The sequence below is a fragment of the Ambystoma mexicanum genome, chromosome 6p, assembly GCF_040938575.1.
Source record: "Ambystoma mexicanum isolate Mex_15411 chromosome 6p, UKY_AmexF1_1, whole genome shotgun sequence".
Classification (NCBI taxonomy): Eukaryota; Metazoa; Chordata; class Amphibia; order Caudata; family Ambystomatidae; genus Ambystoma; species Ambystoma mexicanum.
This window is the reverse complement of record NC_090935.1, coordinates 1,438,756,722-1,438,900,900: the sequence shown is the minus strand read 5'-3', so window position 1 is coordinate 1,438,900,900 and position 144,179 is coordinate 1,438,756,722. Positions and strand designations below refer to the sequence as shown.

The window sequence follows — 144,179 nt, the reverse complement described above, 5'->3', positions numbered from 1 at the left end:
TGGTAAAACCGAAGGAAAATGGGAATGCAAGAGAGAACGGCCTTCGCCTGGCGAGAAGGCGAAGGGCCGCGGAGAGCAAACAAGAAAGCAAAAGAGGAGCTCGGTAGGTCAGGAGCTATCGTAGGCTCGAAATCGAAAGTCAGCATAGCGAGTTGCAACGCAACTCGCAGGGGGGGCGTGGCTCCCTTAAATGCCGCGACAACCAAAAAAGACTGGACCGCTCACCGACAGACCATCAGGACCTAATAACGCCTCCATCTTGCCCATAACTTCCACGGTCTCAGCGGCGTGACAGTATGCCCTCTCCTTATCCCTTCTCCCCCAGGCTTCCCTGGGTGAAGGCGATGGAACAGTCTGAGAAGGCGTGGGGCATGGATGTTACGTCTGGGCTCCCAAGATCGTTCTGCTGTGGAGTATCCTTTCCAATGGACCAGGTATTGTACGGTGCCATGTCTGTAACGGGAATCCACCAGCCTTTCCACCTCATACTCATCAGGGTCCGGGTCCTCGATCCTTAAAGAAGAGGGTCTACGATGACTCGTAGGATCGGGAACGTAAGCCTTTAGGAGAGACGTATGAAAAACAGGATGAATCCTCTTCATCTTGGGTGGTAATTGTAATCGAAAGGCCACAGGATTTACTTGGGATGCAATGGGGAACGGACCTATGAAGCGAGCCGAGAATTTTCCTGGGTGAACCCAACGTGGGATATATTTGGTTGATAACCACACCTTGGTTCCTACAACCCAGTTAGGGTTGGGGGATCGCTTCTTATCAGCATACTTCTTGTAACGTATCCGACTTGCCTCCAACTTCTGTCCCGCTTCCTTTTGGATGATACGGAGATCATGAAGATGTCGATCCACCGAGGGCACAGTAGTAGAAGGAGTCTCGAAAAGAGGTATATGTCTCGGATGATACCCGTAGGTAAAAAAGAAGGGACTGATACCTATAGCAGAATGTTGGGTGTTGTTATATGTAAACTCTGCCAGTGCTAGATAGGACTGCCACTTATCTTGCTCCTGACTGCAGAAACAACGTAGGTATTGTTCAACGGTGGCATTGAGGCGTTCGGTCTGGCCGTTACTCTGGGGATGGTAACCAGATGACAATGCCCTCTGAATCCCCAGAGAGTTGCATAATGCTGACCAAAACCGGGAGGTAAATTGGGTACCCCTATCAGACACAATGGTCCGAGGCAAGCCATGTAGTCTCACTACGTCTCTCAGGAACACCTCGGCAGTCACAGGGGCGGAAGGCAAGCCATGTAAGGGAGAGAAATGTGCCATCTTGCTCAGGGAGTCAATCGTCACCATAATTGCTGTGTAATCCCCTGAAGGGGGAAGATCTACAATGAAATCGGTAGATACATGTATCCAAGGCTGGGATGGTAGAGGCTCTTGTTGGAGCAGGCCCAAAGGTCTGTGAGTGGTATTCTTGTTGGCAGCACAGACTGGACAACTCATCACGTATGTCTTAGTGTCCTTTACCATTGTCGGCCACCAGAAATATCTAGAAGCCAGGCCTAGGGTTGCCCTCTGTCCCTTGTGACCCGCCGACGGAAGGTCGTGACACCAATATAGGGCTTGCGTTTGGAATTCCTTAGATGGTAGAAATAGAGCGCCTTGATGAAAGTACAATCCACCCTTCTTCTCCAGAAGCGGTTGATACTCTGAAGACACCTCGATATGGTTAGTGGCAAGCTCTACTTCTTGTAGGAAAGAGTTGACCATTCCCAGGATTCTCTTGCCAGCAAACATCCCATCCTGGCCCTGTTTCTCTTCCTCTCGGTACTCCAGGCTCCGAGAGAGAGCGTCTGCTAAGGCGTTCTCCTTTCCGGGAAGATATGTGATTTCAAAGTCATATTGGGAAAAGAAATAGGCCCATCGAGCGTGTCTGGAATTACGACACTCCATTTGCTGCAGTATCTTCAGATTCCTGTGGTCAGTACGAACCAGAAAGGGATGGGCAGCTCCCTGTAACAAATGTCTCCATTCGATGCAGGCCTGTCGGATAGCCAGTAACTCTCGTTCCAAAACCGAGTAATTCCTTTCGCTAGGTGTAAGGGTTCTCGAATAATAAGCCACCGGATGTTCCACTCCATCTTTGCCGGTTTGTAGAAGGGCAGCTCCAATAGCCCCTCCAGAGGCATCTGTTTCAACCACAAAGGGGAGAGACTGGTTAGGTTGCACCAGAATGGGGGCTGTAGTAAAGGCTTTCTTGAGTACCAGGAAGGCTTGGTCGGCATCCTCATCCCATTCAAACTTCTGGCCCTTCTTTAGAAGACGAGTGATGGGTAAGACTATGTCAGAGAAGTTTGGGATGAATCTTCTGTAGAAGTTGGAAAGACCCAAAAACCTCTGTATGTCCTTAGGACTCTTCGGAACAGACCACCTAAGGACTGCCCTTACCTTCTCAGGATCCATCTGTACCCCTTCCTTGGAGACGATAAAACCTAAGTATGACACTGAGGCAGCCTCGAAAATGCACTTTTCTGGCTTAACCAGAAGCTGATTTTCCCTTAATCTTTGAAGGACTAGGGAGACATGTCTTCGGTGTTCCGAGAGAGAGGAGGAAAAGACCAGAATATCGTCTAAATAGACTACCACTGAGGCATACAGTAAGTCAGAGAAAATCTTATCTACAAAGCGCTGGAAGACTGCCGGGGCATTCACCAGACCAAAGGGCATGACTCTATATTCAAAGTGTCCCAGAGGAGTTCGAAAGGCAGTCTTCCATTCATCCCCTTTCTTTATTCTCAGCAGATGGTAGGCTCCCCGAAGGTCTAATTTGGTGAATATAGAGGCTCCTTCTACTGCTTCGAGTACCTCCTTTATGAGAGGCATAGGGTATCTGTCCCGTATAGTCAAGCTGTTCAATCCGCGATAATCAATGCACGGCCTGAGTTCAGTAGAGCCCTTCTTTGGGATGAAGAACATTGAAGCCCCAGCGGGGGAATGAGATTCCTGGATCAGGCCGTTCTGTAGATTAGCATCTAGATACTCCTTCAATGCCCTTCTTTCTGGTAGGGACATCGGATACATGCGTCCAAAGGGTACAGATGCTTCGGGTTTCAAATTGATGGCACAATCCTCTGCACGATGAGGAGGTAAAGTACGGGGAAGTTTGTCCTCAAATATCTCGGCATACTGCTGATAATAAGGAGGGATTGTTTGAACCACAGCCGAGGAGGTTGGAATAGCAGCTCCCTTTCCCCTGAAAGGAGATGTCTGGGGAAGACACGAAGTGTAACAATATGAAGACTGAAAACTCACAGTATTAGTAGCCCAGTCTATCCTGGGATTGTGCTTACGCAACCGGGGTATGCCCAGGATGACGGGAAAATGGGCAGCTCTGATGACATCAAAGGTTATTTGTTCCTGGTGTTGGAACAAGGACATAGTGGCTGGATAAGTCTCTTGAATGATAGGTCCAGAAGAGAGAGGAGCTCCGTCTACACCCTCTACCGGTAAAGGACAGACTTTCTGGATTAGGGGAATAGCTTGTTCTCGAACCCACTGAATGTCTATAAAATTTCCAGCAGCACCGCAATCCAGCATGGCCAAAGTTTCTAATGAAGCAAGAGATCCGAACGTCAGATGTACTGTAAAAACCATGAGTCTATGGTCCTCCTTCGACTTATCCTGTTGCCTGGAATTGCAGGGATTAATCGATTCCACCCTGTGCCTTTCCCTGCTTAAGACCGGGGAGACGCGTTTCCCGACCGTCTCGGGGGAACTTCGGGACAACTCCGAAGCAGATGCTTAGAGGATCCGCAGTACATGCAGAGACCCTGCTCTCTGCGTCTTTTTCGTTCCTCGGGAGTCAATGGGCCCCTAGTTGATCCTATTTGCATAGGTTCCTCTGGCTGCGATCGATTAGAAGGGTTTGAGGCGGGCACTCCGAAGGTCAGATGTGGTCTGAACTTCCTCCTTTCTAATCTTCGCTCTTGCAATCTAAACTCCAATTGCAGGGACAGCGTGACCAACTCTGGGAAGGAAGCAGGACGTGCCATCCGGGCTAGTTCGTCTTTAAGTTCATCATGTAATCCTCGTCGGAAGAGGGTCTGCTGGGCTGAATCTGGCCACCCTGCCTCCGTTGCCAACTTCAGAAATGCGGAGGCGTATGTCTGTACTCCTTGATTCCCCTGACGGAGATCTAGAAGGGCTTCGTATGAAGAATATTGGACCTCTGGTCGTTCAAATCTGTTCCGCATCAATAGAAGGAACTGTGCGTAATCATTAATCGCAGGATTTGCTTGCGCTATCAAGGGAGTAGCCCACGCTAAAGCATTACCTACTAGGTTGGAGACCAAAAACCCAACCTTGGCCCTATCGAGTTCATAGGCCTTAGGTCTAAAGGTAAAGTAAATCATACAGGCATCCAAAAATTCTTTCAGGAGTTGTGGACTGCCATCATACTTCCCGAAGGAAAACGTCAGGGGAGGCAGGTCGCCTCGGAAATCCTCTCGAGTTGCCACCTGCTGCCGTAAGTTGATGTTCTCTGTTCGAAGGCTCTGAACCTCCGTCTGGAGACCCTGAATCGCTGTTACCATCTCCTGGTATTGTTCCAAGGAGGCCATCGTTTTTGCCGGGCGTTGCAAACTGTCAAAACTACTTCCCAAAGTTCCTTCCCCTGGAGTCTCCTCACCTTGGTCTTCACTGTGACTGGTGGCTTTCTGTCTTCTCCTCCGGTCTTTCGGGGTTTTCTCCTCTTCAGTGTCCTTTTTAAGGAGTCCTTTACCCTTCTTGCGTTCGAAGAGATAGGGACGGTCTCCTCCGGAGGCCACCTTGACCGTTATTAGAATATACCGTCAGGTGAACCCTGGGGAGTCCGCCCCTCCCAAAACAGGGAAAAAGCCAGTAAGGCAGAAAAAACCCTGTGAGGCTGCTGGCGAGGATAGATTGGAGTAACAGCGGATCCAGATGCCTTATGAGTCTTGAGACTAATGTCCAGTTGATCAAACAGTAACAGGACTGTGATTCCTTGGCAGGGATGAGGGCGCCTTGGAAGAGGCGATGGGATGAGGATCCACGAAGGAAGACTTATCAGACTCCGAAGGATCGAACAGAGGCTCCGAAGACTGCTGACGGGGGTAAGTTGGTATGGAGAGAGAATGCACGAGAGCAAAGGAGAGTAGCACAGAGTCCGTGAGGGTGAGAGAGAATATGAATGAGAGAGAGCAAGTGACTATGAGAGTGCGCGAATGCGAGGTAGAGAGAAGTGCGAGAGAGTAAGAATGAGAGAGAGCAAGTGACTATGAGAGTGCGCGAATGCGAGGTAGAGAGAAGTGCGAGAGAGTAAGAATGAGAGAGAGCAAGTGACTATGAGAGTGCGCGAATGCGAGGTAGAGAGAAGTGCGAGAGAGTAAGAATGAGAGAGAGCAAGTGACTATGAGAGTGCGCGAATGCGAGGTTGAGTGAATGCCAGAGTACACGAAAGAAATAGGAGTGAAAGAGAGGGATGGTAAAACCGAAGGAAAATGGGAATGCAAGAGAGAACGGCCTTCGCCTGGCGAGAAGGCGAAGGGCCGCAGAGAGCAAACAAGAAAGCAAAAGAGGAGCTCGGTAGGTCAGGAGCTATCGTAGGCTCGAAATCGAAAGTCAGCATAGCGAGTTGCAACGCAACTCGCAGGGGGGGCGTGGCTCCCTTAAATGCCGCGACAACCAAAAAAGACTGGACCGCTCACCGACAGACCATCATGACCTAATAACGCCTCCATCTTGCCCATAACTTCCACGGTCTCAGCGGCGTGACAGTAGCTCACAATCCTCGAATCGATTGGCGAGCAAAAGAATTGGCCTTTCCCGAGACTTGCGCCCACACATGTTATCGCCAAGAGAAACAACCAATAGACACCAGAACCTCCACACTTGCGACTGTGGCAATCGGAACCCTACCAAGTGAATACCAGGACTTTCAAGACGTCTTTCAGAAAGAACAGGCTAATACCCTGCCACTGAATAGACCATACGATTGCCAAATCGACCTGATACCCGGCGTACAAATCTCTTGTGGGCGAATTTACGCCCTCACAGAACCAGAAAACCAGCACCTGAAGGCCTATCTTGACCAATACCTGGCCAACGGGTTCATCCGTCCCTCGAAGTCTCCAGCAGCCAGTCCTCTATTCTTCATACCGAAAAAGGAGGGGGACTTGAGAACGTGCATCGACTATCGCTACCCCCTGCCACTGATCCCTGAATTGCTTGATAAAGTCAAAGATGCCAAAATCTACACAAAATTAGACCTGAGGGGGGGATATCACCTTGTTCGCGTAAAACAGGGGGACGAATGGAAAACCACTTTTCGCGCCAAATACGGCTTGTACGAATATCAAGTAATGCCCTTTGGCCTTTGCAACGCGCCTGCTGCATTTCAATACTTCATGAACGATGTCCTACGGGAATTAATTGATGTCTGTGCTCTAGTGTACATCGACGATATCCTAGTATATTCCACATCAAAGCAGGACCACGTTAAACAGGTCTGATCCTTATTGGAGAAACTCTGTCAACACCAGCTCTACGCCAAGCTCGAAAAGTGCTCATTCCATGTCTCCGAGGTGGAATTCCTGGGCTTTATTCTCAGCCCGAATGGAATCCGAATGGATGGACACAAGGTAGATGCTATCCTGAACTGGCCATGCCCAAATTCATTCAAGGGGTTTCAAAGTATGCTGGGATTTGCAAACTTCTACCGCCGGTTCATACCAGGATTTTCGCAAATCGTGCATCCCATCACGTCATTACTAAGGAAAAGAAACTAAAAGTTCCAGTGGACAACAGAAGCCGAGGAGTCTTTCCAGGAACTCAAAGCAAGATTCACATCTGCCCCAATCTTACGCCACCCTCGCCCTGATCTCCCATACCTGGTGGAAACGGACGCTTCAAGCATGGCTATGGGAGCCGCCCTCTCACAAAAGGACCCCGAAACGGGCCAGTTACACCCTGTTATCTTCTGGTCGCGAAAATTCACACCCCCTGAACTCAATTACGCTATCACAGGCAAAGAACTCCTGGCCATTAAGTCAGCCTTTAAGGCATGGCGGCACTACCTCTTGGGCGCCAGACACACAATCACTGTAATAACTGACCACCGGAACCTCCAGTACCTAAAAACGGCAAAGGCCCAATCCTCACGACAACTACATTGGGCTCTTTTTTTTGCTGAATATGACTACGTGATTACATTTCGACCAGGGGTGAAAAACTGGAAGGCTGATGCCCTTTCCCGTATGGGGGTGGAAGAGCAAGGGTATCAGACCCCTGACCCAATCGCAATCATCCAGAGTGACAAGCTCCTAGGAATCACAGCAACCATAACTCAGAAATAATTACATGAAGAAATCCGAAACCTGATTAGTCCGGAGTACTTACAAGCGTAGAGTGCACAAGGAAAACATTACATGATAAAAGATCAGTTGCCCTACTTCAGGAATCGTTTATTCTTACCAAACCAAGAACTATGAGAACAAGTCATGTCCGGTTATCATGATTCCTTGATCGATGGCCACCCTGCAATCGCTAAAACCCTAGCCAAGGTAAAACGAAATTATTGGTGGCCCACAAGGCGTGAAGACATTATCCAATTCATCCTATCTTGTGGAGTGTGTGCTCAAAACAAGTCATCCAAGCAGAAACCGGCTGGGCTATTACAACCATTGGAAATCCCACTAGCACCCTGGCACACGTCCCTCGATTTTATTACTGACTTACCACCCAGTCAAGGGTTTAACACTATTCTTGTGGTCGTGGACCTATTTTCAAAAATGGCACATTTCATTCCTCTTAAGGGGCTCCCAAATGCTTCCACTCTGGCAAAGGTATTTCTTGAAGGCATTGTACGGCTCCATGGGTTTCCTTCAGTTTTGGTCTAAGTTCTGGAGAAAATGCTGCTCTATGGCCCAGATCGACATCCGGCTATCCACCAGTCACCATCCCCAAACGGATGGTCAAACTGAGAGGACAAATCAGACGCTCAAGCAGTATCTACGTTGCATGTTACACCAAGCTGAAGGAAGCTGGTTCGACCTATTATGGATAGCTGAATATGCTTATAATAATTCCCTACACACCAGCACTGGGCACCCTTTTATACCATGTATGGCAGGCACCCACGTACTTCTGAGTTGGACGTTCCTACAACCCTGGAAATGCCAGCAGTCAAAACCTTGCACACAACCTTTTCTCAAACCTTTAAAAGGGCAGCTGAACACCTACTTCAAGCTAAGAATCGCCAAAAGAAGTTTACTGATCAACACCGAGCAAAGGCCCCCAACTACCAAGTGGGAGACAAAGTCTGGCTGGCGTCTAAACACGTGTCCATTAAAGGAGCCCGAACTTTCCGTCCAAGATACCTGGGTCCATTCACCGTCACCTCTGTGATAAATCCTGTGGCGGTCAGACTAGCTTTGACGTCAAACATGCAGATTCATCCTGTGTTCCACGTGTCGCTCCTTAAACCTGTTCAACCTGGGACCCGGGTAGCAACGCCACCGCATCCAGTAGTAGTCGCCGGGGAGCCAGAATTCGAAGTCAAGGACATCCTAGATTCAAAGTACGTCAGATCCAAATTATACTACTTAGTAGACTGGAAGGGGTATGGTCCACAAGACAGGACATGGGAGCCTTGTGAGTACATCCATGCACCTCGCTTGCTTAGACAATTTCATCAAAACCATCCAACCAAACCAGGACCAGACAGAAGAGCCACCTTGAGAGGGGCCTTGGGGGTATGGGGGAGTGCTGTCATGATTCCTGCCCCTCATGTCCCCAGCCCTCCAAGATGTCAGGCTGGAGCCAGGCCACAATCACCTACATGGCCCTCAAGGGCCTCTCCATCCCTCCAAAGATCCACTTGGAGTCAGACTTGGCGCTTGTGGCACCAGACTCCCTCACTCCCATAGGATAACATTGGGGATTGGACTTGTAGTGCATTGATGGGGACAAGATGGATGCCCCCACATATTTCGGTTCCCAGAACTGCATGTGCGGTCTAGTCTTTTGGATGTGGTTCATCCCAGAGACACCTGCGATACCCAGAGACTATTTAAGCCACCCCAGGCTGAGAAACATGCTTTGCGTTTTTTGCACCTGCAGCGTGACACTCACCGTGTTCGGATCGGTCTCCAGTAGGCCTGCATCTTTCTTCTGCGCTCAGCTCCTGCAAGAACAAGTACACCGTTAGGAACAGCCTTACCTTTCAGCGCTTCTGCCCATCACTCATCGCTTCTTCTGTTCTGCGGGTATCTTCAGCGGTGTCATTCCCATCCTTCCTAAGGAAAAGGGAAAAGAACAGAAAAAAGGCATTAGTAAGCATTCTGCAAATCTTCGCTTATTTTAAAATACTGTACGAGCTTCAAACACTTACCTGAATCCCAGCCACTCTGGGGGAACTCTGTCTCTGGACCTTCTCATCCATCTGCAAAAGGGAAAAGACACTCCAGGTTAGCGTGGAAACATCTAGAGGCGCTGCATACCGCGCTTCCCCACTGCATTTGTTCTTCATAACCGGCATCCACACTGAAAACGTTGCGGCACCGAAAAAGAACTCCGTTCAATGCAAATACAAAAGGGGTGCATCGCGCATCGCGCTCTCACTCACCTTCAGCGCTACTCATCTCAGCAGCACGCCGCCATCCCTGGACACCGGCCATCATCTAAGGAAGGAAAGGAATGGAGTTAGAGAACTGTTCAAAAGACTCATTATACTTACCTGTCGGACTCTTGCCAGTGAAGTAACTAGGCAGCAACGAGCCTGCATCAATCAACGCGCCCCTATGCTGAAAGCAGGACGGAGTGTCACACCTCCGCCAGTCCGCAGATCTCACTGGCGTCTTTGGAATGCTTGGCGCTGGCGCCGCCATTAGAATGTTCCGTTCTAGCCCTCTTACTTCCTGGTTAACGGTCTAGTCTTTCTTGTCTGTCTTGTCTCCCTATTTAGCCCCGCCTCCATTTCCGGTTCGGGGTGTTGCAACTTCCCTTTTCGGTTTGTTGCCGTGCTCCGCTCCGTTTACTTCTTCATTGTTTCCTCTTGCTTTACTCCCATTATTGAGCCCTGCTCGCTCTTTCCCGATTCTCTGTGGACTTGGCGACGGTTTCCTCGTTCCGCTCGCTCCTCCTTGATCCCTCTCTCCCTTTCTCTCCTTCTTGGCTTTCCCTGTTTCTGCCTTTCTGTTTCCCTCTTCTCTCTGTTGTCTTGTTCTCCAGTTTCTCTGTAGCGTTCTCGCTCCTCGGGCCACGCTGTAGGGTATAGTCCGGGTGCCTTCCTTAACGGGTTGTTTACTCCATGCTGCCATTCCGGATTCGCCCGCCTGCTACACTCTCCAGACTTCCACATCTTCAGTGTATTCTCATCTGCATCCACGCCTCCTGGGACACCTTGTCACTCCATCCATCCCATCGATCATTAGAACTGAAAAGAATCCTGCCTACCTGTATCGCACTGATACAGATCCGCTAGAAGAGTTTTTTTTTTAAGCTGTTGCTTTTTTTTCCTCTTCTTGTGGTCTCTGCGGAGGAGGGGTCCCCAGCTTCCCTGTTTATCAGGGAATCAGGGTGGCTTCCTACCGCGGAAGACCATATCTCTTCACAAAAAAAAAGAAGACCAAAAGAAAGCCCCGTCAACACGGAAGCTCCTCTGAAGAAACAGGTGAGGAGGAAGGGGAGGTGGACTTGGACATAACTGATATACAGCCGGTTACAGCGGAGTTTGACAGTTTGCAACGCCAAAAAGACCAGATCATGGCATCTCCAGAACAAGTCCAGGAACTCCTTTCCGCAGTCCACAACTTGACTCAAGAATTACAGGCTGTCAAGGCCGAGAACACTGCCCTTAAACAGAGAGTCGATCGCTATGAACAGTCTCGCAGCGATTTACCCCCCAAGCCGCTGTCTTGTGGCAAATACGATGGGTATCCCCATAAATTCAAGGAATTCATGGAAGCATGCATAATCCACTTTACATTTAGACCCCAGACATATGCCACGGATCAGGCACGCATTGGGTTTCTGATCTCTAACTTAACTGGGAATGCTTTATCCTGGGCAGCCCCTCTTGTGACTAGTGCTAGTCCTTTGTTGCAGGACTATTCCGGATTCACGGCCCAGTTTAAAACGGCCTTCGAAAGACAGGAGACGGCCGTGGTCGCCAGTGAGCAACTCTTGGATATACGTCAAGGTAATTCTGATTTGCTGTCCTATATTTCACGCTTCAAAAGGGTGGCTGCTGACTCAGGTTGGCAAGAAAACGCACAATTCACCATTTTTCCTCGGGGACTAAGAGAGGACTTAAAGGACGAACTAGCAAGGGTTCCAAGGCCAGCTATACTTAGTGACCTTTGGTCCACTGTCCTCCAGTTGGACTTCTGTCTTTCTGAAAGGCGTTTGGAGCGCCGCAAGAACCGGGGATTTCCTAATCCACTGGAACCTAACACTTCCACCTCCACTCCCACCTGTCAAAGTAAAGAAAGGAAGGAAGAACCTATGCAAATTGGGACAACCAGAGGACCACTTTCTCCGGAAGAACGCAAACGGCGCAGGGATAACAATCTGTGCATGTATTGTGGGTCGAATCAACATATCCTGAGGGATTGCCCTGATGTACCTCCCCGACAGTCAGGAAACGCCACCCCTCGTAACTAGTAGGAACAAGTTACCAAGGGGGTTTCCCAAGTCCCTATGTGTCATTGTCTATCTCTCCAGCCAACACCACTGAGGATAACTGGCTCATGGCAATAGTGGTCCAGTAGTGTCTCCCAAGTCAGACCTGTGAGGTGTTGGCCCTGCTGGACTGTGGGGCAGCAGGATGCTTAATGGACATTGTGTCGGCAGACAAGACCGGCATCGGTAGGATGGAAAAAGAAGAAGACCAAAAGGTGGAGGGAGTCGACTGAAAGCCGCTGAGTTCTGGTCTCATCACCCATACCACCTCCTCACTGGTAATGAAGATTCTCCACCACACCGAGTCAATCCAATTTGACCGTATCAGGGCGGCTCACTTCCCCGTTATCCTGGGAGTGTCATGGCTAAGAGAGCACAATCCACTCATTGACTGGAAGGAGAACCAGCTTTCGTTCTCTTCCGAGTTTTGTCGGCAATCCTGTTCCTCTATTAATCAGCAGTCCACGGTCCACACCCTTCCAGATCCTTCCATAACTAGGGAGGTTTTGAAGATCAACAATATACCCAAGGAGTTTGGTCAATATCAGAAGGTTTTTCAGGATGGGGCCCCTCAAGAGTTACCTCCCCATAGGCCGGAGGATTGTGCCATTAATCTGACACCTAATGCCATTGTTCCTTTCGGGCGCATGTTCTCCCTGTCCTTACGGGAGAAAGAGGTGCTTAAAGAATACCTGGATTCTAATCTCCAACACGGCCTCATCCGTCATGCCCACTCTCCTGCCGGGCATCCCTGTTTTTCATTCCCAAAAAGGGATTGAGCGAACTGAGGCCTTGTATATACTATAGGGGACTTAATCAGGTTACTATCAGGGATCGGTATCCCATGCCCCTTATCAAAGACATTCTGGAGGCTGTACAAGGAGCCAAGATGTTCTCCAAGATTGACCTCAGAAGAGCTTACCATCTGCTACGTATACACACCGGAGATGAGTAGAAGACGGCGTTCCGCACACCATTCGGTCACTTCGAGTATTGTGTGATGCCGTTTGGTTTAGTGAAGGCTCCTTCAGTGTTTCAGCGTTTTATGGACCGCACATTTTCGGATCTCCTGTTCCATTGTACCATCATCGACCTAGATGACATCTTGGTTTTTTCCAAGGATACTCAATTACATACTACTCATCTTCACCAAGTACTACAAAGGCTACAAGATAATCATTTAAAGACCAACCCCGACAAATGTGTCTTCCGAGTTTCTGAAGTCCCCTACCTTGGATTAATTCTATCTCCGGAAGGAGTAAGGATGGATCCCTCCAAAGTCGATGCCATTCTACAGTGGCCCAAGCCTGGTTCCGTCAAAGAAGTGCAGAGGTTTCTGGGGCTTGCAAATTTTTATCGCAAATTCATCTCGGGCTTCTCTGACAGGGTACTACCCATCACGCAGTTGTTGAAGAAATCCTCATCCCCTTTTTCCTGGACCACAGAGGCCGATCAGGCCTTCCAGCTGTTGAAGACAGATTTCTGCACTGCTCCCATACTCCGTCAACCTGATCAAAATGCGAGGTTTATTGTTGAGACTGATGCCTCTGCCGCTGCCCTACGGGCGGTTCTTCTCCAAAAACAGGACGGTACAGAGCATCCCATCGCGTATTTGTCTAAGACCCTGAACGACAGCCAGACCCATTAATCTGTAATCGAAAAGGAACTGTTGGCCATGAAATCAGCCTGCAAAGAATGGCGTCAACTGTTGCAGGGGAGTCTCTATCCCTTTGAAATTAGAACAGACCACAAGAACCTCAAGGCCATACAGAGTATGGAATGCGTCAACTCCCGACAAGCCCGGTGGGCCCATTTCTTCACTCAATTTGATTTCACCCTTACATACTTACCTGGTTCCAAGAATATCCTTGCGGATGCCCTCTCAAGAAAGCCTTACCCTGGCGTATCTCAATTGGAAACACCCAGTCTCATGTTTCCTGATACCAAAGTCATCTATACCATCGACTCCTTCTTGGAGAAGGTCCATAGTGCCTTGTCCTCTTTGTAAATTCCATCTATGTATACTAAAGACTTGGTGTTCAAGGATGGTTTATCTTTCCACAAGCAGGGCTTGTTCCTACCCAACTCCCAGACGCGGCGCACCCGTTACGATGGTGTCACGATGACCCAGTGGCAGGACTCAGGGGAGTAAAGAACACCCTGGATTTGGTGAGTCGTCAGTTCTGGTGGCCGGGGATGGCGAAGGAAATGACTAAATATGTTCATTCCTGTCCCGTTTGCTGTCGCTCAAAATACTGCACTCAAAAATCTATTGGATATTTACAAGAGGAAGAGGTGCCCAAGAGGCCTTGGAGCATTATATCGACTGACTTCCTAGTGGAATTACCGCCTTCGGAGGGATGCTCTTGCGTTATGGTGATGGTGGACTGCTTCACCAAGATGGCTCACTTTTCACCACTGGCAGGTTTACCCACTGCAGCAGAAATGGCGACAGTGTTTGCCCGGGACATCTTTTGATTACATGGCACTCCGGATAAGATCATCTCCGACAGAGGCACCCAATATTCATCCCACTTTTGGAAAGAATTGTGCAAACAATTAGGCTTAGAGAGAGCCATGTCATCTGGTTTCCACCCCAGACCAATGGACAGACGGAGAGGACTAATGCATCTCTAGAACAATACTTCCGATGCTTCATCAATTCGCAGCAAGACAAAAGGGTGAGCATGTTACCCACGGCGGAGTTCGCCTATAACAATGCTACTCAGAGTGTTACTGTCAAAACTTGACTCTTCTTCCTCTTTCTCCTCCTCGCCTGATTCTTCTTGTATCTCCTCCAACTTTAATGCTTCCGTCTTCTTCCTGGTTCTTATGCTTTCCACTGGCCTTTTCTCTTTTTTCTGACGTAAGTAAGGACGCGCTCCCTCGGTGGCCACCTTGATCTGGATGTTTTACAGATCTTGGGGATACCCGAGGAGCACACCCTTCGTGCTGGGAAAAAGCCCAAAGGCAAAAAACCCTGATAGATGTTAGCAGTCCGTCTTCAGATGTGGAGAGTGTTTGGTAGTATCTTTCAATTGTCCTTTGGGAAGGGTACCAGAAAAGTCTCCAAAATTCCTCCGATTAGATTATGTAGGGGCTGAATAGAAGAAAACAGACTCCAGTTGTTCTCACAAAAAACGGAAAGGAACCGGAACACTGGCAAAGAAAGAAACAGGTAAGAATAAGGATAGAAGGTAGCGAGAAAAATAGAAAAATGTAAAGACTTACGATACTCAGGAAGGCAGTAAATATAGAGAGAGAGGCTGAGTGAGATAGCCGAGATAGACACTTAAATGGAAATAGCGGCAGACACCAAAGGAGGTTAGCGCTACGTGTACAAACGAACAGCTAAACAGAACCAACCATTACCTTACCTTAACCTGTAGACACCCACGTGAGTAGATAAAGGTGAAATACATACAGAAAGGAGAGAAGGAGAGGTTAAACAGAGAAGAGGCTCTGGACGGCAAGTCGCTTTAGGGAAAGAACTGGCAGCGCAGGTAACAAAGGTGATACAACACGCCGAGCACCAGAATGCATTGTTGTTTATAGTTTCCGGCGGCCATGTTGGATAAAAACTAGACCGTCAACCTGGAACTATCAGAACCATGTTAGTGGTATTTCCATCTGTGCATGAACTTCCAGGGCTGGTGCATGACAGCTACCAAACTCAGTCCTTTTTTTCTGTTCTTATGGCTACCATCCCAGCTTTATTCCTTTGTCTTTTTCTACTCCCTCTCCTATCCCTTCTGTTGACCAGCTGCTATCTACTGTTACAGAGGCACACAAAGTTGCAGTGGAGAGTTTGCGAGCAAGTGGCCTTCGCTACCGCACTCAGTGCAATCGCAAACGCCTACCTTCTCCTGATTGGCAAAAGGGTACCAAAGTATGGTTAGCAACCAAGTATCTACCCCGGTGGTTATGTCCATCTAAGCTCTCCCCCCGATACCTGGGTCGTTTTGTCATCACCCACCGGATTAACCCTGTTGCCTTCCGCCTTCAATTGCCTCGCCATATGCGTCGGCTTCACCCAGTGTTTCATTCATCACTATTGAAGGAATACTGTGAGGACCAATTTGGTCATCTATTGCCCCGCACTTCGGTCCCTTCTGCCGTTCCTCCAATGGAGTATGAGGTGGCTTCCATCTAAGACTCCCGTTATAGAAGGGGTCGGTTGGAATACCTGGTCCACTGGAAGGGTTATCCTAGCTCTGAGGATTCATGGGAGCCAGTTTCTTTCGTACATGCCCCTGCTTTGGTGCAAAGATTCCATCGCCTTTTTCCTGGCAAACCGGGTGCGGTATCCCTTGGGAGGGGACATACTGTCACGCTTCCGCCAGTCCGCAGGTCTCACTGGCGTCTTTGGAATGCTTGGCGCTGGCACCACCATTAGAATGCTCCGTTCTAGCCCTCTTACTTCCTGATTAACGGTCTAGTCTTTCTTGTTTCCCTATTTAGCCCCGCCTCCGTTTCCGGTTCGGCACATTGCAACTTTTTTTTCGGTTTGCTGCCGTGCTCCGCTCCATTTACTTCTTCATTGTTTCCTCTTGCTTTACTCCCGTTATTGAGCCCTGCTCGCTCTTTCCCGCTTCTCTGTGGACTTGGTGGCAGTTTCCCCGTTCCGGTCGCTCCTCCTTGATCCCTCTCCCCCTTTCTCTCCTTCTTGGCTTTCCCTGTTTCTGCCTTTCTGTTTCCCTCTTCTCTCTGTTGTCTGGTTCTCCAGTTTCTCTGTAGCGTTCCCACTCTTCGGGCTGCGCTGCAGGGTATAGTCCGGGTGCCTTCCTTTAACGGGTTGTTTACTCCACGCTGCCATTCCGGATTCACCCGCCTGCTACACTCTCCAGACTTCCACATCTTCAGTGTATTCTCATCTGCATCCATGCCTCCTGGGACACCTTGCCACTCCATCCATCCCATCAATCATCAGAACTGGAAAGAATCCTGCCTACTTGTATCGCACTGATACAGATCCGCTAGAAGAGGTTTTTTTTAAGCTGTTGCTTTTTTTTCCTCTTCTTGTGGTCTCTGCGGAGGAGTGGTCCCCGGCTTCCCTGTTTATCAGGGAATCAGAGCGGCTTCCTACCGCGGAAGACCATTTCTCTTCATAAAAAAAAAGACCAGAAGAAATCCCCGTCAAAGCGGAAGCTCCTCTGAAGAAACAGGTGAGGAGGAAGGGGAGGTGGACTTGGACATAACCGATATACAGCCGGTTACAGCGGAGTTTGACACAGAGAGCACACTATCCAAGAAAACAAGGTGAGCTGTGGATCAACGGGAAGGATTGAACCCCGGGGAAGAAGGGGGTTCAAGCACACAGAGACAATAGGGAGTTAAACTCTACCAATCCTGTGTTTCAGGCCCAGTCTCCAGGCGAATAGCCTCCAGGGAAGGGCTCGAGGTCGTAAGAGGTCAGAACAGGCTGAGTGACGTCCCCGTGGATACCAGGTGAGCGTTACAATATATGCTCTCTCGTAGGGAGGTTCAAGGCTGTTCTGAGCGCACTGTTTTGCAGTGTTTGTAATTTGTTAATAATGTATTTATTCACTGTACTTTCCTTTTCCACACTCCTGCTCCAGAGTTACTATAAGCTTTACATATTTGTTCCTAGGGTTGCACAGTGATCTGAGCCTCACGGTATCCATTAAGGCACCAGAATATCCTGTCAGGTTAGTTTTCCTTGTTATTGTGGATGCTCATTTGCCCTTTGTTACTACGCACACTGCCACCACTCTTTTACCTCCCTGCAGCCTGCGGTTTTCGTCTGGTGTTCCATCTTCTTGTTAACAGATCCTTTTGTGTGTACGTTTGCCCACCAAAGGGTTACATTATTAAGAAGAATTTGTCTTGGCTACTCTACGTACTCAAACAGTTCAGAGGGACGAATTCTGACACCGCCTCTCCGGGGCCGTGTCTGCTTTGCCCCCTAATGCCCGTGTGAACTCATGTCACAGAGTATCTAATCCAGCGAAATGAGTAAACATTTCCCTAGACTGCGGATATGCTCCGCCAGATGTTTTACTATGCTGCGCTCGCGCTGGGATATCCCACGCTCACGCTGCTTTTAAATCAATATTATATCATCATTCATTCACATATTTGTAAACATACACAAATGGTACTCAATTGGCTGCCCGAGCAGCAAAGAAAGAGGAGAATTTTAAGATGGTGGACTGATCAATAGAGGTGTTCAGAGACTATTGGAGGAATAGGATCACATGTTTATTTGATCACCAATAACAAGAGAAGTACTAAAGACTCTGGTTTCATGGAACATGTTTTTTTCACTTTATTTGTTCCAATATTGTTATTTTAATGCTGCTAGAATTGAGTAAAGCATAATCCGACCCTCCAGGTCTTGACATAGAATTGGTTGTTAATAAAGTGGTTTTGCAAAGGTAGCGGGCGCCCCTCTCTCGAAAGAACAGACTTGATAACCTGTTCAGTGGTTATTAACCACTTGAGAATTCGAAGCCACTGCTTTTACTCACTGTGCCTTTCACAGATGGGAAATATCCATTTGCATATCAGTCTTTGTCCTGCCCAGGGGCAGTCCAGCACCGAAATGCAATGGCAATTCCAACCTGAACGAGACTACCACCAGCAACCCCATACACGTGTTTCACCCTTGTTGGGGATCATCAGTGAGGTGAAGCTGATGCCTCTCTAAGCACAGTGAGAGGGAGACCACGTCTGGTTGCCCCCAGGAGACCTAGGGTTACCAATCCTAGGTTCCTTGAAAAATAGTTTTGCAAAGGTAGCGGGCGCCCCTCTCTCGAAAGAACAGACTTGATAACCTGTTCAGTGGTTATTAACCACTTGAGAGTTCGCAGCCACTGCTTTTACTCACTGTGCCTTTCACAGATGGGAAATATCCATTTGCATATCAGTCTTTGTCCTGCCCAGGGGCAGTCCAGCACCGAAATGCGAGAGAGGGGCGCCCGCTACCTTTGTAAAACTATTTTTTAAGGAACCTGGGATTGGTAACCCTAGGTCTCCTGGGGGCAACCAGACGTGGTCTCCCTCTCACTGTGCTTAGAGAGGCATCAGCTTCACCTCACTGATGATCCCCAACAAGGGTGAAACACGTGTATGGGGTTGCTGGTGGTACTCTTGTTCAGATTGGAGTTGCCATTGTATTTCGGTGCTGGACTGCCCCTGGGCAGGACAAAGACTGATATGCAAATGGATATTTCCTACCTCATCATTCAGGCATGGATGGCCACACATGGCCTCTGCCCCAATGATAAGACCAAATTACTACTGACTCCCAAGCTAAATTAAACAAGCTGGACATTTCCTTTAACTCGTTCTCTATAGAACACATCAAAATCCCAGTCTCCAAAGTAGTCAAGACAGTTGGCGTCTATCTCGACTCCTCTTTAACCTTGACTAAACAAGTGAATGCTGCAGTATCAGCTACAGCTTGCACTTGTAAATTAATAAACTCCTGTAGACCTTTCCTCTCTCCAACAAGCTGCTCCACCCTAGCTAGAGTGCTCCTATTATCCAAACTCGATTACTGTAACACGCTCTACCTAGGAACTAGCCAGCAAAACCTAAAAAATGTTACAGATACTGCAGAATACTGCTCTCAGTGCAGCTTTCGAGATACCAAGATCCCACCATATATCTGAAACTAGGCGTAAAACCCGCTGGCTGACAACCAAAAACAGAATCTCTTTCAAAACCCTGACCCTCACTCACAAGTGCTTATCCAACTTAGCACCCAAATATTTGGTCTGCAAATCCTGAGGCAGTAGTTTCCCTCCAAAATCTCCAAAAAGTTTAGCACCCACAAAAGGAAGATTTAGAGCCGCCATCTTCTGGGAACCCTCAGACTCGCGATCCCGAAGATGAACATGCCTCCAAGCCTAAATTCTGGCACCTATGGCCATGGCTGAGCCACGTACACCATCATCGGCCAAGTCCGATAACCACTCCACCTGACGCTGCATGCCAATGATAAGAGGAGTACAGTCAGAACCATCCTCCACAGCAAGAGGTAGCGTCTTAAAAACCCCCAGCACGGTCACAGCCGAGTAGGATCCATAGACATTAGCTCGGAGGGCCAGATGAGCCCCTGAGTGCACCTTCTTGATATCAGAGTCGACCTTGCGATCCACTTGGTCACCGACCACCGCTCCCTCAACCGACATGGAGGACCAGCCCACCAGACTAGATCGAATATCGCCCACCTTCACGGGACTGACAGCAACGAGTAACCACCTGTTAATGGGTAGAGCTTCTCCATAATCCGGGGCATGGCAATCCGTTCTGGGTCCTTCCACTCTCTAGGGATTTTTTCACGAATACCTGCAATCAGTGGCAACCTCAACTTGGACGTATACTTGTACTGCCTAATGGATAGATCTGAACAGTCACCCTGGACAAAGGGCTCAGAAAAACCCATACTGTCCAATACCTGTGCAAAGATAGCATCCACATCCTTCCTGACCAGGTAAATGGCATTAGAAGAGGAAGCCTCAGAGCCGGAAGAAGTCGACGAACAAAAGGAGAGACTTGCCTGCGCTTACTCCCAAGCTTGCGAACAGCCAGCTTGAGCAACGCCTTAATGCCCTGATGAGACAATGAGAAACGCAGAATCTTCCTCTTCTTAGCAGCACCAGCGACCCAGAGGAAGAGGCAGAGGACTCCAGGTGTCGGTGCTTCGCCACACGTTTCCCCATAGTCACAGCAGGAAACGCACAGGAACTACAGGAGAAACCAGAGCCAAACACTGGACCACAGCAACTGGCATCATGGCAACCAACAACAAGCCCCCTGTGCACCTGAGAGGCGGGCAAGCAACACCTGAAAACATAGAAAACGCCAGCCACGGCCAGCGGTGCCAATCTGCCAATACAGGCACCGAAGGAGAGCATTGGAGTGCCTGCATTCCTCGCGGCCAGACAGCTGCCACCCAAGGTGGTGGGGGGGGCACCACTGTGCGACGCCAGCATCATGACACAGCAGCTCAACAAACACTGGAAACTCGCCTACAAGCCCCAGGACTGACAACCCCGGGCTGACATCAAAGTCTGCCATGTAGCGCCGCCTCCCACAAGCCACAACGCCCTGCAAGGAGCCTGGGGAGAGCCGCCACACTCAACAGGCCCCCAACCTCGCAGGGGAAACCAGGAGTGTCCCCACAGGACCCGCCAAGGGCTCCTCTGGGGGCCAACAAACCAAAGCTCCCGAGTGCCCCGCACCCAAAACAATCCTGGCCAGAAGGCAGGAAAATTTGAACTGGAGCTTGTGGGTAAGGAGGTGGTATTGTGGAAGAAAATAAAAAAGTGAAGAAGGGTTCCTGGTGCAGAAGCGGGCGCCAGAGGTAAGTACTGGGATGAGGACTAATAGGGCTGGAAGTAATGAAGATTACTGGTAAGTATTCCTAGCAACAGCAACCCTAGACACGTGTTTCAGCCTTCATCAGTTAGGTGAAACTGTGCCTCTAAGCATAGTGAGCAAGGGGCCACATCTGGATTACCCTGGGTAACTTAAAACCCCAAGTCCCCAAACATATATGCAAACGGTCTGGGAGCCCGTATACAGAGAACGAATGCGGCCAAATAACCTGTCCTCTGGGTAGGTTCCTACTCGGGAGGGTTTACAACCACATTTTAGCTCGCTGTACCGTTCACAGAGGAGGAATGGCAATTTGCATATCAGTCTGGTCCCACCTACTTGAGCAGTTCTCACTTGAGGAGCTCACACAATGTTCTACAGTGGTCTTTGCATGTTCGCTCTTTTCAGATTATGGCCGAAGCGACATGCCCCATATCTGGCTCTATGTGTTGTCTTGTGCAAAGGGGATGTGGACAGAAATGCTACAAGTGGGTTTTCTTCTGCGATTGCGCTATTGCTGCCGTGGTCCAGAAGTGTTATCTTATGCATTTCTATCAGAATTTTCATCACTCTCCTAACTTCACACGGAACCCATTGGATCAGAATTATTGGAAAAAGTTTGACCGAAATGATCATGCAGATCTGCTTATTCGTAAAAGAAACCAACTGGGCACCACCATTTTGCTTAATTACAGCAACGAACGATGTGTGAAGACGGAAAAAAAACCTTTCATCGAATAGTAAAGTTTCAGGGCTTTTGTTCAGATTGCTGTTCAGGCGAGACTCACATGTTCTGTCATGTGACTAGTTGATCGGCTTGAGTGGGAGCACAATTATTGCACTGTCAGAGCTGCAAAACTGTTTGTGTGGTTTCAGAGAGGAGTGCTACACGGTCCTGATGTTTAAGGGGTTTCCAGTGGTGCACGAGGAAAGGACGCTCTTTTCTCGTCACGAGACTGTTGGGGTAGTGCAAGCTCTGGAATTTATTTTGATTTTAAATTATATTAAAATATCACCTGGCAATACCCAGGCGATAATGCAATTTACAAACAGGCTTTTGGGGGTACCTGTATACTCACGAAGAATCGCCTTGAGAAATATTTGCATTTTATTAAAAAAACATATCCTGCTCCTGTGCCCATTTGGCAGTTGACAAGGAAGGCCACGCCTGACTGGCTGGCTTTTATATAAAATGTATTGCTAAAACATGATACTCACTTGGCTTTCTCTAGACTAATGCTAGACGGTTAACTAGTGGTTCCTTTCTTTTTATGAAATTACCTAAAGAGGGAGTATCAACTATGCAGTGCTCCGGTTTTGTGTAATGCTAATTTAATAATTCCAATTCTGTAACCGGATTGTTATTCCTGAACCAGGGCACAGGGTCCAGGTGAATGTGTGCTGGGGCACACCTAGCTGATGCACACAGGACAGGGAAGCACCCTGTCAGCCCATAGTCATACGGGCGCCAACACTTCGGGAGTTTCCCAGCATGGGCACCGGGACACTCCAGCAGAGTTGCCTGGCAGGGGCTACGCTGCACATTGGGGACATCAGGGACAGCGATGCCCAGCAGGAGCAGAGTCTTGATAGAGGGCCATGCAGTGAAGGCCCATTTACCTGCTACGCTACACCAGCATTGCGCTGCAGAAAGAATGACACAGCAGGCAGGAGTCCGTTGGTCTCCGCTGATGAGCCAGAAACCGTTCCTCCCTTTTATTGATGTGGTCACATAGTCCTTGACATGTGACATGAGCACAAGCCCTTCACAGGGGCTCTTTGTCCTTAAAGGGGCACAACACCACACTCCTCCTTTTCCCCCAACAAATGAAACACCGACAAGCATCACTGGACACAAAATACAGTAACAGTCACAAACAGCAATACTTGATATTGGGAGGGCAAGCAATGATATGATATGATATGATATGGTATTTGTAACGCGCCTATACACAAGTGTTTCAAGGCGCGACGAGGCAGGGAGGGAGGGAAACAAGGGGAAGACAGACAAACGATCCTACTAGGCCAGGTGTCATTCAGATCGTGCAAGTGCAGAGGTAAGGGGAAAAGGAGAAAGTGCAGGGGGAGGAGGTGGGGGGGAAAGTGCAGTACAAGGTAAGTAGCGTAATAAAATAATAAATAATAAATAATAAATAAAAGGGCCAGCTGGTGGCAAGTGCGAGGTAAGTGCAGAGCAAGTGCTGGGAAGGGGGCTGTAGGGATGCAGTGACAGTCCCACAGTGCAGGAGGAGCCAGGGAGGCAGTGCAAGTGGAGAGTGGCTGGGCCCTGGACCGAGGTCACAGAGTGGCCCAGATGCAGGTTTAGTGCAGACTTCAGTGGGGAGTTTAGCAAGGGAGAGGGAGAGAGAAGGCAGAAGCGAAGAGGAAGGTTTTGAGGTGCTTCCGGAACCGGAGATGGTTCTCCTCAAGTTTCAGGGAGGCAGGAAGGCTGTTCCAGAGGGAGGCCCCTGCTGCGGAGAGAGATCTACCCCCAGCTCGTTGCTTCGAGAAGCGGCTGACCATGAGGGAGTTGGAGACGGATGAGCGAAGGGCTCGTGAAGGCAGATATTTAGGAAGAGAGAGTTGAAGGTATTTAGGCCCCAGGCCCCAGAAGGCCTTGTGGACAATGCAGAGGGTTTATCTCCTACACCTAGATTCAGGCAGTTACAAACAGAAAATAAAATGTTCAGTGGGCATTATGTACATATTAAGGGCAACCGTCAGGGTTGGTGGACTGCTGGAGGCACGTTGGTAGTTCCAGCACATTTTAAAAAGCACCCTTAATTAACCTAGGTGAGTTGAACTCAAACCACTGAATGACACCATTTTTAGCTCCTGGCACCATTTTCAAGCATGCCGACAATGTGCAAGAGCAAAGCTTCACATAACATTTTTACTGGGACAACATTGAGCATATACATGACACGCAGGCGCACAGCATCACAAATGCATGCTACTGAGTCCACTTTAAGCACTTGAAGAGTTGCGGGAAACCCGTTCATAGTTGCACAAGCATCAACTCGGGACAGTCACTACCACAGTTCAGGGGCCAGCAAAGGCGCACCTGGAACCACCAGGGGCCACATCAGCCTGGTCCATTGATGGTGGGGGCTGACAGCAGGACTTGAAGGTCTCCCCCAGGCAGGAGTGTTTCAACCTGTTACAGCAGTGGGTGCACAAGCGCTCCCGTGGAGCTGCAAACCTTCATTGTTATTCCCCTTCTCCCCCCGCCCCAAAAATTCCGTTTGCAGTTACCTCCGCTATGCCTGGGGATGCAGGGTTAGCACCAACATGGTAGGTGCAGGCAAGCATGGTCTCTGGCATGGGGCCCGCTCCTATATGGTGAGCGGGTGGTCATGCACTTTCTTGGGGTTCAATTACATTTTTTTTTAATACTCCGATGTGGAGCTGCCAGTGATGCTGGAAATGCATAAGAGGGATAGGGCCTCCATGTCCTGCTTCAGTACTCACTTATCATGTGTGTTCTGTGTTTTCTGCACAGGCGTCCCAAGTGGAACTCCTGGCAGTGCAGATCTTCCTCTTTTTGGTTGTGGTGAACAGAGACACTTGGGATACCCTTATGGAACCCATAGTTGGGGGTACAACTTTGTACCCCTAGTGTATGTCTTTGGGCACCTGTGTGTGGCCCACAGAGCAGGGTATGGGCTGGTGGAAGCTCCATGCTGAATTTGACAGGTGCTCTGAGTATCCTCCATTTTGGGATACCCAGGCACTGCTATTGGAATCAATGGATTCCTGATAGAAGGCAAGATGGCCCCTGTAGCCCCTCGGTTTCTATTACCTGTTAACTTGTTTTCCCAAAGACCTGGGAAGCCCCGACTCTGTCCCTTCCCCTGACTGGCTGTTGGGTGGAAGAACCATATATGGTATTGTGGGGAAGTCCAGGCCAGACTGGCTGGAGCCTTCCCACTGACTGCATGTCGTGGCTACACCCTTGGGGTGGGATCTCAGTGAATGGAGTGTGTGACCAATATGCATTCCGTGTTATGGGTGTTTGGTTTCTGTGTGTGTGGCACAATGAAAGAGCCAGCCCTTCCCGAAACTGACATGAATGCAGTGTGGTGTGCTGAAAGGCTGGGTGCTTGCCCCAATCCACAATCCTTGTTTTGGGTGTCTGGGTGGAAGTGAATGGTCGGAATGCACTGTGAGCCTGATTGGCTGTCTGCCTGCATGAATGCCATTCTGACTGATTGGCTGACTGAGCTTGGCTCATCAGTGTGAATCGGGGACAGATGTGTATCTGAGGACCTCTCACTTTCCAATTTCTTCAGAAGCTGAAGTTGTAACTTGAAGCTGCTTATCCTTGAAGCCCAGCTGGAAAAAGAAGAATAGCTGCTGCTTTCCTTCGACCCATAAAAGCTGTCGAGGACTGATCCAAGAGAGGACCTGGCTGGGAGACCTCTCCCCAAGCTACGAGGGAACATCATGCAGAAGTTGATCTTCGAGGCACCCTGGAAGTCAGTCCTGAATGGCTGTTGTCGACCGCAGACAGGATCTGCCGAGAAATCTTGAAGTAAAGCACCAAGACATCGAGGCTGTCTAAGTCCATCGCTGTTGACCAGGGTTCGGAGGGTTTCCAAAACCGCTGGAAGCCTGTCTAGTTGTGTTGCTCAGAAGCGGGCACAGCTTGACGCCATGCTGCTCGACGACCGGAGCCGCAATGCTCTACCTTTGCATAAGAACATTTGAACGAAGGGCTCCCTTGCCATCATCCTCGACTGCTTTGTCCTGCCGGCGAAAGTAGAGGTCGTCGACGGCCGAGGAGAATCAGCTGGTGGGTTTCTCGCCGCCCAAAGTCCACAAAGATGCTGACAAATGAAGATCCGAAATCCAGCTGTGGTCGAGGCCCGCTGCCAGGCCTACGTTCACTGAGTCTTCTTTGCGGCACCAAACACTTTGCATCGAGGTGCACCACACGCCTCATCTTCCCAGGATGTCCTCGAATGAGATCATCATCGATCACCGCGAAGATCAAAGCGCAGTCTCAATGCCAGTGTTCACATTTCTTCGAGGAATCTTGACACTCTGTGGCTCCTGCTTTTAACGGGAGCCTACTCTCGAGGGATCTGTCGAAGAAACTCTTGTAACTCTGGTACATTGGAGTAGTGGAACATTTTAACCAGGAAACAAGACTATTTAAACATTAATGGACTGGGCTTGTTAATACTCTTTATTACAGGTTTCCCAGGTGGGGTGGGGGATATCCTCACACAGAGTTGTGTCTTAGTAGCTAAAGTACCCTTCTGCCATTGTTTAGCCCTGCTTGTGTTACTTCCCATGATCTATGCTGATACACATTGTTACATGATTTGTATGCCATTATAACGTGTCAGCAGTTGATGCATTTTAAAGGAGTCACTAGCTAAGTGTGGTGCCACATAGACATTGTATATATTTGGCACATTAGATTTGCCAAAGTACATAGTGTGTTATTAATTGATGTATATATCTTGAACATTATTTATATATGAAGAACTGTGTTAGCACATAACCTAGTATGTGGACATTCCTTGGAGGGGGGGGTTTGGGGACTACACTGTACTTAAGAACCAGCCGCATCACCTCCTGAGAGCCTAAGCCTTGGTTGCTCGTCCATTCTACCCTATACAGAATCTTGGCTGTGTTGCTCTGTGCTTCTACTCTGCCATATAGAGTGCAGGAGTACAGCTACATCCTCCAGTCTTTACACTGCCACACAATCCACTGCCGATGGCCCGGGATTTGGAAGAGGGGCCCATTAATTTTACATTCACAGCAATGTCATGGAGCGCTTCTTCTTTTCACCGCCAGCGGCCCGGGAAACTAAGGGAAGCGCCGGCATGGAGCTCTTTACTTATTTATTTTGCTCCGAAGTGGAGCGAATTAGCATTCACCGCCGGTGGCCCAAGATCTCTGCAGGAACAGCGGGTCTACTGTTTTCTTTGCCGGGCGGCCTGGGATCTTTCCTGGCTCTCCGGCGGGTTGCACACTCTCCTCCCAGGTGCCGCTTCACTGCTCTCTTCTTCGGCGGGCAACCAACAGCTGGTGTTTCTTCATCCTCGTCGCCATTGTTATGCCTTGACCCAGAGCACACGGTCCAGGCGTATATGTGCTGGGGACATCTAGCCATTGCACACAGAACAGGGAGGAACCTTGCCGGACCATAGTCATACACAGCTGGAGTTGCACTGCAGGGGCACCGGCACACACCAGCAGAGTTACCCGGCAGGGGCTCCTCTGCACATTGGGGACATCAGGGACAGCGTTGTCCAGCAGGCGCACTGTCTTGGTAGAGGGCCATGTAGGGAAGGCCCATCTGCATGCTACGCAGCGCCAGCATTGCGCTGCAGGAAGAATGACAGCAGGTTGGAGTTAGTTGGTCTCGAATGATGATCGGGAAACCGCTCATCCCTTTTATTGATGTGGTCACATGGTCCTTGACATGTGAAATGAGCATGCGCCCGTCACAAGGGCTCCTTGTCCATAAAGGGGCACAACACCACACAGACTACACAATTTCTATGAAGTACCACAAAACCAGATGGTTCAATTTCACGATTTCTCAAATGGGTCCCTTGTGTTGTCGAGGTTAATTTCACACACCCACCCGTCTCACATTTTCCAGGGACACTACAACTGTTTTGCACAGAACCGACGATTATTTTGTTTTCATTTCTTGCTGCAAGATCCTCAATTTCAGCTCGTAAAGGATCCCTGGGTGTCCACCCACTCGCTAATCTTTCAAAATCCCAATTTGCCCATTTGATCCCATTGACATTTGTTCCTTCATGGAAATGGAATGATATAGGCAGGAGTCCATAGTGGGTCCTCTCCACGCTTTCTTTTGCCATCCCACCTGCCCTAACTACTCGTGCACAGCATCAAAAAGTATGCAGACATTTGTATATTGGAAGCCTGTTAGTTAAGATACCCTGAGGTCGGTGGCTGTTGTGACTCAGGTTACCTCCCATGTTAAGCTATTGCCTCATAAACTGTTCCATACATTTTTCTGGTCATTAAACAAGCAGTAGTTTGTTAATAGATTAAGGTTCGATGTTGCTTTTGCAGAAGCTTTCTTTTTCCTTTCAAAATATAAGTTTTTCCTTAATGGTTGTGTAACATGATGACTGCATTTTGGAGCAATTGGACAACTGCTGATGGTTAAATAATCCTGATTGCGCAACGAGTAATACATTGGATCTTGAGTTCTCGTTAACTGATGGCTAATGTCGTTGTTTTAGATTAGGTTTTGCTTACTCCCTGGCTGTTCTTTTTAAAGGTAATGTCCATTTGGTTAATTCCAAACCTTAGGCACAACATTTACAATAAATATACCACAAATGTTCATTAATATACCGACAAATTAGCTTAAAATGGGATAAAATTGAAACATCACAAAATAAGTTAATGTTAAGTTCTCAGCTAAACTAGAACAGTTTGTAAAATGTTCTATATGAAATGTGCTGCCGCAGTTATAACAGTTGATTCAGCTCTATAGACAGAATTCCAAAATTGGTCACATTCAATCTGTTCTATAGATGTAACTTACTTCCCATAACCCTTTACATACAGGGGTTTTAGCCTATGGCTCTTGGTGAAGATATGGCGATCGGTTTAGGCCTCCGTTTGACAGAGCCAGCAGACTCTCAAATATGGGATATCTCTCCAAGCTCCTCGATATTCCCAGGTAGACCGAATGTCGAGATGCAGATATAATTTAAATCTTTTCAGTCAAAATTTTGAATTCTATCACATGCTCAATATTTGGAGTATCGAATGGCTGGGCCGGAGCGATACCCAAAGCTGACAGCAAAGCCTTTGCCGATTTTTCCAACTCAAGAATAAAGCTATTATCCTTTCTGTTACTATTTCTGATGCCCAGAATCCGCACTAAACTATATGCATTCCTTTGAGGGGAGCGCAGTTTCAGATATAAAAGTCTGCGTTTGCACCAGCCAGAGGGTCACTCCACCTGTACTGCCTCAATGGGTACAGAGCTAGGTAGGTTCATGGCAGATCGGAGGATTCTACCCTCAAGCCTGTGCAGCCAGGTGATATAATAATAATTTGATATTTATATAGCGCTACGAACCCTCGGGTATCTGAGCGCTGCTTATTATTACCTACGGTGTGTGGTATCTTTCCACAAGCAACGCTTGTTCCTACCCAACTCCCAGACGCGGCGCACCCGTTACGATGGTGTCACGATGACCCAGTGGCAGGACTCAGGGGAGTAAAGAACACCCTGGATTTGGTGAGTCGTCAGTTCTGGTGGCCGGGGATGGCGAAGGAAATGACTAAATATGTTCATTCCTGTCCCGTTTGCTGTCGCTCAAAATACTGCACTCAAAAATCTATTGGATATTTACAAGAGGAAGAGGTGCCCAAGAGGCCTTGGAGCATTATATCGACCGACTTCCTAGTGGAATTGCCGCCTTCGGAGGGATGCTCTTACGTTATGGTGATGGTGGACTGCTTCACCAAGATGGGTCACTTTTCACCACTGGCAGGTTTACCCACTGCAGCAGAAATGGCGACAGTGTTTGCCCGGGACATCTTTCGATTACATGGCACTCCGGATAAGATCATCTCCGACAGAGGCACCCAATATTCATCCCACTTTTGGAAAGAATTGTGCAAACAATTAGGCTTAGAGAGAGCCATGTCATCTGGTTTCCACCCCAGACCAATGGACAGACGGAGAGGACTAATGCATCTCTAGAACAATACTTCCGATGCTTCATCAATTCGCAGCAAGACAACTGGGTGAGCCTGTTACCCACGGCGGAGTTCGCCTATAACAATGCTACTCAGAGTGTTACTGTCAAAACTTGACTCTTCTTCCTCTTTCTCCTCCTCGCCTGATTCTTCTTGTATCTCCTCCAACTTTAATGCTTCCGTCTTCTTCCTGGTTCTTATGCTTTCCACTGGCCTTTTCTCTTTTTTCTGACGTAAGTAAGGACGCACTCCCTCGGTGGCCACCTTGATCTGGATGTTTTACAGATCTTGGGGATACCCGAGGAGCACACCCTTCGTGCTGGGAAAAAGCCCAAAGGCAAAAAACCCTGATAGATGTTAGCAGTCCGTCTTCAGATGTGGAGAGTGTTTGGTAGTATCTTTCAATTGTCCTTTGGGAAGGGTACCAGAAAAGTCTCCAATAATTCCTCCGATTAGATTATGTAGGGGCTGAATAGAAGAAAACAGACTCCAGTTGTTCTCACAAAAAACGGAAAGGAACCGGAACACTGGCAAAGAAAGAAACAGGTAAGAATAAGGATAGAAGGTAGCGAGAAAAATAGAAAAATGTAAAGACTTACGATACTCAGGAAGGCAGTAAATATAGAGAGAGAGGCTGAGTGAGATAGCCGAGATAGACACTTAAATGGAAATAGCGGCAGACACCAAAGGAGGTTAGCGCTACGTGTACAAACGAACAGCTAAACAGAACCAACCATTACCTTACCTTAACCTGTAGACACCCACGTGAGTAGATAAAGGTGAAATACATACAGAAAGGAGAGAAGGAGAGGTTAAACAGAGAAGAGGCTCTGGACGGCAAGTCGCTTTAGGGAAAGAACTGGCAGCGCAGGTAACAAAGGTGATACAACACGCCGAGCACCAGAATGCATTGTTGTTTATAGTTTCCGGCGGCCATGTTGGATAAAAACTAGACCGTCAACCTGGAACTATCAGAACCATGTTAGTGGTATTTCCATCTGTGCATGAACTTCCAGGGCTGGTGCATGACAGCTACCAAACTCAGTCCTTTTTTTCTGTTCTTATGGCTACCATCCCAGCTTTATTCCTTTGTCTTTTTCTACTCCCTCTCCTATCCCTTCTGTTGACCAGCTGCTATCTACTGTTACAGAGGCACACAAAGTTGCAGTGGAGAGTTTGCGAGCAAGTGGCCTTCGCTACCGCACTCAGTGCAATCGCAAACGCCTACCTTCTCCTGATTGGCAAAAGGGTACCAAAGTATGGTTAGCAACCAAGTATCTACCCCGGTGGTTATGTCCATCTAAGCTCTCCCCCCGATACCTGGGTCGTTTTGTCATCACCCACCGGATTAACCCTGTTGCCTTCCGCCTTCAATTGCCTCGCCATATGCGTCGGCTTCACCCAGTGTTTCATTCATCACTATTGAAGGAATACTGTGAGGACCAATTTGGTCATCTATTGCCCCGCACTTCGGTCCCTTCTGCCGTTCCTCCAATGGAGTATGAGGTGGCTTCCATCTAAGACTCCCGTTATAGAAGGGGTCGGTTGGAATACCTGGTCCACTGGAAGGGTTATCCTAGCTCTGAGGATTCATGGGAGCCAGTTTCTTTCGTACATGCCCCTGCTTTGGTGCAAAGATTCCATCGCCTTTTTCCTGGTAAACCGGGTGCGGTATCCCTTGGGAGGGGACATACTGTCACGCTTCCGCCAGTCCGCAGGTCTCACTGGCGTCTTTGGAATGCTTGGCGCTGGCACCACCATTAGAATGCTCCGTTCTAGCCCTCTTACTTCCTGATTAACGGTCTAGTCTTTCTTGTCTCCCTATTTAGCCCCGCCTCCGTTTCCGGTTCGGCACATTGCAACTTTTTTTTCGGTTTGCTGCCGTGCTCCGCTCCATTTACTTCTTCATTGTTTCCTCTTGCCTTACTCCCGTTATTGAGCCCTGCTCGCTCTTTCCCGCTTCTCTGTGGACTTGTTGGCGGTTTCCCCGTTCCGGTCGCTCCTCCTTGATCCCTCTCCCCCTTTCTCTCCTTCTTGGCTTTCCCTGTTTCTGCCTTTCTGTTTCCCTCTTCTCTCTGTTGTCTGGTTCTCCAGTTTCTCTGTAGCGTTCCCACTCCTCGGGCTGCGCTGCAGGGTATAGTCCGGGTGCCTTCCTTTAACGGGTTGTTTACTCCACGCTGCCATTCCGGATTCACCCGCCTGCTACACTCTCCAGACTTCCACATCTTCAGTGTATTCTCATCTGCATCCATGCCTCCTGGGACACCTTGCCACTCCATCCATCCCATCGATCATCAGAACTGGAAAGAATCCTGCCTACTTGTATCGCACTGATACAGATCCGCTAGAAGAGGTTTTTTTTAAGCTGTTGCTTTTTTTTCCTCTTCTTGTGGTCTCTGCGGAGGAGTGGTCCCCGGCTTCCCTGTTCATCAGGGAATCAGAGCGGCTTCCTACCGCGGAAGACCATTTCTCTTCATAAAAAAAAAGACCAGAAGAAATCCCCGTCAACGCGGAAGCTCCTCTGAAGAAACAGGTGAGGAGGAAGGGGAGGTGGACTTGGACATAACCGATATACAGCCGGTTACAGCGGAGTTTGACACAGAGAGCACACTATCCAAGAAAACAAGGTGAGCTGTGGATCAACGGGAAGGGTTGAACCCCGGGGAAGAAGGGGGTTCAAGCACACAGAGACAATAGGGAGTTAAACTCTACCAATCCTGTGTTTCAGGCCCAGTCTCCAGGCGAATAGCCTCCAGGGAAGGGCTCGAGGTCGTAAGAGGTCAGAACAGGCTGAGTGACGTCCCCGTGGATACCAGGTGAGCGTTACAATATATGCTCTCTCGTAGGGAGGTTCAAGGCTGTTCTGAGCGCACTGTTTTGCAGTGTTTGTAATTTGTTAATAATGTATTTATTCACTGTACTTTCCTTTTCCACACTCCTGCTCCAGAGTTACTATAAGCTTTACATATTTGTTCCTAGGGTTGCACAGTGATCTGAGCCTCACGGTATTCATTAAGGCACCAGAATATCCTGTCAGGTTAGTTTTCCTTGTTATTGTGGATGCTCATTTGCCCTTTGTTACTACGCACACTGCCACCACTCTTTTACCTCCCTGCAGCCTGCGGTTTTCGTCTGGTGTTCCATCTTCTTCTTAACAGATCCTTTTGTGTGTACGTTTGCCCACCAAAGGGTTACATTATTAAGAAGAATTTGTCTTGGCTACTCTACGTACTCAAACAGTTCAGAGGGACGAATTCTGACACCGCCTCTCCGGGGCCGTGTCTGCGCTGCCCCCTAATGCCCGTGTGAACTCATGTCACAGAGTATCTAATCCAGCGAAATGAGTAAACATTTCCCTAGACTGCGGATATGCTCCGCCGGATGTTTTACTATGCTGCGCTCGCGCTGGGATATCCCACGCTCACGCTGCTTTTAAATCAATATTATATCATCATTCATTCACATATTTGTAAACATACACAAATGGTACTCAATTGGCTGCCCGAGCAGCAAAGAAAGAGGAGAATTTTAAGATGGTGGACTGATCAATAGAGATGTTCAGAGACTATTGGAGGAATAGAATCACATGTTTATTTGATCACCAATAACAAGAGAAGTACTAAAGACTCTGGTTTCATGGAACATGTTTTTTTCACTTTATTTGTTCCAATATTGTTATTTTAATGCTGCTAGAATTGAGTAAAGCATAATCCGACCCTCCAGGTCTTGACATAGAATTGGTTGTTAATAAAGTGGTTTTGCAAAGGTAGCGGGCGCCCCTCTCTCGAAAGAACAGACTTGATAACCTGTTCAGTGGTTATTAACCACTTGAGAGTTCGCAGCCACTGCTTTTACTCACTGTGCCTTTCACAGATGGGAAATATCCATTTGCATATCAGTCTTTGTCCTGCCCAGGGGCAGTCCAGCACCGAAATGCAATGGCAATTCCAACCTGAACGAGACTACCACCAGCAACCCCATACACGTGTTTCACCCTTGTTGGGGATCATCAGTGAGGTGAAGCTGATGCCTCTCTAAGCACAGTGAGAGGGAGACCACGTCTGGTTGCCCCCAGGAGACCTAGGGTTACCAATCCCAGGTTCCTTGAAAAATAGTTTTGCAAAGGTAGCGGGCGCCCCTCTCTCGAAAGAACAGACTTGATAACCTGTTCAGTGGTTATTAACCACTTGAGAGTTCGCAGCCACTGCTTTTACTCACTGTGCCTTTCACAGATGGGAAATATCCATTTGCATATCAGTCTTTGTCCTGCCCAGGGGTGTCCAGCACCGAAATGCGAGAGAGGGGCGCCCGCTACCTTTGTAAAACTATTTTTTAAGGAACCTGGGATTGGTAACCCTAGGTCTCCTGGGGGCAACCAGACGTGGTCTCCCTCTCACTGTGCTTAGAGAGGCATCAGCTTCACCTCACTGATGATCCCCAACAAGGGTGAAACACGTGTATGGGGTTGCTGGTGGTACTCTTGTTCAGATTGGAGTTGCCATTGTATTTCGGTGCTGGACTGCCCCTGGGCAGGACAAAGACTGATATGCAAATGGATATTTCCCATCTGTGAAAGGCACAGTGAGTAAAAGCAGTGGCTGCGAACTCTCAAGTGGTTAATAACCACTGAACAGGTTATCATGTCTGTTCTTGCGAGAGAGGGGCGCCCGCTACCTTTGTAAAACTATTTTTTAAGGAACCTGGGATTGGTAACCCTAGGTCTCCTGGGGGCAACCAGACGTGGTCTCCCTCTCACTGTGCTTAGAGAGGCATCAGCTTCACCTCACTGATGATCCCCAACAAGGGTGAAACACGTGTATGGGGTTGCTGGTGGTACTCTTGTTCAGATTGGAGTTGCCATTGTATTTCGGTGCTGGACTGCCCCTGGGCAGGACAAAGACTGATATGCAAATGGATATTTCCCATCTGTGAAAGGCACAGTGAGTAAAAGCAGTGGCTGCGAACTCTCAAGTGGTTAATAAACACTGAACAGGTTATCATGTCTGTTCTTGCGAGAGAGGGGCGCCCGCTACCTTTGTAAAACTATTTTTTAAGGAACCTGGGATTGGTAACCCTAGGTCTCCTGGGGGCAACCAGACGTGGTCTCCCTCTCACTGTGCTTAGAGAGGCATCAGTTTCACCTCACTGATGATCCCCAACAAGGGTGAAACACGTGTATGGGGTTGCTGGTGGTACTCTTGTTCAGATTGGAGTTGCCATTGTATTTCGGTGCTGGACTGCCCCTGGGCAGGACAAAGACTGATATGCAAATGGCTATTTCCCATCTGTGAAAGGCACAGTGAGTAAAAGCAGTGGCTGCGAACTCTCAAGTGGTTAATAACCACTGAACAGGTTATCATGTCTGTTCTTGCGAGAGAGGGGCGCCCGCTACCTTTGTAAAATTGTTAATAAAGTGGTTCGCATGACATCAGTGGTTTGCGTGTTTCTTTAAATCCATTCAGCAAATCCAGTTGCATACATGCCAACCCTCCCGATTTAGGCAGGAGACTACAGATTTTTCAATTAAAAATAGTGCTATTTTGTACAGTCTCCCACCTAAAATAATTATAACCCCAATGCAGTCATATGGGAAAATTACATTCTCCTGATTTCTGTTGTGAAAGCTCCCTCTCAGGGGCTCCACAATGTCGGCATATCTGCAGTTGATACATATCTCTCAACTCACCCTCTTTTGGCGGGTGCCACCCACCTCGCAAACAGCTTAATCACCCGCCAAGTCCCTCCTACGCCCATTGCTTCTATGGGCTCTCACGCGCTAAAAAGAAAATCGGGTGTTTTCACCCACCTTAGTGACAGAAAAGGTTGGGAGCTATGGTTGATATGCCTCACAAGTAAGTACTGGGGCAAGGAAGAGAGACATGGTGGTCATGTGGGGATTACTTACTGTACTCTTCCTTACTCCTAGTCCAACTCTTCCTAGACCAACTCTTCCAGTCACAGTACTTGCATCCTGCCTCTATCTCAGTCATCGCAAAATGGGCTGTAACTGGGTTATTTTAAACTGTAGGATGTCAGGCTTAGGTGGGGGGGGGTGGTGGTGCATGCAGGCGGAGGGGCGCACCAAGATAAATAAACAAACATAAAAGGAGTTCCTGGGAGCAGTGGGTCACTCGCATGACAGGTACTGTGACGAGGAAGAGTTAAACTAGGAGTAATGAAGATTATCGGTAAACAATCCGTACATTCGTCTCTCAAGCGTGTATGCTGTCACGCTGAAAAAACACCACACTGAGCTCTCCTGAACTGGAAGGGTATCAGTCCTTGTGGCACGATGAGTCCACTGTTACAGCGGAACGAACCCAACTGCTCCGGGCTACCACAAACCGAAAGCGCGAGAGTGGCGAGCACCGCGAACTGGTGACAGTCTAGAGAGGGAGGAGTCTGCCTGCACAGGGGTTTCGACTGCTGCTTCTGTTGCGCAGGAGGAAGTGACGGGCGCCCGGGCCCTGCTGTTGGGTACGCTTGACAGAAGAACCATCGCAGTTGTGGTTTCTGTATCTCCTGATCCCGCGGGTGTGGCGTGGCAGCGGCACCATGGCCGGCATTAAAGGTAAGCCGGGCATAAAGTAAAGGCGGGGAGAGCGAGTGCTGGCTAAAGGGGAGCAGAGGACAGCGTCGCAGCTGCTTTACGTAAGGGGGAGACAAAGCAAGACACCGTGGGCGGGCCTCATTATGCAGATAAAAGAAGCGCAATAACGCTTCATTTCATATAATTCGTTGCAAATGCTACGATCTTAATTTGGTAATTAACCTCTCTAGTTCTACCTCCTAACGCACGTTATGGCTACCGCAATTGCCAATTTGATTTCAGCCTACACTACAGACCCTACTAGAGTATGCTTCTTCAGGCGCACCCCTCTCATGCACGCATACTGGATTTTGGACTATTTGTATTTTTTTTTCTGTCGAGGTTCCGAAGAGTTCAGGTTACTTAAGCGTAGCAGCGTGCTGTGACGTCCCAAACAGGAAGTTCTATAATAAATCAGCTGACATTAGGATCTGGACATAGGTTTTGCAAGTGTTAAAGTGCTCCTGGGTTTGATTTCACTTTTAGAAATGACGAGAAAAAAGAACAATGACGGGGTTTAAAAAAAAAAAAATAGCAGCTAACATTAAATCGAAAGGCAGTTTCGGTCAGAATGCTAAATGCCTTCTTAATGTTTGCATCCAGAACCCCACGCCAACGACATACGAGTTTAGACCGTAAACGCCTCTCTCTTCTATATAGTTTTTCCTGTCTTGTTTAAAAACAAAAATACCTACGAATCTGCGTGTGAATTTGGAATGATATCTGCCCATCGTTGAATTCCACAGTAAAATATCCTTTAACAGAACATTAAATGATGGACAATTACTTAATAATTCATGTTAACAGTGGGCGATCAGCAAAGGATTGTACATTTGCTGAAAGTGTGCAGTCTTTAAGGCACGACATTTTCTATACAATATTGCGCACACGATTAAACACCAGAAAATGCTCTCACACCAAGTTAAAAAAAATAGTTTTATTGGTTTTCAAAAAGAAATGCAGATATTACGTACATGTAACAACACATTACAACTTTTGTTAGATTGTCGCATGGTCCCCCCCCCCCCAAACTCCCTCCACCCCGCTAACAGCCTATACTACCTATTTTAATCCTTGTCCTTATGCGTGTGAGTTGTACCCGCTATACTAATTTCATTCGCTAACCAACGAGTTCAATTTGGTTCCCACATAAGTTTGAGTAATGGTTCATACAGAGGCCTGCAGATCCTGTAGTAAACCCGAACCACTGGCACTGCTCTGGGCAACCTTCCACACCACCTTTTTTTAGCCCGTCTGCACCATTGCAAAAGGGGTCCAGCCATATAATCAGTCGGGTACTGCCACCAATAGTAGCAGCCCAAACCTATAGGCCAGGTCCCCCCTACACAGAAAACACATGCAACCCCTGGCATGTTACGGCCTTGTTGGCCTCCTTAGTGAGGTGCAGCTTGGTTCCCTGTGGCGCAGCGAGCAAGGGACCAACGTCTGGGCATACCCTCTCACATAGGGTGACAAACTACAACCAAAAACGTTATGGGTAGAAGGTTTTGAATACATCTGAACCACTGGCACTTGCTGTGCCATAGGGCACCAAGCTGCACCAAACTGATGAGGCTCAACAAGGCCGACTCTTGTGTGTGGTTGCATGTGTTTCTGTGCAGAGGTGACTTGTCCTAGCCATTCTTCTATTGTTGATGACTGTACCTGACTGATTTGCATATGACCGGACCCTTTCTGCAATGGCGCAAATGGGTAAAAACAGTGGTGTTGAAGGTTGCCCAGAGCAATGCCAGTGGTTCAGATTGATTCAAAATCTTCCACCCATCACTTATTTGGTCTCAATTAAAAGTGTAGTAATGTTCAGCTAATGAACACAATACTCATTCGATCCAGGTGGAGAATGGAAGAGGGGTATATAAGAGAGGGAAGGAGTTAGGCATTTCAAAGTAAAACCTGGAATATGATGAGAGTACCAGAGTACAGGATGCCAATTTTTACAAATTGGCATGAATATTTGGGCATATGATGGGGAAATAGCTTGCTAATGGCGTGAGCACCTGGGCTTATAGTTCATGCAATTGGTTAACGCCCCTCATGTGCAATGTACTTGTTTGGGGAATGGGACAATGCCTTGCAACCAAAGTTCGAATTCCCAGTCAGGCTTATTAATCCCTTCATACTTTTGAGCTTAATAAATTGATTACCTTGAGAGGGTAATAATAATACTGATTTTCACAGCACTTGGAGTTGGTCTGTGTACATGAAGCTCTATAAAAAAAAAAACACCAAAATGTTATGTCTTGTAAGTGTAAGGCCAATTTATTGAAATACCCCTTAAATTGTGCGAGTTGCTGTTGTTCAATGGCGAATGTTGGTCTGGGGGGTTGCCAAGAAAAATTGCCAGAGGGTAAGATTCATTCTTAACCTTCCAGCCATCACCTCTATTGTTTTGATTAATTCACGCTGAGTGGGATGGGTATGCCCGGACGTGGGTCCCGAGCCTGCTGAGCCTTGAGACCGAAGCTACGCCTCACTGATGGCACCCAATGAGGCCGAAACATGTCTGGGATTGCTTGTGGTCTCGTGCAGAAGACCAAGTAGTTTGTGCTTGACTGCCCCTTTTGGGGTGGCGCCAAGCATGATTTGCATATAGTCTTTCCCCTTTCAGCAAACAATGGTTTGCAGGGCTGCCCCGAGCAATTGCCAGAGGTTAGGATTAATTCACCTCTTTTGTTTTGATTAATCGTGAAAGTTGCCAATTTGTGACAGTACCTTACTGTGTATTGACAGTAATTGTAATTGGTTCTTTATAATGCGTTATTTATAATACCCAGAGGTTTCTATGCGGGGACCCGGTGATCGAACTCTTGTTGCTCCACGTCGTCTTGCTTCCAAGCGCCCCTGAGCTATCCTCCAGAGACAGTACCTGTAAAATGATGCAATTATGTGAAAGCATCCTAGCAGAACCTTTCAAATGATGGAACTTGGACATGGGATAGTAACGCTAGGCACATCTTGAGGGTATGTGGTATGTGGGTACGTGATCTCTATACATAGCTTATGCAGCCTACATTGGCCCTCAAAATGTCTTCATGAAATAGCCTGACCGATACCTCGCCTGGCGGTCAAGTTAACCGTTGGACATACGGAGCTGCCTCTGCAGTGTGTGAGCCCTTCCTCCCGTAAAGCAGACCTGTCACCATACACATGCAAGACCTCTTGTACATTGCAGAGACTACTAACTCGTTGAAGATTTGTAATTGCTGCATCCATTGCAACCCTTCTGCCATGCACTTCCACAGATAGTTAATTCAAGGTTGTGGAACTCCTTTATGAATAACCTGTGATCTATTCCGATTTGGGAGAGCTCTCCGTTAGTGGTCTCCTGTTAGAGAAACCACAACACTGATAACATCCACATATCTGGGTTTAGACCTAGAAACGGCACTGAAACGGCGCTTATCGACTTGAAAACGCGAATTGACGACCAAATAGATAAAGGCAACATAACGCTCCTCCTTCTGTTACATCTATCAGCTGCGTTTGACCGCATCAATCACAAAGCCTTATGTAATCACCTCACTTCCTCAGCATACTTCTCTGAGGAAGCTACAGCTTGGATTCAATCCTTTCTGGATAAAAGAACGATGAGTGTTCTCTCCTAAAGTGTCATGACCCGGCTACCAAACTTGTAGTGTAGACGCCTGGCCAAGAACACCTGGGGATTTCCTTGGCGTCTATTACAGCGCCAATGTCATTTCCCAATATCCCCAGACTAGAGGCGGTCACGTCATACGTACGCGACGTGCCTCCCGTCTCCCTTACGGCAAAACTATTAGTACTGTTCAGAAACACTCCTCCGGTGTTTAACTACGTTGTGTCCTCGAGTTAAGTCGCACTTACTTTTTGTGTATTCCTGGTATCCTGATTTTTGGAGTGTCTGACTGCTTTTGCTCGTTCCTTGTCTGCCTCCTGACGCATGGTCGCTCCCTCTGCTGTCTTCCTGGTTACCGGACCTTTGGATTGCTCCCCGACGCCGTTATTGTTTAAGCCCTGAACTTGAGATACGTTTGTCTTTTTTATGTGTCCCACTCCGTGCGCCAACACAGACTGTTACTTTGGCGTTCCCCTCGTGGAATACAGAGTTCTGTATGGACCCTGAGTTACTCTGTTATTACCTCTTCATTTTCTCTGCACCAGATACCACATGTGGATGGTCAACTGTTTCTCTTCGTGTGCATCAAAATACCCTGCGTTTGGGCGCTCTGCTGTTCAACACTCCCTGTGCACCATCCCTTCTCTGGCACCCATTCCAGTGACCCCTGGACGCTCTACTGCACTTCTTCCTGGTCACTTTTCCGCAGTTTATCTGGGACGCTCTGCTGTTTCTATTGGGATTGTTGGAACTCACTTAGACGCGTCCTTGTGCCGTTCGGGTTAGGTTACTTGGACTTACTGCACTTGGATTGAGACATTTTCGGACCTTGCTCATCATCCCTCAGCACTTCTCAATGGATACGTAGGTTCTTCACTTTACCACTTTTCAAAGCAGGTAAGAGTGGGGCTGCTGAAGGGGGCGCAGGGGGTGTTGCTGAGTTACGTGACCGGAGGTTTGTTGTTTACATTGTGGTATTGTTTCTTCCCTCTAGCTCTGTTGCTGACTTTTCCCCCAAGCCCCTGGCCTGGCAGGTATTCTTTCTACTTTGCAGGCCGCGCTCTTGGGAGGAAGGTTTTATTGTCTACGGTCTACGTTTTTTGGCGGTCTCGAGCTGCCTCGCCCTCCTGGCCCTCGAGATCACGACCTAACGCCTCAACTGACCCAGCTCTAGTAACATGTGGATTACCTCAAGGGTCTTGCGTCTCACCAACGCTCTATAATATATTCACCAAGCCATTGTTTGATGATCTTGACCTGTTGGGTGTCACCTACACTAACTACACAGATGACACCCAAGTCCTTATCCCTATCTCTGGCAATCATGACAGCGACACCAAACGACTGCATAAAATCTACCTCATCATTCAGGCATGGATGGCCACACATGGCCTCTGCCCTAATGATAAGACCAAATTACTACTGACTCCCAAGCTAAATTAAACAAGCTGGCCATTTCCTTTAACTCGTTCTCTATAGAACGCATCAAAATCCCAGTCTCCAAAGTAGTCAAGACAGTTGGCGTCTATCTCGACTCCTCTTTAACCTTGACTAAACAAGTGAATTCTGCAGTATCAGCTACAGCTTACACTTGTAAATTAATAAACTCCTGTAGACCTTTCCTCTCTCCAACAAGCTGCTCCACCCTAGCTAGAGTGCTCCTATTATCCAAACTCGATTACTGTAACACGCTCTACCTAGGAACTAGCCAGCAAAACTTAAAAAATGTTACAGATACTGCAGAATACTGTTCTCAGTGCAGCTTTCGACATACCGAGATCCCACCATATATCTGAAACTAGGCGTAAAACCCGCTGGCTGACAACCAAAAACAGAATCTCTTTCAAAACCCTGACCCTCACTCACAAGTGCTTATCCAACTTAGCACCCAAATATTTGGTCTGCAAATCCTGAGGCAGTAGTTTCCCTCCAAAATCTCCAAAAAGTTTAGCACCCACAAAAGGAAGATTTAGAGCCGCCATCTTCTGGGAACCCTCAGACTCGCGATCCCGAAGATGAACATGCCTCCAAGCCTAAATACCGGCACCTATGGCCATGGCTGAGCCACGTACACCATCATCGGCCAAGTCCGATAACCACTCCATCTGACGCTGCATGCCAATGAGAAGAGGAGTACAGTCAGAACCATCCTCCACAGCATGAGGTAGCGTCTTAAAAACCCCCAGCACGGTCACAGCCGAGTAGGATCCATAGACATCAGCTCGGAGGGCCAGATGAGCCCCTGAGTGCACCTTCTTGATATCAGAGTCGACCTTGCGATCCACTTGGTCACCGACCACCGCTCCCTCAACGACATGGAGGACCAGCCCACCAGACTAGATCGAATATCACCCACCTTCACAGGACTGACAGCAACGAGTAACCACCTGTTAACGGGTAGAGCTTCTCCATAATCCGGGGCATGGCAATCCGTTCTGGGTCCTTCCACTCTCTAGGGATTTTTTCACGAATACCTGCAATCAGTGGCAACCTCAACTTGGACGTATACTTGTACTGCCTAATGGATAGATCTGAACAGTCACCCTGGACAAAGGGCTCAGAAAAACCCATACTGTCCAATACCTGTGCAAAGATAGCATCCACATCCTTCCTGACCAGGTAAATGGCATTAGAAGAGGAAGCCTCAGAGCCGGAAGAAGTCGACGAACAAAAGGAGAGACTTGCCTGCGCTTACTCCCAAGCTTGCGAACAGCCAGCTTGAGCAACGCCTTAATGCCCTGATGAGACAATGAGAAACGCAGAATCTTCCTCTTCTTAGCAGCACCAGCGACCCAGAGGAAGAGGCAGAGGACTCCAGGTGTCGGTGCTTCGCCACACGTTTCCCCATAGTCACAGCAGGAAACGCACAGGAACTACAGGAGAAACCAGAGCCAAACACTGGACCACAGCAACTGGCATCATGGCAACCAACAACAAGCCCCCTGTGCACCTGAGAGGCGGGCAAGCAACACCTGAAAACATAGAAAACGCCATCCACGGCCAGCGGTGCCAATCTGCCAATACAGGCACCGAAGGAGAGCATTGGAGTGCCTGCATTCCTCGCGGCCAGACAGCTGCCACCCAAGGCGGTGGGGGGGCACCACTGTGCGACGCCAGCATCATGACACAGCAGCTCAACAAACACTGGAAACTCGCCTACAAGCCCCAGGACTGACACCCCCGGGCTGACATCAAAGTCTGCCATGTAGCGCCGCCTCCCACAAGCCACAACGCCCTGCAAGGAGCCTGGGGAGAGCCGCCACACTCAACAGGCCCCCAACCTCGCAGGGGAAACCAGGAGTGTCCCCACAGGACCCGCCAAGGGCTCCTCTGGGGGCCAACAAACCAAAGCTCCCGAGTGCCCCGCACCCAAAACAATCCTGGCCAGAAGGCAGGAAAATTTGAACTGGGGCTTGTGGGTAAGGAGGTGGTATTGTGGAAGAAAATAAAAAAGTGAAGAAGGGTTCCTGGTGCGGAAGCGGGCGCCAGAGGTAAGTACTGGGATGAGGACTAGTAGGGCTGGGAGTAATGATGATTACTGGTAAGTATTCCAGGCAACAGCAACCCTAGACACGTGTTTCAGCCTTCATCAGTTAGGTGAAACTGTGCCTCTAAGCATAGTGAGCAAGGGGCCACATCTGGATTACCCTGGGTAACTTAAAACCCCAAGTCCCCAAACATATATGCAAACGGTCTGGGAGCCCGTATACAGAGAACGAATGCGGCCAAATAACCTGTTCTCTGGGTAGGTTCCTACTCGGGAGGGTTTACAACCACATTTTAGCTCGCTGTACCGTTCACAGAGGAGGAATGGCAATTTGCATATCAGTCTGGTCCCACCTACTTGAGCAGTTCTCACTTGAGGAGCTCACACAATGTTGTACAGTGGTCTTTGCATGTTCACTCTTTTCAGATTATGGCCGAAGCGACATGCCCCATATCTGGCTCTATGTGTTGTCTTGTGCAAAGGGGATGTGGACAGAAATGCTACAAGTGGGTTTTCTTCTGCGATTGCGCTATTGCTGCCGTGGTCCAGAAGTGTTATCTTATGCATTTCTATCAGAATTTTCATCACTCACCTAACTTCACACGGAACCCATTGGATCAGAATTATTGGAAAAAGTTTGACCGAAATGATCATGCAGATCTGCTTATTCGTAAAAGAAACCAACTGGGCACCACCATTTTGCTTAATTACAGGAACGAACGATGTGTGAAGACGGAAAAAAAACCCTTTCATCGAATAGTAAAGTTTCAGGGCTTTTGTTCAGATTGCTGTTCAGGCGAGACTCGCATGTTCTGTCATGTGACTAGTTGATCGGCTTGAGTGGGAGCACAATTATTGCACTGTCAGAGCTGCAAAACTGTTTGTGTGGTTTCAGAGAGGAGTGCTACACGGTCCTGATGTTTAAGGGGTTTCCAGTGGTGCACGAGGAAAGGACGCTCTTTTCTCGTCACGAGACTGTTGGGGTAGTGCAAGCTCTGGAATTTATTTTGATTGTAAATTATATTAAAATATCACCTGGCAATACCCAGGCGATAATGCAATTTACAAACGGGCTTTTGGGGGTACCTGTATACTCACGAAGAATCGCCTTGAGAAATATTTGCATTTTATTAAAAAAAAACATATCCTGCTCCTGTGCCCATTTGGCAGTTGACAAGGAAGGCCACGCCTGACTGGCTGGCTTTTATATAAAATGTATTGCTAAAACATGATACTCACTTGGCTTTCTCTAGACTAATGCTAGACGGTTAACTAGTGGTTCCTTTCTTTTTATGAAATTACCTAAAAAGGGAGTATCAACTATGCAGTGCTCCGGTTTTGTGTAATGCTAATTTAATAATTCCAATTCTGTAACCGGATTGTTATTCCTGACCCAGGGCACAGGGTCCAGGTGAATGTGTGCTGGGGCACACCTAGCTGATGCACACAGGACAGGGAAGCACCCTGTCAGCCCATAGTCATACGGGCGCCAACACTTCCGCAGTTTCCCAGCATGGGCACCGGGACACTCCAGCACAGTTTCCTGGCAGGGGCTACGCTGCACATTGGGGACATCAGGGACAGCGATGCCCAGCAGGAGCAGAGTCTTGATAGAGGGCCTTGCAGTGAAGGCCCATCTACCTGCTACGCTACACCCGCATTGCGCTGCAGAAAGAATGACACAGCAGGCAGGAGGCCGTTGGTCTCGGCTGATGAGCCAGAAACCGTTCCTCCCTTTTATTGATGTGGTCACATAGTCCTTGACATGTGACATGAGCACAAGCCCTTCACATGGGCTCTTTGTCCTTAAAGGGGCACAACACCACACTCCTCCTTTTCCCCCAACAAATGAAACACCGACAAGCATCACTGGACACAAAATACAGTAACAGTCACAAACAGCAATACTTGATATTGGGAGGGCAAGCAATAATCTCCTACACCTAGATTCAGGCAGTTACAAACAGAAAATAAAATGTTCAGTGGGCATTATGTACATATTAAGGGCAACCGTCAGGGTTGGTGGACTGCTGGAGGCACGTTGGTAGTTCCAGCACATTTTAAAAAGCACCCTTAATTAACCTAGGTGAGTTGAACTCAAACCACTGAATGACACCATTTTTAGCTCCTGGCACCATTTTCAAGCATGCCGACAATGTGCAAGAGCAAAGCTTCACATAACATTTTTACTGGGACAACATTGAGCATATACATGACACGCAGGCGCACAGCATCACAAATGCATGCTACTGAGACCACTTTAAGCACTTGAAGAGTTGCGGGAAACCCGTTCATAGTTGCACAAGCATCAACTCAGGACAGTCACTACCACAGTTCAGGGGCCAGCAAAGGCGCACCTGGAACAACCAGGGGCCACATCAGCCTGGTCCATTGATGGTGGGGGCTGACAGCAGGACTTGAAGGTCTCCCCCAGGCAGGAGTGTTTCAACCTGTTACAGCAGTGGGTGCACAAGCGCTCCCGTGGAGCTGCAAACCTTCATTGTTATTCCCCTTCTCCCCCCCTGCCCCAAATATTCCGTTTGCAGTTACCTCGGCTATGCCTGGGGATGCAGGGGTAGCACCAACATGGTAGGTGCAGGCAAGCATGGTCTCTGGCATGGGGCCCTCTCCTATATGGTGAGCGGGTGGTCATGCACTTTCTTGGGGTTCAATTACATTTTTTTTTAATACTCCGATGTGGAGCTGCCAGTGATGCTGGAAATGCATAAGAGCGATAGGGCCTCCATGTCCTGCTTCAGTACTCACTTATCATGTGTGTTCTGTGTTTTCTGCACAGGAGTCCAAGTGGAACTCCTGGCAGTGCAGATCTTCCTCTTTTTGGTTGTGGTGAACAGAGACACTTGGGATACCCTTATGGCACCCATAGTTGGGGGTACGACTTTGTACCCCTAGTGTATGTCTTTGGGCACCTGTGTGTGGCCCACAGAGCAGGGTATGGGCTGGTGGAAGCTCCATGCTGAATTTGACAGGTGCTCTGAGTATGCTCCATTTTGGGATACCCAGGCACTGCTATTGGAATCAATGGATTCCTGATAGAAGGCAAGATGGCCCCTGTAGCCCCTCGGTTTCTATTACCTGTTAACTTGTTTTCCCAAAGACCTGGGAAGCCCCGACTCTGTCCCTTCCCCTGACTGGCTGTTGGGTGGAAGAACCATATATGGTATTGTGGGGAAGTCCAGGCCAGACTGGCTGGAGCCTTCCCACTGACTGCATGTTGTGGCTACACCGTTGGGGTGGGATCTCAGTGAATGGAGTGTGTGACCAATATGCATTCCGTGTTATGGGTGTTTGGTTTCTGTGTGTGTGGCACAATGAATGAGCCAGCCCTTCCCGAAACTGACATGAATGCAATGTGGTGTGCTGAAAGGCTGGGTGCTTGCCCCAATCCACATTCCTTGTTTTGGGTGTCTGGGTGGAAGTGAATGGACGGAATGCACTGTGAATGCACTGTGAGCCTGATTGGCTGTCTGCCTGCATGAATGCCATTCTGACTGATTGGCTGACTGAGCTTGGCTCATCAGTGTGAATCGGGGACATATGTGTATCTGAGGACCTCTCACTTTCCAATTTCTTCAGAAGCTGAAGTTGTAACTTGAAGCTGCTTATCCTTGAAGCCCAGCTGGAAGAAGAAGAATGGCTGCTGCTTTCCTTTGACCCATAAAAGCTGTCGAGGACTGATCCAAGAGAGGACCTGGCTGGGAGACCTCTCCCCAAGCTACGAGGGAACATCATGCAGAAGTTGATCTTCGAGGCACCCTGGAAGTCAGTCCTGAATGGCTGTCGTCGACCGGAGACAGGATCTGCCGAGAAATCTTGAAGTAAAGCACCAAGACATCGAGGCTGTCTAAGTCCATCGCTGTTGACCGGGGATCGGAGGGTTTCCGAAACCGCTGGAAGCCTGTCGAGTTGTGTTGCTCAGAAGCAGGCACAGCTTGACACCATGCTGCTTGACGACTGGAGCCGCAATGCTCTACCTTTGCATAAGAACATTTGAACGAAGGGCTCCCTTGCCATCATCCTCGACTGCTTTGTCCTGCCGGCGAAAGTAGAGGTCGTCGACGGCCGAGGAGAATCAGCTGGTGGGTTTCCCGCCACCCAAAGTCCACAAAGATGCTGACAAATGAAGATCCGAAATCCAGCTGTGGTCGAGTCCCGCTTGCCGATGCCCGCTGCCGGGCCTACGTTCACTGAGTCTTCTTTGCGGCACCAAACACTTTGCATCGAGGTGCACCACACGCCTCATCTTCCCAGGATGTCCTCGAATGAGATCATCATCGATCACAGCGAAGATCAAAGCGCAGTCTCGATGCCAGTGTTCACATTTCTTCGAGGAATCTCGACACTCTGTGGCTCCTGCTTTTAACGGGAGCCTACTCTCGAGGGATCTGTCGAAGAAACTCTTGTAACTCTGGTACATTGGGGTAGTGGAACATTTTAACCAGGAAACAAGACTATTTAAACATTAATGGACTGGGCTTGTTAATACTCTTTATTACAGGTTTCCCAGGTGGGGTGGGGGATATCCTCACACAGAGTTGTGTCTTAGTAGCTAAAGTACCCTTCTGCCATTGTTTAGCCCTGCTTGTGTTACTTCCCATAATCTATGCTGATACACATTGTTACATGATTGGTATGCCATTATAACGTGTCAGCAGTTGATGCATTTTAAAGGAGTCACTAGCTAAGTGTGGTGCCACATAGACATTGTATATATTTGGCACATTAGATTTGCCAAAGTACATAGTGTGTTATTAATTGATGTATATATCTTGAACATTATTTATATATGAAGAACTGTGTTAGCACATAACCTAGTGTGTGGACATTCCTTGGAGGGGGGGGTTTGGGGACTACACTGTACTTAAGAACCAGCCGCATCACCTCCTGAGAGCCTAAGCCTTGGTTGCTCGTCCGTTCTACCCTATACAGAATCTTGGCTGTGGTGCTCTGTGCTTCTACTCTGCCATATAGAGTGCAGGAGTACAGCTACATCCTCCAGTCTTTACATTGCCACACAATCCACTGCCGATGGCCCGGGATTTGGAAGAGGGGCCCATTAATTTTACATTCACAGCAATGTCATGGAGCGCTTCTTCTTTTCACCGCCAGCGGCCCGGGAACATAAGGGAAGCGCCGGCATGGAGCTCTTTACTTATTTATTTTGCTCCGAAGTGGAGCGAATTAGCATTCACCGCCGGTGGCCCAAGATCTCTGCAGGAACAGCGGGTCTACTGTTTTCTTTGCCGGGCGGCCTGGGATCTTTCCTGGCTCTCCGGCGGGTTGCACACTCTCCTCCCAGGTGCCGCTTCACTGCTCTCTTCTTCGGCGGGCAACCAACAGCTGGTGTTTCTTCATCCTCGTTGCCATTGTTATGCCTTGACCCAGAGCACACGGTCCAGGCGTATATGTGCTGGGGACATCTAGCCATTGCACACAGAACAGGGAGGCACCTTGCCGGCCCATAGTCATACACAGCTGGAATTGCACAGCAGGGGCACCGGCACACACCAGCAGAGTTGCCCGGCAGGGGCTCCTCTGCACATTGGGGACATCAGGGACAGCGTTGTCCAGCAGGCGCACTGTCTTGGTAGAGGGCCATGTAGGGAAGGCCCATCTGCATGCTACGCAGCGCCAGCATCGCGCTGCAGGAAGAATGACAGCAGGTTGGAGTTAGTTGGTCTCGAATGATGATCGGGAAACCGCTCATCCCTTTTATTGATGTGGTCACATGGTCCTTGACATGTGAAATGAGCACGAGCCCGTCACAAGGGCTCCTTGTCCATAAAGGGGCACAACACCACACAGACTACACAATTTCTATGAAGTACCAAAAAACTGGATGGTTCAATTTCACGATTGCTCAAATGGGTCCCTTGTGTTGTCGAGGTTAATTTCACACACCCACCCGTCTCACATTTTCCAGGGACACTACAACTGTTTTGCACAGAACCGACGATTATTTTGTTTTCATTTCTTGCTGCAAGATCCTCAATTTCAGCTCGTAAAGGATCCCTGGGTGTCCACCCACTCGCTAATCTTTCAAAATCGAAATTTGCCCATTTGATCCCACTGACATTTGTTCCTTCATGGAAATGGAATGATATAGGCATGAGTCCATAGTGGGTCCTCTCCACGCTTTCTTTTGCCATCCCACCTGCCCTAACTAATAGTGCACAGCATCAAAAAGTATGCAGACATTTGTATATTGCAAGCCTGTTAGTTAAGATACCCTGAGGTCGGTGGCTGTTGTGACTCAGGTTACCTTCCATGTTAAGCTATTGCCTCATAAACTGTTCCATACATTTTTCTGGTCATTAAACAAGCAGTAGTTTGTTAATAGATTAAGGTTCCATGTTGCTTTTGCAGAAGCTTTCTTTTTCCTTTCAAAATATAAGTTTTTCCTTAATGGTTGTGTAACATGATGACTGCATTTTGGAGCAATTGGACAACTGCTGATGGTTAAATAATCCTGATTGCGCAACGAGAAATACATTGGATCTTGAGTTCTCGTTAACTGATGGCTAATGTCGTTGTTTTAGATTAGGTTTTGCTTACTCCCTGGCTGTTCTTTTTAAAGGTAATGTCCATTTGGTTAATTCCAAACCTTAGGCACAACATTTACAATAAATATACCACAAATGTTCATTAATAGACCGACAAATTAGCTTAAAATGGGATAAAATTGAAACATCACAAAAGAAGTTAATGTTAAGTTCTCAGCTAAACTAGAACAGTTTGTAAAATGTTCTATATGAAATGCGCCGTCGCAGTTATAACAGTTGATTCAGCTCTATAGACAGAATTCCAAAATTGGTCACATTCAATCTGTTCTATAGATGTAACTTACTTCCCATAACCCTTTACATACAGGGGTTTTAGCCTATGGCTCTTGGTGAAGATATGGCGATCGGTTTAGGCCTCCGTTTGACAGAGCCAGCAGACTCTCAAATATGGGATATCTCTCCAAGCTCCTCGATATTCCCAGGTAGACCGAATGTCGAGACGCAGATATAATATAAATCTTTTCAGTCAAAATTTTGAATTCTATCACATGCTCAATATTTGGAGTATCGAGTGCCTGGGCCGGAGCGATACCCAAAGTTGACAGCAAAGCCTTTGCCGATTTTTCCAACTCAAGAATAAAGCTATTATCCTTTCTGTTACTATTTCTGATGCCCAGCATCCGCACTAAACTATTTGCATTCCTTTGAGGGGAGCGCAGTTTCAGATATAAAAGTCTGCGTTTGCACCAGCCAGAGGGTCACTCCACCTGTACTGCCTCAATGGGTACAGAGCTAGGTAGGTTCATGGCAGATCGGAGGATTCTACCCTCAAGCCTGTGCAGCCAGGTGATATAATAATAATTTGATATTTATATAGCGCTACGAACCCTCAGGTATCTGAGCGCTGCTTATTATTACCCACGGTGTGTGGTACTCATTTATCGACCTCGGAAGGATGAAAGGCTGAGTTTGGTCCCGCCGGGATTCGAACCTACGTTAGCAGGCTCTGCACAGATGTCAAAGCGAGTGCTCTACTCGCTGTGCCACTTGACTGGCATATGGTGATGTGGGAGCACCTGGAGACCATACATTATTGTTGGAATAATTCTGGTTTTGTAGGTTAATGCTGGTTTTGTAGATTATTATAAAGCCTTCTAGATTGTTTCCACCAGCACTGGTGACATATTGTTTAATGATCAGCCATTTTCACCAGATCTTATTAGATACAATATCCCATATAACCCAGGCGTAGGATTAAGCCTTAATGGGAGCCCTAAGTATATGTAGTTTTCAACAACTTCCAGCCTATCTTTACCCAACTTCCAGACAAACTATGGCTTTTTAGGCAATAAACCCCCTAAAGCATATCATTTTGGTCTTCTTAATGTTTATCGTCATACAATTTTCCAGTGCATAAGAGGCCAAAGCATCTATTGAGCATTGAAGGCCTAAAGGGGTCTGATGAAACAACACTGTGTCACCGGCGTAACCCAGCCTTGATACTACTACGCCGTTGACTTTGGGTGGAAAGTTCCTTGCTGCTTTAATCGTCGTATCCATATCTGAGATATGCAAGTTATAAAGCGATGTGGCTAGAGCGCACCCTTGCTTCAGTTATGTTTTTGTATCAATAACCACACTCGATGTCCCCCTCCTGATTTAACCTAACAGTTACAAATGTATCTGAGTATAAGCACTTGATCAAATACAAGTGCATTTCTATCCCCCCAATGTGTTAAGTTTGGACCATAGCAATTCCCATGACACTAGATAGAAAGCTTTGCTGTAATCTACCAAACGGCAATAAAGATTTGGGTAGGATCTTCGCTTTACTTCTGCCATCAGATACTGTATTGTACATACATTGTCCAGTGTGCAATGAGACTTTCTAAAGCCTGTTTGGTATATTTGTATAAATCCCTGATCATGAGCCCACTCATTTACTCTCCTAAGCAATATAGTTGAAAATATATTTTTGCTTGGGTCCATCATTGCTAGGGGTCTGTAATTGAGAGGGTAATTCCTAGGACCCTTTATGTACCAGGACCAATATGGATCTCGTCCAGCTATCTGGGATGCGTCCCGTGTGCTCTATGCATCTGAATAGCTTTAACAGAACCGTTGCCCAGAATTCCATATCCTTTTTTTATAGTAATATTAGCTATTCTATCTGGTCCAGACTCTAGGGGCACAGGATGGCTTTAATTTCTTAATTATCATAGTATTGTCGTCTTCTTCAAAGTCAGGGGGGATTAACTTATTTTCCTGTATATATCTTTCCATATTTGTTAGAATGTTTTCTCCCTTGGAAAGGACGTACAATTCGGTTACATGCATAACCCATTGGGATTCTGAGACTGCATTTAGTGCTGGAGAGAATGAATCAGCTAGGTACTCCCTAAAACGAGACCAACATTGTTTACTATAATTTGTCTTCAATATTTTGAATAGATTTAACCAATGTTGTATTGCTTAAGAGGTTCATGTGCTGAGACAGTCAGTTTTTATAACGGGTAGTAAGCAGCGCGAGTTTAATTTTTTTCTCATAAGATGTCAAATGTGCACTTTTTCTGAGATTCTTCCTGTACACAATGGCAGGGTCAAATCTAGCAACGTTAACCTTCTTGGGCCCACGTTTGGGATTTTGTGTCTGGGCATCAATAGATTCTGCAAGATCTTTTTACCATCAGCTCGATGTTCTAGTCGTGCAAGGCTAGCCAGGATTCAAGATGGCCTTTGTTGTTTTGAATCATATTGCCAATGCTTATCTTGTTCTTAGTAGACCATGTGATTCGATTTTTATTGTTGCTAACCTTTGGGGCAATGGAGATACATGAAATCAAGCGCGGCCAGGCCGCTTTGGCAGTCCATGAAAGGGTAGCATGATCATTAAGACCGTTATGTGTTCTGCTTAACGGGCCACAATCAGTTGTCAACTTAAAATTTACTACCACGTAATCTAAATTTGATTTAGAGTGGCCATTTGTCCAAGTATAACTTGACTCAGGATTTTTCTGGTTCAGGCAAATCAAATCGTTCTTCTTTAAGAGATTCAGCCACACTCGGATCAGTCTCACCCTCCTTACTAGAAAGTTCAAAAGACCTTCCACATCTATGTACAGAGACAAACCAAAATGCAAATCATGTTCATTTAAGTCTCCAGCGATCAGCGCTGGAGACTTAAATGAACATGATTTGCATATATTTTGCATATATATGTGTGTGTATGTATATATGTGTGTGTATGTGTATATATATATATATATATATATATATATATATATTTATATATATTGCAATATTTTGCACGTTATCTTAGGTGGGTCATATACATTGATCAGCAACGTTCTTTCGCTAGAGTCTGGGAGAGACAATGAGGCCGACATAATATAGGGGAAGGCGAAGTCCGGGCAGACTAAATGTAACTTGATACAAGCATGGGCGCCTATTGCCAAACTGCCACTTAGATGACCTCTGTGGGAATTTGTAGTCGGGCTGCAAAGAATGTTGTATCCATTGATGCTAAAATTGCCCGTAAGCCAGGTTTCCTGCAACAGGCTGATGTCAGATGTTAGGCAAAGTAAGCCCCCTTGTGGCCGAGAAATTTGCTGTGCCCTCTAGTGTTCCAGATATCCAAGAAAAAGCAGATATCGAGGCTTTTTTTCAAACGATGTTGGGCAAGTCTGCTTCAATAGCCCATTTCTCTGCCAAAGTTTCCACTGAGTAATGGTCGTAATGGCAAACAATGGACGCAAATAAAGATTTGCGTTCAGCCCCATGATTCTGGCACAGATTGGTGGTTTTACTGAAACTTGCTGTGGTTTTTGCATCGCTATGTTTGTATGCTTAACTGAGGACTGTTTTCTGCACACAGTAAGCCTGAATACAAAGGATTCTAATTCAGAGGCACTTTGTTTCAGTAATGCCACCATCCGAGTGGAGAAATTTGATGATCACCCAGTTTGTGGAACTATCATACTTAGGAAGGTCAATACGAATAATGTCCTATGAATTGATCATACTAAGTTCTGTGGACAAATCTCCATAATAATCTTCCGATTTAGGAAAGGGCTGCGATCTGTTGGATAGATTTCACCCATTTTAGTCATTTCCCTAAGGAATTCCCTTTTTCGTCTGTTACAAAAGATTTTTCTTGCCATGCGGAGCGGGGCATCTTTTTCCTCCTTTTTAGACATTGCCAGAGTCAGTGTCAGCCTTCAGAGATCTGTTTCTGCAAGAGACTCCAGCGTCAGCAGTCTGTTCCGGTTCAACATTTTGGTTAGACACTCTTTTTCCCGATATGGCTTTTGTCACATGGCTGGATGCTGTGCTTAGCCAAAGGCATAGTCATAGTGCTGTATGATTCTGGTGCGGAGAGCCAGCGGTCTAGCAGGCTTTGCAGTTGAGCTTGCCTAATAGCGCGGTCACCTAGAGTATGTGACACTATAGTCTTGGATGCCATAATCTGTTTAGAGGTTTTACAGTGGCAAGCTGTTGCAAGTATTCCAGCTCTGTTTATATCCCTTAGCCTTTTTTCCCCATGGCGTAATGAGACAAGAGTCAGGTTTCTATTCCATTGTGAAATAGTGGGAGTAGATGGAATCATAATCTCCTCATAGTCCCAGTCAGCATCTTCAGGTGCTTGGAGGCAAATACAGTCTGCCTCCTGTTGGCTATGTTGATTTTGATGCCTTCCATTTTGGGAAGTTTGAGATGTACGCATACCAATACTTAATTTTGTGAAGGAATTACCTTTCTTCCGTCCGATAAGTGTTGGGGGACCCATTTGCAAACAGGCAGAGGGAAACCCCGTTTGCAAGGAAGCAGATTTCTCCAAAATTACATCAACTATCTTAACCATGGAATCTTTCTGTTCCTGGGCAATAGCAGAACACAGAATCATCAAGGCTTCTATGGTAGAAGCAATTGTATTTAGCCTTGATGCTATTTCTGGGTTTTGTTCGGTACTGCAATTACTTCTGGCAATGGTAGATTCGAGTTTGCTTTCACTATCTTTTTTACATTTATTTTTATTGTGTTTAGCCAACATATCAGCTTTTCACAAAATTAGAATCATAATAACGTTTATTCATATCATTACAAAAGATAAAAGTCCATTATATACAACAGAAGTTTACAGCAAATACAAGTTATTACATTTTAAAAGAAAAAGGATACATGTATGAAAAAAGGAAAAAGATATAGGGCCTCATTACGAGTCAGTTGGTCTGGAAATAACAGTGGCGGTAAACCCGCCGCCACCGTTGTTTCCGGACCGGCTGATCTCGAGGTCTGACCTGGCGGGTTTAACACCACCCGCCTGCAGGCGGACGTGGAAACACCGGCACCATTACAAGATGGTGCGGTGTTTCCACTTCCCCATTACCATGGAGTCCTATAGGACTCCATGGGAATCCCCTCAGTTTAGCCGAGTTACCCTAAAGGACTCCATGGGAATGGGGATTTACCGAATTTCGCCTCCGGAATTACCGTGTCACCGGGGTTGTAATGCCCCAGTGATTCCGGGAATCACGGAGGTGGAATGGTAATACGAGTCCGGCGGTAACCTACCGGAATTTCCAGCACGGGTACCGCCAGACTCGTAATGAGGCTCATAGAATAGGAAGAAGCGTGGAAAGGAAACACGACACATCAATTCAATATTCTGCACATTTTAAAAATCTCAAGACCCCCAGAGTTAAATTGGGGTAACAACCCCAGGAGGCTCTCTGCCACGACGCAATTGTGTTCAACCAGTCTGCACAGTAAATGAAACGGGAGAGATGTCTAATTCTTTGTTCTCGCAATGCTGCACAGTCAACAACAATATGCTTTAGAGTCTGCAATTCACCTCTTCCACACAGTGAACAGAGTCCTTCCACAATCAGTGACCCATCTCTAGAGGCCTTTATTTCACCTGTGGGAATCCAATTGAGGTGAAACCTAAGGAATTAATTCCTCCCCCGGTCGTCTGGAAATGTAATCAAATATCCTGAGAAGGAACCACTGGATTTATTCAGAATGGAAAATGATTTTGCTATCTTCAGACTTCAGAGTCTATAGTCTGAATCCAGTCCCGATCCAAAACCGCCCTTTTAATTCCCTCTGAGTTCCCAATCAAAGCGTTAGGTAGTTTATTAAGTCGAGACAGACTTTTCAAGACAAAGTCTTTGAATCCCCTCAGTTGAGCCGAGTTACCCTGGTTAACGTGGATAGCAACGTCTTCATACAAAGAACCCTCCCTAGGGACGAACACTGATCGATAAAGGGAGACTATTCTGCATTCCAACAATGCCTCCAAAGAACTCGGACCCAATTTGTATCATAAACTGGAGATCGAGAGAAACTGAGGGAGGTTAAGAACCCTCTTCCAAAGTCTCCCCTCAATTCTTGTCCAGCCCACTGACCAAGCTTGAAAGTCTGAATCCAAGCCATAAAGGATTTTTAAAAAGGAATCCGGGGTATCAGCGAGAATTTGCAATATTTTGTCATGAGCTTTCTCATCTGACAACTAAGCTTGCCTATAGAGCCCTCTAGGCGATTTTTCACTTTCGAGATTGAGGGGATGCATATAACATTAGACCCAGATATTTTACTTCAGACTTTACAGGAACAGGAGAGCCATTCAGATGCCACTTATAACTCGGAATGCATTGCCCAGAATTACAAAAACCGACTATAGAGGTATTCGGAGCATTGATTAATAAGTAATTATTCACTGCATATTTCTCGAACCCCCTCAAAAGACGTTAGAGGCATACTCGGGTGTAGTCCACGAGGACAACCTCATCCGCGTAGGCGAGCCAGCTTAAAGATAGGCTCCCTATTTTAGGGGGGCCAAGCTCACAAGGCATTAACGCCTTGCTCAGATCCTCAAGATAGAGGTTGAATAAACAGGGAGCCAAAATGCATCCCTGTCCTAACTCCTCTAACTGTGCGAATCGGGCGAGAAAGAGTCCCACTCCCATCAAATCTAACATGGATCTGAGTGTCTGTGTGTAGATGTATAATTATGGCCAACAAACCCAGAAGGAGACGCCACTGAAGGCCACTGACCAAAGCCTGTTTCTATTAATGGTCCCAAAGGCCAAAGATAAGTTGATCCAGGCACCATAAAGGACCGGACCACCCCATGACCATGATTTCCCAATCAATGAGTGCATTATCAACCCGTTGAAGGAAGTCAAAAGGCCTCTACTAAATCCTATATTTTCCTGCAAGATTCCTGTACCCTCTGCCGATGATTCCAACTCTCCCAAAATTGCTGCAGCTAAAACTTGCTGTCAGCCTCTAGATGGGCGATCGGGCGGTAATTGGCAGGTCCCGTCCTGTCACTCCTCCTTGAAGATTGGGACCACAATGGCTCCAGGAGGGCGGAGTCTCCCTAAATTGCAGAATAGTCTCAAACAAATCATAAAGGATCCTGGACCACGCGGGGGCATTCAACTTCAAAATTGAATTGGAAAGACCATTCGCCCTGTGGTTCTTGAAAAGGATGCCCTCAATATCACATTTTCAATGAGTTCCCTAGAAATGGTCAAGGACCACCGGACCAGGGGAAAAATGAACATCACATGTCAAGATCAGGGGGTCCATACAGTTTAAAAAAAAAGAGTACACCACCCATCCTCCGATACAGCCTTGGCCTGCGACCTCAATTAAACCGCCTTACTCTGATTAACAATTGCCCAAATGTTATTATTGCTTAATGCCCTCAACATAGCCTCCCCATCCCGTTGTAATCCCAAAGCCTGATGGGGTTTGGACCAGTTCCTTTACCCATTTAACAAAGATTTCGCTTTTCTGCCACTACCTGGCCCCTTCCCACTCAGGCTTGAGAGCTCCAATTGCTTTTCTCAATTCCCTTTTCTTATCACGAGTGGCTTAATCATATTCATGTTGATTATACATTTCCCCTTTCAGATTCACTAAAGCCGGGACCTACACATTCCAAATAAAGTTAGTATAATGGAAAGGTTTACAGGCTTGCAACAAGTCAATTTCATCCACAGAATCCAAATAGATATCAAGTCTTTGGTTCAGGGTTTTAACATCACTTCTAAATTTCACCACCCTATTTCCCCCTTGATTAACCTCCAATAGTGTTTTGTATTTCAAAGGAGTACACCGGTCACCAAAATCAAAACTAGCTGTCAAAATACTATGATCACTTCTACGGGTCTCTGTGATTTCAAAGGCGTCACAGCAAGTTAACAAATTCTTTGAAGGAACAGATAATCATTGAGCTGTGACGGCCGTTGGTCCAAGTTGAGTTCACCTCCAAGGTGCCCTTAATACAACCATTTACCATATGCAGATTCTAGTCATTAAGAAACTCTAGTCATTTCTTCCCATCATCGCAGAGATCTTATTTACACTCTTAGCATCCAATGCTTTTATGCAGCAGGAATTAAAATCACCACCCAATATTATGTCCAAGGGCTTGTCATCATCAGCAAAAGAGAGGCTAAAGACTCAAAAATACAGATAAGTTGGATAAAGTGGGGTTCCACTATAGATATCAAAACTAGGGATCTAACTGACCCCCTCACCCTGATTCTCCCAAAAGCAGCACACATTTCAGGAGTTTCTATCAGAACTTTCTCTAGGCTCGCAAAAACTGAATTTCTAACTGTTATCAGCAGTCCGCCCGAAGGTCGGCCCCTATTTAAATGCGTTGCCAGTTCCACAATGGTAAAACCATCCATAGTGCAAGGTCTTAATAACCAACTCCCCTGGAACAGGACCACATCATATCAGCCAAAGATACATTCTTGCATAGTCTTGAGATTGATGAGCAGTTGTCGCTGGCAAAAATTGTCCACAATGGTAGGTGCTGGTAAGGTATTTAGAAAAGCTGTTATGGGAAGTTGTGTTTCAACCACTTGATCCGACCTGACTTTTTTCCACATTTTTATTTTATCTTCTGGGCCTTTTTGAGAGGCGTGAGGAGGCACTTCACAGGCCATACATGCTTCATTCTTCATTCATATTTTATATACGCTGCTTGCCTTTAAACACAGAAAGACTGCCGCTCTTTTTCCTCTTACCTTTTCGCAGACCATTTCCTCTAAGGAATTTACCGCTGCTGCTCCCCCCAAACCTCCTCCTCCTCCTCCTTCTCCTCTCTCCCCCCATACGCAGCCCGATCCACCAACTCATTACCCAAGACCCCAAGCCAACTCCAACACGGTACCCCCAGCAACACAGTCATCGAATCCACAAACACCACCACCCTAGCCAACTCTTAGTGTCCCAAATAGATATTACAGAGCAAAGTGACAAAGGGTAAAAACTGCCTTGTTTTACACCAGGTGTGTTTTTTTTTTTTATGTCACTTCAGATCTAACCGACACCGATGGCATGGTATGTGCCGCCCCTTCCAAACCATGCAGTCCTTACCATGGAGGCATCAAATAACCTCTCATACCAATAAGGATGTGCCAGACACAGGTGTTTCACCAACCTAAGAACTATACCATCCATGTTAGGCCATCAATACTTTTTGCCTCAACCTGCTTTTTTTAAAACTGTGGCGAAGGTGTTCAACACACGCATTCTCCCCCACCTGGTCCCTAAAGATTCTGGGATTCGCCGGTCTATACCATCTCTAACCAACCTCCATCCAAAAACGGACAGATTGTCACTAACCCATGAAAAGCCAGATCACACGCTGGATTGTTCGGCCATCCTGCTTGCACATAAACATATATCTGACCCAGGTCCTCATTCGGCTTTAACCCACAGAAAGGCTACAGAAGCAGCCAAATCAACTTCCTGTTTAAACTTGCCTGCAACTCCTAGAAGACCTAATAGGCAATCTGCCAAATTGTCTTTTCCTGGAAGAGACTCCAACATATAATGAAGCGCCTGTATGCTCACTAGCCACTTCGCAAATCTGGGAGTGGCCAACCCACAACCCCTTGCAGTGAACAAATTAATAGTGGTTTGTGGTTGCTTCTGATCACAAACAATCCCCACGCATACAGGCCTGCGTGACTTTCTCAATTGTAGAAAACCTCCTTGCATGCTCATTGAATGCTCTAGATGTGAAAGAAATGGATACCTTTCCTTATTCGGCAGCAGACTTAAAAGCAGATTCTACACCTTTCTCACATCCTTCCACTTATATAGTCTTTATATTCACTATACTATTGGAACTTTGATGAAGCCATGGGATGGGACGGAGGTGGCCCTGGTACTGAGGGCAGACACCTTCTTCATGATGCAGGCTCGGAAGGAGGTTTCTGGCGGATCCATAATGTCAACAATCACATCTTTAGCCTTAAATAACCAGACATCCAAAATGGAAATGCTTGTTGACTGGAAAAGATCAGTGCAACAGTAAAGAAATTGCGTTAAAGGGAAAACCAAGCAGCATGTGGACCCACTGCTTAGGGCGCGCCTGTGAACCATGTAGAAGAGTCGGACACATGATTTGCAGAGGTTTGCGAGGGATGAGAAGGAGAACAGACCCTGCTCACGGATTTCCCCAAGTCGCAGAATAGAGTGAACATTGATGCATTAGGGATATAAGAGTTAGGATTGATTTTGAAGTTTTCATAATTCTAATAGCCATCTTCCATTTCTAACCACAGCCTAGTGTGAAAAACCTGAAGGTGTTTCATGACTCAGTCCCTGGTGATCCCTTATTCAGGTGGCCAGGGAAGGGCCATCGCTACAGTATCCCGACCCTGGGGGTGGACTAGCGAGGGAGGATCACCTGGGTATGGGGTCCTCGGAGAGTGGGGGGGAGACACTGGAAGGTGAGACATGCTACCCCCCCACATTTCCTGACAGTTATTTACCCCATATTCCCTCTATCTTTATGGGACACTACAACTACCATAACTCCCCTCCTTTCCTTATCAGCCCAACTACTGAGACGAGGAAGAGGAAGACTGAGATTGGGAAGATTACCACTAGTAACATGTACTGGCCTTGTCCCACTAATAAGGTCAGGCAGGGTCAGGCACTCGGTCACAATCACACACACCTGAAACTCATGGACCGTTTTCCAATCTATAAAATGGTGGAGCACAGAAAGACACGGAGAGCGAGACAGGGGCCAATATTGAACCGTAATTTTATGGAAAAAATGGTCTGTAGTTGTTTTGTGAAGCAGAACCTCTGATGCTCAGAAGCTAGCATATGCGGGGTAGTGCAGTTACGAATGCGCTCAATGCCTAGGACGCAAATATAGTTTGTGCAAAATTAGGGGCATCATTTCAGATGACTCCAAGATTGTTACCCTTCGCTTTGGGATTAGTGTATATTTCTGAGGGCAACCTGGATTGGATTGTCCAAAATGACTGGTGAGGCATTGAGTGGCTTGAATGATATGAGGAATGATTTGTTATATTAGGGAGAGAACTGGGACAAGAATACATGACGGTGGAGGTTGCCTATGCTTTTGTGAATATTGGTTTTGTGTTTATGCATGCATGCTTAATATCTTTTGACAGGTTGTATAAGTATTTTTAAGATATTGTCATATAATACTGGCAGGAGCAGGATATAGGGATCATTGAGAAGGGATTATTGGTTCGGTTAAATGTCATGCTGGGAAGTAAGTTCCTGATTGGATGTAATGTGGATTGGAGTTAGAGGACTATGAGGAATAGAAAACAAATAAGGTTAGTTGGTGGTGAAACGTGTATAGGAAATTTATTTTAGAATTTAGATTAAGACATTTGTTAATTAAGAGGATAGAAGTTAAAGATTTGGGGGAGGTGGCTCTTAGAGTGGTCCATCATATACAATTGGTTGGTTGCGAAAGCACTCCGTTTCAACTCTGAGGTGGAGATTTGAATTTTGTTTTCATTCTTTTTGCACTTTGTTTATGTCTTTAGCTTTTCTCCTTGCATTCAATCTGGAAAGGTTTAGTTTCCAGGTGCATCTGGATTTAAATGAGTAATTTTAATTGAGTAGGGATTAGGAGGCATGACAGCGCCTTTGTCTGGGGTTAATGTGAAACAATTGTGCAACTTGACCTGGCAAAAGTATACCGAGGTGGAAATGGATATTAAGACTGTTGTGAAGACCTGCAAGGAAAGGTCCTTGGTTTAATGAACTATTGGGAAACTATAAAGAGAAGAGGGAAGTGTAAGGAACTCATGGTGGCAACAGTAAAGACAGACACAAGTGATCACAATTCAAGTGTGTTTATTAAACTGTAAATGCAGGGTGGAAAAATGCCTAGGTCTAAGATGGGAGTAAGCTTTGACCATCAAATGAAAAATAAGGCAGACCTTGTGGCGTCTGGTCAAAGTAAAAGGCCTATACTAAAAATAAACTATCGCCAAATCCTTACAACTAATTATATAAAAAGTGTGGGATAGGGGTTGTGTTCACAGATAATAAGTCAGGATGTGATTGCCAGGGGTTTCCCTTCCTCATGTTTTAAGCATGGGACAAGATGGATCTCCTGAGCACAACACACACTCAAGCTTTCCCAGCAAGAGCCAACGGTTCTGCTCCAGCTATCGGGTTCTTCGATGGTTAAGTCTCTTTTCAATAAAAAGTCTCTTGCCTTCGAGGGCCTGATATTTTCACCAAACCACACGAAGCTCTGTTTCATGTATGGCTTTTGGTGACGGCTTCACCTCTGGGTCCCCCTCTTCTGGGCGCAGTCTCCTCACAAGTCGTATTCGACAAATCACAAGGCATAAATTAGTTTTCAAAAATTGATTAGAAGAGTTTGCTAATCACATTTTTCTTGATAAGCAAACAAACCCATTTGATTAGCAATTTTGTACTAATGTTTTTAATGCCACCAGAAGATACTTGTACCCAAGATATAAAATAAGCAACAATACAGCAGTTTTGTTCTATATACTGCTGAAGTAAGACATTAGTGAGAGAAGTCAGGCCTTGGTAATTCTTTCTGTAAAATGGTGCATGTCACCACAAACTCATTTTAGTTTGGCACACTGCTGCCACCCAGAGGCCAGCCATGCACAGTGAAACTTTTAATTGACATTTACTGCAAACAAAGTAAAGTTTAAATAAAAGTTTCCAACATCCCCTGCAAATGGTACTGGCCCTTCTTAAAATCTACTCGACTATGCGAGTGGGCGGAAATACTTTGCGAGCCCTGAATTAGTGTCTGTAAAAAGGTTCACTGCATGAATGTACACAAATAAATAGATATGATAAAAAGGCTCTTAAAACAGTTTGGCCAGCTCTCTACTGCAGGTGCATATATATAATGCATTCCTAATCATAGAGCAAAGTGAGCTCTGGAGGCTAACGACAGTGTACAATTTTGCAGTATGTCTGTAGATGTACAGACTGGATGAAACTATTGATCACTACTTTAAGTAAATATCAAGTTTGCTTTGTGTATTTTTTATGTTAAAGCCTAAGCAGAGTGAATGGCATAACAGGCAGAGAACTGGGCAAACTAGGCAGAATATTGTAGTTTGCAGCCATCTCACTTTCAGGGTAGCGGGTATAAACCAACATGGTAAGATAGAATGTCAAGGAGTATGGGATCAGCTCATGGGTTGAGCACCAGTTGCAAGCTGTATGTAACCAGCAGGCCACAGGACTAGGTTTGCCATCAATGCATGTGGCCGCGGGGTCATGTACATTTTCAAGTGTCCACTCGTCAATATGATGCATTTCCCTAACATAATGAAATCTAGTTGACAATGAAATTTATATACATTTCACTGTAAAGCATGGAGCCAATGCAGTGTTTTACAGTAGCAATACCGTAATTATGCATTATGTAACATATTACATTTTTAGAAAAGGAAATGAAAGCCTTTTTATAAAAAAAATAACTAACCCATACTGGTCATTGGCAGACAGGATACAGTTAGCTTAATGACCGTATTATCCAGATTATTTCTGGTTTGCAATTATTTGATGTGTGTAGCTCACCCACACAGGCCTTTTGGCACACGAGTGAAGGGGGTGATTACTGTTGCACTCCCTTTTCATTTGCACCTTTGAACTTGCAGTGAACAGAGAAAATAGGGTGGAGAGCGCTCTGAAGGCAAGAAAGGAATGCCGGGTGAGCTCTGCTTTCATTGAGCAGGGTAACTTAAATAGCTACCTTTGCTACACAAATGCCAATTTAATTAGCAAACCTACAGAACTGCATAGCAAATTGCTCCACGACACTGCTTATTTTATGCCTTGAATCAATTAGTTCCTTTCTCAATGAACTTTGGGTGGTGACTTGCCACCCCTGGATCTCCCTCCTTCGGGCTCAGACCCCTTTTCAATTGTGAGAAACCTGAAAGTTGTCTCACTAGCTAGTCCCCAGGGATCTGTCATCCAGGTGGCCAGGACACAGCCATCGCTATTGGATCCAGTTCCTGGGGTTGGACCAGTGAGGGAGGATCACCTGGATGAGGGGGTCATCGGAGAGTGGGACACCGACGGTGGAGATGTGGTATCCCCTTCTTTCAACACCTTTTCCCCATCCTACCACGTAGGACATTCAAACCCACTGCCCCACCCTCTTTTCCGATACAAACGCTTTTGCACGACACACCAGAGAACGGACTAACACCAGAGCCTTTTACCTGACATGTCCCAACACAAGGGTCAGGCAAAGTCAGGCAATGGACGAGAATCACACACACCTAATGGCCCTTTCCCTTCGCCACAGGGATAAAAGGTGGAGCAAGTGAGCAGAGTACAAGCAAGGCAGACTGCACAATGAGACAGCTATCCAGACCCGTCAGTTCAAGAGGAGGAGAAAGGCGGCGAATATTGAGAGGCTAACAAGGAGAGACACAACCTTGCCCTTTTCGATGCAGACCCGCAAAACCTCTGCAGATGGAATCGTAAGACCAAGGACAATAGCCCAATTGTGCTGCAACCAATGTCAACAGTACAGAGTGTGCCGACACTGATAAGTGGGAGCGAGGGAGACTCCTGCTTCCGTGGTACTGGCCATGACTCCAGTTATGAGGAAAGCCAAGCAGCTCATAACATCCGGTGAGTCGAGGGGAGAACCGATAAGAGCCGGGTTGTGATGATTGAAAGTCACAAAGTGGCAATTTGAACTAAGTTTAAAGAACTGTAAAAGTGTTAAGGGGAGACCAGCTGCAGAGGGAACCGGCACCACATGGGTGCTAACTCGAGAGACTGTGGTCGATCCCCGTCTGAGTGAAACTACAGATACCGGAGTGAAACTACAGTTGCAGAAGGTCGTAGGAGAGCTACCAGGTTAGGTCAAAGTTGTCATACGGGAGGTCAAGCAAAATCCCTGTACAGTCGAAAGCCTTTGACCTAAGAACTGTAAAGAAAGCAAGGGAAGTGAGTCCTGTAAACATTGAATATGAAGTTGGCAATAGTGAACCCGACCGGGGGATGCTAACGAAGAGGGGGCAAAGTCTAAAGTCCCAGGAAACCGTGTGTTGACAAATGTGAACCCAGCCAAGGGGTGTCCACTGGGAACTGTTTAAAAAGATATTGGTCCTCCTCATTACAGCTTTGCCGGTCTGGAAACAGTGCCGGTAAGCTTACCGGCACTGTTGTTGCCGGACTGCCAAAGTACAAGTCTGCAGGGTGGGTGCCCCCCGCCCGGCAGGTCAGACTTGCTGGGCGGAACAGCACCTGCCCGCAGACTTTCACGGAAGCATCGTTAACGGTGCCGGTGCTTCCTTGGTCCCCACTCCCATAGAGTAGGACTCTATGGGAATGAAAATCAACATTTTACCGGCGCCTGATTTACTGGACCGCCGCAGTTTTAATGCCCTGGTGTTTCCGACAAGTCAGGCGCCGGTAAATCATTACGGGTCCTGCGGCTACCTGCAGGTTTTACCGGCACGGTTTCTGCCGGACCCGTAATAGGGTTTATGAAGCAAACTGGGATAGCCGGGATCGTAAACTGAACAGAGGGGATTGTGGGAATGGTAGTGTATTCGGAAATGAATTATCAGAGGGACATGGAGAAAATTGGTTGGGGGGCTATTCTGGTGGGCAACGTGAAAACAGTGATTCTGAGAGAGGTTGTTTTCTATTGTACCAGGGTTTGAGCTTTTATGGGTGGTGGGATTCTAATAAGGGAGTTTCATTGGGAAGAAGGGAGATGGATGTACTACAACCCACAAAGGTTTCAGGGACCTTTATTCTCCTCTCCTTCTTCCTCTGTATAATACCACATCTCACCTGGGGCTTTTCCTCCAGTACAACCCCGGGATCCCCTACCCAGGTGATCCTGCTTCGCTCGGCCACCCCTAGGGTTGGGATCTGAGAGCGTCAGCCCTCCCCTGGCCAGCTGAATAAGGGATTCCCGAGGTCTACTTGGGCGAATACCTTCATGTTTTTCACTGAAGTCCCTAGGAAAAGACATATCCTTAAAGTAAAACATTAAAAGGAGAGAAAGCTTGGGGAAGGGAGCAAATTCCCCCAAAGAAGTGAAATACTGAGGTGGGGGGGGGAGAGTAACCCCCTTGGAAGTTGATTAATCTTTTGTTGAACTGGTGAAAGTTGATCTAAGGAGCCTAGGGAAGAAAGCTAATCCCTGGGAAGAAGAGCATTGTTCATGAGAAAGGCCTTTTTGTTGAATTGGAACTTTTGTTGAACTTGTACATTTGAGCACTCGGAGAAGTCAAGAAACAATACCCTTTGCACCTTTTACAGTTGATTTGGAGTGTGAGGGCCAGAATAGGATTACGGACACAGGCCAGATCTTTTGTTTGTACATCTTGACACTGGACATGCACCGTAGTTTTGCTTTGAAGTAGGGAAATTCCTCCTAGAATAGAGACAGTAAAAGATCGTAAAAGATAAGAAAAGATCTAGTAAACCAATTGTGAACAGGAGGATAGCACAGGGGCAACGTGCTGGTCTTGGAAGCAAGACCACGCAGAGCAACAGGGATTTGAATCCTGGAACCACATTTAGAAACCAAACCTCGGGTATTATGAGAGTTATAAAAACACAATTAAATAAATAAGAAATAGTGAGGCATTTTCCAACCCTAATTATTTAAATAAAGGTTTATAACCATAAATGTGTCTCCTCTGTCCGTGTCTCATTCCTGGACTCTCACAGATAGGACATATTAAATTGTCATTTGGGGGGTTCTGTGGTGATGGTTTACTGCACCCTGTGGGTCTGCAGACAGCGCCACCAAGGGACCAAGATGCAGAGACGTGACCCTATCATATGGACAGTTGTGTATTGGCCGCAACTGCATGGATCTAAGTGATTTTGCTAAGCATGCATAGAATTTTCTTTAATAACTTTCAGGAACGATAATAGTACCCCAAACATCAGGTGATTTGGGCATGGACAGGTGCAATGTTTACCGATAGTGACAATCTGAGACCACATACTAAAGACACACTGAAAGACTGTGTATTGTTGATCCGAGCATTTAATAATGTGAGGCAGACCCAAGTGAAACCTTTAGTAAAGAACAACTGGCATCACATCACAAAAAGGCATAGGCAATGTCCTATTTTCCTTCAAGAAAGACAAGAATTTAAAACATTCCCTTAGTTAAGTTTATTTATAGAGCGCACCGAGCCCTTAGGCAACTGGGCGCTAAAACTTGCATGTTTCAGAGGATACAGATGAAATACAAACATACTTAATAAGGTAGCAGTGGAATGCAAAATGTACACATGTACAATAGAAAAACTTTAAGAGGTGCAAATTTGATATGTACACCTATAATCGCAAGTAGTACCCGAATTAAATACAAATATACAAGATACAAATATACAGTGTACATAGAATTGTGTGAGTCCGGACGTGGTTATATACACAGGTTGGGGTTTTGTTCATGTGGCCATGCTTTGGCCCTATTTCGGAATAGTTAGTAGGAAGGTTGCTCTCTTAGGGATAGAGGGAGGGCATTCCAGTTTTTGGCTGCCAGTACAGGGAAGCTTAGCCCTCCTGCTCGTCGTTGTTTAAATCGGGGTATGTTGATGCAGTGCCTCATGGCAGTTCTCGTTGGCCTTGTTGTGGTATAGCATGTTATAGTGTTGGATAGATATCTGGGAGCCTGGTTCGAAAGACATTTATGTATGATGGACATGTTTTTGAATGCTATTCTTTGTTTGATGTCGAGCCATTTTAAAGAATGTCTAATTGCCGAGATATGGGAGTTCCTAGGGATGTTTAGCGCTGCACGAATGGTATTATTTTGCATAACTTGCAATTTATTAAGGTTCTGTTGTGAAGTGCCAACATATAGCGCATTCCAATAATCAAGCTTGGAGAGGACCAGAAGCTCTAGCTGTTGTAATGCAATTGATTGTAGACAGGTAAGGTCGATGTTAGGGAGAAGTCTCAAAATGTGCTAATTTCCCTTACCTTTTGAGACCCCCAGCAACTTTGCTGGATTTCTAGGATTTGATTTTATTACCTGGAAAGAGTGAAAAGCCTTTTTTCCCCACTCTTCCATGTATTTTGTGTGTGTTTTACTTTTGTGTTCTTTGGTTATGTAGTTTTAAAAGAAATCCAGTGGCATCATCTTTTTCTGTGTGTCACACAGCACCTTCAGTGCAGTGGCACAGGGGTGTCTTTCAGACTCTCCAAGGTTTAAATACTTTCTCTGGGACTGACTACCATCTCCCAGAGCATGTAAAGTTAAATTGGCTTTACTGTCTTTGACCCAGCACACACTATCTTCCTAAAGAGTGCTGGAGGGGTTGCTTAGCTTCCCCTGAGTCAAAACACTCATGTAACAGTAAAATGTTACCTTTTCCTACTTTAAATGGTTTAGATCAACTACCGTGATTTTTCCCGACCGCTAACAGTAGCTAAAAATCAGGTCAGCCATGTTTTTCAATACGGCGCCCAAGACCTATCAGTAAAAACAGACTCCAGTCATCTTTTTTTGCCATTTCTTTTAGGAAAAGTCCTTCTTGTGTTTCTCTGCGTGCCAAACCAGGTTTGGTCCCTTTGTTCGTTGGCCTTTAGCGGGCTTCAGTGCTGAAGCCCTCTTCTGGCGCTGGAGTGTCTGGGGTGGACAGGATGTGAGGGAGATGCCCGAAACTCCCTGTGCTTAGTCTCCTAGGAGACCTGAATGCACTCTGTCGTGATTGGCTGGCTGACTGTCCGGCAAGGACAGCCACCCTGCTGTGTGAGTGACAGCCAGGATGGAATGAATGGGGGAAAACTGTTTAAAAGCAGGTCTCTGGGACTTGGAAAGCAGAGTCGATCACTGGAACAAAAGAACCGAAGACGAGCTGAATGAAGAGGACTGCTGCAACTCCTGGACGACGGGTGAAGCCCTGCTGCAGGTCCGAATTGCCTGAAACTCCAATCGACAGAGAAGCACTTCAAGAATAACTTCTTCCCTTGAGTTTGGTGGGAACAACCAACTCGTAAACTACCTGGACACTGTCCTTATCTAGTCAAATCTTCATCAGAGTGCTGTTGAAAACCGGATAGCCAGAGGGAAGGAAACCAGCTCGTGGACTTTAAGGCACCATAAACCAACGTCTTGCTACAGCTTTTGGCCTCATCCCTGGGCAGTGCAGGAACCTCCCGACGTCCTCCTCCTTGTCCCCATGACTGAAGCCCAGGAACATCGAGATCTGCTCGAACTGCCAGGAACAACTGCCTCACCTACAGCTTCCTTCATTGACAAGGTACTGTGCAAACGTGGTCCGATAACTATTTTCGGCCATCGAGAAAGTGCGTGAAACTTTCCTCAACTTCGAAGGCTTGTCCTTCCCTAAAAATTCATCAAACTTTTCGCCTAGCCAAATTCTTCTAAACTCTGTGGCAAAACCTACCAGAACTGTGCTACCCTATACAAAGACTCTGAACCATTGACTTTGACCCAGGCCTGTGAGAAGAATTGCTGGTTGTATTTAACTGAAACCCTGTGCCCTGCCTATGAATGTATTTGGGCTGTCCATTCTTATAACCTTGTCTTTTTATCCCTTTCATTAAGATTCTGACGTGCCATTTTGCTCCCACTTCACAGGAGCTAAACTTGTTCATTTACTTACCGGTTGGATGTTTGTGGTGTATTAGTGTGTGATATTGAGCTGCTTATGCTAGTGTAATGTTTTCTAACTGACTGAGTAAATAAATGTATATTCTTTTACCAAGAAACCTTGAGTAAGTGTTTGTTTGAATCACTGCATTAGTTGGTCCTTTGTGTAACTTGTTCTACTGCTCACTTAAACTCTTGAGATAAGTCTGGTTGCTCAGCCATCGCTACCACTTTACTGTGTCGTACAGGCTTGTACCAAAGGTGAGGTTGTGCTTACACTTGTAGTCCTAATTGCCTGCAGTGTTCCCAAAGGGTACTGCAGGTGATTCTGTCTAACAGTCGACCGGCTGTAATAAGCTTACATGTGTAAGACGATGATGAGGAAGAGGCCAAGGCGTTGGTTTGTCTAGTTAGAGTCAAAGCTGAGTCGATGTATATTCCTAATGTTTTCACCACATTGGTGACCTTGAATATATTGCCATCTATGTTGAAAGCTTTGAATGACTCGTCCAGTTTGTTTAGATTGGCAGGTGAGCCCAGGAGGAGCAGCTCTGTCTTGTCGTCATTAAGACAGAGCCCGGGCTTCGCCATCCAGGCCTGTATGATGAGGTAAATATCTGGTCTTGCTGTCCACAATGTAATCACCAGTGATGGGGATGAGTATCTGAGTGTCATCCTCATAGTTGGTATAGGTGACGCCCAGATAGTCAAGCTCATCAAAAAGAGGCTTGGTGAATACATTGTAGAGAGTCGGAGACACGTGCGATCATTGGGGTACCCCGCAGGTAACTGGGGTAGGAGTGGCCGAGGCAGTTGGAGCAAAGACCCTCCTAGATCTGTTATTGAGGAAGGGCTCAATCCAAGCATTGGCTTGGTTAGAGAAGTTTGCAGCTGCAGATAGATGTTCACATAAGATTTTATGGTTACCAAATCAAATGCTGCTGATCGGTCGATTAGGAGCAGCAGGGCCAGTTTGCCTTTTGTCTTTCAGAGTATGGATTTACGTCTTAAGGTCTATAAGGGCTGCCTCCGTCCCATGTCTAGGTCTTAATACTAATTGTCTCAGACCTAATAAGTTGTGGGATTCCAGGTATTGCTGTATCTGTATGTAAGTAGCTTGGTCGAGCATTTTCAGCAGAAATGGAACCGCCGTAATTGGTCTGTAGTTGGATGGGTTGTTGGGGTCTAAGGAGGGTTTTTTTAAGAGCGGAAGTACCCAGGCGTCTTTCAGGTTATTTGGTACTGTGCTGGATTTGAAGCATGCGTTGATAACTGATGTGATAAAAGGTGCCAATTCCTTTGCGACCGCCTTAATAAGAGGGGCTGGACATGCGTCACCCTGGCAATTTGGAGGTTTGAGTTTTAGAATGATGGTTTCAACCTTTTTGATGAAAAGTGGAGTAAAATTAAATTGAGGTTGTGTATTTGAGGTTGGAAAGGGTGTGTTCGGGGGAGGATCAGCATTGGTAATGGTGGATTTCTTCCTTTCTATTTTGTTTTGTAGCATGATGATTTTGTTTTGGAGTGCATTCTGCATATCCTTGCACCATTGTGCTTCTTTAATACAGGTGTCGGGGAGTGTGACGGGAGATTCTAGTTCTTTCAAGATATTAAAGAGTTCCTTAGTGTTGGACTCTGCTTTGGATATGCGGTCATTGTAACTATCTTTTTTAGGTTGGATTATAGCTATTTTATAGTTAAAGGAGGCTACAGTGAAGTTGTCCTTGTTTACCTGTGAGAGGGTACTCTTCCATAATATCTCATAGGATCTTTTGAGTTTCCTCAAAGCCTTTAGGTGTGGCGTGCACCAGGTATTAAGATCGGCACGCAGTTTAGGTTTGCGTAGATTCAAAGGCGCTAGGGTGTTGTTTGCCTTGAGAATGGTGTGAAAGGTCTACTAATGCTGTGGGTCCGATGTAGTCGTAGTGGGGTTAATGATAGGTTGAAGTAGAGGAATACGTTTCTCTATGGTGAGGTTACGTTTGTTCCTAGTTCTGGTGGCTGGTGCTAGGGTTTGCGGTGGGGATGTTGTAGATTCTTTGATGTTGAACAGGATGAGGTGGTGGTCAGTCCAGGCACATGGGGTATTAGATAGGATGTCGGTGTTACAATTCAGGTCGGCTATCCAATCTGGATTTCTACTGTTGTTATGGGTGGGTTCGGCTATGCGGTGGGTGAATCCTAATTCAGTCATAGTGTTCATGAGGGTGCAGGCTTTCTGGTCTTTCGGGTCATGAAGGCCTAGGTTAAAATCTCCTAGAATGATGATTTGTGTAATATTTATTTGTCTATATATCCTAATTTAATGTATATAATTATTCATCACTGTCAACAAATGATGAATATCATGAAGATTGTCCAGGCTTACAGCGCAGGCCAGTCTTGATTCTATTAAAGACAAGGAGGCGAGCATTATGCATTATGCCATATCTCTTTATTACTGCTCCTTACAGCAATTCAACTTAAACACATATTTGACTTTCCTTTTAAAACTAAGTAACACGTTTTGTTTCCTCTCAGCACTCCTGGGGGCTCAAAACAAAAACCGGGGTAAGGTAGTTTTGAAACTTGAGGTAAAAAATGCCTTTGGGACTACAAATCCCCATAACCCTTTAGGATCAGGTAGTCCTAGCCAGTCCATTTTGTCCAATCAGGCTTAACCCATGGCTATAACAGAGACCAATGCTGGCCCAAACTCCTCTTTCTTTGTTGCTGCTCCCAAAGTTAAGTACCTTTCACTGTTACCATGTATACGATGTGAAATGATTTACTTAATAAGGGATTTAGCTTAAGAAGCGCGGCCGCGCACATATTTATGCATTAAGCGACTGCTTGTAAATATATACAGCATGTTTACATAAGCGCAGCATTCTTACTTGAAGCAACAACATTTCTGCCACTTTCGGAAGCGTTTAGCTTCGTCGCTGCGTTCCGTGGCTTCCCGCGACATTCACTTAGCAAAGGGTTTTTCCCTTCAGGAGCCGAGGCCAGAGCCTTGAGCAACCGCGCTCTCATCAGGCAGCCGGCCCGCCTCCAGAGTCCCACACGCGTACGCTCTACGAGCGTTTTCCCCGTAGGGCTTTAGGACCCGGTGGGAGATGCATTGCCTGCAGTCACGCCCCAGCAGCCACTGCGCGCGCTCGTCCGTTTATTCCGCGAATTTGAGTAAACGAACAGCACAGCGCGGACAAACTGCTTTTTCTCTGCATTCGGATAAAAAAAAAGAAGACATAATAGTTAAAATAAGCTGGGGAATAATATTATTATTACCTTGTGGTAAAGACACCTTGTGGGCTAATACCTAAGCTGAGGTCCTTCAGTAGACTAAGAAAATAGCACACTTTAACAAGCCCAGAGGGTCAAGATCCACATCCCCAGAGTGGAGCTCGGAGGAATGGGCGGAGGAGCCCATGGGAGAAGACCAAGGCCTCTCTCTCAGCTTTAAAAGAGTTCTGGGAGACTCTTAAACAGAAACTCTATCAGAGGGTTTTCTACCTCTGACACAGAGGTTAGATCATTTGGAAGCCTTGCTAAACAAACAGAAGGCTGAGCAAGAAAAGTCCAAGAAGAGGAGGGCGCTTAGCCCCGGTGAGGGGACCTCAGCTCGACACCCCGAAGTAGGGGTTGAACAATAGGGCAGTAAGAAGGCTCGGAAGAGTAAGCACTCTATAACGCCCCCAAGCCAGCCAGAAGGGGTAGACTTGAGTCCCCAAGAGCCAGTCGACCCAGTGAGCAGGCTGAAGGAAGCCTTTTTCAAAAGGGCGACCGTGCCAGGCTCTCTACCCCCTGCCCCAGGGATGTACAATCAAGGGGATGTAGAAGATGCCGGATACACTCTGGACTACGAGAGCGGGAAGGAGTCGGAAACCCCTCAATAACCCGACTTTTCAGCGCAGCCTCCTGAGGAGGAATGCCTTGGAGATATGTTTGATCCGGAAGCGATAAGGTATCCAAAATCTACAGACTGGGTGCCCTCACCCAGGAGTTGCTCTGTATATCCCCCAGCACATAAGAAAACCTCTTGTTATAGAAATATGATCCAAGATGAGGGCAGAGTGCCCTAGACCAGAGCTGCCGGGCAAAGTGACCGACACCCCGGACCTCGACCCAAAAATTGTGACTTTTGTTACCAAATCATCCAAAGACGTCAGGAAAGGGATGGATAGAGCGTGGCGAGGCTGCCAGGAAAAGCTCTTGGACCGCTCTGGCCCGCTCGCAAAGAATCATGGATTTAGCGGAGAGAGCGCCATAGACACGGGCACGCCCGTAGACCCTCGAGCGCTAGCGAACTGGGCCCAGCACGCAGTATGCTTGCTAGGTAACATGAACTGTGCTCTCTCTTCAGAGAGAAGAAGGTGAGTACTGTTGAAAATCGACAGTAAACTTGGTGACCTTGCCTCAGACGAAGCAGGCAAGGGGCGAAAGGCATGCTGTTCGGAGACGCTTTCGCCAGAGATAAATCAGTTTGTCGGAACATACTCTAGAGAAAGCGCAAAGCACAGTAAGGAAAATATTCCCCAGTCAGGTTTTTGCCGGGACCGGACGACAAAGGGGTTGAGCGTCCGGTCGCTTCACCACACACAGGAGACCCCAGGGACCAAGAGCCCAATACTGGGAGAATCGCCAGCAGGACAACTTCTTCCCAACTAGAAGCCATTACCCCGGTAACAGGAGGGGGAGAGGAGCCTACAAGCAGCAAAACTCACCAGGCGCTGAGTATGATAGCAGCAGTCTCTAAAGTAGGAGGCAGAATGGTTTTTGCATGCATGGCGCGAAGAATGGTTTTTGCATGCATGGCGCGAAGAATGGTGTTTGCATGCATGGCGCGATTTGTCCAGCAATGCTTGGGTATTGCAAGCAGTATCGGGTATGTGCCTATAGTTTGTAGGCACCCCCTCTCAGATACAAGAGCCAGCCCTGTTATACATAGCGCAGAGCGAACAAGCACTGCTCGTCACTGAGTTACGCAATCTGGCAAACAAGGGTGCCATAGAATGGGAATTTCAAGAAGGGCCAAGCTTCATCAGCAACATGTTTCTGGTTCAGAGAGACAAAAATGTCAGACCAGTGATAAATCTGAAGAGTTTGAATGAATGGGTCGTTTACAGACACTTCAAGATGGAAAGTATCCACCTTCTGCAATATCTACTCAGAACAGGGGATTGGCTCACCCGCCTGGATCTCAAAGACTATTACCTGACCATTCCCATAGCAGCTGAACATCTGAAGTATCTCTGCTTCAGAGGGGACGCAGAGGTATGGAGGTTCACATGTCTCCCCTTTGGCCTAGCATCCGCCCCATGGGCCTTCACCAAGCTTATGCACCCAGTAGCAGCGGCCATTCGCGAGAGGGGGATAAGAATAATAATCTACCTAGACGATATACTGATTCTGTGGCAGAGCGCAGCTCAACTGCAAAAGCAAGCGGCATGGGTATGCGACTTAGTGTCCTCCCGCGGTTTTGTTGTAAACTCAGAAAAGTCAGATCTTCTACCCACACAGAGAATAGAGTTTCTAGGCTCTGTGATAGATACCAAGAAAGCTTTGCTGGAATTACCAGCTCAGAAAGTGCGAGCGATACGGAAAGAACTGAGGGCCATAATAGCGAAGAAAGTTATTTGGCTTCACAATCTAGCTTGCATAGTGCGTCTCCTTGCAGCCTCAATTCGGGCGATCTTCCCGGGCCCGTTACACTACAAGGCCCTTCAAAGACTGAAGATCAGACACCTCAGAGGTGGACTTGGTTATCACCAACTAGTTACCCTAGACCAGGAAGCCATTACGGAACTACATTGGTGGTTACAAAACATGGAAGCCTGGAGACACGCCAGACTTAGTAATAGAATTGGACGCCAGCAGAGCAGGCTGGGGGGCTCGCTGCGGAAATCTAGAAATAGGGGGAAAATGGTCGCAAAAGGAGCTACAACTCCACATAAACTGTCTGGAACTTTTGGCAGGTTCCTTTGCGTGAGAGCTTTTAACAGGGATCGAGCCAATTGTTGCGTCCTTCTCAAGATGGACAACATCTCAGCAGTACGATATGTAAACAAGCTGGGAGGTACGTCTTCCAGGATGTTAGCAGAATTACAAAAGGACTTTTGGCATCATTGTCTGCGTCAACAGATATCTGTGTCAGCAGAATGTTTACCAGAGGCTCAGAATATAGTAGCTGACTGGAATTCGCGATATCTGGTAGACTCCAGCGACTGGAGACTACTCCCATGCGCTTGCGACCAGATCCAGTGACTCTAGGGACCCTTTGAGATAGATCTATTTGCCACCAGGCTCAAAGCCCAGACGCCCAGGTTCTACAGTTGGAGGATAGACCTGGAAGCAGCAGGGACAGATGCGTTCTTACACCAGTGGACAGGAGCACTCCACTACGAATTCCCCCCGTTCATCATGCTGACGAGAGTGTTGGCGAAGGTGAGGAGGGAGCAAGCGGAATTAGTGCTAAAAAAGTGTGAATTATTGTACATTAACTGTTATCACCCGGTATTCATCAATGTAACAAAAGGTGCAACATCTTTTTGGATTACCTTAAATGATACTTGCACATCCGATTACACCGTCCTAGTGGGGTCTGTGCCAGTCAAAACCGGTCATCGGTCTTTTCAATCTCGTTTATGAAAACATACAAGGCTCTAGCTGGCGTGCAGAAAATGTCAGCACCATATTGGAACGGTAATAATGCGGCCTCTTAGAAAATGTAAACTATATTGCAGTCTATTATACTTCAGGTATGACGTGAGAGCTAACTCAGCCTGGCACTTCAGGTATTAGCCTTCACAACACTTATGATATTAACTATGTCGTGCCCCGGTAAATAATATTGCATTTTGGATAGGTCACTAACAGTTTCAGATATGTTTCCTATTTGTCACAATAATATTGCTGGAAACGCATTTTCTCTATAATCCTTAATAACATTACAGGACGTTACGAAACTCTTTGCCTTTTATAATATGGCCATGTTATTTTAAACATATCATGCTAACACTGAAATATTTTACCATAGTCTCACTTTTTAGTATCCGTCTCATCAAAGATGAGCATTCTAAGTAGCTTGAACCTCAAGAAAGAACATCTTTCTTAACATAAATAACATTTCCTGAGAATTTCATAACTACTTTCTCATTGATTGTTTGCCCATTTTAATCACCATCTGTTGTCATATCATTGATGTAGAATCATCCAGCATCACTGTATACTCTGATTTATTCTCTGAGAAAGTTCACATACTTCCTAAGGCTTCCCTATACGCTGTTCTACTCTGCAGGTGATGTAAATAATTGGCAAATGTCATAAAAAACGTGAAAAATCACACTCCAGTTAATTCTTCTTGGGTCTAATGAGTCGAGTTTCTTAATCCAGTATCTCTTTTCTTGACAGCTTTTGATTAATATTACCCCTTCTTACTGAAAATTCAAGTTTCTCTTATCTGCACAATGTTTTCATGATTTCCGAGAAATGTATAGCCATGGGAGATTTCAGTTTTTTGTTCATCTGTTTGATTTATGCTCACCCCATCTGATTTGTACTTTTGTCATTGTCATAACTACATAGATGCTGTACGGACCTTTTTATTTGATTTATTTCCAGTGCTTATATAGTGCTTTCATATAAGAAAGACAGTACAATAACATGAGAAATAGGTCACAATAGGGCGTGAGGATCAAAAAAGAGAGGGGGAGATAGAATGGATACATTTAAAGACCAAATTAAATTCACAACAACAGTGAATGGGGGTCCATTTAAGGTGGGCAAGGTATGGTGAAATGTGCACAGAGGGATGAAGAGGAACCAGGGATTGGAGCAAAGTTTCTTCTTCTGATGTTAAAGAAATGAAAATGACCGGATTGAGATAGACGAGATATGAGTGTGAAAAGTGGGGTTGAAGATAACTCCCATGTTCCGTGCTTGAGAAGACCAAGGAAGGTTCAACATAGGAAAGTAACTAAAGGGGGGAGAATCTTAGAAGAAGCAGGAAAGAATAAGATTTTGGTTTTCCCTCAGTTGAGGCCCAAAAAATGGGAAGACATCCAGGCAGATATAGCAGAAAGACAGGAGGATGGATGACAATGATGAATAGAGTCAGAATAGGAGAGAAGAATCTGGGTATAATGATGTTAATGATAATGATGTGTTATTTATATAGCGCCTTAATCCAAAGCGTTTTACACAGCACATATTTACATACAATATCACCCAACCGAAATTGGTGCTCATTTATCGACCTCGAAAGGATGAAAGCCTGAGTTGGCCTAGCTGGGATTCGAACCTGCGACCTGCAGATCATGCTCAGATCGCAGCAGCGAGCGCTCAACCCGCTGAGCTATCTTACCAGCGTTAATCGTAGTAAAGATGTGCCTGGAACCCAAAGCTAGTGATTAGAGCAGGGAGGGGTGAAGTGTAAAGCGAGAGGAGGACTGGATCAATAACAGACCCTTGCAGAACACCATGAGAGAGAGAGGAAAGGAAGGAGAAGAGGAACCTTTCCAAGAAACAGAGAAGGAGCAGTTGGAGAGGTCAGAAGAGAACAGTTGAACACCGTGCCGGAGAGACCAAGGGAGGAGAGAGTAGAGAGCAGAGTGGGGTGATGAACAGTGTCAAAAGCAGCACTGAGGTCCAATAGGAATCAATGGGGAGGAAAGTTTAAGATGGCGTGCATGACAAATAGAATTGGATACATAAAGAAGTGTGTAGAAAAGCCAGGTCTGAAGCCAGATTGATGAAAAGGAAGTAGATTATTACAGTTCAGAAAAGATGCAAGGCGACTGGAGTAAGCATTCCAAGAGAGTCTGGGAGGAGCGAGATAGGATGGAAATTAGAGGGGTCAGACGAGTCAAGAGGGGGTTTTCTGAGAAATGGTAGAACAGTGCATGTTTAAAGACTGAGGGAAGCGAACCTGAGAGTAGCAGAAGATTAAAGAAAGAAGGAAGGAAGGAAGGAAGTCAAAGCAGAATAGACAGACTTAACCAGAGCAGCAGGGAGAGGGTCTGAAGGAGCAGCCTTAGGGTGAGTCTGAAGGCTCGTATATATGACCTCACCATCGGAAATGGGTGTGAAAAGGGAAAAGCGTGGCGAGGAGAAAGAAGGAAAAGCACCAGAGGATGAATTTGGGGAAGCAGGAGGACTACTGAAAGTAGATGAGGCCACAGAGCTAGCAGAGGAATGGATAGTGTCAATCTTGGCCAGGGGGAAAAAATCAGCGAAGTCTGTGGGAGAATGAATAAACGGACCCTCCAGCTTATAGCGATTTTGCGATCCCGCAAAATGCCGCAAAATCAGCCGTTTTGTGCAAAAACAGCATTTTTTAAAAACATGTTAAAAAAAATGTTTTACATTTTTTTTAAAGTAATGAGCAAAAATTACTGTTTTAAAAAAAACAATGCTCGGGGTGCCAGGTTCTCAACTTTTTTTTTTACACATGAAATGAAATGCGCTAAAACATCTCATCACTTGCGCCCCAAAAAAGTGCAGCCCAATCCACAAGGGACACATGAATGGGCACATTTTATATGTGCGCATTCAGATGGCCTTTTTCACCTCCTTGATCTAATAAAGTGGCGTTTCTGTCAATTTAAAAGCGCCTCCCTCATTTCCAAGCAAGATGCACTTTTAAATGTGCAGAAATTGTAGGCAACCCTACGCGCACAGGATGTGGGGCTGCCACTGCATGACGGGGTCTTTCTTGACCCTGTTATGCATTTCTTTTAAGGTATGACCCGCTGCTGTCACTTGCATTTCTGTTCCTCAAACAGGAAAAAAATTCATTTTTTGGGTCGCATTTTACAGCGGCAGGCACCTGGAGGGCCTGTCCCTGTGAAAGGCGTTGGGAGCTTGCAGAACACTGTCGGGAGAGCGATTCTATTCAAAGTAATGCCCATTTTGATGACACAAATCTATCGAATGTTACAATTTGACCTATTTCGTCCAGTACTATTCGATCAATTTTTATAAATACTGAACATGTTTTGCGAGGGTGTCACCCGCTCCCCATGTTCAGTATTTCTGGTCTAGGGTGGTTGCGGAAGCCTTTTTCCTCAAAATTGGAGGCGAGGACAGAAAAAAAAAAAAACGAAAAAGGACCCAGCGGAGTCGGATCCGACCCTCGTTAGAGGGACGGATCTGGCACCGCAGGGTTGCAGGGGAAGCGGCAGCGACCAAGCAGTTAAGTAGGGGAGGGGGTGGGGTGGTGGTGAAAGGTACTTTTTGGGTTGTTTGGCTGAAGTGCAAATCAATTTGCAGAGAAATTGACTACGGTCAATTCCGCCACAAATAATTACACTTCGGTCAAACAACCCATAACACCATTCAAGGCAGCTGGCCAGCGCACAATTTGTGCTACAGCTCAAGCCTGTGGAAATGCGCCGGTCACCTTTGAGAATAAGGTGACCTGCTCATTTCCAAAAATCATATCCTCCGTTCTTTTTTTAAATGCCCCATTATTTGAGGAACTGGGTCAAAATCTACATTTTACATTTTTTTTAAAAATGGTTAGACTATGAGGGAGAGTGATGGGTGAGATGTGAAGTGATAGGCAAGAAAGCAGAGGGAGAGCAGTGGGTCAGAGGAGGAAGCGCTGCACAAGAGAGCAGAGGAAGCAGTGTGGCGGTGGGCCAGAAATCTGAGAGCGAGCAGAGGTACAGAAAGTGGAGGGAGCGTGTGGGTAGTGAGCCAGAAAGCAGAGAGCAAGCTGTTGGCCAGAAAGAGGTAGTGAGCCGCAGATTGGGAAAAAGGATGAGGGAAGAGTGCGATAGAATGGGAGAAAGGATGCAAGATGCAGAAGCAGCACAAAAGAATGAAGGACTGTATATTGCGGGAGGAATTGTAGAGTGTAAAGGTGTGAGTTGGGAGTATGATTTGGAGTGTGGCAAGGGCTGGGCAGTGCAAATTGTGACTTGACAGTGTGACACAGCACGTGAGTATTTGTATGACAGAGTGAGAGGTTAAGGAATGTAAGTTGTGATGGAGAGTTGGTGAGATGTGTGTTGGTGAGAGAGGTGTGTGGGTGTCTGGGGGATTGGAGAACATAAAAGGGGAATATTTTCAGCATTAGAATTGATAATGATCAATTTAGTTAATACTATTAAATAGGCATGAACATTAAACCAGAAACGTAGCCAAATCAAATTAATACAAAAGATACATAATAATGATAACCTGGCTCTCTTGTAGCCTTGCACTCTGCCTATTTCCTTCAATGTGGCAATCTTACACCCCCCAGTTAATACAAAATGTCCCGCAAAAATGCTGCAATAAATAAAGGTTTGTGCTGCAAAATTTGCCATTTCATGCCGCAAAATTTGCCATTTCATGCCGCAAAATCCTGGAAGGTCTGAATAAAGGACGAAGAGGGATCCACCGGAGTGGCAGGAGCCTGTTCAAATTGTGAGAAAGCAGTTTGGGAGAGTTGGATTGAGAAGAAATAAGATTTCGAAAATAATTTGATTTAGCTTAAGACCAGAAGTGTAAGAAGAAAGGGTGTCCGAGAATAGTACATAGTTAGCAGGGGATTTATTTTTGAGCCAGTGGTCTTCGGCTCTACGGGCAAAAATCCGTAAAGATTTCAAGAAGGGAAAGAGCCAGGGCCAAGAGGGATAGCCCTTAGGATGAAAGCTAACAAGGGGGGTGATAGTCAGGAGAAGTAGTAATAGCCGAATACAAAGAAGAAAGAAGATTCCTGGCATTAGAAGAAACAAAGTGACTATGGTTGGAAAGCTGATCTGAAAAGCAACAAACGGAGCCATAAGCAGACGGGATCGAATACAGGGTCCTCGAGTACTCCCACAAAGGATTGATAGCAGCTACAGTGGCAATTGTCAGAAGATGGATTGCATGCAGGTGCAGCCATCAGAACTGTAATTGGGACCCCAGAATAGTGAATTGTCACTTGATACCAAAGAACCACGGAAGTCTGTTCATACAGGAACTACAAGAAACCGAAACCCCTAATTTCTGAAACCAACACAATCTATTTGCGTGTCGTATCAAAGGAATGTATGCATAAAATGTAAATTTGAACCAAATTGACACACCAAACAAAGTATCAAGTGCATTGACAAAGCCCAAGCAAGGGCAAAACAATAGCACGTGTAGAGAAATGTTGGCACAAATGTATTTAAGAATGACACAATTTCACCTAAAAAGTCACTAGGAGCACAAGTTTAATAATGAATAACATTAAGTGAAGAATTTTTGCTTCTCTGTAATGAATGTGAAATTAATTAAATTAAAACGAAACATTGTATAAAAACGCCAACAAGCGTTTACCTCACAATCATTACAGTACTGGGAACCTGTGAGGATTGCCGATTTTGAATGCGCATAGGCTCACATAGAAACCCACCCCCCTTTTTTCACATAAATAACAGACCGACAGGTGGATATCGGTCTCTATGGAGCCATGCAGCCACTGACCTCCAACCAATTTGGGTCAGTCAGGTATTGAGTGAATACAAGAACACAGAGGAACACAAACAGACCAACAGTGGGTAGAGCACACAGACTGATGATATTCACCAAAAACAAGAAACAGTAAGGAAAGCTCTGAATCAAGATTCTGAAGATCACCTCATAGGAAAGTTAATGTAGTAGAGGAGGAAATGATCTATGAACATTTAAGTTATGTGCGAACCAGAAAATGATCAGCATGAGGGCGAGAATGAGAGGGAATGTATTCAATAAGATCAAGATCAGAGGAAGCGAATATTAGATCAAGGGTGCATCCTTTTACATGAGTGTGTATTGTGAGAAACCTGAAGGTGTCTCACCTGCTAGTCCCTGGGGGATCTGTCATCCAGGTGGCCAGGACACAGCCATCGCTTTTGGATCCAATTCCTGGGGATGAACCTGTGTGGGAGGATCACCTGGATGAGTGGTCTTCGGGGAGTGGAAGTGGGGCACCGGACGGTGAGACGTGGCATCCCCTTTCCTTTAACACCTTTTCCCCATCCTACTAGGAACTCAACCCCCCCCCCCCTTTCCAGACACAAACATTTTCTCATGGACAGTTCACCGCGAGCGACAACGGACTAACATCAGAGCCGTATACCTGACATGTCCCAATATCATGGTCAGGCAATTACTGATCATTACACACCCTTGACTTCATCACACTTCCACACAGATAAAAGGCAGAGCTCGAAAGCACACTCTGAGCGAGGAAAAGCACACAAGGAAACGGCAGTTCCAAGATGGCAGTTTTACAGAAAGAGAAAGACGGCAAGACCAGAGAGGGTTGCAAGGAGGGAAGTACCCTTGACCTTTAAAGACTGTTACTTTCATGAACCTTGGAAAGTAAGAAGCCTAAGACTGGGAACTAAAACTGAACAAACCTACACTGTGCACCAAAGGTATCTGTGACTCTCCAGCGGCGATAACGAAGGCAGCGAGGATCGATTGCCACCGTGGTACTGTCCTTGGCCCCTACAACAAAGCAGCGCCAGTAAAGACAGCTCAGCCAGTGAGTCGGAGAGACTGGTATCAAACCAGCTTGTGTTTGAACCAAGGTTGCAAGCGGCAATATTGTATGAAGAAACAAGGAGTGATTGAACTTTGCTAGGCCAAAATGAGATACCATATTCAGAGTGGTCCAGCGTCACGTGGCTGCCCATTCGAAGGTCTCTGTTAGGTATCCTACTGAATGGCAACTGTATTGTAAAACGGAAGTTTGTATCAAAGTTGTCCTGCAAAGGGTCAAGCTAAATCCTATGCACATTCGAAAGTCTTTGATAAACCAAGGTGAACTACAGTTGGTCCAAGCCCGGCTGAAGGAGACTAATTAGAAAAGGATCTGAGCCAGGCTGAGGGGGATCCGGGGTGAACCGTGAGTTACCCGAGCAAACAAATATTCTCTGAACTTTATAATATCAGGGATCTGAGCCCAGAAGAAAGGGATCCGCAGTAACGATCGTAAAATAACAGGGATCTGAGCCCGGCTGAGGGGGGGGGTCCAGGGTAGAGCACCCGAGTTAAATACTTGTAAGAAGAAAACTGTGTATCTTATTTTTTTGTACATCAGGCCCCCTGAAACAAGAGACTTTGACAAAAGAGACTTGGGCACAGAAGGCACTGTTGCTGGAAATCTTAACTGTATCCTCGTGTCGAAGAAGCCAGTGTGTGTACTTTGCTCAAGTGAACCGCCTTGCCACGTGCTGAAAATGTGGTGAAGAGAGGCCAACGGCCTGAACATCCTGAAATATCATTTTGTGAACACTTTCTTTTTCATGAACATTGCACTACACTATTTGTAAATTAGCGGTAAGGATTGGCAATAGGTTTCTTTTAGTTTAGGCCCTTTTATTTTGACAAGACTCCACTAGAACTGCATTATTATTAATTGATGGTCGTAGCTTACTCCCATCTGTAGATTTAAGTTTAGATGGGTGTTTATCGCACCCTTGTGAAAGTTCAATAAACACCCTTGAACTTTGGTCACTTGTGTCTGTTTTACTGTTGATACCATGCTTTCCTTACAATATTCCATATATTACATTGGTGGTGTCTTCAAAGGCTATTTCTTTTCTTTCTTTCTTTTTTTTAACCTTTGTAACAGTGTTGGACATAATTGACCTTTATTATATTATTCCAATTTTAACAGGGTGTTGTGCCTTGCTTTTTAAAACGGACAGGGGGCTCAAATATGTGCTGCATCTAGAATGCCAATAAAATATATTTCATTATTGTTTTATTGCAATGTTTTTATTTAAATCAAATATAGGATTGATTATACCAGCCAAGGAAAATATGGAAAATGTAATACTAATTGGGGACACTGGCATGAGAAGCCGAATCAATATCTTTAGACTGTTGCAACCTATGTTAGCAATATCCAATACTCAAGATTCTTAGAAATATGTTACCAAGATTTTATTTCAAAGTATGTTTGCTCATATGGAATGTTACTGTTTGTAGGGTGTAGAAACTTGCAGCTTTTGGGTCTATGTTGCCGTCTTGAGGCCCTCGGTTTTATATTTGATGGATAATTATTTTTTGGTAGGAGCTGTTTGTGTGCCTTGTTTGAAGTATTTTCGATTTGTTTTAGCTTGAATTCTCATTCTCCCCTCCCTTTAAGTGTTTAAAAAGCCCTTTTTGTACTTTTAGCTGGATTTCAATGCCCTCTGTTTTTTTATATAAGCTTTTGAAACAACTTAATTCACTTTGCAAGGAGCCATTTTCCACCTCTCTTCACCTCACAATCCCTTTGAGAAATCCAAACCTTTTATATCTGCAGTTAGCCTAGGGCAGCCAGCGAAGGACATAGGCTAAGGGTGCCTCCTGTTTGCCTGTTTCCCAATCTTGAACGTTGACTCCTGATCCTGACTTCTGATACAAACGGTAAGGGACAACTGCCTTTTGCCACTGCACTAGCTGGTGTTACTACCATACGGGCCCCAGTGTACTCTATATTATTGACTCCCATGTAGGTATCCTGACAAAGCACACTGCATCTGTTCTATATTGTGCTCTGTTGTTATTGTCTCCATCTGGGGCTCCCTACAAAACTGCATTGCTTTATCTCCATATTGTGCACAAAATTCGGTATCCCATCTAGATACCTCATGAAAGTACATTACATTGTTCTAAACTGTGTATCGATTGCACTTCTAAACTAGGTATACCTAAGATATCACATTGAACTATGCCATATTATTTTCGGTGGTTTCAAAACGATCTACCCGTTTGCAAGTGTATGTATCTTGTTGTGCTCTATTAGGTTTCCCAAACAAAATTGCTTGCATTGTTTTACAATGTTTATTGTTGTAAATTCAACTCTTATTTTCACATAGATGCAATCCTAAAAATCACATTACTTTCATGTGTTATTGCCTGTTCTGATTCACATCTAGTTGGCCCTGGGAGGGTACTGGTTTCATCTCACTCCTAGTACAATTTAAGAAAGCTCACTGAATTGCCATGCTCTACATTGTTACCTCCCACCTAGTCATCCATGTTTTTAACACTATACTGCACTTTGCTGTCTTCGATATAGGCACTGGTAGGAAAAGGAACTAGATTGTACTTGCATCTGGTAGTCCCTATCGTAGGCCAGTGTGACGAATCCAGGGAGATTGTCTCTTCTCCCCAAGGGATCCACCCCCCTTAGGGAGAAGGGCAATGAGCCTGCTACGCCTAACACCCCCTTGGGGAAGAGGGTATGCGGTATCCCTCTGGAGGTGTCGCCCCTTAGGGCACAGTGACACAGAGAGGCTATACGGTACCATTCCCCGCCCCCCCTGTCATTAACACCGTTTGCAGGGTATCTAGCGGCTAGGTTTTACAATAATACCCTTTTCAAATGGCTGGTTTGGCTTCTGACCCTAGGTATGCCCAATCTCCTGTGAAGAATGAAGAGATATGAGTGAACCAGCCCCTTGGAGGAGAGTCCCTGAGAGAACCAATCACGGGAACCCCAGCAGGCCCCACAGAGTTTAACACGCCAAATAGCCCAAAGGAGCATAACACCAGTGCCAGGTGGTAAAACAGCGGCCCGCACCAGAATGGTGCAGAGAGGTGCAGCTGACGACTGGCCGTAGCAGCCCTGAGAAGCTGCAAGAACAAGGGAAGACCCTGGGAACGCCGAAGCTGAGCCCAGTTGAACCGTTGCATAAGCGCCTCCACACAGACCGATCAACAGACCGATCTACAGTACCAGGTGAGAGGAACCTGGAAAAGCCAATGTGGAACCCAGCTGAAAAGTCACGCAAGCGCCACTCAAGGATATCTGGTATGTAAAGGCTCCTGTGGGAAGGGAGGCAGCAAAAGAGAAAGGAGAAGCATACCCCAGAGCAGGGGAGCAAGAGGAGCCCCAGAGTGGGGAGAGAGTGAGAACACCGCAGAGTGGGAAATGAGAAGAGGAGCTCCAGAGTGGGGGGGGATACACCCCAGAGTGGGGAGTTTGAGAGTAAGGAGAGCCCCAGAGTGGGGAGTGGAGAGAACCCCAGCGTGGGAAGGCTGAAAGACCGGAAGAATCCCAGAGTGGGAAGGAAAAGTGACCTGGACTGTGATACCTGGATAACCTTCCAGCACACTAAGAACTGTCTTTATAGGAACTACGGGTGAAAGCCTTTACTAAAAAAATAGGGTTGGGGCCAGCAGCCCTCCTTGCCAAAGTCATTCATTGTTATGTTTGTTGTTTTGAGGTTTTCTTTTGAGATAGGGAAAGTAAGCAGGTTAGAGCAGGCTCCCGGACAGAGGACATTGTTATTATTTAACAGAAATCAAGGCAAGCACCCTTTTTTAATTTATAGACTATTGACATGGGTGGTAGGCTTGGGGAAAGATTATTTTGCAATTGACATAACCTTTTTGTTGTAGAGTCCCGATTCCGACCTTCCACACCAGTGAGTTGTTTTTATTTGTATGTGATTTTGTCATAGCTAGGTGCCCCTAGAAGGGTGCTCTGCTACTTATCATGCCCAATGTTTATCACTCGTAAGCAATGTTCCCTCTAAGCTGTGCTCATGTACGCTTGCCCAGCTTCCTTCCGAGTCCCGCTCAGAAGAATTTTAGCAGCTCACACAGACAATTCCCTTCTTCTCAAGAAGTAATAAGGCACAAGCCACAGCAGTTATGTGGCATTTGCTTTCTCCCCTAATAAAACTAAATTATACTAACTAGTCTTGCTATTCTGGTCTTGCTTATTTACATTACACTACTATGAAAGCGTGACCTTTAAAAACCTTAAAACAGAATACACCCTCAGGAGGTTAAACGAATATGAAAAAGTGGCTCCATGAACAGAAGATCTAACTCGGATATTTTATTTATTTATTTTGGGTTTGTAGAGCGCACTGCAGCCCACAGGCATCGAGGAGCTATAAAGGATACTTAAGAGGGCAGGCTTGTGGGTTACAATAAGCGGCCCAGGAAAAAAAGCTTACAAACAGTTGCTTACAATGTTAGTTACAGAGTACAGTATTCTACATCACATGGTATGTGCCGTACAGTTCAGTGAAGTAGCATATGTACAATATTGCGCACCGGGGATATGCCCTGTCAGACAAAGAGTTTAGTTTTTAAGGCCTTGCGGAAGGCAGCATGAGACTCGAATGATCTGGTCTGGAGAGTGGCAGCCATTGTTGGGAAACTCGAGCCCCCAGCACGCACTCTATGCATGCGAGGAACCATGATGCGATTGGCATAGGCGGACCTGGAAGGTCTGGACGCTGTTTGTCTGATGATTCTTTGCACTAGATACCTAGGAGTGAGATTGTGAAGACATTTGTGGGTTAGGGCAAGCGTTTTGAAGACAACCCTTTGCTTGATAGGTAGCCAATGTACCTGCCTTCTGAGCACTGAGCTGTGTTCCCTCCGTGATATGCCTGTTGCAGCTCTTAAGGCATTATTCTGGGCTATCTGGAGTTTAGCCAGGTTTCTTAGGGAGGTACCAATGAAGAGGGCATTGCAGTAATCCAGTCTGGACCCGATGATGGCTCTGGCTATAGTAATGCAGTTCTGTTGGGTCAAGAATGGTCTGACAGCATTGATCAGCTTGGAGTGAGACACTGCAGAGAAAGCAATGGCATTGACCTGCCTGTCCATGGTCAGGCTTGGTTCGAGGTACACACCCAATGTCTTAATAATCGCTTGAGATACTGTGATAGGGATGTTGTCAGTAGTGAAGGTGTAATACTCCTTGTCGAGTTTGCTCAGTGTGAATGGAGATCCAGTCTACAGGAGTTCGGTTTTTTCACTGTTTAGACAGAGCCAATTGTCTGCCATCCAGGATTGAATGGTGGAGTAGATGAAGTTGAGGGTGTTGGTGTCAGCTAGATAATCCCCAGAGAGAGGTATGAGCACCTGGGTGTCGTCAGCATAATTGGTATATGAGATGCCCAGGGAATCCAGGATTCTGAACAGGGGTCTGGTGAAGAGGCTATAAAGGGTGGGGTTATGCACAAGCCCTGTGGGACTCCACATTTATTAGGACTTGGGGTGGCATTAGAAGAATCCGAGAAGACCTTCATTACTCTCTCCTTAAGGAACAAGTTGATCCATTCACATGCCTTTGGAGAGAAGTTTGCCATGGAAGAGAGATGTTGGCACAAGGTTTTGTGCTCTACCAAGTCAAAGGCGGCAGAGAGGTCTAGGAGCAGAAGGAGCGCAGGTTTGCCCGCGTCTCTAAGGTCATCCATTTGATTTTTCAGGTCCAGTAGTGCCGTTTCAGTGCCATGCCACGGTCGAAAACCGGACTGGCGAAGTCCAAGAAGGTGGTTGCCCTCGATACATTTTTGAACTTGTAGGTAAGCTGCTTTGTCCAAGATCTTTAGGAGGAACGGAACGGTGGTGATAGTTCTGTAATTCCCAGGTATCAGCGGGTCGAGAGATGTTTTTTTTTTTAGTAGTGGTCTAACTCTGGCTTATTTAAGGGAAGTGGGTACGTGAGCCGGTTGGAAGGACGAGTTGATGAAGGCAGTAACGAAGGGGGCGAGGGCTGGCGCACAATCTTTGATGATGTGAGCTGGGCAGGCGTCCCCTTTGCAGTTGGAAGGCTTAATGGACTTTAAGTGCAGTGACTTCTGATTCGCTCATGGCAGAGAATTCAAATTGTGGTGCCTCGTTGGCTGTATGCATGTGGAAGGAGCCGTGTGGGGGGGCTAGTAGTGAGGAGAGAGCTTGTTGATGGGCGCAATTTTGGTGTGCAGGGAGTTGTTTGTCAAGCATAGCTGCTTGAATTTGGTTGCACCAATTCTTGTCTTTGACAATGGTGGATGGTGGAGCTGAAGGTGATTCCAGTTACCTGAAAATTGCAAAGATTTCCTTAGTCCCCGAGTTTGCATTATTAATCCTTGTGTTGTAGGATTCAGCTTTTGCATGTGTGATAGCCGTTTTATATTCTCTTGCAATGGTCTTGAAGGCAGTTTTGTTGTGTTCGGTAGGGTTTCTTTTCCATGTGGCAAGTGATGCCCTTTTCTTGGAGTGCAGATCCAAGAGTGCTTGGGAGAACCAGGCATTGGAATGCTTAGTTTTTGTTTAGCTTTTTTAGCTGAGGGGCAATGATATCTACTGCTGTGGTTATCACCTGGTTGAAGGTGTTAACTAGGAGAACAGGATCATTGGGGAATGGTGGTTGCAATGCTGGAGCATGAAGGTGAGGAAGGAGAGTATCTTTCGTTAGCTTCTTGGAGCTCCTTGATAGAGTGGCAGGGAGAAGGATGGTGGGTTTAGAGGATACCGTGGAGATGTCAATGTGAAAGTTAATATAAAAGTGGTCTGACCATGGAATAGGGGAAATGGAGGAGAGGAGAATGGGGCAATTGTGTTGCATAACCCAATCAAGGGTACACCCTTTCCTGTGAGTGGGCTTGTTGATGGTTTGGACAAACCCTAAGGTGGCTAATCCTTTTTGTAAGGTAGCAGCATTGGCATCATGGGGGTCATCTAGGCCAAAATTAATGTCACCCAGTAGTACTACTTTGGTTGTTCTTTTCAGGTTGTGTGAGAGAGAGTTGATAAGGGCTTCTTGGAAGTCAGTTGGTGGGCCTGGAGGGCGATACACAAGATGAAAGGCGATGGTGGAGTTGGGTGAGGTTTTAAGTTTGATGACGAGGTAATCGGCGTTGTGTCCTAATTACCCTTGAATTCTCCTGATGTCAAGGGTATCCTTGGCTAAAATGGCCACCCCCCCTTTGTCCTAGCCGATCCTGCCTAAATATGGTGTAACCTGGTGGCACCGCCAGCGAGAGGGCAGGCCCAGAGATGTCTTGGAGCCATGTCTCACATACAAAGAGAAGGTCGAGCTTATCTCTGGTGATAAGATCATGCACATCAAGCGTGTGTGCTGGGATGGAGGGGGCTTTGACAAGGGCGCAGGCAACGAGTGTGGGCGCAGGATTGCAGGGTTTGGCAGGAGTGGTTGATGTAGGTTTTTGGTTAGTGGTTATGGCAGGTGGGGCGATGGGCGGCAGCTTGCAGTGTTCGGTGCTGGAATAGGTTGGCAAGGTAGTATGGGCATCATTGACCAGCCTAGCATCATTAGCAGCATTCACTAGCAGGGCAGTGGGGGACACATTGGTTAGGTTAACATCATTGGCAGCATTCACTAGCAGGGCAGTGGGGGGACACATTGGTTAGGTTAACATCATTGGCAGCATTCACTAGCAAGGTACTGGGGGCCATATTGGTTCTGTTAACATCCAGGCAGCATTCACTAGCAGGGTACTGGGGGACACATTGGATGGGCTAACATCAATGGCATCATTCACTAGCAGGGCACTGGGGGACACATTGGATGGGCTAACATCAATGGCATCATTCACTAGCAGGGCAGTGGGGGACACATTAGTTAGGCTGACATCATTGGCAGCAATCAGTGGCACTGCAACATTAGCAGTGATAAAGTATACGGCCTTTGGCATAACGATAGATATGCCCACATACATCAGTTAAGTGATCTTCTATTGCCACCCATGACTCCTTTACTTGACTCTACCACGTTTGTACCTTGTACCTATTGTAACTTCCACCTCAGTCCACATTTAGATATATCCGGACATCCGTGCTTCTGCCTATGTTGGCTCTGTGAAAAGTTACCAGATTTGTACCTACATCCACTTGTTTTATGTTTGTTGTAATATGAATAACATTCAAGCACCAGAATTTGTGTTACTCATGGTGCCTTAGCAAAAGCATCATCCACACTATATAACCCAACTGAGAGCTCAAACATCAGAGGCTAACAATTAAGGAAGCAGGCTACTTGGATGTGTAACCGCACCCCATGATTCTCATTTGTACATATGCCACACAAACCCTTTCAAACGGTACCCTTAAAAGTTAATGTATTATTAAAATCAAATATCAATTTGCCCTCTACAGATTTTGAGTAAACAAATGTCAAACTCCGTCTCCTACATTAGCATTGCTAATAAGTGGAGAACAGCATTGCAATATAATTTACTTGGTCTGTAAGGGCCAATGGGCAAGGACTATGACTGGAAGTTCTCATAGATTGTATTAGGGCAACAGATATTCAGACAGCTAGAATACTTTTCGCACAATCTGCATCCTTTCCATGTTTTCAGAGTTCCCTTGGGCATGGACCTTAACAAATTATGCAGAAAATATCTGATATTAAAAAATATTTTTTTAACTGAGCACCTGTATAATCCTACCCAATAATATTATGCTGGGGTATGTTGCAAACAATCTTGTTTACACTACAAAATAATTGCGTACATGCAATCACTGGGAGGCTTTAAACATGTTTTGCTTGCAAAGTATTGTGGGTGTGCAAATATCCCAGTGAGTGGTTTACTGCTGCAATCCCTCACTTTTTACAGAGCACTTCCAACTAGTATTGGAGGTTAGCACAGAAGCTGTGAAGGGCCTGTGGGGACAGACCCAAGAGAACACTCTTTGGGGGTTAGAACAAATTTGCAACTTTCAAAAACCAAGTCAGATGTTTCAGCAGTACAGCACAGTGAGGGAAATGGTTTGTTTGTTTGTTTAAAGGATAGGAAACTCTAGTAGTACTCTAGGAAACTGCAACTTCTGTTTCCTTCTGTGCTTGTTAGCGGAGGGCTTTTCAATATAATCGCGTGTTCTGTGTTTAGTGCCGTTAGCAGCCCCATGCATCTTATTTAACTGATAACAGTGAATTGCAGAAGAGCGGTCCCTAGTTACAGAAGATGGACCTCAAACTGTGGTACCTCTGAGAATGCTGCTCTTAACATAAAAGACAAATGCATGTGCTTTTCTTCCACAGGTTCCATGAAAAACCTGAGTAAGGCTCTTGTTGAGTTTTTATCTAGGCTGTAGTGAGGAAGGTTGTAGAAGAGGTGTTGGAGCTTGTGGGAACTGTGGATCTCTGCTTTGTTTTCTTCGGGTGCTTTAAGCGTTTTCCTTTTTGTTGCCTGCCGCCTGTATGGGGATCTCAGAAGGACAGAGCTCCCGCTGTCCAAGTGTTATGGATACTTGTTTTTGGTGACTGAGATACAATCGTTATACCTGGGCGCTGGCACAGTGATACCAGATATTGAATACATGTGAATTTCCACACTTTGTTTGTGTTTGCAATATTTGTTGATTTTTATTATTGCTTTTGTATTTTTGGTGCTTCAAATGACCCTGCTTGTCACCTTTGTGACATACATTCTAGTTGGGATATGCTTCAAAGGGTTTGAAAGAAAGCAACATGCTTTCAGCTTAGTAGTGCCGACACGTGTTTCAACCTTAAGGTTTTTCTCAAGGCAATAACGTCAAATGGTGGGTCCAGGTTTGTGAAGGTGATCAGCTGTGTAAAGCGACCCGCAACAGAATGGTGCAGCTGACGACTGGCTGTTGCAGCAGCTTTACACAGCTGATCAGCGCGAGACCACAGACAACGACGAAACCCAGCCCGGTAGAGATACTATCCATCTCAACTATAATTTAAAAGGGGATTGAACGAAAAGATTGAATCTAAAATGCTGAATGCACGTTTAGTGTGCATTTTGCATGGTAGATTATATCAAAGCCCATAATACTGAGCGGGGGAGTCCCCCGTGCCCCCAGTTCGGTATTATGGGTTTTGCAGGGGTGTCCCCCCGCATACATTAAAGGCAGTGCAGGGGACAAAGGGGTAAAATCCCAAAGGATCGAATTACAAAATGCGGGCAAATGGGCTCTGCAATTTTGTAATTCTATCTTTTGGGATAAAAACACAGGGTTCAAAATATGGACACATATGGTGCAGATGTCACTTTCCCATGCCCAGCTGTGTCACCCTCATTGCCCAAAATATGCCGTCCTTATGATGAAGAGCTTCATGGCAAAGTTTGGAGAACAAAATGATTTGCTGCCTATTGGCTTAGACTTTTCCGTTTGGCTGCCATTCGTAGGAGTTATTCTTTCACCTTGGGTTTTTGGAGACTTGCCAAAACTGCTTCCCACATCTGAATTAGCTTGGTTTCCTCACAGTGGCATCCTGATGAATCCCAGAAATTCAATTGTAAATCCTTCCAAGTATTGGATACCCCTCTCTAGATATTGCCTTATGCGCCTGCAAGCATGTATACTGTTATGTTATGTTATTTGGCATTTATATAGCGCTCTATATATCATTGGTATGACCTCAAAGCGTTTGTGGGTTGAACGTCCGAGGGGACCGTAGTCAAGGTCAGTCGAGAGAGTAGAGTATCATAGAGTGCTTGAGTGCACTCAATATGTGAGCAGCTGATGCGATTGCCTGATGGTAGCTGCATCCTAACATTAGGTGTGGTGGTATTGAGATCAGTTGAATGTATGCAGTCTGGAGGTTGGTCTCCGAGGCTAGATTCTGGCGGTGTTAGGCCTGTGTGGGACGCTTGTGTGCAGCTATGCCGATTTTTCCGTAGGGTATAGCTGCGTTCTAGCAGGATGTTGAGGTGTTCATGGAGTATTGTTTGTATGTGAGCAGCTAGGCTGAAATTGGTCGAGGGGTGTAGCTGTGCTATATTGTGTATTGGTGTAGAGTAGAGGGGGGGTGAGTGTCTGGAGTGGATGTTTTTTTCTTACAAGCCCACTGTTCCGGATTACTTTTACGCGTTTTGCGATAACTGCGCTCAGAGGGAGATGGCACAGGAGGCAGCTAGGCATGTGTAGTGGACTCAGGAGGTGGATAGTCAGCAGTCATATATCTAGCGCTTGCAGGACGCTAAGGTTGTCATCTATGGTAACCGGTTCCTGATTCTGACTTGGTGACTTATTAGTCGCTATCCGTGGTGTCATTGCTCGGTATCTCCTCGAACATTTGTCCATTGGTTGCAGGGTGTCAGCGGCCCTAGATGGTCTTAATCAGGTTTATGGAAAGAGGAAGGTTTTTAGAGCTTTGCGGAAGGCCATGTAGTCTTGGGTGTGTCGAATGTGTGGGGGAAGTGAGTTCCACAGAGTTGGAGCTAAGGTTGGGAAGGCGGATCCACCAATACTGGCTGAATTGGAGCTTGAAATTGCTAGTAAGAGGGCAGTGCTTGATCTTTGGGTGCGTGATGGGAGGTAGCGTTTTATCTTCTCTTGTAGGTACGTTGGGCCAGTCTTGTGCACTGCTCAGTTGGTAGTGCATAGGGTTTTGAAGGTGGCCCTTTGTCCGACAGAGAGCCAGTGGAGGGTGCAGAGAGCGGGTGAGATGTGGTCTGTGTCCCAGGGCGAGAAGGAGTTTGGCAGCAGCGTTTTGGGCTCTTTGGAGTCTAAGTTAGTATGCCAGTGCTCCCAGGTATAAGGAGTTTGCATAGTCCAGTCTCGACATAACAATAGATAGAACAGCGGCGAGTCTGTTGTGATAGGTGGGGTAAGGGAAAATGCATCCAAGGAATTTGAGGTAGTAGAGACAGGATTTTGATACATTATTGATCTGACAGGACAGGGTTAGACCTGAGTCCATAGTGCAGCCAAAGTCTTTAACTATTTTGGAGGGTTAGGAGGGAGGGAAGGGTGCGCCAAGGGAGGGGAGCCATGGGAGTGGTTGCGGGAGAAGTGCAGTTTTGCCGCACACCATGATTTCAGTTTTATCTGGGTTCAGAAGGAGGTGAGCCATCGGTCAATATCAATGAGGCAAGCTTCAGGTTGGTGGCGGGGGTTTGTGCTTGTTTTAGGAATTCTGGGATAATTTCGGTATCCTCTGTGTAGTTGTAACAGGAGAGGTTGCACGCGCGGGTGATTCCTGGTAGCGTGGTCAGATAGAGGGTAAATAGGAGAGCAGAGAGGCAGGTGCCTTGGGGTACTCCAGTGTTCACAGCACAAGCAGTTGAGACAAAAGGGAGAGGAAGGCGTTTGGTTTCCTGTTGCTGAGGAAGGAGGCAATCCATTTGAGTGCCGAGCCACGGATTCCTAGGGAGTGGAGGCGGTCTAGGAGAATTGAATGATTAATGGTGTCAAAGGCTGCAGACAGATCAAGGGGAATCGGCACTGCTCAACCCTCAGTCTGCTGCATCCTTGAGATCGTTCCAGATCGAGATCAAAGGGGTTTCTGTTCCATGGCCCAGTCTCAAACCTGATTGGGTGGGGTCGAGTAGTTTGTTGGATTCTACGAAGCAGTTGAGCTGGGAGTATGCAGCCCGGTCAATGATTTTCGCGTGAAATCTAGTGTTGGAGATCGGCCTGTAATTCTTAGGGTCAAGGGGGTTGAGGGATGGCTTTTATTATAAGTGGTTTGACATGCGCTATTTTAAAGGCTTCTGGAAAGGTGCCAGAGGTGAGGGAGTCATTTAGTATGGACTTTGCATGTTCTCCGGTGCAAGTAGAGGAGAATATTTCTTTCAGAAGAGAGGCGGGACAGGGGTGGAAGGGGGCATCCGGAGGGTCTGCTGCCGGATAGTAGATCTAGGAACTTGTCTCTTGAGATGGGTTGGAAAGAGTTGAAGGTTGGCATAGTGGTCATCTGGGCAATGGGATCAGGAGGGGTAGATGTAGGACAAGGGGTGATGGCGGTGAGTTTGGTGTTAAGGGTTGCCATCCTGTCAAGTGCAGTGTTGTAGACATGTAGCCAGAGGGAGTCGCAGAACGTTTGCGTGGGGGTGGTTTGGGCAGAGATGCAAGTAGGTTTCACGAATTCGGAGATGATCTTGTGGAGTTTTTTGCTGCTGCTGCCGCCATAGTTCAGAATTTGTTTATTGTAATGGGTCTTTTTGGCCTTTCGGATGTCGGATTTGTAATTACGGTGGTGGAGGGCGAACATAGATCTGCTGATATCTATTTTGACTTTTGAAAGTCTTCAGGTCGGGCGTGAACCATATCGGAGACGGTCCTTTGCGTGAGGCTGCGGGGCATGAGGGGGTCGGAGGAATTAATGATTCTTTAAGCCAGGAGTTAAAAGCTTCAATGGTTAAGGGTCTACCACAGGTCAGCGTCGCTGGGGGACAGAGTAGCAGGGCTTTGGCTATGTCGGGGAGTAACTTGACTTTGTTCCAGCATTTGTGATCAAAAGTGGGGGCAGGGCGAGCTGGGAGAAGGGGCTGGTGTGTGGATGGAGAAAGGGATGGCAGAATGGTTTGTCCAGATAAACGGTTTGGGACTGGATATAGAGATGAGGTCATAGGAGCTGAAGATCACATCAAGGGTGTGACCACCTGAGTGAGTTGGACCAGTGGCATGTCGGGAGAGGTTGAGTTTGTCAAGACTGTCGACCAGAGGTTGGGTCATGGGTTGTTGGGCATATCGAACCAGATATTGAAATCTCCCAATACTGTGATTTACCTGATTTATACCAGTTGTCATACTCCAGTTTTCACTCCTTTCCAACTTTATTTAATAATTATACATAAAATAATACAACTGAGTAACAGAATGGGAACAGGCAAAAGATTACTCCATATACATCAGTGCAACAAAATGCAAATTACTACTAAATTAACAGCTATTCAAAAGGAAATCCGAAAACATCCCCACCCACCTATCTCATGGCAAGACGTGACAACACAAAACACAAAAAAACAGCAGGACACAACATATACCCCTACCAACCCTCCCAACCTCAATATCCACAAAATAAACCAAAGCCTACACCTCATCCAAATAAATCACTGAATGACCCCCATCTCTCCTCGTACTCAGTTTCCCGATGTTGTCGAATTGCCTGAGTCTTCTCATACCAAGAGAGCGTCCGCATATCCGACACCCAGTTCTCGCAATGTGGCTTCTTCCTGGATTTCCACACCTTCATTATTTGTTTTATGGCCATTAACAACGCTCTATCAATCCATTCCGAACAATCCCACATCTCCACACTTCGACTATCACTCCTTAACGCCTTATTTTCCAGCTGCACAGTTCTGGAATTCCCTTGCTTCTCTTGAGGCATCCTTACGTTCTGCATCTTAACTTCCAAGGTGATTGCGTTTTACTCAATTTTGTTCGTTTTAGAATCCACAGGTTCATGTAGGTGGGTGCAGCGAAAACGATTGAAATGTGGGAGGGAGAGTGCAAAGCCTACCAGCGACTATCATTTGCCCAATTTGGTGAAGGTTTCAATTCTTAACAAATGGGACCTTTTGCCTACAAACTAATGAAAATGCAATAAATAAATCACGTTTGACCGGCTACGTCTTTTGCCTGCATTACTTTTAAGGGTTACTGGTTAATGAGGGACAGCCACTACACTAAATCACTGCAGCTTATTTTTCTCTGCTTCTCATCCTTCACCACAGTACTACAGCCTACATTTAGTGTTTAGATGTAAGGTGTTTTTAGTTTTACCAAGTTATCCCTTGCGTGAATTGAAATTAATTTGTATGAGATTTTACATGAAATTATTCAAATATAAAGGTCTCATTACACACACGACCATGACGACTACTATTTTTCAAGCTTAATCAGAAAAGTAAATTAACGTTTCCAGAAACCTAGCACTGAATTTGGACATGCAAAGTATGTACAATTATATTAACAAGCTGTGAAACTACTGTTGTGGGTAAGCAACTTGTTTCTTTCTCTATTTTCAAGGAAACTAACATCTCCTAGGGTAGTCTGTCTTTTTTCATGTACTTAAAATGTGTAGCACTAGGATTGCCTATTTTCACGCTATGATCTTAATGCCAATTTTGATTATTTTTTTCAGCTCTGATCAGCCTTTCCTTTGGCGGGGCAATTGGACTGATGTTCCTGATGCTCGGGTGTGCATTGCCACAATACAAGTGAGAAACGTCATGTTCTATGATAAATAAAGGTTTAAAGCAAAGCATTAACACGGTCAATTAGCCTGCATAATAGCGTATGGATGTTAACATAGTTTGCTTCCTTTTAAAAAAAAAGTATTTAAAGTCTTCTGGTTTAATCGGTTTTAAATTGTATCTTCTTTTTGCTTGACTCCCGTGAACTATTATATAGCTTAGTGTATTAACGTGCCTATTTCAGAAATCTCTATGAAGGCTGAAGAACACTTTTTAAAATAAAATTATTGTAGGCAACCTCGGTCCTTCATTAATCTAAAGTTGATAAAAAGTGCTAAGGGGATCTTGGTTCGACCTGAATTCCCATAAAGCATCACTGAAGGCTCTGACCAGCCCAGCACTTAAGTTGAAAGGCAGCTATTCTGTAGCATTGGAATTTCCTGTGATTTGTAACCTGAGAATAACGGCCTTGAAATGAGCGAGGATTTGAACATTTTAAAAATGCCTTAATTTTATTTAAAACAAATAATCATCAAAACGTACATTTTGAAAAAGGAATTTCTTCTTCAAATTTGAGCTCTGGCGAAGTAGGTTTTACACAAAGCTTTATTTTCATTATGGTCAATTTAGTTCACATCTCTTTAGAACCTCTGAACCACTAGCTCCTGATTTTGAGAACGGTAGGCCTGTAACAGAGACCCTCGCCATGAAGTAATTTACAATTATTTTGTAAACCTTTTGCAGAGGGCATTGGCCATATGTATGAATGTATTATTGCAGCCCCAACTATCTCTTTAGTGTTCTCTTTTTTTTGTTTGAGGTGCTGAAGTTAAAGACGCTGTTCCCTTTATTTATTTATATAGCGCACAAGCCCTCAGACATCAGGGCGCTGTGGATAACAGGTTACATGAGGCCAATAAGGCACATAAGGTGGTTACATGTTACATTGTTGCATATAGTCATAAAAAGATAAACAGTGCATACATATTGCTGCAAGGGTCCGGAAGTAGTGGGAGTCCAAAGCCATTCGAGTTAATTGTAGAGGCAGGTTTTGAGGGCTTTACGAAAAGCCCAGTATGAGCCTTCTGATCTGAAATTGAGTGGGAGTCCGTCCATTGCTTAGCTGCAATAACTGGGAAACTTGAGCCACCATCTTCAATGGGCTTCACCCTCCCTAGCCAAGCTTCCCTGAACCCCAAGGGGGTTACTAGAGATCATTAACCCATACTATCTTAGAGCTGACTAGCTACTGGTGAGGACCTAGCAGTCCCCACAATAGGAATAGGAACGAGGATTGGAGCCTTCCAATTGCCCAGGTCACACTTCGGCTTCTCGCACTCTCTTGTGCTCCTTGCCCTGATGTTCTCTGCTTCCTTGTCCTTCTTTCCACTCTCCCCTTTCTCTCCCTCTCTTCGCCTCTCTCTGTCCTTGTGATGTTCCTCAGTCTACTATATTCCTCTCTCCACTATACTACTCTCCCCTCGGTGTCCAGACAACTGGTCGAAAAAAAACTGGTCGACTGCAATTTGGGCGAAAACCAAATGGTCGAATTTTTTTTTATTTATATATTTATTTTTCGGGTTTTCGTTTAGTATAAAAAGGGGTTTTTAGAGAAAAAAAGAGGGTTGGGGGGGCCCCCCCCAAAAAAAGGGTTAAAATAAAAAAAAAAAATTCGACCATTTGGTTTTCGATCAAATTGGTTCGACCATTTGTCTGGTCGACCAATTTTTTTCGACCAAATGTCTGGCAACCTCTCCCCTCTACTTCTCTCTCTGCTACGCTCTATTTCTCCCCCTCTCCTCTCTACTACTCCGTATTTACTTTACTACGCCCACTCCTACTCTCCACGTCTCCCCACTATACTACTCTGCCCGCTCCACTGCACTCCTTCTTCCAGAGTCACTCCCTTTTGACTCTTTTAATCACTTCTTACATTCAGCCTTACTTACTCCCCTAATCTTCCACTTAATATCGCTCACTCCCCCCTCCCACTTTGCATGCATGCACACCCAAGTACCACTTTACCAATCATTACCTGACCTTGTACACTCAAATGGTTCTCCATGCTCTGCTGCACCATCCTTTCTCTGCCTGGTCTCTTGTTCCGCCTTTTCCATTGTCCTCACCTAACAACTCACGCTTCCAACGTCCCCTTTTGTTCCTCTTCCCTCTCCCATTGGTCCGTATGTGTATGGCCACCTGTATCCCTGCACCAATCCCAATTTTGTTCTTTCTCCAGGGTCGGTTGGACACGTTGAGGCACTCAAAGGCTGGTATGACTAAGTGTTTCCATTGCGGCCCATGACCAGCACAGCCACGTTCTGAACTCGTAGGTGTGTAATTGTGAAGTGTGTGCACACCAGAGTTCTGAAATGGCAGCCCGCATGAGATCTAGTCTCTTTGAAAGCCCTCCTTAGTGTGATTTCCCCAAAATATTTTTTTTTAATATATTTTCTTTTCAAAATCGGGTCCGCCATAGTTTCAAGGGCGGCCTGTGGCCAACAGTATTCAAGCTCTTGGCACATAGGGTGGACATTCCTGATTGCCAGTTAGCTGTGTGGATCATTCCGCAATCAAGCCTTTCAGTCTGCTCTCTCATGGTTTGGTTGCTCTCTCCTGCTTCCACCACCAATGCTTCTGGGTGAGGTATGAGATGCAGTACCTGACATTTGCAGCTAGGCACCCGTAGAAGGGACAGATACTGGGGCCCTCCGAACTCCCACAACACGCCCCCGGGACAGGGCTGGCTCTGGTAAACACCCTGGTATGCCTCCTGCCTCAGGTACAATCGTCTGATCTTGTGGATTCGACTTTTGTGACCCGGTCTCTCAACTGTGGTGCTCTCACTAGCGACAGTCGTCTAAATTTGAGAAATTGTGGTGCCAGTTGGGGCTAATGAGGGGTATATCCCCCACACCCAAATACCGGGTTACCTCTGCAAGCTAACAATGGAGCTCCTCCTTATGTGATTTCATGTCCAAACACCTGGTTTCTCACTGCGTTGGGTGGTCCAGAATATTGAATCTCTGCCAGTACCATTCATTGGCTTCAGAAGAATTTTCTGTTTGCCCACTACCTGTAGTTAAATATGTTTTCTGAGCTGTGCATCTGTGAAGAATCTCTCCTCAAAAGAATGGTAGTGTTGAAGTAGATATCCTGGTTATATAGCTTGAATGGTGCAGATATAGAATAACGCTTGCATGACTGAATCCCTACATTCTGATTCTTCAATACGCCATCTCACGAACTTCCTATTGTTTCATATTCCATGATCACTGAGATGTTCTGAATGGTTAGTGAACCAGTGTCTTTGTTTTTGTGCTCTAATTTCATTTTAGCCGCATATTTAGATGTCTTTCAGACTTGCCAAATTAGTGACTGGTGATTGCTTACATTTTTTTAATCTAATTGTGTCTTATTTTCAGCAAATACTGGCCTTTGTTTGTCCTATTTTTCTACGTCCTTGCACCTATTCCTTACTGCATAGCAAGAAGAGTTGTGGATGACACAGATGCCACTAGCAATGCCTGCAAAGAACTTGCAATATTTCTGACAACAGGCATTGTTGTCTCAGCGTTTGGGCTACCAATAGTCTTGGCACGAGCAGATAAGGTTTGTAATATATTTTTTATGATTTTTAATTTTTATTCTTTTTGGAGTGTTTTACCCAATGGGCTTTGTTTAAATGTGCAGCAAGATGATATATTGATTTGAGCCAGTTTAACACTGGTACAGATATACACCTACTGTTTCTCTTGAATTTAGCAAGGGGTATGATTTTGACCTGAGGCGGCGGGCCAACACAGTCAGTAACGGCCTGCCCCCGAGGGTCATATCGCCACTAGCACCCAGGAGTAACCGCACCCACGAGTAACCAAACACGGGTGCTAAAGGCTAAGAGGGGGAAAAAAGAAGCTTTTCTTCAGTCCTGCGACACCATGTCTGGAACAGGAGTCAATTTTCAGTGTGGATTACAATGACGTAATCAACACTGAAAAATCACAAATATGCTTTTAACCAAGTCTTATGCTTAACTCTTGGGGTGGGAGAGCCATGGGGGCTGTGTGCTGATGCTGGGTCTGAGGCGGTGCAGGGACTATCCTACGGCTTACCCCACTATACAACAGTCATTTGGCCTGGGCTTGCTGCAGTAAACGGAAACCTGGCCCTTTAAGGGGCTATAGTGGAATTACTTGTGTAGCCAGCATTCATGCATCCTTGAGTTTATATGCCCCCAAAACATGTTTAACAATAAAGGCTCGGGTACCCTCCGGAAGTGAAGCTAATCAAGAGAGTATTATGACTTTCAGTGTTCTAGCACACACCCAGTGTGAGCAAGATTAGAACCCTGCCAGTCAGAATACCTGCAGTGCTTAACCTACGGGTCAGGTTTGAGTAGCTGGTTAGTCTTGGGAGAGCGAAGGATGTGCATATAAGCACTGTGCTCTGTGTAGCACAAACTGCACTTTCAAGATTCAAGATGGTAGCTGAACAAGTTATAAGCTCGGCTTGACGCACAATACTGCACCTAATTGAGTAGAATAGGTGTTTCCGAGCATTGCCACCCTTAAATAATGTCCTCAAAAACCTAATAATGTAACACATTGGTTCTTCATTACAAGGGGGCAGTGGTAGGAGCTGGCGTATTACAAAGTGGCAGAAATTACCATCAGAACGTGGGTCTGTGGAGACAGTTGGAAGCAGGGGAGAATGAGACTGGAGAGAGAACGCTGCAGTGCAGAAAAGGAGGGTAGGATTAGTGTAGAAATAAGTAGGAGACAGGAAAGAGCAAAAAATGAGGAGGTGGAGAGTTAAAAAGGTGAATACTAAAGAGGTGGTAGAGTGAGAAAGAGGTGAGGCGTGCACAAGAGAAGAAACCTCGTAGGGAGTGAGGTGGCTGGGGGAGTGCTAAGAGGGGAGAAGGTTAGAGGTAACAGCAAGAAAGGATGAGGCAATATCCTGGAGAAGGCTAGAGGGACCTCAGGAGAGCAGAGGTCCGCAGTTATAATAAGGAAGCGGATGGTGACTGAGAAAATGAACAAAAGAGGCAAGGCGTTACAGCCAAGTAGAGCCTGGACGAGTCAGGCCTGACAAGGGAGTGGTTGAGGGTTCGATTGTTAGGGAGAATTCGAATTTCTGTGCTAATTCCATTCAACCTTAGAGACCCACAGCTCTTTTGCTGGACTTTAGGACTTTTAATTTCTACCCTGGAGTGTGTGAGACCTTTTTCTCACTCATGTATTTTGATCTGATTTGGACTCTGTTTTTTCTGTTTTTAGAGTCTGACAAACTCCATAGGCATCTACCTTTTGTATGGTGACACACAGCACCTTCAGTGCTGTGTCACAGGGAAATCCTTTAGATTTCTGTTAAGGTTTAAATAACTTTTCTTGGGTATACTACAGTTCCCAAGAGTAGTAAAGTGAATTTGACTTTACTTACCTTTTTCCTATATATGTCCAGCACACCTTATGTGGCATGCTAGGGGGTTACTTAATAGCCCCTGTTCCTACTTACTCGTATAACATTTTTTATATTACCCTCACTACTTTAAATGGCTGCTGGCAGTGGTTTAATTTTCCTACCATTGTGCGTTTTTACCGCAGACTGAATCCTCAGCTGCAGTATAGCACCCAGGGGTGACCATTGTGTCAAAATGGCTCCCGTCTTCCTTTTTCACCATTTCTTGTTTGTGAGGTGTTTCTTGAGTTTTACTCTGCGCGCCAAACCAGGCTTAAGCCCTTTGTTCATTTTGCCTTTGGCAGGCTTCAGTACTGAAACCCGCCTCTGGCTCCAGTGTGTTTGGCAGGGCAGAAAGTGAGGGAGGTGCCCGAAACTCCCCTGCCCTTAGTCTCCTTGGTTACCTGAATGCACCCAGTCCGGATTGGCTGGCTGGCTGTCCTTGCAGGACAGCCACTCTGCTGTGTGAGTGACTCACCTATGCTGTGCATGAATGGGAGAAACATGCATAAAGGTAAGGTCACTCTACCAACTTGTGTAGTACAGACCTATACCAATAGGTGGCTACCTAATACCAAGAGGACAAGGCTGGTGTAGTCTCCCCCAGGGTTACTACATCAATTCTTGCCTAACATGGATGTATAAGCATTTGACGAGGAGGCACAAGAAGCGTACAATGAAGCGGGGAGGGGGGGCGGGGCAAAACTGTGAGTGACTGAGAAGCACAGATGTGTCCCAGGAAGGGATCTCCAGATTAAACATTGGGATGCAAGAGACTTTATGCTATTTGCATTTTCCCCTATATTAAAGATCCTGCTGTTGAACTGCATTTCAGTTATTTTGACAACTTGCATAACAACCCTGAACAAATTAGTATCTTTTAAGCACTACTGCTGTGTCTGCTTCCAGTTCTGCCCTCTAGTTCAAAATTTTAACAGCACACAGCGGTAGTTATTTGCCCAAATATCATTTGGGGAAGTAGGGAAGCTAGGATGTTACTCCAGTTTTCCTGGTCTCGGAATTTAGTGAATATAGGATGGAAAACTGTTACCTTTTGTAGATAGCTAAGCAGAAAGCATTGATTGATTTCTAGATTAGCACATCGATGTACAGTGGTTAATAAAACTGGTTTACAAAACATATGGTAAATCAACCTCAAAACATATGTCCTCTTTATAAAAGATGTTGGGGAAAACAAAAGCAGAGCCCTTATGTATTGTGCAGTTCCACATGCTTGGTTGCTTCTATAATTGCTGCTATCGTATGCCAAGTGCAGTTACTGCTATCAATGCCACACTGATGACATGAAGTGCCAGTTAATACCTACTTTGCTTAGTAGAAGTAGTCATATGAAATGTGCACTGCAACCCCACTCTCCCTGGGTCTTTCATTTCTCCCTGCAATCCATTGGATGGCCGGATTGAGATGAGATCGGCTGATGGAAAGTATGTTTTCTAGCTATGCTAAGGACTTCTCTTGGGCCCCCATCTCTAGAACTTGGTTCCACTTGGCAAAGTACTTAACCTGGCAATTCACACTCTGTAACCACCCACGCTCCTCTTCTTACCTTCCTCCACCACTTTCATACTGGATATCTTGCACCACAACTCTCATCATAAATTTCTGTTTAGTTGTCAGGTCCATCAATTAATTCGCCTACTTCCTTCCTTGCTTCCTTTACATTACATACAACTACTCCCCAACTCTCATCCTTTGTCAAACTATAGTCAGTCTCTCTATCTCCATCCACGCAGTGCTACCTCCATCTCCTTTTCTCCCATTGCCCCTACACTAGAATTCCCTGCCCTCTGCCATTAAGAGCACAGCCAATATCCTATCATTCAAAACCGCCCTTAAAATACATCTCCGCTCTATTTCATCAGATCACAACTCCACCCCGATATCACTCTTCCTGCACCCACCTCACCCCAATTCTAAATAACTATACATAATTTTGCAATGTTCCATATAATTATTACTGTGCCAGTTCTATGCCATAAGTCTGTTCTGTGCAAATTACATGTTACATTTCATCTTCCACCTCCCAATCATTGCACTATGCTAATGTAAAGCATCTGTTCTTTGGATTGATCTAATCCTTCTACTTCTCTTTGATGTGCTTTAATTAAAAAATTATTACGGATGATCTAATATATTTTGAAGGCGTCTGTGCGTAGGGTTCGTATCTTCCAACATGTGGCACTCTGGATACTTGCATTTACCTCTGTGTACCTGTGTTCCACCCTGCTAACTGGAGTTATCTAAGGGCTCTGTGCTCTTGGGGTGCTCAGAATTAGCTTTGGAGCTCCATGGTTCCACGGGGGTAATTGTTTGGCTAGTGTTCTAAGAATACCTGTTGCATGTGTAACCATGTTGATGATGTCCCCAATATTGGATGGCAAGAGGATGGTGTTAGTCTTTTGTGAACTCTACACAAACTGCTCTGCAACAGTGAGAGAAGCAACTGCATCGCCATTCTTACTTGTCAAGGCCACACCTAGCATTTTTGTATAATGTCTACTCTTGCCTTGGCTTTTGCCAAGATGGCATTGGCTTCACCATCATCATCTCTGTGGATGCATTCTCTTCTTTGAATGCAAGGACCTATGCCCACTTACAACCTTCTGCCACATTTATAGTGGGTTCTCTGTGGCTTCTGTGATGATTCTTATGGAGTCATCACTGAAAGCCAGCCTAAAGTCTTCTCCCGTGTGGCCAGGGGAAGGCAACCGTTCTGACCCTGGGGGTGGTATTATGAGGGAGGATCACATGGGAGGAGATGACTGTCAGGGAGATGTGGTGATCCCATTAAGGGGATGCAGTATTCTTCCCTTCTCTGTGAGGAAGTGTTAGGGAGAATTCTCAGAAATTTGCTAATTCCTCTCTACCTTAGAGACCCCCGCAACTTTGCTGGATTTTGAGGATTTACATTTTTAACCTGGAGAGAGGGAGACCATTTTTTCCCACTCTCTCATGTATTTTTAGTGTGATTTGAACTCTGTTTCTCTTTTGGTTGCGGAGTCTGACAAACTCCATAGGCATCATCTTTTACATTGTGTCACACAGCACCTTTAGTGCAGCGGCACAGGGAAGTCTTTCAGATTTCCCAAAGGTTTAAATGCCTTCTCTTGATAAGCTACTGTTTCCAAGAGCAGTGAAGTGAAATTGAATGTACATACATTTGTAACTTTCTAGACCCAGCACACACTATCTTAAATAGGGTGCTAGAGGGGTTACTTAGTATCCCCTTTGTCTAGTTTCTCATGTAACATTTTTATGTTACCCTTTCTACAATTAATGGCTGGTGGCAGAGGTTTACTTTTAACTACCGTGGTGTGTATTTACCGTGGGCTGTGTTCGTAGCTGCAGTAAAGTACCCAAGGGTGCAATTTTTGTCAAAATGGCCTGGTCTTCTTTTTTTGCCATTTCTTTGTGGAAAGGTCCTTCTTGAGATTTACTCTGCGTGTCAAACCAGGTTTGGTCCGTTTGCCTTTAGTGGGATTCATGAGTGAAGCCCGCCTCTGGCTCCAGGGTGTCTGGCGGGGGCAGGAAGTGAGGGAGGTGCCCGTAACTCCATGTGCTTAGTCTCCTAGGAGACAGGAATGCACTGTTAGGTGATTGGCCGGCTGGCTGTCCGGCATGGACAGCCACCCTACTGGGGGACTGACAGCTAGGCTGGAATGAATTGGAGAAACCTGCATAAAAGGCAAGGCTTTTTTGGCTTGGAAGACAGAGTCGACCACTGGATGAAGGAATCCGAAGAAAAACTTTAAGACGCCTGCTGCAACTCCTGGACTGTTGGTTTGCCCGGTGAAGCCCTGCTGCTGTGCTGAAACTCCAATTTCTTTTCGACTAGAGAAGCCCTGCATGGACGACTTCTCCCCTTGAGTTGGTGGGCCCAATCAACTTCAAAGTAAGCCACCTGGACACCCTCTCGGAGCTGGTTGACTTTCCATTGCAGTTGCTGCTGGAACCGAATAGCCAGGGAAAGGAACACCAGATTGTGTGTGTTGCTTTTAAGTTGGCCAAGAGCTCCAGGAAGATCCTCTGGACTGCCGGGAAGCAGGACTGACCGAGCCTCAACAGTGCTGGACCACAGATGCAAGGAAAGCCCATTTTGTCAGCCAAGAGTCTGCAGTGTTGCAATTTGCTTGGACGCGAGGAGCTGAAGCCGCGAAGTGCCACTGAATAGAAGTTGGTCCTTTTCTGTCACTGTTTGTCCTGTTGCAGTGCAGAAGTCCTATAGACGTCCTCCCTCTTGTCCCCACGACTGAGGCCCAGTAACGCAGTATTTGCAGAGCTGCACAGGAACAGAAACCAGCCAACGTCCATGTCTTCCAACCAAAGGTTCTGTACATTCTAAAAGAACTTACCTCTTGTTGAGTAACTGCACTTGTTCTCAGTGGAGACTTGTTGTGGTTGCTTCTGTAGTGTTGCTAACAGCTTCTTTAATTCACAAGCCTAAACAGCTTGTGGCCCTACTTTGATTTCTTCTTTTCTACAAAGACCTCTAAAACATTGTGCAAGACTTTTACCTACCTCTTAGAAGTACTTCAGCTCACCTGGACTTTTGCCCAATTGACTTTGGCCTAGCCTGGCTCCCTGAATGACTCATCTTCCCTCTGGCATTGTGTTTGGTCTTCCTTCCAGGAAGGGGTTAACTAACTTTGCATTGGGGTTTTTTGAAAAGTACCTACCTGCTTTAAGAATATTTGTGAGATCTCTTGCTTTGTCCTCTTAAGTCTGATTCTAAATACCCACAGTAGTTTATTAATGTCCATAGTGTTCTAGTTACTAAAGTCACCTGAGGGTGTAGGAAGTGTCTTGTGTGCCATCCCAAAAGGGTACTTACTGATTTAGAACTATTAAGAGAGTGTATTTTGGAGTGTATTTGTGTGTTACTATTATATTGGCCCCTTCTGAAGAAGGCTTACTCAAAACTGACTGTTGAATAAATAATTGTTTAATCAAGAAACCTTGTGTGTAAGAGTTTATTTGAATACTGGTCTCTGCGAACCTCTGTGGAACTCCCCTACAGCTCACATTGACTCCTCTTGAAATGAGCCTGGCTGCTCAATCACACTACCAACCTATGTAGTACAGACTTACCTTCCCATAGAAAGAACTTTGCTGCAGCCACACTTTACACCAGTGAGACGGCCTGGAGAAGTTGGGGGGGCAGGGGGGATCCCGGGGCGTGTCTGCAAACTAACAAACAATTGAAAAGTCAATTTGAATACCGACCAAATAGATTGTAAAAGCAAAGATTGTAAAAGCCTCCTTATATGAAATATCGAGTTGGGGAAACTTGGAACAAGAATTGCCACAAGCCACGAGATGTTAATCAAGAGGTTAACAGAAAGAACTTGAACAAATCTCAATGTATGAGATGTCAATATGGGGGAAGTTGGAAGAAGCAATACCTCAAGTAAAAGAGGTATAAGCAGTGTAACTGTGTTGTACTTAGAAAGAAAGTGAACATTGTAGAAAGACCTGGCGAACAGAGCACATCAGGCAGTGAACTCTTTTTGGAGAAAGATATTTGGCAGGGGAGTAAACCAGATGATCCATAAAGCATATGAAAGAAAGAGACCTATTGAAAGATCCCTGGCAGGGGCGTATACGAGGAAACCATCCTTGTAAAAGTAGTGTGAAAGAGACATTTTGCCATCCTGTAATTTATGAAGTAGTTGTGAAAACGTAGACACATGTTTCTATCCTTTAAAGTTGTAAAGACTTATTTTGCTATCCTCCAAATAGTGTTGTGGGAAAAAACATTTGTAATATTTCTGAGCAATCATTGTTTGGAAAAAGACACTTGTTTGCCATCCTCAGCGTTTCATGAAAGACTTCCCAGCTACTCCAAAAAACTCAGACTTTAAAGAAACTTTGGTTATCCTACCTGAAATAATCCAGAGGAAGGGAGCCCCTCCTGGATTCAAGGATTCAAGGATTATTTGTTGAATTTTCATACTTGATTTCTATACACTTTTTATTAAGTAAAATTCAGAACATTTCCTTGCACCTTTTGATTGTTTAAGTGTGAGGGTCAGATATAATTTGGACATATTTGGACATATGGACTGTTTATATCATTTTGATAACTAGACATAGAGGGTCATTACAAGTTTGCCGGTCCGGAAACAAGGGTGCCGGTGGCAACGAACCGGCACCCTTTGCCACCCGGCAGACTGCAACTGTGCCTGCTGGCACCGTTGCGCGCGGCAGGTCTGACCTTTGAATTGCCCTTGGTACGCTTAGCAATGGTGAACACCACTCCTTCTGGGGAGAACACCCTCCTGTCTACTTCCAGTGGCTTCACATCCAAGACACTCCTGTACGATACTAGACATAGCAACATGGGTAACTTTCCTGACAATTGTTCTTCAGGCCACCGATCTAACAAATGGAACGCCATGTTTACATCCCACAGGTTTGAATACCTGGGCATCGGCAGCCTGGTCATCTTTACACCCTTGACAAGTCTGACCACGGCTGGGTGTTCCCCAATCAGAGAACCATCCACCAGCTCATGACCTGCTGAGATGGCTGACGCGTATACTCCTATTGTTCTGAACGCCCTGCCTTTTTCTGAGAGGGGACGCCAGGAAGTTTAGCATGAGCAGTATAGGGGCAGAAACGGGATTAACACCCCGCTGTCTACACCCTGCCATGCAAAACTATAGCTTCTGATTGTAGATGGGGCTCAAGATACTCTGATGCATTCCGCAGCGTTCTCTAAAATTCCCAGCGTGTTCCATCTATGCCGGAAGGTCTGTACGCCAAGAGACTGCGGCTGCCCACTAACGGATGTGTTGCTTCCACTGGGTCTGTCAGCAGATCCACTCTGATGCGGAATCTTCCTCGTAAAATCTGAGTAAAGTTCGATCAGAACTGGAAACTATGCCTGCGATCTTCAGTTTGAGGCAATCGCTACTACTTCTGCCCGCTTCCTGGGAATTTTCGCCAATGTCCTTGCTATCCTTGCAAACGGGGGAAATGCATTATTAAGACTCCCATCTATTCTTGTAAGATCCCGTCCATCCCTAGGGCCCCTGGGTCTAATCTCCAACTGAAATATCTGTCTGAGCATCTGAATGCGAACAGATCTATGTCCAAGGGAACCTACAACTTCAGTAATTGAGCAATAACTGATCTGTTCAGTATCCAGTCGCTGGAATCCTGGAAAAATTGGGAATTCCAGTCCGCTACACTGTTCATCTGTCCTGGAAGATATTCTGCCGTGATCGAGATCCTTTTCTCGAGACAGTAGTGCCAGGAATCCTTTGCCAGCTCCACCAGCATCCTTGATCGAATATCCCCCCCCCAGCTTGTTTATGTATCTGCTGAGATATTGTCCACCCTGAACAGTATGCAACATTGAGCCCTGTCCCTTGCAAATGCTCTCACCACGAAAGGATCCCGCTAATAGTGCCAGGCAGTAAATGCGCATATATAAACCCGCCTGAGACCACTATCCTCCTATCTGCAGCTGACTGCACCTGCCCGCTCCCCTTCCTCAATCCGGACCTGCTTGCATCTCACACTGTAACTAAATCTGGAACACCGCCCGGCTGTTTCATGCCTCCATATTCTGCAACCACCTTTTGAAGTTTGCTCTCGCTCTCTTCGTGTAACGATATCAACTACCGAACTCCTCCTTGCAGATACCTTATCTCTAACCTCTGAAGGGCCCGGTAGTGCAGAGGCCCAGGAAAAATCACCTGAATCGAAGATGCCAGAAGCCCAACTACTCTGGCCAGACTCTGAAGCGAGATAACCTTCTTCCTGATCACTACTCTCAATTCCTTCTTGATCGCCCTCATTTTTCGAGCAGACAATTCCAACGTCGCCTTTCTCATCTCTACAATAAATCCCTGGAATTCTACTCTTTTCTAAGGTCAGGGAAGATTTTTCCTTATTTACTACAAACCCTAGAGAGGCAGCAGCTCGCAGGCCCACTCAGTTCTTTCAGTAGCAGAGTGTCCTGAGCCATCATCAGGATGTCGTCCAGATATATTATTACCCTTATTCCCCCTCTGCCTCATTGCAGCCACTAACGGTCTCATGACTTTTGTCAACACCCATGGCGCCGACGATAGGCGGAATCGGAGTCACCTGAACTGCCATGACTGCTCTCTCCAAATACATTTTAAATAGGGACAATGTTCCTGCTTCACTGGAAGGGTGAGGTATGCATCTTTTTCTCCCCAACCAGTCGTTCCTCTGAGGATGTCTCCAGGAGGACAGCCACCCTACTTGGTGATTGACAGTCTAGGGGCTGTGAATGAATGGGAACTTGCTTCAGAGGTAAGGATTTTGGGACTAGAGGCTGAGTCGACCACTGGAGGACAACATCTGATGAAGAAGACGTGAAGAGACGCCGGCAGCACCATCCTGGACCGCAAAGTGGCCAGTGAAGCCCTGCAGCAGTGCTGGTCCTGTTTTCATTTTGACTGGGAAGACCCGTACGGGACGTCTTCCTCCCTTGGGCTTGTGGGACCAACTAGCCTTAATTAAAACAAGCTTCATTGTGGCTCAACCCCCGACTTGCTGTGAATTTCCAAGGCTGCAGAATCCCAATGCCGGGGACCCCTGACCATCATCGAGTGCATTGTCTTCGGAAGTGCGAATCCGGCCAAACCTTTGTGGGCATCTAGAGGACCCTACAGAAGCAGGAAGCTTTCATCCAGAGTCCCCTCACCAGAGTCCAGGACCGAGGGATCAAGTAACTTCTAACCAGAGCTGTTTTTTCTTCTTTGGCGCTGAGAAAAAGGCACCCAAGCCACAAAAGGCCACTGAATCAAGGAGAATCCATTGCTGCAGAGCCCATCTCTCGAGTGCTGCCGCAGAAGCCTGCCAGACGTCGTCCCCTTTTTTTCTCACCACGAACAAGGACCAGGGACAACGGTCTACTATAGTGCAACAGGAAGGCATCCAGCTGGAACAAATTCTTCAGTTCACAGGTACTGTGGGGCCTGCGGTACATCTACCTTTTGCCAATTGTGGCGCTTCCTACCTTGGGGAGTGCTATAGAGTTGACCTCAACTCACCTGCACCTGCCTCCCAGCTGATGCTTCTTCAAGGTGGCTCCTCTTGAGCTTCTGTGATTTTCTGTTTGAAATACTGACTATTTAAAAACATTTTCTAAGAAGAGAGCATCAGAACTTTGAACTAGCCCATTGACTTTGGCTGTCCCGGCTCACTAAAAGCCCCCTTCTGAACCTATTGGTTTTGGCAGTGCTTGTTCCCTTACAGGTTTTAATTGTTGGACACTATTATTGCTGGATAAAAAGACTGCCTACCATCCCTCTGGGAGAAACTAACTGTTTTTTTATTTTATTTTTAATTGGTCGCTTTTGTATGGTTTTACAACTTAAAAAAACATTAGCCCTGACATCCATGTAAAATCACAATATATACACCTTCTTGTACATGTCCTCCTTATGACCATTACATTATTTACATTCCATTATCTCCAGACTCCGTGGCCAGTTCAATGTTATTTATTTCTCAGAAAATAATCAACAGAAACTTTATCAAAGCAAGAGTGATGTGGGTTTTGTGACCTTCCATCAGCACCCGCCACCAATCATCCACCGTCATAGCTTCATATTTGTTGATCGCCTCTCCCAGTAGATTAGATCTCACATCTTTCAGAGCCGGGCAGAGCAAAGTTAGATGTTTTAGTGATTCCTTCGAACCATTTGTTCGACAAAGTCTACAAGACACATCAGTCCCGTTTCCTTTTCTTAGCTGTAACACTTCTCTTGTTGGGAATAAATTCAAGCGGAAACGCATGAATTGACCTCTGAAAAACCAGTTTGGGAACAGTTGCCGGTATTTTGAAAGAGTATTTAGTTTTCTTGCCTCTTGGTGGTGATTCTCGTACTGCTTGTACAAGTGTCTTTCTTCCCGAGTCGTAATCATTTGGATCCCCCACCAGAGTGATGTCCGATTCACCCAGGTCGCTTACAATTGCTTGGCAGATGGTCAGCCATTCTGTTAAAGTTCTTTCACTGTCACTTTCCATTGCTTGCTTCAATACTGAAAAGCATCCACTTGGATTTTCTTCCTGGCATTGACGATAAAATGCCAGGGATTTCCAAACTGATATAGCTTTCACAGATGTTAATCCCAATGCCATCCTGACTGCCGGGATTGGTGTACTCTTTGGCAGCTGAAGCACCCTCTTCCAGAGGATTCCTTCCAAACTTGGCCAATTATCTGCTGAAAATGAAAAAGATGTTTCTGCACCATATGTTAAAATTGGAATAACCTTCATGCGATAGAAAGATACTCTAGGGGATCAATGAGAAACCACAGAAGCTTTTGAGTAATAAACTCCCTTGGGCAGCAAGATTTGTAGCTTTTATTCTCAAAACTTCCACTCTTGCTGCATCACATCTGCTGTTGTTCAAGCAAACTCCCAAGCAAGTGAAACAGACCTCCAAAAATGTTTCTTCTCGCAGGTTCCATGCACGTATCTTCTTGTTACGCCCCCCTTTTGGCACTCCAAATGCCATAATCCTTGATTTATTTGGAGGTCATTGGCTTCCACGTAATGTTGGTGTGCCTCCAGTTGCCGTTGTAGGCCTATCAGTGTTTGCTCCACCAACACAATGTCATCAGCGTATAGCAGTCTGCCAATCGGGACTCCTCCGATTTTTGGCGGAAAACATCTAGTTGTTCCAAAGGCTTTTGCGAGATCTGAAATAAAGAGGTTAAAAAGTTCAGGAGCCAGTGGACATCCCTGTTTTAAGCCTATATTAGTTAATATTGGGCTTGATAAGAGACCCGATTTATCTAGCCTCACTTTTATGGATGTTCCTGACTATAAGTCCTTGATGGTTTCCAGAATGGCATTAGGACATTTCCAATCTGCCAATTTCCCCCATAATTTGTGCATTTTTATGGTGTCCAAGGCTTGTGATAAATCTATGAACGCCATGAAGATCTTCTGGTCCTTGCTCCTCTCCGTCCGCGCCTTTAAGGTGTTAATTATTAATATGTTTAGGGGTGTACCAACACCCTTAAGAAACCCGTCTACCATACATCTATGTTGTCAGTCGCAACATTCCACTTGCCAGAGCTTTTAAAGTTATTGAGGCAAACACCTTGCGGGCCACGTCTAGCAGGGCTATCGGGTGGTAATTTTCCGGGTCTGTCCTTAACCTCTTTTTGAAGATTGGAAGAATTACTGCTACTTTCCATGTCATTGGTACCCTTTGTGATTTTATAATATATTTAAAGAGATTATGGAGGAATATAGCCCCATTCTTCCTGTCTTGCTTCATCATCTCGTTAGTCATCCCATCAGGGCCTGGGGCTCTTGACTTATTAGACTGAACAATGTCCCCGATAGATGATGGATCAATAGTCAAGTATCTTTCCCATTTGCCTTGGAATTGTCACTGCCTCTTTATCAAGGAATTTATCATAGTAAGTAGTCCAGGAAGCGGCTGATATATTGGGTTTGTGATTAGGGCGTCTTGTGGGGTATCCATCTAATTTATTATAGATCATATTGCTGCCGTGTTCTTGGTACTGATCCTACGCAGCATTTCTTTGTCTCGTTGCAACATACTCTTCTTGTGAAGCCGGGTCCAGTTGTGATATTGTTGTTTCAATTTATGGATCAGTATACTTGCTTGCCTTGTAGAGGACTGATTTAGCAGGCGAATATGACCTTTGAGAATTATTTTTTTTTGGCAGTCTCTACGTCGTAGACATGAAGATAGGACATAGTCGTTTTTTTACTCCCTCTATTATTTTATGTCTCAAAATCTTGAAACAGGATGCCGTAGTCAATCGCATGGCCTCCCTTTTGATCTTTCAACTCCGATATTAACCTCTTTAATTTCTCAGTAAGGCAATGATTTTATCAGTTCTGATCCTCAGCCTTTTTCTGCCTGGAGTTAGACCTACCCTGAGCCCATATCTCTTCCCTTTGTTTTTACTTGAGGGAGCACATGCAAGTTTTAGCAAGTTATGGTCACTTGCTACCATTTGTTCCACCTCCATAGTTTGCACAACCGTAGTCATGTTACTAGACACACAAATGCAGTCCAAGATTTGACTGTCCCTTATTCCCATTCTGTGTTATGTTTCCTGAATTGTCTCCCTGGATGTTACAGTTCAGAATGTCTGTTTCTAGAAAGCATGGTGTTCCTCCAAGATTGGCCTTTTCTCTCCGCTCTAGACAGTGTTGGTAGACCGTCTTCAATCCATTGTCTGTTTTTGTCGAAACAGATACAATTCAGGTCACCTGATATGATAAACCAGGGATCTTTCCATCTTACCCTTTGTTGGTTAACCAACTCGTCAATCTGTATATATTTACAATGACTAGCACCCGTTGGATGTTTTCCCCCTCTTTGGGTAGTTCTAAAGTCACCATCTATATATAAGGGATCGGATACTGCATTTGTAAGGATGTCAGATGTAAGTCGCTTTTGATGGCCACCAGGAGTCCCGACATCGGGTTTCCTCCTGAGCTCTTGATTGCCGGGTTCAGGGAGATACTGTAGCCATCTAAGGTCGGAATCTCCCTGAGCCATGTTTCCTGTAGGCATAACACATCAAAGGCATCAATCTGCAGTTCTCCTTTTGCAAACAAATGGGTAAATCCCCTGGTGTTCAAGCTTGCCAATGTAAAATCCCTTCCCACACATGTGACTTGGCATTATGGTTTAATTTTTTCCGCCTACAGGCCCGCCAACCACTTACGTTTTTCCTCATGACCATCTATTCTTACATTTGGGATCATATCATCCGGTATAGTCATCTTTGTGATCTCTCTTGTTCTATTTGGTCTTGCCCATCTTTCCGTATTTCGATTTATTTCTCATCTTCTCTGTGCAATTGCAGATTCCTAGGATTTTCTAATTGGTGTTTTCCTCGATCATTATGCCCTGATGCAATTGATTCTTGTTCTGATAAGTCCAAAGCCATTTTCCTCAAATGGTGAACTTCCTCCCTTAATAGTTGTTTAATCAAAGCTGAGGCAGTATACACAATCACTGTGTCCATCCTATCGCCCTCTGGGAATTCAATAACGACTAAGTCATCTGATGTTACAAGTCTTAGATTAGGGACATGATGTAGGATCTGAACCACATTGGCCCTATTCAGAATGAACCCGTCGTTGAGATAAAGGATTCTTTCTAATATCAGATTGTCACTATGGAGATTAGGTTTCCTTCTCCTGTACTTTAGATACTCATGTCTGCTAGGTTGGGTGATTGATGACTCCCTCAACACCTTATTCTCCCGCAGGCTTGATTTTACCTCCCTTGACTTACAAGAGAACTCATGTAAATCACTTTTGTCTGAGGCAATATTTTGTTCCACACCTTTTATCTGCCCTTGCTTGCTGGGCCTCTTTGTCTGCCCTGGTCTTATTTTCACTGATTCAATAAGTTCCACGCTACCCTCCAGATCTTCACGTATTCTTGGGGGATTAGTTTGTCTGATTCGTGTCTGCTGATTTTGTTCTTCTTGCCATTGCACTCGAGGGAACCTCCTAGAGGCATCCTTCTCTAAGTTCCCTCTTGCAAAAAAATGTGCCTATGTTTGTTACAGTATTTAAGAGTACAGGTTCCACCAGCCTTTTCCTGCACCCTGGGCCCTCCTCTCCAGTCCAGTTTTTATCACTTCCTATTGTATCCAAATCACTGCTTAGATCTTCATTAAGTCGTCTACTAACCACATCGGTCAGCCCCCCTTCCGATACGGTATATGTAGATGGATCCATTAGATCAATCGAGCCAAGCTCCTCCTCCAACTCCTGTTCACTGAACGCCTTCCCCTTTTTGGTTTTTCTTATTGTTGTCGTCAGTTTTAGATTTGTTCACCACTGGGGTTTTCGTGGGTATCTTGTTTTGTGGAATGTTTTTAAATTTCTAATGAAGACCCGACTGCCATTAGATTTTTGTTTTGGGAAGTTAGCTTGATTTTTAGATTTCTTTAGAGTGGTTTCTTTGCCATCGATCAATTTAGGCTGAATTGTATTCGTTTTTCCTAAATTTGATTGCACTTGGGTTGTTCGATTGTGTCCACTTTTTTAGCCTCTGGCTCCAGTACCTAGGTCGATGTTGTTAGGAATCGGGGTTGGAGGAGGTGGAAGAAGGTGCAAGGGCTCAGGAAACGGCCTATGAGACAAATAAAACTACATTACCCAGCAGCCCTGGGAACTTTTTGTAGTTCTGGCCGTGCGTGTGGCCAGCTGTTAGTAATTAGGACAGCTTATCAGGGGCCAACGGCGCACGGCAGGTGTGGCTTATTTTGTTTACGGGGCGAAGCCATGCCGGAGCGTTAGGAGAGCATCGGCTTGAAGGACTGCAGCGATGGACAAAACATACGGAGGTCAGGGCTGGGTCCTGTATGAGTCTTGGTGCAGCTGACAAGGGACAACGCGAGCTGCAGCTAAGTGCGATGAAAGATTACGTCCGGGAAGGCTTGTGAGCTTCCCGGACGCAAGTTAAGTGTTTTTCCTTCTATGCTATTTGAACTCCTTGACTGCAATGCTAGTGCTATTTTTTGTTACGCTGATGTCACCAGAGGATATGGCAGTTTTGGCGCACGCTGTATTTCATGAGGCGCATGTTGCTTAGTTTAGCGGAAAAGTACTGTTACGAACAAAACACCTGGAGTTTAGGGGCGTCTGCATGAGGCGCTCTGGTGGGGCGCATTGTCCTACGCAAAACACAGTGAAGTTACTGTGGATGGCAGAGTGAGGCAATTAACGACAGTCCAAAGGGGCTAGGGGTAAACTTAGTTCATGTTACATGTTCAGTGCCTGTGCTATGACTTTAAACTTGTTTCTGTGACATGTGTGCAAACGCTTGCCCATTGGGCCATGTGTAATGTTTTTTCATGTTAGGGAGCATATCCCTTATGTATGTTTCATCTCGCTTGCTTCTATGTAGTTCAGTCCATGGTTTGTTCGAGTGCCTGTATCAAGGGGTACTAGAATTATTCCAGTGCTTCCATGTCTGTACTAAGTGGATTCTGGTTGTGCTGGAAGTAGGACTATGATATGTTACTGTGTCAATATTTTAGACAGTGTAGGGTTTTTCCTGTTACTTCCCCGATCCTATCCACATTAGGTATTTCCCTAACCCTCTATCCGCTATTCCTATTACCCCCTTCCCGTCCACAACCTATCCCTAACCCTCTTCCCCCCCCCATTGGCTGCCACGTGCTATCCTGTTGGTATATATCAGGTACCTGTGCCAACCACGGGTGGCGGGTCGACTTCATTCGGCTTCTGTTGTTCGGGCGAGAGTGTCGACACTTCTCAACCCCATTAGTGTGTATAAGACTTTGACAGGTGTGTCCACTTCATGAATTGCCCCATCATCCGGCCTTCTTGATGACACGTTAATAGGTTTTCGTGATTTTTCGCTTTTAGCCAGCGATACTTTGTGATGCCATTGCTCAGTCTCATGTAGTTGTATCTGTATGTTTGTTGTGTTCTCCGGTAAACTCGGACACCCCACCGGAGCACTCCACAAGCGCCTCTCCAGCCTCTGTTAAGACGGTGCAAGTCTCCCAGGTGGTTGAAGTAACCCCTAAGGGTAATGAGCCCGTAACTTCTGATGTGTGAGAGGATTTCCTACTCAGTTTGTCCTTAATAATGGGCTCTAAAATACTGTGGAGTACATTTGAGACTCTGGCTGAGCTGTTATCAAGATTATTCTGTATACCCATTATAAAGCCTTCTACAAAGACCATCTTCGAATGAAGAAGGCTAACGTGGTGGTATGGTCTTGTGTCCCCCATATTCTCGTATAGTTTCATGAAGGGGGCCATTGTGGCAGCAAGGGTCGTTGCCATTATAAAGTCCAGATCCTTTGACTTTTCCTGATAGGAAAAGACTTCGCTAGTTCTCTAGCAGAGTCATCCTCGCTAATTTACATTGACGTTGTCATTGTGGCACATTCTTTTGTCATTGTAACTAATGGTACTTGATCTTCAATTGTGTCTTTTCTCCCTCTTGTTTGAGTGCCATTAGAGCTCTTTGTTGTTCTGGTTGGTCACTTTCTTCGAGGTTTGTGTTATTGCCATCTTTCGATTTTGACCTTTCATGTAGGTTACTCTCCCTCTCAACCAGCATAGAATTCTCCAGCAGCAACTGATCTGGGATTTCTCCCCCTGGCTCCTGTGTTCCTGCTGAGGGTTTTGCAGTTGGTGTTGACTTTTCGTCATTACAACCCGTCGGCCGTTTCATTAAAGAAAATACGCTGACCACCTATTTCACTTGTCGGCGTCAGCCTTGGGGGTTTCCAAATTGTGTTCTTCCTGTAGTAACCATCTAATTGTGTTATTTTGGGGTTCATACCTCCTCCTCTTCCCTGTAGATTGGCTTTTAATGGCGTATTTTTTTTTTTTTTTTTTTTTTTTTGGGGCCTGTGCACCCGGACCCCCTGACCCAAATACGCTGCTGGCACAGTCCGGCTATGCCATAAGGTGGGCTCAGCCACACAAGCAGTATTTGTTCGCCTGTCAATTTGACCTTTCTGCAACATTGTTATGACCTTCAGAGCCTCAAATATTTCCACATGATTTAAACCAGAAGGGGCGGTTTGTTTTATTCCTCTCTACTTGCATCGTGCACAGCTTTCTTTTTGAGAAGTCACTTGCACCCCCGTTATCAAGCCTCAATTTGTATGTGGCCAGGGATTGAGATATGCCATTGTTCACCATCGTATGTACGCCTCTGGTCTCTTTTCGGGTTGGTTCTCCCTCGTCGACTTCCTCAGCTTCCTCACACTCCTCTGGCATATCCCCTGCCTCACTTTCAGCCACTCTTACCACCAGACCCACAGGAATGCCCACAGACACGCCGCTGCACCTGGTAGGTTCAGTAAGACGCCCATCACCGAGAGAGGGGGCTCGATCGCAGAAAGTTTGTCCATGTAAGACGCTGTACTGGCAGCGATTTCGTCTTCAATAACTGATACACGGGGTGGGCAGCGTCGCCGCCAACCGTGGCAGCTGTAAGGAGTGATGTTTACCTTGATATAAGTTTAATTAATATACTTACAGCTGTCAAGCTTTGTATATACAACAGTTAATAACACATGCAATACGACAAATATACAATCCTTAAAACAATTCACATTACTTATAATCATTACACTTCATTATCTATACATTTTAAAATCTCACTTATACTCAGATAAAATTTTACAAACAAATATATTAAATTAAGATCATCACCTTGCATAAAAGCAGTCCACAAACTCTGTCATCCTAACATAAATCTGATTGTTGTATGATTTAAAAAACAAAGATCTCAGCGCTGTTAGACTTTCACAGCACAGTAGAAGATGGTGTAATGATTCAATCTCTAAACAGCCACACAGTCTGCAGAGGCGTCTACTCCGCTCTATACGAAGCCATGCTCCCTTTATCTCTAAAACTATGGACAGATTGAACTTCATTAAGAGATAAGTTCTAAACACATATGGACTAGGATATGCCTTCATATAGTTAGGGAGTTGTACACGATACATGTAATACTGACAAAAATGTCCACTATGTGCTTTTGAGGCCAAGGAGACTAGATGCAACTCATTGCAGTGAATTGCTATTTTTCTTTTGAGCCACCTTCTAAATGAATTCACAGGACTATTCATTGATGTCGTTTGAAAACCTGTTTTCCAATGCTCATACATGGACATTACAATTCCTAGTACTCCCAAACTATTACACTTGTGTAATTTGAAAAAGGCATGCATATGAGTTATTGCAATGGTGTCATTATCCAGATGCAACAGATTTACATAGCTCATTACAGAACGACTAATATATTCTGCTTTAATACAATTCATATTAAATTCAAGATAGAGGTATTCAATGGAGGTGTTACTAGGGAGGCGCATTAGTTTTCTCAATATAAAGGCTTCCAGATTACGGATACACAGGGTGGGCAGTGTCGCTGCCAACCCGTGGCAGCTGTAAGGAGGGATGTTTACTTTGCGCCAACACTTCACTCACCATACAAGCTTCTGATGATAATGTTTGTGCTTGGGACAGAGATGGCGTAACATTCGGGACGGCCATCGTACTTCTTTCTGGTCTGATAATCCCTGCTTCTGTTGGGCATAGCACTTACAGGTTCCCTGAGCTGCCAGGCGATGCTTCCTCCATGTTCATCTCAGGATGTAGTGATGCGCCGCACAGGCTCGGCGCAGACTTGGCCCAGACTGCCAAGACTGCTCTGACCTCTGCGAACGCTGCGTGTTGCGGGCTGAGTTTATGAAGCAGTGACTCTGCCTTCCAAAAATCAAAAAACAGCAAACCGACTATTATCTGTCAACGAGCAGCAGAAAGGACTCCTGCAAGACTGCTCTCACCTCTACTCTCAAATTACAAAGTATGTTCTGATCTAACTATAACCTTTCCCTCCTTATAATTCAATATTGCAAAGGTGATCACAAATAAGTGTTATTACTGACCTCAAATGAAGTCGCTCAGTGCTGGAAAAATCTGTAACATATGAAAAGTTACTCACCTGCTTTATTGCTCTTGTTAAAATTGAATCCTAACTTTGGGATTAATGTTATTATTAGTTTCTGCTTTTTAAAGATTGTCTAAATTCCTTGTGTGTTATATATAAATACATTTCTGATGTTTGTTAATCTGCTTAGAATCACATGCTGTGCATAGGTCCGACATCCAGTGGTCACTGCGGAGTATTGCATTTTGTTTTTCGTAGTCGAAAAGGGGACGTCGACAAGGCGTGTCTGTAACACTATCCCTATAGTGACGTGCGTTGTACCCATAATCCTTCACGCGTCGAGGTCCCTCAGATTGTTTTTTTCCGCCCAGCTTCTGGTCGCCTTACGCGGAGCTCCTAGAGAGACATTGCAAATACTTACTATCGGACCTCGGTCCTTAATTATACTTATTATATTGTTAAAGATCCCTCCCCTCGACGTTAGCTGTGAAGCTGTTTCTCCGCCGAGCAAGTTTTCGACGGAGGGGAAGAGACGGAGGAGATCCTTCGGCGCTGCCGAACACGTGGCCTGGCCTCGCCGGCCAACATACAGTAGGGAGAGTGGGGGTTCGAACTTTTATCTTCTCTTTGAGAATGTCTTTCTTTCTCCCCTATCTTTCCCTTGGGGTTGTTATCACCAGTTATTATTGCCTCAGCTATGGAGAGGACACCTTTTAAGTTTTGCCCACGCTGTAGGGGCAAATACAATTGGAAGGACAAACACAAGCTCTGTAATCGTTGCTTGCCCCTCGATCATAAGGACAGCTGTGCGACCTGTAAGCTCTTGAAACCAAGAACTCTTAAAGAACGCAAAGTTAAGAGGTGGGCGGACTACGCTATGTCGAAGTCAGTTTCCTCACCCGCCGCCGCTGTTACAGAAAGTGACGAGGAGGGTGATAACTCGACGTTCGTTACGGAAGTCATTAACCCCCAGAAGGAGCGCTCGCGCTCCTCGACGTCCGTCCCCGGCCCCGACGGGCTCGGCTCACGCCCTGCTCATGGGGATGAACACCCCAGCGACAGGGACGCACACAGACCCCATAGGCCTAAGCACACAACCCACGGCTCTTCTTCATCGAAGACGAAGGATCCATCAGCGCCGAAGGGGACGCAGTGCACTCCGGCGTCTACCTCAGACCGTAAAGGGTCTCAAGCCCCACCCGCAAACGCAGTCGCGACCAGCGATTGGGCTTTCATCAAACACGGGCGCTACCCCAAAATCATCCGACGTAACGCTTCATAGAGCGGCCGTCGAGGAACAACGCGTAACGCAGGCAACGTCGACACCAGAGTCCTCTACTGACAAACTCGTTGTCGAGAGCCTGGCGAGAATTGTTTCCGAAGACACACGTAAGCGGACGACGAAACAAACGTCGAATACCGCACAAAAAGCTATAGAAACGCCGAAAAAGCATAAGAGTAGCCAGGAACTGCCCCTTTCATCTAAGGGCACTTCGGAATTACCGGAGGGCTTTTCAGATGGCGACGGAAACCTTTCTTTGACGTTGTGGGAGCGTTCTAAGCGTTTTGAAGGTGAAAACGCTGATTTCCCCCCTCTAGACTATTCAGGGGTCCCCCATGAGACCCTTGAAAGACTCCATTCTTGTATGGAGAAAATGGAAAGGTTTTTGGGAAACCAAAACCCACCCACACCCAAAAGACTAAGAGAAGGGCCCAGGATGACCCTAGGGTCAAAATTCCTAGGCTGTTTCCCCCTTCTACAGACGTATATGACCTCACGGAAGAGGAGCAATACCTCCAGGAAGATGATGAGTGTTTGGGTGGAGAGGAAGAACATGAGGAAGAGGGGTTTGAAGAAGATCCTTACACTAGTGCAGGAGCTTTCGAAGAAGATACAGCTACCTCGCAGCCTTGGCAATCCCCATCAGTGCACTCAGACCCTGATGTCTTTCACCCTTCTCCTCCCAAGGATTCACCTATTGGAAACACCTCTCCCATAGATGACCAACCTTCACTTAATGCACTATTGCGCAAGGCAGCAGCGCATTTTGAAATAGACACAGGGGAGACTCTTCCTGACATAGACTTTGTAGAGAAAGTTATTGAAGAAAAAGCCCCTGTTAGTCAGTCTATTCCGCTCCTGGCTTCTATAAAGAGAAGAATAACTCCTTCCCTTTCCAATCCTGCCTTAGTCGGAGGGGTCAACCCTCGGATAGAAAAGCTCTTCAGCCCTTCGCCCTCTGACCCGCTGTACATCAGAGGCCATTCTATTCCGGACTCCCTCGTAGTTACTAATAAAAGGAAAAGAGCAGGGGTACCACTATCCACTAGTGAGGCACCACCTGACGAAGAGGGCAAAAAGCTCTACGCACTTGGGAAGAGAATCACGACGTCCGCCGCCTTTTCAACTAGGATTGCAAATAACAATTCCATACTAGCTAGCTACGCAGATGCACAGTGGAGCAAGCTGCGCAGCGAAGCAGAGGACGCACCAGAACCCCTGCGTTCACGCCTGTTAGCTACAATCTCAGAGGGAACTCTTGTAAACCAGGGCATCGTAAAGAACTCCTTAGATGCCGCAGAGACGGCTGGCTGTTCCCTGGTTCAGGGAACACTTCTCAAACGCCATGTCTGGCTGCGCAATTCGGGATTTAAGCCGGAAACCCAGGCTTCCCTGATAAATAAGCCCATAGAAGAAACACATCTGTTTGGGAAAGCAGTTGATGAGGCCCTAGAACATGCGAAGAAAGAGTTTGATACCATCAAAACTCTTGACCAAATTTCTAGGCCCCCTAACAGACGCGGCTATGGCAATAGACGCTCCTTTTGTGGCCAACGCCAGCAGCAAAACCAACAGCAATTTTACTCTGCTACCAACTGGCCCTCTAACCAGGGTAACAACACCCAGTTCAGTCAAAGAGGCCAACGCCGTGGCAGGGGAAGAGGTCGCTGCTCCAGCCCCAAAGGTTCCACGCCCAATACCAACAAATGACCCGAAGATTCGGGTCCCCTCCCATGCATCACCGGTCGGGGGCCGGCTAACATCGTTCCTTTCAGCATGGGAGGGAATATCGTCAGACCGCTGGGTATTATCCACCATAGCCCACGGATACTGCATCGAATTCAACGGTTCCCCGAAGTACAGACCCCCACGGAACCGACGCATGACACCGGAACACCTCACCATTCTTCTACAAGAAGTAGAAGAGCTACTGAAAAAAGAAGCTATAGAGGCTGTCCCCCTATCTCAGGTAACAGAAGGTATTTATTCGGTGTACTTCCTTGTACCCAAAAAGGACTTAACCATGCGCCCTGTATTAGATCTGCGCCCAGCGAACAAGTTTGTCAAACCCCAAAAGTTTTGTATGGTGACCTTGCAGGAAGTAATCCCACTGTTATCACAGGGGGATTACATGACAACACTGGACATGAAAGATGCATACTTTCATATTTTAATGTTGCCAGCGCACAGAAAATACCTCAGGTTCAAGATAGAGAACAAACACTACCAGTTCAGAGTACTACCCTTCGGGATAGCATCTGCACCAAGGGTATTCACGAAAGTACTGGCAGTGGCAGCGGCCCACCTGCGCAGGTTATCCATCCCGGTATACCCTTACCTCGACGACTGGCTCCTAACAGGGGATTCTTACGAAACATGCTTCTCCAATACCCAAAAGACTGTAGACCTTTTGTTCCAACTGGGCTTCTCCATCAACGAAAAGAAGTCCAGCTTAGACCCCAGCCAAATCAAACAATTCCTAGGGGCTCTAATTCGAACAAAGGACTGCCTCGTCTTCCCCTCCAATGAGAGGGTCCAAAACATGCTTTTTCAGATCCCCCATTATGTGGCAGGTCGAGAGGTGACGGTACGCAAAGCAATGCGCTTGCTAGGAATGATGGCGTCATGTATTTATTTGGTACCTCACGCGCGCCTGCGCATGCGCCCAATGCAAGAGTGGCTCAACAGCCAGTGGTGTCAGGCCAGCGGACAATGGGACGATCTAGTGGTGGTCTCGCAGGCCTTGGTTCTCTCGCTACGGTGGTGGACAAAAGAAAACCTGTTATTAGGGAAAACTTTTGCCACACCCGCACTCTAACCACAGACGCATCCCTTACAGGATGGGGGGCTCACTTATCCCATCACACTGCTCACGGAGCGTGGACTCCGAGCTTAGCATCCAAGCATATAAGCATATAAACCTGCTGGAACTACTAGCGGTGTTCAAAGCACTGAAAGCCTTTCAGGAACACCTACAAGGAAAGACAGTGATGGTCCTCACAGACAGCACCACAGCCATGTACTACCTCAACAAGCAAGGGGGCACTCACTCTCCAGGACTGTCCAAGCTGTCCCAGAACATCTGGAAGTGGGCTCTCAAACACAACATGTTCCTACTATCACAACATGTACCAGGGGAACTCAATCTGCTAGCAGACAAACTCAGCAGAGACTTCCCCCTGCCCGTAGAGTACGAATGGCGGTTACAAGAAGACATCGTCTTCGACGTCTTCACACAGTGGGGTTTCCCAGAAATAGACCTGTTCGCAATTCTGGAAAACTCTCAATGCCAAGATTACGCCTCCAGGTACCCCCAGAACCAGTCCAAGGGGAACGGTATATCGATTCCATGGTCAGGGAAATTTGTTTACGCTTTTCCCCCGACTCCCCTTCTCAACAAGATAGTGCACAAGATGCACCAGGAACAAGTTACCATGATACTGGTGGCCCCTATGTGGGCCCGACAGCCATGGTTCGCTCACTTGCTGAAGATGTCTCTATCTCCTCCAGTGAAACTGCCCTGCCCGTACAACATGCTGTCACAAGACAGGGGCAGGACACTGCACCCATGCCCTCAGACCATGAACTTAGCAGCCTGGCTCCTGAGGTCATAGAATTTGGACATTTACAACTTCCACAGAGGTGCATGGACATCCTCAGAGAGGCCAGAAAGCCTAACACTCGTCACTGCTATTCTAGCAAATGGAAAAGATTTGTCATCTGGTGTAGAGGGAAGAGTATCAACCCCGTTGACTGCTCTCCCACACAAATTATTCTGTACCTGACCCATTTACTGGACTCGGGTCTAGTATTCAATTCTATTAAAGTACACCTGGCAGCGCTTTCTGCTTACACCACTTCACAACTCAAAGTATTGTGGTGGAAGATCCCAGTAATCAAAGCCTTCATGGAAGGGGTAAAGAGAATACACCCTCCAATACCAAACCCAGCTCCCGGCTGGGATCTAAATGTGGTACTCGCCAGGCTCCTGGGGTCACCCTTTGAACCCATGCACAAGCCAACTCTTAAAGATCTCACTCTTAAGACTGCTTTCCTAATAGCTATTACCTCCATTAGGAGAGTAAGTGAACTACAGGCCCTTTCGGTTTTAGACCCCTTTGTAACAGTTCACAAGGATAAAGTGGTTCTACGCACACACCCAAGGTTCGCACCGAAATTCATCTCCAAATTCCATGTCAACCAGTCTATAGAACTACCAACGTTCTTTCAAAATCCTTCAAATCTAGGAGAAAAAAGCCTGCATACACTTGATGTGCGCAGAGCTGTCATGTTTTACATGGAAAGAACTAGTCCACTGAGAAAGACTAATCAGTTCTTTGTCTCGGTGGCAGCAGGAAGAGAAGGAGATGCAGTTTCAAAATCCACTATATCTAGATGGATTGTACAATGCATTACTCTCTGTTACACTCTTGCTAAGAGAGAACTACCCTTCAAGCCAAGAGCACACTCTACTCGAGGCACTGGGGCATCCATAGCATTCATTGCAAATGTTCCCCTTGAGTCCATCTGCAAAGCGGCAACCTGGAGTTCTGTACACACCTTTACAAAACACTACTGTCTAGATGCCCACTCTAGATCTGATTCCCAGGTGGGACAAGCAGTATTAAGACATCTTTTCTCTACTGTTCCTTCTCACAACCCACCTCCAACTCCGGGTACTGCTCGCTAGTCTATGCACAGCATGTGATTCTAAGCAGATTAACAAACATCAGAAGACAATGCATTACTTACCGTAAAAGCATTTCTGATGGTTGTATCTGCTTAGATTCACATGCGCCCACCCTTCCTCCCCGCTCTGATGGAAGGAACATAGACATCCTTTTCTATATCTCTCTTTTCTGTACTCACTCACGTCTAGAAGGCTCCCTCAGGGCAGAAAAATACAAACAGAGGGACCTCGACGCGTGAGGGATTATGGGTACAACGCACGTCACTATAGGCATTGTGTTACAGAGACGCCTTGTCGACGTCCCCTTTTCGACTACGAAAAACAAAATGCAATACTCCGCAGTGACCACTGGATGTCGGACCTATGCACAGCATGTGAATCTAAGCAGATACAACCATCAGAAATGCTTTTACGGTAAGTAATGCATTGTCATTCATACTATAACTTTAAGTGTGTAAGTGTTTACTCGGATACCTGTATTACTGATTTCATTATACAGCTCCCATTACACCTCTTAAAATAAGCCTAGCTGCTCAGTCATACCACCAACTTGTGAAATACTGGCATTTATTAAAAGGGGGGGTTACCTAATACCAACAGATAAGTCTTGTAAAGTCCCACACCAGTTGGACTGTAGATATTCTTATCTAGCACGCACCCTCAAGCGGTGTGCTGTTAACTACCGTGGAATGCACAGAGCATCCTTCAACAATATAGCGCACTTTCCGCGCCACCTCATAAAACATATACCATAAATGTATGCCTAAAGCTTACTCATCTGATCCCCAATCTGGACTACAGTGTAACCAAATCAACACCTATGTCATTCTAAACTCTAATCTCTTACATTATCCGTATTTGTATTTGTTATTTATATAGCGCCTTTACACCAAGGCACTGTTTCAGATGCCAATAATTAGAGTAGATAATAGTACAATACACAACAGATAAATATGTTCAGTAACAAGATTAACTAGAATTACGATTGACATAGAAAGGTTTTCAGAGCAGCACTTAAGGCAGAATAAGAATCAATAGAGCGAAGAGAACGAGGGAGAGCATTGCAATGGAGAGGAGCAAGCAAAGGAAAAGAGCAAAGTTTGAAAAACACACAAGGAGGACGAGGTACAGTTAATAAAAAAAAATGGGACTGGGAACGAAGAACACGGGAGGAAACATAGAAAGAGACGAGGGAAAAAAGATAGACGGGAGCAAGACGATAAAGGGACTTGAATACAATACAGAGAATTGAATTTCAGTCGAGAATGATAGGGTAGCCATCGAAGAGAGGATAGGGTAATAGAAATTGAATCACCAATGGGAACGGAATAGAAGAGATGAATAGAATGATTGAAAACCGACTTTAAAGGGGCTAAATGAGTAACGGGAAGACCAAAAAGAACCTCAGAACAGAAACAGTAGTGGGGAAAATTACAGAGGATATTAGAAGTTTAGTAGCACTGTAAGTAAAGAAAGCCCTAATTTAACAGATGTTAGCGATGGAATCGATAGGAGCGAGAAGTGATCAGAAATGTGATAAGTGAAGGATAGGTCAGCGTCAAGATGAAGACCAAGATTACAGGCAGTAAGAGAGATACGAAGACAAGAGGGTGGAAACCGAACAAAGGGAGGAGGAAAAAGAAAGTGATCAGACATCCAGGTTTTAACACCAGAGTGGCAGGCCGAGATTTGTGTGAATAGTAGGTGTGAAGGAAAAGAAAGATGAGAAGAGCTGGGTATCATCAGCATAGAAGTGATGAGATCACCCAAATAAAGAAAGAATATTAAAGTAGAGAGGTCTAACAGGAGAAAAGAAAAGGACAGAGAACCAACCCCTGTGGGACATCATGGGAAAGGGGAAAAGCGTCAAAGCAAGTGCTTGCCCAAGAGACCAAATAAGTATGATTGGATAAATAAGATTAAAACCAGGACAATACAGAGCCAGAGAACCCAAAAGCAGAAAGAGACGAGCTTAAATAAGAGAGGGCAAGTAAAGGTAGCAAGAGAAATATTAAAGAGACTGGTAAGATGAGAATTAAAAGCAAGGTCGATTTTTGGAACAAGGATAGAAGCAACAGGATCTTTGGCAGAGGCAGTAGGATGAGCCCGCGAAATTAGCAACATATATAACGAGCACAGTAAAAAGGGTGACTTACCTGCTGAAGAGCAGCCAAAACAAAGGGTATCCGGTCCTTGCATCGAATCCAAAGCATCGACAAACCATACCATTGAAAAAAATGCATCGGAAAAAAAAAATCTAATGCTTTTTTTTTTTAATTGTAAAGGGTTTAGTAAAAATGGGTTTTAATGTTTTAAAAAGGGGGAGTTGGGAGGGAGCCCCTCCTTTAAAAAAGAAAAAGCATTCAATGTTTTTTTTAATGCTTTTTTTGTCAATGGTATGGTTGTCGATGGTTTGGCTGTCGATGGAATCACTAGGAACCAAACAAAGAGCAAAGGATCAGGTCAGGAAAGTAGCTTGTGAGGAAGAAAGGACCACCATTGGTTGAGACTGTTAACGGGAAAACTACCAGAAACTAGAGATTTGGCAAATGGTAATTTTTAAGAGTGATTTCTTTGAAAAAAAATTGAACATTTTAACATTTACAGGGCTGTTGGAGAGTGGTATTAAAGAAAGATGAGCATAATGCTTGCCTCCGATCTTGGCAGAATGATATAGATATCGAATGGAGTCCCTTTCATAACAAATATGATTCCACAAGGCCAGATCTTTTATCTGACAGGATTAGCCGAAGTACTGTACTTCTCTGCCAGCACCATTAAAAATAATGTTTTATGCGAACTATTGGCATCAGATTTTTTTCTGCTGGCTGCTGTATTTAACATTTGGTCAATATAATTTTTCTGATAAATAAGAATGCTTTGGTTCTAGAAAAAGGGGAGTAGGGGTGAAAACTCTAAGACTTGTTACTGAACTACTTGACTGAGACAAGGCCTAATGCTGCAAACAATGGAACACGTTTCTTAAGGGAGGGAGCTTGAACTTGAACTCGAAATTGGGAATGTATTTGGATCTAAAATGTTATAGTATTGGGGAAGATGTCTTTTCTGGAATTCCACCTTGTACATCAGTTGAGGGTTAATCACGCTTTAAGTATTTAAGATGTATGCCTGGTTGAAAGTCAATAGACGAAATAAATTATTTAAACAATTGGAAATGCTTCAATATTACTATGCCTGCCTCAGAATGGGTCTCTGCCAGTCCTTTTGAGCATCATTGTTCAATTGATCAGTTCTTGTTCTTTTTCGGTGACTAATTATTTCCATTTGTTTCATAGATTGAGTTGGGAGCTTGTGGGCTGGTCCTGGCAGGAAACACGGTCATCTTTGCAACTATACTAGGGTTCTTCTTGGTTTTCGGCAGGAACGATGACTTTAGCTGGCAGCAGTGGTGAAACTGCACTTCTTACCAAGAACTTGCTATGAAATGAACAGCAATGTTCGTCATTTAATGACCATTCATTTAAATGAGACTCGGCAATACAGAGAAAATTGCATAACTGGCGTCCTGGAGTATTTTGCAGATGTTCATTTTTTTTATTTTTTTTTTCTCTCTTTTTGTTTCGATTATATTTTAGGTATCATGATGTAGCGGACTTGCTGAAGGGCTCTGCATGTTTTTTGGTTACAAAAGAAAGCAAAAAGACAACTAATTTATACTTTTTTTCAGTTTGTATCTATTTTGCTTCAGGGGTAAAAAAAGACTTTGAAACATCGTCCCGCTTTTCCTCGTATCTGTACAATTCAACAGCTGGAACAGGAACGGTCCTTAAACCAGGCACAGTTACTACAATCAGCGTTTTAATTAAAAAGCAGAGGAGTTAAGAGAGCTTTAATGTGTTTGTGTATTGTAAGCTTGTGTTTCTCTTTAAACTCACTAAACACTAAAACCGGAAGGAGTGAAGAAAAGCTGAAGATCTTTCCTCTGTGGACAAAAGCCACTCCGCCCAAATAATGGAACATTGCCACCACTAGGGGCCTTTTCATTGATAAATTACTAGTGGCCCAGTAGTATGCATATCTGCTTGTAAGGCAATATGGCACAGTTTAGAAAGCCCACCAACAGTGCTAAAATAGACGTGCCATCCTTCTGTTTCCCTGTTTTGATAAGTCTGAAGGATTGACCACTGAAGTCTGCCACTGCAGTTTAGATATCCTACATGTGCACTTTTCGTTTAAACTGAAGTACTCCCTTCCCAACTTGTTTTTGGTCCGCCGCTCCCTGTGAACAATATTGATATAATTTGTGGTAAAACGGCTGTTGCTAGCTACTATGCATCTATTGTCGTTTATACTATCTCCATGTTAAATTCTGAAACTGCAAGTGGTGTGGACATTTCAGTGGAGCTGGAAGTGGCCCTTCTGTTTTCTTGGAGGGAATAGTTAAATGGACAGTGGGTGCGAGTGTGCTACCGAGCCTCAAATTGCTGGCAATCCAGAATTGAGTAATCGCGTTTAATATTACATTTTGTTTATAAGACCATGTGTGCTGGGGATTTACTGGCGCAGTGATGTGGCGAGTTGCCATGTAGTTTGTTTTTATGGTTTCGTTCGTCTTACTATTCTGCCAATTTTTTTTTAAATGGTTTAAAACCTTTACCTGTATTGCATTTTATTCATAACACATTTTGAAGATGTTTATTTATAATTTTGTTTTTAGTTCATTTTGTATGTCTGTTTTTATATTTTGTTTGCGACAGGGATTAAAAAACGTAAAAAATGGAGCTACTGATTATGTAATGTAAATGATCCGTAACAAATGCAATAGAACCCCCTGTGCTTCCTTGTTTTATTTGATCTTATTTTATGAACCGTTTGTATGATTAGCTATCTTGCATACATGTGAATACTTTTAAAGAGGGATTGAATGGGCTGAAATAGAATGTGTGGGTTAGTACTATTCACAAAAGCCATAGTTGCTTCTCTTTAAGTGACACGTTTATTGTGCTTCTAAATGCAGTCTATGCATTCTCTGGCACTAATTTATATATTGTCCGTTCATAATACGCAGCTGCCGTTTGTCGGGTCGTATGCCATATTGTTTGGCGTGCTGTAGTGCCCCTCCGCACTCGCACAGAGCTGGACACATCTCAGTGGAACTCGGTGTACTACCCTCTGGCTTTTTAATTCGGATGAAGCCTCATCCGTTCACTAGCTGCAATGAACCAGACTCGTGGGACAATCTCTTCAGCTTGATAAAACTGTAAAGAAAGCTCTAGTTTGCTCACGCCCGTAGTTGGGTTTTGCATGTTAGAAACGGACAAGGTTGCTACTGAAATATGCATCATTCAATTAAATATTGAACCTTATCGCATGGAATGAAATTCACACATGGTCATTGAGCTCTACTATATTCCTATTTAGGAGTCTTATCTGTTTAAGTGAAGCAAAAATATATATGACTTCCTGCGACCTTACATTTTAAAAAAAAAAAGGCAGGTCGGAGTGGGGGGTGGAGGAGGGAGTTGTTGGATCTTAACAAGAAATTGGATGCAGTGCCTTCTCCACTAACCTACGTTTCTTCATAGCGCTGCACCCGGGTTGAGTTTTTTGTAGGGTTCTTGTTTATAGTAAAGTATGCCATGCCATGCCATTGCCCTTTACAGATTGTGCTTGACCCTTGACTACAGCCTGTTCGAGGGATCTAAAGTAAAATCCCTTCCTCTGGCCCGTGACTGTATATCTCATGATGCCATTTCTCATGAACGTTTTTTGGGGAAAAGCATAATTGAGTCGGGGCTTAGGAAGTCATGTTTGTTGCAAATCCTGACTCCATAGACTGAGGTCCCCTTGTTCAAGACTTTAATTAGAGCAGACCAGTTATTTGTTTTCATGGAATGCCGTCCATCCTAAAATGTCTGCTGATTTTTCTCATTTTTACTAAAAGCCACACTCTGTTCTATTATGCCTTGCATTCGAATTTTGGAGTACAGATGGGATAGTTGTGTACAACCTTTTTTCAGTATCAGCCCTGCTTTTTCCAGTGTATATATTGTATTTACAATTTGTTTTGCCTTCTGGCCCAGCTAGGCCCTTCCTTAGTTGTTGCCCACTTTTTACACAAGAACATATAACTTGCAGTGATGCTCTGTATCCAACATTCCAAAAATGCCATTACAGATGATCTTCCCTCCTTCCCAGGCTTACTTCAATTACAAAAGCTGTGCCATGTTTTATTCCCACTATAAGACACACCAACGGCTGCCCTTAACTGTTGAGAGGTCTGATTTTTCTAAAGGATATGCACTGACCTAAAATCCTTCTGTGAAAAGTAACTTTTGAAAGGACAATAAAGCTTTTGAATAAGAGTTGCTTCTGTATTTATTTTAATGGAAGTGTCTCTCATGGGCACAAAACATTCCCCCGTTTCACAAAATGGACACCTACTCTCCCTCCTTTCTCCCTCCCTTTCCCCTGCCTCCCATTTCTCACTTTCTCTCACTCACTCAAAAATGTGTGGGTGTTGATCTGATATAAACACGAGTCTCGCCCCTCTATGGCATCTTCATGTTGTCAATTTTTCCGTCTCGAGTCATTCAGATGCAAGACCTGGACGTTTTACCAAAGTAAGAGATGCGTATTTAAAGTTTTGTCAGATAATGAAGAGCTTTCTTTAAAGGTCTGTTAATTTGAAATGAGGTTGTATAGGAAGGCTCCTCAGTTTTATAAACTTCCATGGTAAAATAAATGTCCACAGTTGTGATTATGAGCGTGTGCTTAAATCGCTTTATAGATGCATTCTGCTTTTGTATCCAGTTCACAGTAAATCTATGTATGCAACTTGCAAGGTATTCCATCTTTAGACTTTTGAACTAAGGAGAAAAATACTGTGAGTTTATAAGACTGCATCTGATAAGGGATTAGCTGTCAACGTCGTTGAAGAGGTGAAGGGAGTTCGTGTTAAGGGAAGAAGTACTAAACTGTGACTTAACCGACCAGCAACCCCCCCCCTTCTCATGGGTCACGGACTTCTTTTTACCCAGTGCTTCTTTTACCCAGTGAGTCTCCATCCAGGGCCATTCAAGCGGTTCAACTGAGTGATGGGTCCAGAGAGTCCCAGGCCAGCATACCCTGTTATCTCATTTCCACAAGCGGGTCACCCTGCTCTGCTTCCTGCGTAACTCAATGCCATCTGGCATCCCTTTGTTAGGCACAGGCTGCTGCAGCCGTTTTCTGATCTGGAAACAAATGCTTGTTCCCTGCAGGTATCCATTTAAATGACAAACTAGATTTAAACATCCATTAAGACACGGAAGGAGGTTGAGCATTGACACTTGGTGATTCAAAGGGTTCTGTGTGGTTTCATCTAAAAGAAAATGTCATTTAGTTTGACCTCTTTTTGGTAGTACAACTCCTGTGCTCTTCATGCCACTCCTGGTGCTCACCTCCACCCACACGACACACATTTTGTCATACTACCAAAATTGTTTCTACAAAACTAAAGGTATCTCTACAAAACTAAAGGTATCGCTCAAAGGTAACTTTGTTTAGTTTTCTGTCAGGGAAAGGATTGGACCTAATGCCTTAAGGAACTAGGGATATATAATATATAGGGTATCCAGTAATTTTTCCCCCACATAAATGGTCGCCATACATATAGTCGCCAGGAAAAGGCTGTGGTGACATTATGTAGGGGGCTGTACCCCGCACCACTTGGGAGGGGGGGATTTGAAAATCGGGGTTGCAGAGGTGTCCCCCGCAGGTTCCATGTGATAATGTTGCCGCAAACCATTGCCTTTTTGCAGCAACTTTATTTCCACATTGCCTTTTTGCAGGGACATTATCATATGTAAACATATGTTCCTAAAACTGTGTTGGATAAGGGCCAACACAGAGTGGGGTTTCTCCAAATGTGCACCAACACCTCCGAGGATGATTGTCCAAATAGTAAAGTTCTAATCCTAAGAGTCCTAGCTTCTGCCTGGATGCTCAATTCTGGGGAAGGGCCATTAGCCAATCAGATGGCTGGAACAGCGGGCGAGAATATACATTCTCTGCCTGCTGTTACAGCTATCCGCTGCCCTTCCCTGGGGGTGCCATTTTTTTCTTCTTTTCATGTGCCTACCCTCTTTTCCCCAAAACCAACATTTGTTGATCTTGGATTCCTCAATATTTGCTCAACCAGGCCATTCTCTGGGGTTTTGACAATAACGTTTTGACAGTTTAGTTTTCCCATCATGCATGTCCAATGGACCGTAAAAGGCTGGGGCGTTTTGCTTCCCCAGCCTTGCATGGCCCATTGGCACATTATGTGTGCGAGTAGGCGCTTCTGCGCCACCCTGCACAAGCAAACAGAATGGGCGGTGCATCAGATGCGCTACGGCTTTTGCGCAGGAGCCAGGAAGTGCTCTTTGATTCCTGTTTGTGCTGTGTGTGAGCCTGTCTGGGGGGGTTGGTGGAGCTGTGAATGGACTGGTGCGGCGGGGAGGTAAGATTACATTTTCTGTGTGATTAATTATGATTTAATGTGTGCATGATGTATCTGTGCATGTGAATGCTGTATGTGTCTGAGTGAGTGAATGTTGTGAGAATTAATGAGTGTGTGTGTGTGTGTGTGTTTGTGCAGGGCCGGGAAACTGATTTTGGCAGGTGGAGGGGTAGGGCATAAATGGTGGGGTTCAATTTTTTACTGGGCATCTAACCACGATAACTAGTAAAAATAAATGCTGTTGTTTTTTAAAAAAAAAAACAAAAGGATGATCTGTGCTACTACGTGGCTAGATTGGCATTTTAGGGCAGCCAGTTTAGCCATTTCTTACTGTGGCATGACATTGTTTTCCTGTGCATCTTTGATCAAGCAAGTTAAGTGTTATTACGTGGATAGGCTGGCCTACATTGTGCAACCAGTTTGAAAATGTTGTCTTATTTTAGGATGGAATTTTTAATGGCAAAGTCAACAGGAGTATGTTCTTACGTGGGCATACTGCCATTACTCTTAGTCCCGTCCCCTTTCCTCCATACTGTATTGGCGCCCTCCTAGGGACGGGAGACAGAACCTTTTTCACCAGAAAAGAATCTTCTTCCACTTTAAATTTAGAGCTGCGTGGGGGCGTGGTCCTGGGAGCATGCGCTGCCCCGACTCCACCCACCGGCACCACTCCCCAGTCCTCTTTTCCGCGTCAACAGGAATGTAATGCTTTCACCAGCGCACCTGGGTTTTGCTTGGCCATATAATTCCATGCACTCTTCCCCGGATCCTTCTTTTTGTCTTTTTCTTCTAATCTTCAAACAGGTACTCGGTCCTCTGGCGCCAGGCTCCTCCCCGGCGATGTCGACATCCTTGGGCTTCAGCAGGTGTCCATCCTGCGAAGGCCTCTTCCCTACATCTGACTCCCAAGCTCTGTGCCTCCGCTGGAGGGAGATCTTCAACAAGTCTCCTCCAGAGGACTTGGAAGAACTTCTTCGTCAAGCACAGATCAAGGTCCAAGGCAGGGCCTCTTTTTCCATCGCACTGAGCAAGGGCGATTCCTTCCCTAGGGAACTTCCGAGTGAGAGGGACCGCTCAGGTCCTCAAACTAGCAATAATACCAAGGCTCATCCAGCTACCGGCCGACAGGCCGAAGGGTCAATAGATCCTTCGGGTGACGGCTCTGAGGGACCGCAAGGTTCTTTTACCGGGTGTCCACCCGGGGGGGCTACGCCCTAGTACCGGACAAATGTCTGAGGGGGCACCTGTATGCAGCACTACCGGCGACTCAGCTGAGGGCTCTACACCTGTCAGGTCTTGAGGTGCAGGGTAGGCCTCGAGCTCCACCGCCAAGAGTCCAGGAGGAGGCAGGTCCAAGCGAGCCAGGCACCACAACGCAGGCTCGTGGCATGCAGCTCGACAAAAAAGCTGCCGCGCCAGACAGGATGGCTGCTCGTCGGACACTGACACCTTATGGGGAGCAGGTAGGAGATAGTGTCCAGGTGGGACTGGTGTCAGCCAGGTACGTGGCCTACATCTTATTCTTCTACATCACAAGACAGATACCACCTGCAACCAACTAGGCAGAGTACGCACAGGCCCCAGCAGCCAGCCGCTACTCCGTTAATAACACCTGCCACCCCACGAAGATCGTTTTTTTGAGAAGTTCCTCACGTTGATGAGGTTCCCTCAGATGAGCTGCATCCTTCGGGATGTTATCAGGCATGCTTCCTCCAGTCCCTCCACCAGCACCCATACGACGGTTCAGACTGCTTGACGATCTCCGAGCCAGCACCGCCGCAAGCAGCACAAGGTGGGGAATAAGGGCTTCTTTCAGTCCCCCTCCTCAGCCTCAGTGGGAAAGAAGGCATGACCCTCCCCTCTGGGTCCACGTGTCACAAGTGGGCGGGGGGGTTTTGGCGGGCGGGCGGGCAGGCAGGCAGGCTTGCCTTTCACGCACACAATTGGCACGCAAGTTTCCTGGACCCCTGGATCCTCTCTGTAGTGTCCACGGGGTACAGCCTACCGGTACCTCCCTCTCCTCTCTCCTCCCTGCCACTCCTACAGATTGGGACAGCAACTCTGTTGGCAGAAATTCGATCACTCGTAGAGAGCCAGGCAGTGGAAGAAGTCCCAGCCTCCCAGTGGGGTATGGGCTTCTATTCCAGGATTTTCACCATACACAGAAGAACCAGGCGGGCCTGAGATTTGTTAGACCTTTCCTCCATGTACCTTTCCCTCCCACTTCAAAAGTTCAAGATGGTTACCCCAGCACTTATTGCAGAGACACTGTGCAGGGGAGACTGGATGTGCTCCCTAAATCTGAAGGACACTTATTTACACGGCCCGATTTGGCAGCCCCATCGGTCCTTCCTTCGGTTCAGGATCATGGGCTTCCATTTCCAATACAAGGTGCTACCCTTTGGCCTCAACTCAGCCCTGAGGATCTTTACCAGGCTTATAAATAATATAGCAGCCCTTCTCCGGGCACAAGGTCACCATGTCTACCCGTACCTAGACGACTGGCTCATCAGGGTGAGTTATCCGGAGGCGTTCTAGCATACCCCCTCCACCATCATGAACAATTTGCACGACTTGTGATTCTCCATCAATCTCAAGAAGTCTCAACTGGAGCAGACGCGGAGTCGAACGTTCCTCGGCCTCATCTGGGATACGAAATCGAGAGGGTTTTCCCCTCGGAGGACAAGATTGCAGCCATCAAGAGGGCCACGGATCACTTTCTCAGCTGAGAGGTGACTTCAGCATTGTAGTACCAGCACCTCCTTGGTTTTCAACACAGTCTAACATAGTTGGTCTTCAGATCTCCCAAATCTGATTAGACCTGCCACTACTGACCCCATCTGTCTGTACAGTTGTGTTTTTTCTTTTTATCTGATGTTAATTGTACTTGTTCCTCAAATCTATGTGTAACTATGTAATTATCCTTTATAATAGTCTCTAACCACTTTCTTACTAACTGTAATTACGCCGTGATACCTTAGGGTCTGGGCGTGCAACAAATGCAATAAATAAAAAAATATATCATGGCGGCTTGTCTTTTGGCAGTACCTTACACAAGACTCAAGATGAGGAAATTACAGCTCTACTTTGCAGTCTCATGGAACCAGGAGCTGGGTTGACAGGCAGAACTCGTCAGCATTCCTGTAACGCTCACCTGATTCTCGCAGAGGCGCCGGTCTTGACTGGGCGACTACCGTATCTTCAAAGGTGATGTGTAGCACCCGGTTGGCTCTTTGGGCTGGACCTCTGTGCACTGTATGCCTGACGTGTAGAGTAAGATGTCTTAGGTAAGTGAATGTCGAGCTCTCCATCTGCCTCGGGGCAGGGTGCTGTAACCAGTTTCTTCACTGGATAGGTAGCGCAGGCCTCTTGACTTCAGAGGACTGCTGTCCGTCGTTTACTGCACGAACGGTAAGTTTCGAGTCATTCAAATGTCTTTAAAGTCTTTAGTAATGATGTCTCTTGTTTTGCAGGGTTCCGGCGATGGCGGATGACAGGCTGAAGTGAGTTGAAGATGGAGCCCGTGTGATGAATAGAAGCGCCTGGAAGCACGTAAGTAAGCGCTTGTTGCCTGCTTCACGATGCGCTCTAACTGTCTTTTTATTTTGCAGGTACGAGTTCGGAGCGGCTGCAGGGTGCCGGAATACCCACTGGATTAGATGTGGAAAGGAGTAATGGCACGTGAGTATTAAAGTTCCCCAATGTCTTTAAACGCACCTTGTTTTGTCTTTCAGATGCGGGATGCAGCGCCGAAGGCCTCCGGAGCGTGCGAAGAGTTGGTAAGATTTTGTCTTTCAGATGCCGGAATTCTAACCTGTTCTTTCTTGTCTTTATAGGTGTTGCTGAAGACTGGATTCAGGATGGTAAGCCTTTGCCTTTCAGATGCCGGAATGCTAACCTGTTCTTTCTTGTCTTTATAGGTGTTGCTGAAGACTGGATTCAGGATGGTAAGCCTTTGCCTTTCAGATGCAGGAATGCTAACCTGTTCTTTCTTGTCTTTATAGGTGTTGCTGAAGACTGGATTCAGGATGGTAAGCCTTTTTCCTTAGGCCCAGGACCGGATGCAGAAGACACGATGAGCGTTCTGCTGCAGAGGTTGCAGAATAACGCAAAGCAAGATTCATCCACCGGGTGTGGTTTAAATAGCCTCCTGAAGTGCTTAGGTGTCTCCTTCCACAGCCACGCCTAAGTAAGAAAAGAGTTCCTGGTAAGAAAAGAGTTCCTGCCTTCCAGAAGAGTTCCAGTGTTCTGAATCTAGGGAGTGGCTCCAGCCCCACCCAACAGGAAAAGTAGTTCCAAACAGAAGAGGATCAGAGGCTCAACTGGCAGGCAAGTAAGCAGCATGGTCTGCTGAAGGTAAGTCCACCCAAGCATTATGAGCCCGGCGCTTCCAGCGCTGGGACTGGGCATATTTATGAGCCTGGTGCCACTGGCGCCAGGACTGGGTCCAAAAGGTCCCAATTGGGACTGGTTGGCACTCGGAACCTGGGTTATGGATCTGCTTCCAAGGGAGTTGGGAAAACCCTGACCTTTTGGAAGCAGAGATCATGACAGTACCCCCCCTCAAGGCCCCTCCCAAACCGGGCTTCTCCGGGGGTTTTGGCTTGTCAGGAAATGTTCGGTGAAATCTTTTGATTAGGCGAGGAGCGTGGACATATTCAGCAGGTTCCCAGGATCTCTCTTGGGGGCCGTAGCCTTTCCAGTCAATTAGGTAGAATAGTTTAGATTTGGAGATCTTGGAGTCCAGAATGCTTTTGACTTCAAACTCGAGTTCTCCATCCACTAGGATAGGTTTTGGAGATTTGGTTAGTCTGGTTTGAGGTTGCACGGGTTTTAATAGAGAGACGTGGAAGACCGGATGTATCTTCATGTGCGGGGGCAAGTCCAACTTGACCGCTACTGGGTTTACTATGGTAGTGATGGAATAGGGACCAAGGTATCTTGGGTTGAATGTGCGTGGCCCTTTTAGAGATAGATATTTGGTGGATAACCAGACTTAATCCCCTACTTGATAGTGAGGGGCTTCCTTCCGATGTTGATCTGCTCCTTTCTTGTATTGTTCTTTAGCCCTTTGAAGGTGAAAAACAGCTTCCTTAAAGGCTTGGGTGATTGTAGAATGCAGGTAGTCTACTGCTGGTGTTTCAAGATCTTGGAGGGGATCCAACTCCGAGGTTCGAGGGTGACTGCCGTACAAAAGAAAAAACGGGGTTTTCCCAGTTCCCGAATGGACAGAGTTATTGTAGGCATACTCGGCTATCCAAAGGATATCTTTCCAAGTTTTTTCAGTTTGTTGCAGCATGCAGCGTAAATACTGTTCCAGAGTTTGATTGGTCCTCTCGGTTTGTCCGTCGGTCTGAGGGTGGTGACTGGTCGATAGTCTCACATCAATTTGAGCCGACCGACAGCAACTTCGCCAAAAATGAGAAATAAATTGACTACCTCGATCTGAAATTAGAACCGAAGGAAAACCGTGCAGTCGGACGATGTTTTCGAGAAATTCTCGGGCCAGAGTTGCTGCTGTTGGCAAGCCTTTGAGCGGAATGAAATGTGCCATCTTGGAGAATAAGTCCACGATTACTAGAATCGTATTGTATCCGGAGCATGGAGGTAGATCGGTGATGAAGTCCATAGAAAGCGTATGCCAAGGGCGAGGTGGGATGTCAATAGGGCGTAAGAGGCCTGCTGGTCTTTCCTTTTGACTCTTGTTTTGGGCGCATACTCCACAGGACATTATAAAGTCTCTGATATCTTTTTTCCAAGACGGCCACCAGAAGTAGCGCTTGATCTTTTCTGAGGTCTTGGCTATACCGGGATGACCTTCCATTAAAGAGTCGTGATAACAAGAGATTACTTTTTTCTGTAAATCTGTGCTGGGTAGGTATAATCGTTCTTGGAAATACAATAAGTTGTCCTTTACTGCAAAGTCCTTTCCCTGCAGATGCCAATTCTGTATGTCTGCTGGAGTTACAAGTTGCCTGGCTTTATCCTTAACTTCCTCTATGGATTCTGTGGCGATTACACCCAGAATTCTTTGTTCGGGAATGATTGGTACAGGTTTAGGGTTGACCAAGTGTTCTTCCACTCCCATCCGAGAAAGGGCATCGGCTTTACCGTTCTTTGTACCAGGTCGATAGGTAATTATGAAGTCAAACTCAGCAAAGAATAATGCCCAACGGAGTTGTCTAGAGGATTGGGCTTTTGCGGTCTTCAAATATTGCAGGTTTCGGTGATCCGTAATCACAGTAACGGTGTGTCGGGCCCCCAGCAGATAATGCCGCCAAGCCTTAAAGGCAGACTTGATAGCCAGAAGTTCCTTGTCAGTAATCGTGTAATTGATTTCAGGAGGCGAGAATTTGTGGGACCAAAATGCCACGGGATGCAACTGATTGGTTACCGGGTCCTTTTGTGATAGAACTGCCCCCATGGCAAGGCTTGAAGCATCAGTTTCCACGATGTAGGGGAGTTCGGGGCGAGGGTGTTTTAAGATTGGTGCAGAGATAAATTTAGTCTTCAAATCCTGGAAAGCTTGTTCCGCCTCGGTAGAACATTCAAAACGTTTGTTTTTCTTTAACAAGGCAGTGATGGGCTGGACTATTCGAGAGAATTCGGGGATAAACCTGCGGTAAAAGTTAGCAAAGCCTAACATGCTTTGCACACCTTTTACGGAGGATGGTGATGGCCATTTGAGAACTGCATCGACCTTCTTTGAATCCATACGCACTCCGCCAGGTGATAATATGAATCCCAAGAATTCAACTTCAGTCACGTTGAAAACACATTTTTCCAACTTAGCGAAAAGTTTGTGTTGACGCAATCTTTCGAGGACCATTTTCACGTGTTTCCGATGTTCAGATTCCGATGAAGAATAAACGAGGATGTTGTCGATGTAAACAACAACACATACATCTATGAGCTCTCTGAGGACATCGTTCATAAAATATTGAAAGGCGGCCGGGGCATTGCAAAGTCCGAAGGGCATGACCTGATATTCAAATAGCCCATACTTGGTGCGGAAGGCCGTCTTCCATTCATCGCCCTCTTTTACTCGTACCAAGTAGTAAGCTCCTCTAAGATCCAGCTTTGTATATATGCATGCTTTTCTGACTTGGTCCAGGAGTTCAGGGATCAAAGGTAACGGATATCTATTCTTAACGGTGATCTGGTTCAGGGAGCGATAATCGATACAAGTTCTAAGGTCTCCTTCCTTTTTTGGAACGAAGAACAAAGCTGAAGAAGCAGGGGACTTGGAAGGACGAATAAACCCATTTGCCAGGTATTGATCCAGGTATTGTCGAAGGTGAAGGTTCTCAGGCTCGGTGAGGGCATAAATTCTACTACAAGGAGGAGTAGATCCAGGTATCAGGTCTATCTGGCAGTCATAAGACCTATGAG

At 46.0% G+C, this 144,179-nt stretch overlaps 1 protein-coding gene across 1 annotated transcript; it reads left to right on the top strand.

The window, feature by feature from the left end:
- The first annotated feature begins 36,009 nt into the window (after positions 1 to 36,009).
- LEPROTL1 (leptin receptor overlapping transcript like 1) lies at positions 36,010 to 134,667 on the top strand. The gene is made up of 4 exons (XM_069626164.1): positions 36,010 to 36,300; positions 98,389 to 98,464; positions 101,866 to 102,052; positions 131,638 to 134,667. The coding sequence occupies exons 1-4, from the start codon at positions 36,285 to 36,287 to the stop codon at positions 131,752 to 131,754; spliced, it is 396 nt and encodes a 131-aa protein (XP_069482265.1). The 5' UTR covers positions 36,010 to 36,284; the 3' UTR covers positions 131,755 to 134,667.
- The last annotated feature ends 9,512 nt before the right edge of the window (positions 134,668 to 144,179 follow it).

What these genes read in the sequence shown, in the direction of transcription:
- LEPROTL1 (XM_069626164.1), top strand. An exon ending in TGTGCATTGCCACAATACAA is followed by an intron (nt 98,465 to 101,865) that starts GTGAGAAACGTC and finishes TCTTATTTTCAG; the next exon opens with CAAATACTGGCCTTTGTTTG. An exon ending in TCTTGGCACGAGCAGATAAG is followed by an intron (nt 102,053 to 131,637) that starts GTTTGTAATATA and finishes TTTGTTTCATAG; the next exon opens with ATTGAGTTGGGAGCTTGTGG.